General features: G+C 41.5%; 2 protein-coding genes across 3 annotated transcripts; both read left to right on the top strand.

Annotated features, from left to right (window-relative positions):
* Positions 1 to 53762: 53762 nt before the first annotated feature.
* Positions 53763 to 89847, top strand: golga4 (golgin A4). 2 transcript variants are annotated; one of them, XM_083696065.1, is made up of 24 exons: positions 53763 to 54212; positions 55739 to 55816; positions 61137 to 61205; positions 65791 to 66114; positions 66223 to 66270; positions 66430 to 66486; positions 67057 to 67155; positions 67261 to 67411; positions 67611 to 67798; positions 69764 to 69847; positions 70208 to 70355; positions 70487 to 70665; positions 71817 to 71915; positions 72047 to 72202; positions 75340 to 79037; positions 79208 to 79329; positions 79723 to 79853; positions 80313 to 80399; positions 81443 to 81463; positions 81706 to 81774; positions 83329 to 83404; positions 85648 to 85745; positions 86777 to 86863; positions 89075 to 89847. In XM_083696065.1, exons 1-24 carry the CDS (start codon positions 54135 to 54137, stop codon positions 89087 to 89089), a joined length of 6162 nt encoding a protein of 2053 aa, XP_083552191.1. In that variant the 5' UTR covers positions 53763 to 54134; the 3' UTR covers positions 89090 to 89847. The 2 variants fall into 2 exon arrangements, with proteins under 2 accessions (XP_083552191.1, XP_083552190.1); XM_083696064.1 differs by having other exon boundaries at positions 67608 to 67798.
* Positions 89848 to 93508: 3661 nt separating this feature from the next.
* itga9 (integrin, alpha 9) lies at positions 93509 to 137809 on the top strand (the record flags this gene model as incomplete). Its single annotated transcript, XM_083694907.1, has 28 exons — positions 93509 to 93696; positions 94373 to 94500; positions 96020 to 96126; positions 98807 to 98930; positions 100133 to 100200; positions 102053 to 102182; positions 102287 to 102372; positions 102487 to 102549; positions 104566 to 104703; positions 105236 to 105341; positions 106304 to 106398; positions 107099 to 107189; positions 107713 to 107758; positions 107890 to 108044; positions 109044 to 109204; positions 122217 to 122369; positions 122811 to 122887; positions 123332 to 123479; positions 127113 to 127199; positions 127464 to 127543; positions 127973 to 128056; positions 128598 to 128706; positions 128824 to 128931; positions 130419 to 130544; positions 130719 to 130838; positions 130997 to 131092; positions 133743 to 133862; positions 135283 to 137809. 28 exons carry the CDS (start codon positions 93509 to 93511, stop codon positions 135379 to 135381), a joined length of 3093 nt encoding a protein of 1030 aa, XP_083551033.1. The 3' UTR covers positions 135382 to 137809.
* Between the last annotated feature and the right edge of the window lie 6370 nt (positions 137810 to 144179).

Raw genomic sequence — 144179 nt, 5'->3', positions numbered from 1 at the left:
TGGATCAGGAGCGGAGACAGGTACTGGATCATGGGTCGGGACAGGCGATGAAACAGGAGGAGAATTGACGAGTCTTGAGGTGCACTGCCAGCTGCTGATCAACCAGGTGGAAAACCTGGCCGCTGATGGAACCCTAGAGGCCCTTGTGACACTCTGTCAGCTCTCTCATCCCTAAGCAGATTGTCTGAGTCGGATGAGTCCATAGTATGGCCAGTTCGTACTGTAATGACTAGTACTTGGGCAGAGGACTCAATAGCATGACTCAGGACACAGGCTTGATCCAAAAGAATAGTATTTACTATTCTAAGTCAAAAAGAACACTCAAAGATCAAAAACCATGAAAAAACTAGACAAGAGGGAGATTGCTCTGATGTATTGACACAGAGGCACAATAAACAAACTGGCAACGAATCTGAGGCCCACACAGACTATATACGCAGGGAATGATGGTAAGGAACAGGTGAAATAAATCAGGGCGGGGCAGACAATCATACACAAGCAGGAAAACACAAAAGGCTATAACAAAGTGACAGAAATGAAAAACTGTGAGTAAGACAGGAAACAAATTAAAAACAAAAACAAAGACAACCAACACTAATGCACAGGACGGAATGTTACAAAAAGGGCATTCATTTTCATTGATTCATCAATAAAGAAAGTTAGAAGTATTTTAAATCAAAAGTAAAAAAATAAATAATTGTAAATTCACATCACTTCCTGAATTGACTCAATTGCAATGAAACTGACCCCTGGTTCACTCTTTTGTCTCTCAATGACAAATGTCAGTGCCAGTCAGGGTGGGGGAAAAAGCCTAAAAAAAGCAAATACTTTGTAACGCAAAGTTCCTGAGGAATAACAGTGAATATTTCATGAGTCAGTTGGTTGGCATGCATTATTGCCTGGCACATGGCCAAATTGTATCTAGGGTGCACTAGAATAGAATGTGCAGTAAAGTCATGAGACATTGAATTTTTTTAAAACTATTATCAATTAATGTCTCATTCCCACTGAAGTGGAACATGTGTTGAACATGTGGTCAACACCACACTATAGGTCATGCACTGTTGTGTACCTTTCTCTGACCCTTATAAAGTCATGCCTGGTACTGGCTGCGCCATTTCATCCTTTCCACTCCTCACTCAGTGACTGTCTACTTTAGTTGTAGTTGTATTATTGTAGCTAGCTACAACTTAACTTCTACTGAGAATACTAGGATTTTCCTGGGGTGTTAGATTGTCTCTACTGGAATCCTGTGGTTCAGCACAACATTTTAAAGAAGTTAGGCGGTTTTTACCTTGCAAGATACTGCTAACTCTCTGAGCTAGCAGGCTAACACGAGAAGGTTTGTAGTTAGGTTGCATGCTCACAATTCTTTGGAATTGATTGAATCCCTGCTAGCTCAATGATAATTCCTGAGGTTATTATTATAACTTGCTAGGTCCTTCATGTAGGCTACGTCTAGCCCTTAGATGTGTACTGTGTATGACTGTGTATATAATGAACCTAGGTCCCTAGTGTGAGCTTTGGCTAACCAGTTGGCTAGCTAGCATGTTCGTCGTTACTACGACTTTAGCATGCAGCTAATCTGACAGTTGCGAGGACAGAGCTAGCACAAAATAGCAACACTCTCAGTTGTTCTCAGGCAATTGGCACGCTATCTTCCACCATTTATGTGTAGCTTCATTGCTGTGCCACTTTGGTGTGTGGCCAATTTTTTTCTCTCTAGGGAGATTTTACTCTTTCGGTTGTTGGCCCTGGCTGTAGTGAGCATGCCAACTTCTTTAATAACCACTGTGTCTCTATTTTCTCCCGCAGGAAACATGGCTCTGGGTTCGACTAGATCCAAAAGAAACCACACCAAGGAGGCGGGCCGAATGGATGTGGCCATGCTTTGTGGAAGCAAGACATACAAAATCTGCCTACTGTGCTTGGGTTTAATCCACGCACGGGCCACTGTCCTCAATGCCTTGTTCTGTGAGCTATGTGCTCTGCTCTATATTGAGGTCCACGGACGGAGGGTCAAGTACATTGAGGGCACCATTTCTGCAGAGCACCTGCGATGGTGAAGACAACAAGCTATCTGGCAAGCTATTCCTCTACTGCGCCTTCAACATTCTCTCCAGGGATGGAAATCATAGCTTTGGTCTGGACTCCCTCCTTGCTATAGCAATATGGGAGCCAAAGGATGAGGTCTCCTACAACCCGGACATGTCCATTATGGATGCAGTCTCCCCCCTCTCAAGATTGAGCTACCTGGGGAACTGCCACCGCCCAAGAGTACAAGGCTAGATGGGATAACCCTGAGGGGTGACTTCCCATCCACACAGCAGTGCTTGTCTCTCCTTGCTGAATGCCTCGATACCATCAAGGCATCTTGGAAGGAGCCCATCTCACCCAAGGCAGCGAGTGGCACCAGACACTACAAAGCCCATGAAGAGAAGAGGCCTAGGTGGCCCAACCTGCCTCTGATGGAAGCTGGCTGAGTGTCTTGACCCTAAGGCTAGTTCCTCTCCTGCTCCCAGGGGTGCGAATTGATTTGGGTTTCACACCTATGACCACATCTACCCGCTCTGCGGCGCAGGAAGCACACAATGTTAATGCAAGCGCACCCCTGTCAGTCTACCTGGCGGAGTTGGCGCACGACGCCACCTTGTCCAAGGACACAGAGGCAGGTGTCAATGTGGACAAACTCCTGGAGCTCCGCCACATCGCAGACCACGTGACCTACACCATCAAGGTCATGGCCCAATCCATGGGGAAGGTGATGTGGTGGGCTCTCTGTGGTGGGCCAACAGAAATCCAAGATTACATACTGCAAACGGTGTGACATCCTCAATGGCTCCGTCTTCCCGGCTAGGTTGTTCGAGGTGGTTCTCGAGGACCTGAAGGGGAGAGTCGATTCGAGATGCAAGAACAAGAGGTCTGTAGAGGTCTGTAGAGGTCTACATCACTGTCCTCCCTCTTAAGGGCCAACTGCAGGTGGCCTGGTTTCACATGCTTATACAAGGCTCTGTTGGAAGCCATTCGCCCTAACAAGTGGTTCACAACGGTCGACATCAAAGATGCCTATATCCACATCAAAGTTTGTCAGGCACACAGACGGTTTCTGAGATTCGCCTACTTGAGAGTATCTTGCGAGTATCTGACTCACAGCTCATATAAACATACTCAAGCTTTACACTGTTTCCAACTCTGAAGCACTTTCTCCCATTCCTGCCGGGATATCACGTCCTGTCCAGAATGGTTTGTTGACGTGGAGCAACAAACATTTGTTGTCCCTCAGGGTCACTCATGTGCCAGGAAAGCTGAACACAGGAGCGGACTCACTGTTGCGAGGAGGACCCCTTCCAGGGGAATGGTGACTACACCTGCAGGTCGTCCAAGAGATTTGGAGATGCTACGGCATGGAAAACGTAAATTTGTTTGCATCACAAGAAAATGTCTGTTATTCTTTGCGATCACAGATCAGCCCGCTCTGCTAGGCATAGACACTCTCACCCACCAATGGGCACGCATAGCCCCGAATTGGCCTGGGAAACCTTGGAGGTCACAGATAGCTAAGCTACTCTATGTTATTGTCTCAAGCACAAGGCCAATTATTCCACTCTCATCCTGAGCTGATGGAGCTATGGCCCATGAAAAGTCCAACCTAGTCTTGGAAAGCCTGCTTTCGAACGTGGTTGCCACGATTTAGAGTACTACAGCGCCGACCATCAGCGAGATTGTGCCCTTTCAAAGCCCTCTCTCTGCGATCTTCTCCTTCTTACAGGACCTGCTCGACAAGCGCAAAACCTTCTCTGTGATGACCTCTCTGGCATCCATTTCGGCGTGCCAGAACGACGGCAGAGGAGCACCCTGTCATTTCATGAAGGGAGCTTGATGTCGACGTGCACATCGGTCGACCCTACATCAGTGTTAATTTTGTTAACAAACATTTTGACAAAATATATGCGTCAATAATAAGACGAAATTTATATTAGAAAATAAAAACGTTGATTAAATCTGTTCTATATTCTATAATATCGTTAACGATGAAAATGCATATTTAAAAAAATTAAAACTGACTAAATATAACAGGTATATTTTCGTTGAGAGATGAAAGACGAGACGAAGTGATGGCAAATTGATTGACAAATAAAAAAAAATGTTTTATCCAATCACATGTACGCATCTTGCAAAATGTAAGTGTGAGAATGCATCCTTGTTATTGGATACTGACTGTACTTAACTCCTCATGCTGCCCGCTTGAGCCTTCTCTTCTTCTCCAACAAGTCAACCAACTGAAATAGCAAACGTGAGAGGGTGACAACTAATATAGAGATAATAATACATTATAGCAACGGCAGGATTTGTGAGGAAGAAAAGGGTCGACATATGGACCCACTTCATGTATAATTTTGCGGAAAGGAAAACCGAATGTGTTGTAGTGGCGGGAGAGAAACATTGCAGCCATGAAATAGGTGGGAAGAACATCACGAACCTGAAGAGACACCTGAAGAGACACCTGAAGGCGCACCAGAGGTAATGTAATTATCGATGTTTCAAAAGGCTTGCCAACTTCAAAAGGCAGGGGTGTGTGTTGGTATGTATTAGAATGGTACAACAATGCTGGGACAATTTAGCATATCTAGCTAGCATTAGCAGTCAAGGCTAGCTAAGTTGGCTAGCTAACTTCCTACTACTAATGCTAGTAAGCCAAGTTAGCCGCTCTAGTCTTGTTCCATAGTTTTAGCCTTGTCATTCGTCAACCTCGGACCTCGGAAAAGTTTGCCTAACATTACATTGGATGTAAATTTGCTGGATTCTTCTAGTTAAGCTACTGTAAGTGTAAATTGCGACATCTGCTGGTTACAAGATTGCAAAGCAATTTATATGGAAGACGTGTGTTGGCCTGCTACTGTTATATGTGTTGTGTTATCACATAAATTTGATCTTAAAATCATGGAGTTGATTCGCTCACATTATTGAATTAGCTAATTGGAATGTATCTGTTGAAACTAATTGTGTTCACTGTATCTCTCTCACCTACATCCCAGACAAAGCACCAGAAAAGCAGCAACCTAGTAGAAAAGAGGTCAACTGTCATACTGTAGGTGCATTCATCTCTTGTACAAACCAGACTCACAGGAGCAACAAGCAAAAGAAGAGGCGATAGCCCAATGGATCGGATGCACTGTCCTACCTCCCTGAACAGTGTAACATGAGGTCTTCATTATGATGATGGAGAACTTTGATAAAAGGCTGACTGTACCAAAAATAAGCAACATTGGAAAAAATGTAGAATGACGAAAAACTTAAATTTAGAGACAAACTGGCCACAGCACGGAAAATAACAATTGGCTTAGATATATGGACTAAGAAAGGTCTTACAGCTTCCTTTCTTGTAATTAGCGCATGCTATTTTTGCACTGAGCAAAACAAAGTGGAGCACATACTGTTAAACCTGGAACAATCAAGACACTTTGAATTTGTCACTTTGACACGTTAAATGGTGTCACAGAGGACTGGGGAATTCCAAAAGAGAAAATGTTGACCGCCATTACAGACAATGGGAGCAACATGGTTGCAGTTTCAAGTACTACAATGAAGAGGACACCAGCTCTGAGGAGGAGGATGCCCAGGAGAGTTTGTGTTTGTTGCTGACTGTTAACATTATCAATTGCAGGATAGATATTGTCTTGTCATTTAACATGTTTGGTTATTATGACACATACAGTATGATGATGATGATGTGTGTGTGTTAACATTGTATAATGCATTATGTGCTCAAGTAAATAGATTTTCCTCTGGATGATAAATAAAGTGTTTGTCTGTCTTCTCTGTCTGTTTATCCACTAGGTGCAGAGCCATGGAGAGGGCCCCCTGCGGTCACATGATCCAGAAGGAAATCACTATCAAACGACTACTTGACAGTGAGGCTCATCCGTAAGTCATCAATGGCCACAGAGCGACTGCTCCAGCAGTGTGGACTCATTCTCATGAAAGACTTCTCCACCAGATGATCCAGCTCATATCAGAGGGTATCACGCCTTCTTGAAGTGAAGGACTCCCTTTCGCAGAGCACACAAAGATGCTCCAAAGTGACACCAGTTCCCTGTCCCTGGTTGTGCCTGTGCTCTTGGACTTGAGGACACATCTGTCCAAGTTCCTCCTGGCCCAGACCAGAACCTACTAGAACCTAGCTACACTGGCACAAAAGATGAGGGCCAATATGGACCAGCGGTTCAGCTGCTTCCTTGATGCCAGGGACGACTTACTAAACCATGTTTTATTTTCCAGTTAATCATCAGTCAATCAATCACTGTTTAGAATGTGGTATTTCTGCATCCCCCCCCGATACAACACACCTGTTTTATTTAATATTATCTAAAATGCTATTATTAAACAGTTCATTATATTTCTAAAGCACTTCAAGCTATTGATAACATTTATTTAAGAACTGTACCTTTCTAGTTTGAGACAGTAAGTCTCAAGTTTAGTTTTTTTATACTATGTTTTTAGAGATAATGCATCCTCTTTTGGTTTTATGCCATTATATAAATAATACGCCAAAGAAAGAATGTTTCATGTCTCAGCTTATTACTTATTAATAATTCAACAGGTGCAGCAGACAGCCACGAAGCATTACAACTTTTGAAAAAACAGCATACTTGATCGTACAACCTGTCTACATCACACAACCTACTGACATTTTGTGGCCAATTTTCAATAACTGTTTTTGCCTAAAAATGTGTCCATGGTGGATTTTAACCTGGGAGTATTTGGCTAAATCTGACTAAAACAAGACTAAAATGTCCAGTTTTCGTTGACTAAATAAACTAGAACTATGAAGGATAACATTTACTAAATGTGACTAAAACTCATGCACTTTTCGACTAAATCTTCTGTAGTTTGGCTGGTGACATATTCTGTGGATGGTAGTCTCTCACACATTCACGCCTACCTCGTGGGAGAGTGTTCCAGGTCTCTGGGACAGTTGTTTTAGGTTTTTTCTTAATTATGGTGAGCGTTCTTCAGTTACAAACTGTTTTGGTAAGTCTAAGGTTTTGGCTGTTTCAGATAGATTTTTCTGATATTTTAGCCTTCTAATGGCTTCCTTGACTTTCATTGAGGTCTCGTTGGTCCTCATATTGACAGGCACCAATAGTGACTAACCAGAAACACCTTCAAGCCAAATTCCAATACTTAGCCCTGAAATAGGATGACTATGTATAAAAAGTGTTGTAATTTATAAATGGCGAATGGTAAATGGTGAAACCAATCTGAAAAAATAAAAAACATTTAAAGCTGATGATACAAAGACAAAATGCTTCCTCTTTCCAATATTTACGGAGGGCACTATGTGCTGCCAGCTGGGCTTCTCCACATACCTTTCAAATGTTTGGGGTATAGGCAGTTACAGTGAAAGTACTCTGTTTCCTTAATACCACTGACAACACATACTTTTTCTCCTATAGATATCCTCTATTATCTTTGTATACATCAGAGGTACATTAATTCCATGAGGCTCAGCTAAGGTAGGCCTACGGTAAATATAAGTTGCAAGAGTCAGCTATTAACTAGTCTCTAGCCATCTGTACCAGCTAACGTGGTATGTTGTGAGCATATGCAATTCGTGGGAGGCAACACAGCAGCTGGCGAAGACGAGATTTGACTACTCATCTTGCTCTTCAACAGACAAAACACAGATTATGTGGATTCAATTGCCTAACAGTACATGAAAGTATCAAGAAGTGAGTGTCTTGTAACTGGTAACACCACCTCCCTCCACCACCATACCAACCTCCACAATCTCTTTTCAGCAGATTTCAGCATCTCTAAGGCCATCAACCATGCTCATTTATCACCTTATATCAGCAGTGTTGGGGAAGATTTAACTAAATGACCAATTACAAGGAAATAAATTGAACGACGCTAAAGCTACTTTTTTTCTTCTTTTTAGAGACAGTAGAGATTGACAGGAAGGATGGGAGAGAGAGAGGAGGGATGACATGCAAGAGAGGCTGAGGGTCGGAATCGAACCAGGAACCTTGTGATTACATGGTAAGCGCATTAGTATGCTAGGCCACTAAGTGCCCCCACTAAAGCTACCTTTGAGAGAATTATAGCTATATAGTGTCAAACTAAAAACTACTTCAAAACAGTCACTTCATCAAAACTACTTCGTCCAACACACAACAGTCATTACTGACAGGTGACCAGTCTGTATGACAGAATGTGCATGACTGAATCACTCTGACATCACTGAAAAAGAAAAAACAGGTAAGGTTAAGTAGGTTTAATAGATGGGAAGCAGTGAGGGAAGAAATTGTAGGGACATTTGAAATTCAATGGCTGGCTAGTTCAATGTAATGAACTACTGAATACACTACTAGGATTTAAATTGAGTTTAACTACCACCAAGCTACTGAAAAATAAATGTAAAAAAAAATGTAGTTACATGTAATGGCACTACTCCCCAAGACTGTTTCAGTGTATTGTCATTGAGTGAAAAAATTTCCATATAATATCAAACTGTATGAATATGAACTTAATGAGATGCGTTCTATCACCCACACACAATATGCCGAAGACCCATGTGTGGGAGGATGTTTGGCATCATAGAAATACATTGTCACTATTGTACAGTGTGTGTGTGTGTGTATGTGTGTGTGTGTGTGTGTGTGTGTGTGTGTGTGTGTGTGTGTGTGTGTGTGTGTGTGTGTGTGTGTGTGTGTGTGCGCGCTTGCAGGATTTATTGCGAGGCATTGCTCCCTCTTATACTTGCTCTGACCTGCAAACTGTAGATTGTTGTTATTCCACAATGCATTTTCTCCAGAGGAAGAGCGAAGTTCTGTTTTTCTAGCTAATTGTGCTGTAAATTGTGCTCTTAGCAACAATGACAATGTACCAAGGCAGACCTTAGAGCCTGATGCTGTATTCATGAAACAAGTGCTGAATCTTTAATTTGGTTTTGCCAGAAAAAGGGATTTCTTGGCAAAGAAAAAAGCATCCTCGCAGGGGTGGGCAAACTACGGCCCGCGGGCCACATCCGACCAGTTTGTCTTTTTAATCCGGCGAAGATTGGTACAGATTTGAGGGTTGAATATTAATTAAATTAAAATATTTTTTTGCCCATGCACAATTTTTACATTGAAGTTTTGGAACCTATTTTAAATGGCCCAGTTCAAGGGATTGCTGAGTATTTGTAACGTCTGGGGTTGCTTGAATCGCTTGTTAAGTGCTCCGGTTGTGCAAATTTAATGGTTATTAAACCATACAAACGTAACCGGGACGGACAGGCTTTTAGGTGCTTTACTTTGAACTGCTGTAACAAGAAGTACTATTCCATAAGAAAGAATAGTTTTTTTGAAAAGTTTAACATAGATCTTAAGGACTGTGTTAAGGTTTGTCACAAATGGATGAGAAACTACAAAATAGAGCAGGTTGTTTCTGAGGTTGGATGCACAAAAGCCTCTATTGAGCGTTTACACGCTCAATTAAGAGCTAAAACAGTAAGCTATTATGCTGAAAATGTTGTCAATTTGGGAGGTCAAGGTAGAATATGCCAAATCGATGAAAGTTTGTTCAGGCACAAGCCTAAATATCATCGAGGTAGAGTTTCAAATGGGCAATTGTGGGTTTTTGGCATTGCCGATACCAGTTATTCTCCATCCAGAATTGATTTAGAACTAGTTCCTAATCGTTCAGCAGCTACTCTGTTACCAAAAATTGAACGGGTTTGTCTCCCGGGTTTCATAATATATTCTGATATGTGGGCTGCTTATAATTCAATTGGGACTTTGAATAACTTTGAACACCGATTGATCAATCATTCAACTAATTTTGTTGATCCAGTTAGTGGAATACATACTCAAAATATTGAGAGTTATTGGAATAAATTTAAATCAGTGATTAAAGAAATGAAAGGGTGTAAAGGTGGATGTTTAACTGATTTTTTAAAGGAAATGATGTGGAAACATAATGAGTGCAAGAAGGAATGGCAAAAACTAGTTGATTTAATTAAATGTTAAGAACATTTTTAATTTTTTAATAGAATTATGTGTAGGGGGATGATTTGAGGGTTGATCCCAGAATTACCCAAATCAAATCATATCATAATCATGACTGCATTCATTTGACCTTGTCCTGTAATGCCTGGCGTTCCACCAGGTGGCGCATTAGGGGCAGTGATACATTGACTTGATTTTGCGGAGCCCGGGCTACTCTCTGTTATTACTCTGCTACTGTTCTGAACCCATCTGCAACAATGAGTGGGCCAAAGAAAAGAAAAGTAGACAGTGAGTGCCGAGTGTTTAATAAGGAATGGGCAACTAAATACTTTTTCACTGAAGTCCGGTGAAAGGCTGTATATCTTATTTGCCAAGAAACCGTTGCGGTTTTAAAGGAATACATCAGCCGTCACTTTTCCACCAAACATGCTAATTACGCTAACAACCAGTCAACGCAAGAACGGACGGCTACCGCTTTGAGGTTGGCAGCTAGTTTGCAGGCTCAGCAAAACACCTTTATCCGACAAACTTAACCAGCAGACATTAGAGTGGTAAAGCAAGTCCTGGTGATCAGCGTCAGTTTCTTCAAGAATAATAATTGTCAACGTCTACCAAAACCTTAATATCTAAGCCTCTGTAGCACATAGAAACATAAAATAAATGACATTTTAAAGGTAAGAATCACAGGTTGTATTAAAACATGCTCCCTTAGCACTAACATACCAACACATTTTTCTAAAAATCCTCAAAATCAGATGGGGAAGAAAAAATATATTTTATATGATTTATTTATATAACAAATAACATTTTAAACATGCCAACACACAGACCAAGGCACCTTGGTATGAGAGAGAGGTGGGAAAGGAGTGGGGACGGGTGGGGAAAGTCCTGAGGTGGAACTGGGAACAGTCTCAGTCTCTGAGCTCCATGGCTCACATCTCTCCTCTTTGGCTGTTGAACAGCATTATCCTCACACAGACAGACAGACAGACAAAGACTGACTGACTGACACACACACACACAGACTGACACACACACACACACACACACACAGACAGACAGAGCAAATCAATCTTGGTGAAGGACGTGGTGCATGAAGCACTCGCGGTGCAGAGGAAGGTCACACTGTCTGCACCCCATCAGAGTTGACCCAGGACGCACGTTGGTGCCGCAGTGCTTCAGAGAACACTCCCTACAGGTCTTCCTCTTGGTGTTGATCTGGACCAGGTCATGCTCAGCAGAAGCTCCAGTTGGGCTGGTGGGGAGCACCTGGGGAGCACTTGCAGTGACGGGGACGATCAGCTCCATGGTCAGATCCTCCAGCCAGTCCTTGTAGCCGCCCCTCCTGTACTTCCACTCGGCTCCTCCTGCAGACCTGGCAGCCACAAAGGCATTGTAGCACGCCACCGTCAGAAAGTAGAAGAACAGCCTCCTCCACCACTTTGTAGATCGATGTTGGATCTGGTAGTAGCCCACCATCTGGTCCAGAAGGTCTACCCCCTTCATATGTTGCTGATAGTCAGCAAGGCATGCTGGCACCCGAACCTCCATCTGGCGTTGACCATTGGCCTTCCTCCTCACTGACCCATAAGCTGTCGGGTCATGGTAGTTGGAGAGGACCATCACTGCCTTGGTGTCTTCATCTCCGTTTTGGAGACAGGGTTCCACTTGAAGTTGGTGGGGGTCTGACCGCGCGTCTCTTCAGCGTACCGATTCGTTTCCGTCACCAACATGTCCTAAAGCTCATCGTTAAAAATACACGAAAAGACATCCAGGGGGCTAGCATCCACGGGGATCGGCTGCTTCACCCCTGGTTTGCGGGTGAACTGCTTCGCATTGCGCGGCTGGTAACCCTCGGTTTTCCAGTCTACCTAGAATCCGAGAAAGTCGTCGTCCTCCTCTCCTTCTGTCCACAAATCCCACTCCTGTGCTCTATCCAAAGGATCATCCGGTACATAATCATCCTCTACCTCCTCCTCCCTCTCAAACTCCTCACTCTCTCCCAACTCTATGTCACTGCCCTCGCTGTCAAAATCCTCCTCTGTCGTAGCCATCTCGCCGCTCTCCAAAAAAAATCAACAATAAACGCACGTGTATGTCTGATTGATTAACGTGAATTTCGGCGAACCACACGACATTTGGGTGGTCATGTGGTTTTAAAAAATCAACAAGACCCACCTTGTGTATTTGAACCAATGACAGTGCATTATATGCTGCACGCGTCATGAAAATGACGACAAATCAACAATGCTGCGCCACGCAGCAGCTGGCAGGAGATTCAGAGTTGCACAACGCAGTAACCGGCGGTAGATGCAATGTTGCGGCGCGCAGCATCCGGTACAAATGGGTGAAAAACCAAGCTAGCTTTATTCTCAAAGCAAATGTCAAACAAGTCATTCGCTCATTTCCCCACACTGGCTACGCTGAAAGAGGCCCCTCGACATGTGAAAAAATACAGGAAATCACTGGACAACCTGCATGGAGAATTCTGCCGTCGGTTCTCTGATTTTGGAAAAATTGACAAGTCACTTCAGCTGGTGTCATGTCCCTTCACACAAGACCCTGAAATGGCGCCACAGGAGTTGCAGTTGGAACTGATTGATCTCCAATGTGACACCGTCTTAAAGGAGAAGTTCAACTCTCTTAAACTGGATGAGTTTTATGCTTCATTAAGCGCAGCCAAATTTCCAAACATCCAGAAGATGGCACAGAGGATGCTGGTGTTGTTTGGCTCTACGTATGTGTGTGAACAGACTTTTAGCGTGATGAACACCAACAAAGCACCCCACAGATCCCAGTTGAGTGATGAACACCTCAGATCTGTTCTGAGAATTGCCACAACTAACACCAGACTTCGATGCACTGGTCAAAAAGGGTGATCAACACTGTTCCCACTAAAAGTAAATGTAAGTATTAACACTGTAATGCCTTTTTTATGTTTATGTTTGATATGTATGCATCTGGTGCTGGCCCGGCCCGTCTGTCAAATTTTAAAAGTCAATGTGGCCCCTGAGCCAAAAAGTTTGCCCAACCCTGCTCTAGGAGGTAGGTGTGAATGTGTCAGAGACTACCATTTGCAGAATAGGTCATCAGCCGAACTACAGAGGCTTCACTGCAAGGTGCAAACCACTAGTTATGCTCAAAAAGGATGGTCAGGTTACAGTTTGCTGTAAAAAGTACCTAAGTAAAAGTACCTAAAAAGCCAGCAGAGGTCTGGACAGATACTATGAATATTGAAAGTGATTTCAAGAGGAAAGTTTGGAGAAAAAAGGATCTGCCCAAGATTCACAGCATACCACCTCATCCGTGAAACATGGTGCAGGGGGTTTTAGGTTTGGGCATGTACAGCTGCCACTAGAACTGGCTGACTTGTCTTAATTTATGAGGTAACTGCTGAAGTGTACAGACACATCTTGTCTGCTTGAGGACAAGCAAATGCCTCGAAATCCATTGGATGGTGCTTCATCATACGGTAAGACAATGACCCCAAACATACTGCCATAGCTACTAGGGAGTTTTTCAGGGCCAATCTTCCAGTTGAAATCCAATTGAACATGCATTTCATTTCCTGATTATACGGTTTTAGGCAAAAATACCTCAGACAATAACTGAAGATGGCTGCAGTACAGGCTTAGCAGAGCATCACCAGAGAAGATATCCAGTGTCTGGTGGGGTCATTGGGTCGCAGACATCAGACAGTTATTGCATGCAGTGGATTGTCAATTTAAACACAAGTGCTTAATTTTGTCATTATATGAATCTGTACTATTACATTTAGTGCCTTGAAATAGAGGGACTATGTATAAAAATGTCTAAATGGTGAAACCAATTTATACACAGATACCATCACATAAAAGCTGAGATCTATACTTTAACCTATTAGGAATTGTTTGATTTCAAATGCAAACTTTTGGAGTACAGTGCCAAATGAGGAAAACATGCTTATTCCCATTACTTACGGAGGGTGCTGCACATAATTTCAGACTTTCCAAACCATTTTATTCAAACTGTTAAACCTAAAAATAATGTAAATTAACCCTTTTCTGTCAAATATGACGTGTAATATTATCATACTGTAGGATACTGAACACCAACTATATTTTTCACTATATTTCAAAACTGCATGGGCTAAGGTTGAATAAACTCATCAGGAAACTTTGGAAACAGCTTAATTGCACTACTAGATGTTAGTAATAAGAAGAAGCCCATTTTTGATTGATTAGAGGAGTCCACATACTAAGCCTACAGGCTGTAGAAAAGACCCTGCAACACAGGCATTTTGAAAAGTAACTTGAATGCAAGGCGAGCATTCTGCTGGAAAAACATTGTGATCTTATCAGTCACAGCTTGTGCAGAGCTGGAGTTAATATTGCTCTCCTGACAGCTCTGGTTCCATTTCAATCCATATAAATAGTGCCATAATCGCTCAGAAACCTATGTTGCTACAGTATATATACTATTCGGCATAAAGGGCCAGATTCCCAGACCCAGATTAAGCCTAGTCCTGGATTAAATAACATTATTAGTAGAATGTCTCCATTGAAGAATGAATCTGTGTCCGGGACACTAGCAACAGACAGGTGTTTGCTTGAGGAAAACAATACAGAGGTTAATCTGTCTGTGTGTGTGTGTGGGTGAAGATAGAGACACTAACACATTACCTGGATACCACTTCCCTGCAATCTACTGAGCACATTTATAAACAAGTGTACAGTAAACATGTTGTCCCCCACAAATGATGTAGCACCCCTCTATAAAAGGAGAGTGATGAAATGAAGCCTGTGAATGAAGCAAGGTGTTTATTCATAAACTTTTTAGTAAGACAGTGCTTGCTTACAGTGCTATGTACCCATTGTGCACAGGGAGGGCTTTTCTCTTGGTGTGATCACCTTCTTTGACCAAAGAGAAAAATTATTTGGCCACCATTAGGCCACTATCAAACTATTGATATAAGATGCCTTTACTTCAAACACAAAGTTCACCAATATGCTAAGACAAAATATTTGCACAGCCAACAAATGCGACTGGCCACAAACCTAGGTTACACAACTCTGGCTTCCGTATAGATATAGGCCAAGTGTCTGTATTAAATGATGCTGCATAACAGACTTCACTCACAAAATACGATGCATTCGTAGCCAGACTGAAAAGCTACCAGAACTTAGCCTACTGCATTAGGCTATACACTCCTAGCACCCTATTATGACATTTTTTATGATGAATCAGCGATTTCATCGGTGGGGGACAAATATGGACACTAAACAGAGGATAGAGAAATTGCCTTTTTTTCCCTCTCCATAGTTTTACTGGGGGTGTGTATGTGAGAGAGAGTGGGGGACTGGGGGATGGACAAAGGTCACATGATAAAAAGAATCAGCAGATAATGCAACATCAGTGATGTGACTTCACAGTTTACTTTGCTTGATTAGCTACATAACTTTATGAAGGGGTGAAATAAATAAAAAGAGGGGAAGAGGACATCTCCACGCTACATCATGCCAGGAAGAATGCCCATTCTAGAGTGTTGAGTTTCAATATACTTAGTATATTAAGGGACACTAAAATGACCCATCTTAAATTGTATTTAAGTTGTATTTAATATACTTTAATTAAACATTCTTAGCATATTAAGTATATTTCAAATATGTCAAATTGACCCCTCTTAATTCATATTTAAGTATACTTATAATAGACTATGAGATGTACTTTCAGCACATTCAAAGCAACTGTCAAAATAGTATTAAGTATTTTAGAAGTATGTTAATAATCTGTCAAAAGCATATTTCTGTGTATACTAAAAGTACACTTCAATTAGTTAAACAATGCATTAATATTTATCCTCTTTTTCATTTTAATATTCAACCTTTACCAATGCATGGTCCCATTAAGGTTGAAGGGAACAGGACATGACAGGTTACCATACTACTCTGTAACTTTTACAGCAGGTCAACTGCCAATCAACGAGGCCCATAGGCTTCTGACTTGTACTGTAAATAGAGTTGAATGGTATACCTTACAGTATCTTGGTCCTAATTATTTGCAGTTATGGTTAGCAACTTAATACATAATCCAATCTCAAAATGAGTATTGAATCTAAAAAATAACCAAACTTTATTGGCAGTCTGTGACAGAACATGTACCCGTAAAGACCTTTCATATGCCTGAATTAGTTTTTTTTTAATGTTCGGGATGTTTCTGGAGGTTTTTTTTCCTAGTAAACATCCTGTTTGACATTACAGCCATGTCTGAGTTTTGTTTGGGGAATGAGGGGATTTGTTTGAAACTTTGGCTTTAATGAATCCTCAGGCTGGTTCATTTCCGTGTTCATGTTTCTGCAAACATTTCCAAACTAAATAACAACCGCATTTCAACCACACAAGTCCTTTGTTAGTTTCAAGGTCATGTAACTAAGACATTCACTGGATAAAAACATGAAAATGATTGACACATTAATTGTTCAAGTTTGAAGTAGTTTGCATTGAGCAAGGGAAGGGAGAGAGCAGGAGACACTATTCTGAATTGTCATTGCAGTGAAAAGAGGGAGGAATCAAGTTCAAGTTTATTTTTCATTACATCATATACAAGTATACAGTGCAACGAAATGCTTAAGGCAGAGCAGCTCCACAACATCAATCAACAAAACAATACAGTGTAATAAGTATAAAATGTAAACATAAATAGAAGCAGTAAAAGTAGTAACAGTAAATAACAAAATAATAAATAATAAAATGTTCAGAATATACATAATTTTTGTAGCAGCAGTAGGTACAGTGCCTATAGAAAGTCATCATACCCCTTTGAAATAGTTACTATATTTTTCGTACAGCCTGAAATCAAAACCCATTAAAAAAAAAAACTTTTTCCAGCTTTATGTACAAATTTAGCCATACAACATCAAACTAATGAAAAAAAGGTGACAGTTCTGAAAATGTATAAAACATGAAAAACAAGAACAACAGGGTTGGAAAAGTCATCAGTCCCCTGATTTAATACTTTGTAGAGCCACCTTTTGCTGCAATTACAGCCATCAATCTGTTTGGATATGTCTGTACTAGCTTTGCACACCTAGATTGGAGAATATTTGCCCATTCTTCCTTGCAGAATTGTTCGAGTTCAGTCAAATTCCGTGGTGAGCGGCGATGGACTGCTCTCTTCAAGTCCATCCACAGATTTTCTATCGGATTTAAGTCAGGGCTCTGACTTGGCCACTCAAGGACATTCACCTTTCTATCCTTAAGCCACTGCGTTGTTCTTTTGGCGGTATGTTTAGGATCGTTGTCGTGTTGGAAGGTGAATGACCTGCCCATCTTCAGCTGTCTAGCAGAGGGACGCAGGTTGTCCTCAAGAATTTGGGTGTACTTGGCAGCATCCATTTTCCCTTCAATCCTGACCAATTGCCCAGTCCCCGCTGAAGAGAAACATCCCCACAACATAATGTTGCCACCACCATGCTTCACAGTAGGTATGGTGTGTTTTGGGTGGTGTGCTGTTTTCGACAAACATAGCGCTTGGAGTTCAGTCCAAAAAGTTCAATCTTAGTCTCGTCTGACCATAAAACTTTTTTCCACATGGCAACAGAATCTTCCAGGTGTGTTTTTGCATAGCACAAACGAGACTGAGTGTGGCACTTTTTCAGAAAAGGCTTCTTTCTTGCTACCCTGCCATACAGGCCAGCTTTGTGTAAAGTTTGTGAGATTGTTGTCACATGCACAGACAGACCAGTCCCAGCCATAAAGACTTGTAAATCGTTCAAAGTTGCCTTTGACCTCTTGGTAGCTTCTCTGATCCTCCTGGCTCGGTCATCCAGTTTGGACGGACGGCCTGATCTAGGCAAGGTGTTGGTGGTGCCATACGCCTTCCACTTCTTAATGATGCTCTGAACGGTACTCAGAGGGATAGCTAAAGCCTTTGAAATCTTTTTGTAGCCTTCACCTAACTTGTGCTTTCCTACAACTTTATCCCGGAGGCCTTTTGAAAGTACTTTTCCAACCATGGTGAATTCTTTGCAGAACCATGCACTTCTAGTAGTGGAATCCTCAAGAAACAGCTGGTTTTATTCTGAAGTAATCAAAACCACTACAATTGATGTCAGGTGGGGGGCAAAAGGGGCTGATCACTTAACCAAACCAAGTATTTCACAAATTAATTTTTAATAATTGTCCAGAATTTTTTACATTTTTATTTCCACTTTGATGATGAGGGTTATAGTGTGTACAATACAGCTCAAAAAAGTTGGATTTGATTTATTTTAATTTCCAGGGTGTAATGTGACAAAAGGTAAAGATTTCACAGGGTATGATGACTTTCTATCGGCACTGTATAAGTAAAGTGTATTAAGTGTATAATGCAAGAGTGCAATGTCACTGAGCAGAATGGGGGTTGTGGTGTAGTCCATGGGGGGGGGGCACCTGGTAGGAATATACTTTTTCACTCAAAATAAAGAACATGAGACTGACAACAGTGTTGTACCTAACCCTTAAATTGGGATAAATCAAATTACTAATTTATTATTGTTCACTCAATTCAGTTCTAGTAAAATACAATCAACAGAAGGAAAACTTGCAAGGAGAGAGCACAACATACCCCAGGTGAAATAGAATAGTTGTTTACTGGAAGCCACAGCTCCCAAAGACTCTCTGACGAAAGCTTGAACACTCATTTGTTATATACTGAAAAGACCTTCTAAAACATGTGCGTGGAGAGGATGGATAACTAGTCCCATGACATTTGTATCTCACCCCGGGGCCATCGTTGTCTAAATTCCCCACCTATCTCATGTTCTCAAAACATAGCTTCCATTGCACAAGGCTCTTCTACTTAATAACACAGCCAGTATTAGTTGTTCCTGAGCATGAAGGACATAACTGTGATATGTGTTTAAACCTTCTGTTACATACATTTTAAGACATAGTTGGTCACAACAAAGTGTAAGAAATAGTATGAATGGAAGTTCAATAAGAGGTCAAGACACATCTATTCCAATTCCTGCAATTCAGATTCCTTCAAAACCCCCTTTTAACTAACCATCATATTAAACAAAGAATAAGATATGAGGTCGGCCCTAAAGTATTTTGCAAATTGATGAGCTCCCTGCCTACTGGAACGATGACACGTCCTTTAATACTAGTGACCCCCTGCAAGCCCTACCAGAGATAAGGACCCCTCTCTGTCCATCAATCAATGTCCTGGGAGTTGTAACAGCATAGCAACTGAGTTTCTAACTAGGAGAGGACCCCATGACATAAGCAAGGTATTCATGGAGCGACATTGAGAGAGGAATTGGCCATGCATGCATAGCAGGTTGTCCAGTAGCTTGGTTAGTCAAATGCTGTAGTCGCCCCCTGGTTTACTATACTAACTGTCCCTTAAGATGATAGATCTCCTGCCTAATCGTAATTTATGTATTTTTATTTCTTTTTTTTTACTAGAACAATGATGTCAAACTCTACTGTGACCTCCTCCCATACAGCCAAGAACCTTGGGGTGATCCTTGACAATCCTATCCTGTGTGGCGAACATCACAGCGACAGCACGCTCCTGTAGATTCTTCCTCTACAACATCAGAAGGATACGTCCATTCCTCACCAGAGAAGCAGCACAACTTTTGGTCCAACCACTTGTAATCTCTCGCATTGACTACTGCAATGCACTCTTGGCCGGACTCCCCGCCTCCTCCATCAGGCCTCTGCAGCTCATCCAGAACGCTGCCGCTCGTCTGGTGTTCAATCTCCCCAAATTTTCCCATGTGACGCCCCTCCTCCGCACCCTCCACTGGCTCCCGGTAGCAGCTCGCATCAAATTCAAGACCCTGGTGCTTGCCTATCGGGCGGCAACGGGAACAGTCCCTCCCTACTTGCAAGCAATGGTTAGCCCCCAAACCCCTGCAAGATCACTCCGCTCGTCCACCTCGGCTGCCCGCCTGGCACCGCCGCCTCTACATGGATGCAGTAGCCGCGCTACTTGGTCACAGCTTTTCACTGTCCTAGCACCCCGAAGGTGGAATGAGCTTCCCACAACGGTCAGGACTGCAGAGTCTTCCGCCGTGTGAGCATTGATTACTTTGTCTTATGATGACTGTTGGATAGATGATTCACTTACTTAAACAAATGTATTGTTGTACGTCGCTTTGGATAAAGGCGTCTGCTAAATGCCATAAATGTAAATGTAACAATGTCAAACATTGAAGTAAAACAATGAAAACAATACAAACAATCTTTCACCCTATCCTGCCCATGGACAATTACCTACATATAATCACATTACAAGCACAATTTATGTGTTATGCAATTAAAATTGACCTTTACTCATATGGCTTTGTATTGCATAATGGTCTCTGCCCTATCCTCCCCATTTGCTTTTGGTGATCCTGCGCTAGTCAGGAATCCACCACAACACAAATACATCTACAATCTCAAGTTTGTATAAATATCCACTGAGGGTCGCCAGCTGACAAAACAAATGAGAATGAAAGCGGCCTAAACATCCCGCAGTGGCTATCAGTAGTTGTACAGCATGGTCTGCCTCAATGCCATGTATGTCACATACCAGTGGCGATTCTATCTATTTTATTAGGAATGAAGGTTAACCTCTTATTTGATTGTGTCTTGAAAGCTTATCAGTTGGAGTACAACATTCCATTTCAATTATGAAACTAACATCTACATTATTTTCCATTTAATAAGTTACAATAATATTATCAACTATTGTCCTAGGCGACTTGGCAGTTCTCATACTCTTTTCACACTTCAGTTTTAAAATATATCCATAATCCTCCCAAAATATCTGTAATATTTTGTATAAACTTTCATCAATTGGTACAGTAGGCAAGTTTAGACAAACTATCTTAAATTTCACTCTCTTTCTTGTATGGTTTAGTACTGGCAGATTCTCCCTGTCCTTGTTATTGTAAACAAAGGCCAAGTTTGATATGTGAGTGAAAATATGAGTTTCCATTAGCTTTTTAAATTCCAAATTCAATCGCGGTGTATTGTATCCACGGCTTCCATTAATCTTTTTTTATTCCACCGTTAATTGGTTATGAATTGTTTGACAGAAACCAACCCTTTTCTAATTACAGTGGAGTACTGCACAGATGATACTGTTGTCTAACAACAGACTATTCATGATTAGATTTGAACACACAACCAATACATACAATACATACACAACAACTGGTTTTCAACCCACAAAACAATACATAGACAAGAAACGGTTTTCTCCCTATTTGCTACAACAAAACCAGAGAGAACCCTTTGCTCTTGTGAGCTCACAGACCGAAATACCAGGGGAAAGCCAATTCCCAGCGTACGCGTCTTTAAGAAAGCCTTTTCTTTCTTTTTTTCTTAGACTACCCAATCTCCACTTTCTATTTTGTGAGCTAATCCCAAACTCTTAGGGTTGCTAGTCCTCACTTGATAGCCAGCAATCTACACCTCCATAGTGTCCCTTTTCTTTATCTTGACCACTCTCCCTGTCCACTGATCCATTAGACTGGGAAAGTATCATATCTATAAGCATTATACCCCTGGTATATTCACCAATACTTAATAGACAACTGATAGCTGGATCTTTAAACAATAGATCCATTCACATGATCCAGGATTCTTGAACAAGGTGGCGCTGAATTGCACCATCAAAATTGCACCTTGACTCGTTCATTCATGTCAAAATGTGCATCATAACCCTTTTACTTTTGTTTTTAACAACAATGTGTTGGCAAAGATAGTTACCCTATCATTGCTAAATATATAGTTAGGTCCGGAAATATTTGGACAGTGACACAATTTTCATAATTTTGGCTCTGTACGCCACCACAATGGATTTGAAATGAAACAATCAAGATGCAATTGAAGGGCAGACTTTCAGCTTTAATTCAAGGGGTTGAACAAAAATATCGTATGAAATATGATCGTAGGAATTGCAACCATTTTTATACACAGTCCCCCATTTTCAGGGGCTCAAATGTAATTGGACAATTAATAATCATAAATAAAATGTTCATTTTTAATACTTTGTCAAGAATCCTTTGCAGGCAATGACTGCCTGAAGTCTGGAACCCATGGACATCACCAAATGCTGGGTTTCCTCCTTTGTGATGCTTTGCTAGGCCTTTACTGCAGCTGTCTTCAGTTGTTGTTTGTTCGTGGGTCTTTTTGCCTTTAGTTTTGTCTTCAGCAAGGAATGCATGCTCGATCGGGTTGAGATCAGGTGATTGACTTGGCCATTGCAGAATATTCCACTTCTTTGCCTTAAAAAACTCCTGGGTTGCTTTCGCAGTATGTTTTGGGTCATTGTCCATCTGTACTGTGAAGCACCGTCCAATTAACTTTGCTGAATTTGGCTGAATCTGAGCAGACAGTATATCCCTAAACACTTCAGAATTCATCCGGCTGCTTCTGTCTTCTGTCACATCATCAATAAACACTAGTGACCCAGTGCTATTGGAGGCTATGCATGGCCATGCCATCACACTACCTCCACCATGTTTTATAGATGATGTGGTATGCTTTGGAACATGAGCAGTTCCATGTCTTCTCCATACTTTTTTCTTCCCTTCATTCTGGTACTGGTTGATCTTAGTTTCATCTGTCCAAAGAATGCTGTTCCAGAACAGGGCTGACTTTTTAATCCTTAATTAAGCCTTAATCAAATTAATAATTGATTGTCGTTCATTCAATTCAGTTCTAGTAAAATACAATCAACAGAAAGAAAAACTTGCAAGGAGAGAGCACAACATACCCCAGGTAAAATAGAATAGTTGTTTCCTGGAAGCCACAGCTCCCAAAGACTCTCTGACGAAAACTTGAACATTCATTTGTTATGTACTGAAAAGAACTATACATGTATGTGGAGAGGACAGATAACTAGTTCTGTGACACTTGTATCTCACCCCGGGGCCATCGTAATTTCCCCACCTATCTCATGTTCTCAAAACATAGGATCCAACGCACAAGGCTGTTCTACTCAATAACAAATTACACAGCCAGTAGTCGTTTTTCCTGAGCATGAGGAACATAACTGTGATATGCGTTTAAACCTTCTGTTACATACATTTTCGGATATAGTTGGTCACAACAAAGTAAGAAATAGTATGAATTGAAGTTCAATAAGAGGTCAAGACAGACATCTATTCACAGGACCAATTCCTGTGATTCAGATTCCTTCAACCTGTAAAAGTTTTGAGGATCTGAAAAAACGACAAAAAAATAAGACATTGGCATGCTGACTTGATGACTGTGTGACCATGTTAGATCCTCAGTGATGTGGACACCAAGAAACCTGAAGCTGTTGAATCTCTCCATCTCAGCCCCTCCGATGTGGATGGAGGCATGCCCCCCCCCCCCCCACCCCGTTCCTTCCTGAAGTCCACGGTCAGCTCCTTGGTTTTGCTGACGTTGAGAGAGATTATTATCCCGGCACCAGTCAGCCAGGACATATCTCATCCCTGTAGGCTAAGGAGGAGATCAGACCAACCACGGTGGTATCATCAGCTAACTTTATGATGGTGTTGGAGCTGTGTGTGGCCATGCAGTCGTGGGTGAACAGGGAGTACAGCAGGGGACAGAGCACACAGCCATGCGTGTTGAGTGTCAGAGTGGAGGAGGTGATTCTGCCTATCCTCACCTCCTGGGGTGTGCCTGCTAGGAAGTCCAGGATACAGTGACAAAGGGAGGTGTTGAGACCCAGGACCCTGAGCTTGGTGACAAGCTTGGAGGGGATTATGGTGTTGAATGCTGAGCTGTAGTGGATAAAGAGCATTCTCATGTAGGTGAGAGAGCAGTGTGTAGTGTGAGGGCAATGATATCATGGTCGGTATGCAAATTGGAGGGGTTCCAGTGTTGCCAGTAGAGAGGAATTTACATGGGACTTGACTAACCTCTCAAAGCACTTCATGACTGACGTGAGAGCCACAGGGCGGTAGTCATTGAGACAGTTAGCCTTGGACTTCTTAGGGACCGGAATGATGGAGGTCGCCTTGAAGCAGGTGGGGATTGAGGACATGCTGAATATGTCTGTGCAAATACCCGCCAGTTGGTCTGCACATGATCTGAGCACCCGGCCTGGGATGCCATCTGGGCTGGCACCACAGGTGGTTTGTTGACCTGCTTGAACATCTTACGCACATCAGCCTCAGTAAGCAAAAGCACACAGACCTCACTAGTAATAGGAGCTTTGATGGGGAGTTCCATATCCCTATCCTCAAACCGAGCATAAAATGAATTTAACTTGTCGGGGAGCGAAGCAACAGTGTCCAAACTGCTTGGTCTTACTTTATAGTCCATCATAGTCTTTAATCCCCGCCATATACCTCTCGCGTCAGAGCCTTTGTAATGAGATTCAATCTTGTCCCTGTAATTCCTTTTGGCACCCCTGATGGCTTTTTGGAGGTCGGATCTCAACTTCATGTAGACATTTGAGTCCCGGAGTTGAATGCGGTGGTCCATGCTTTCAGTAAGGCATGAATGTCTGTTAATCCATGGTTAATCCATGGTTTTGATTGGGGAATGACCATACCGTGACAGTATCGTGGGGCCTATGGCACCTTTAACATTATATTCTAAACATAATTCATTTCATATTTTTTTTATTGGGATTTTTCAGCATTTATACCAAAAATAGCTTACGGTCCAATACTTGTGCGTCCCCTTTCGGTAGTACCGAATGTGCTAATGTGCTAAAAGGTATGATACATTTGTATCAAAAGCCCTGCTGCCATGGCCACATACAGCGCAACATTGTATAAATTGTCCCGCTGCCGACGGCATTTGTGAACAGCACAACATTGTGCCAAAAGTGCACTGTATATTTCTAGCAAAGAGAATGTTTCTATGCATGAAATTTGCTGACAGGCTACAAGCAAATGGCATGACAATGACACCTCGGAGGCGGGTGAAAGCCAAATAAAGAAAAATTACGAACAATTTCAGATTTAAAAAGACACAATATTGAATGAGGTAATATTTTTTTGCTTAGTGTTATGTATTTACTTTGAGTTTCCCATGTATGTTAATATATAAATAATAATATAAATATAATGCAGGCTACTGTACAAGATTAATTAATTTGTTGAACTTTGAGGCTTTTTTCCCTCTGCTGTGGTATCGTGTCAGTATCATGATACTGAACTGGTATTGTATAGTTAAAAATTCTGGTATTGTGACAACCCTAATAAGTATACTGAAGTACACATTTTAGGATATATTTTTGTATGCTAGTAATATACTACTTTCCAGGGATGAAAATAAAGTGTATTTTTTATAGGTATGCTGAAATACAATGTTAATTAAATTAAGTTAATGTATACTTTCAGAAAGATTACTAGTAGTTTACTTTCCAGGAATGAAAATAAAGTGTACTTCTTAAATGTATAGTGCAATACAATCTTTGTTAAATTAAGTTAAGTATACTTTCAGAAAGTATACAAGTAGTATTGTATACTTTCCAGGGATGAAAATAAAGTGTACATTTTACAAGTATATACAATACAAATTAAATAACATTTTTATAAATATACTAAAATACAACTGTAAGTATATTGAGCTTAATTATATTTATTTAAAGTATACTAAAATACAACTTAAAAGCATATACATTTGAAGTATACTATATATTTAAGTGCATAATGAATACATTTTAAGCATATTTTATGGATGAATATAAATACACTTGAAACATACTTTTCATACTTAAATTATATTTTTAATACACTTAAGTATACTTTTTTTTCGCTTGGGATACTGTATCTCTGTGAAGATGATTGGCCATTTACCTTCAGCCTGTAAACATACTGGTTATTACTCTGACCTTAAAGTGTGTACTTTCTGCAGAAAATTACAGAAAAAGCTGATAATTTGTTTATGTGAGTAACCAGTCCTCATACTGGGCTTTGTCTCCTCACTTTTTTGAATTGTTCTGTCACTATCAGCCTCATACCTCAGGCAGTTCCAGAGACAGTACATTTGCATGTCATTAGGAGAGCTCTTTGTGAATATGGTGAATAGAATGACTGGAACTATAAAGAGGAACATCAACCCCTGGCTGTCAGTGATCAAGATCAGGTTTGTCTAATCATTTCCCTTTCTTATTGCTTCCCACAGTCTACAGGGTCTTCCCACAGTCTACAGGGTCTTCCCACAGTCTACAGGGTCTTCCCACAGTCTACAGGGTCTTCCCACAGTTTACAGGGTCTTCCCACAGTCTACAGGGCTCACCATCAATCACTGGAGGCAGGATGTCGAAACATGTAGGAAACAGTTTCAATAATTAACCACCACAGCAGGAGTGTCTTCACCTCCACACTGTCCTACACAGTGCAGATACAATAGGTTAAAGGGACGCCTCCACACACATTTTTAACATCACATTCATTATATCCAACACCATAGACTACATACATGAAAATGGCATACAAAGTTGAGTTCATTGATTTTCAAAAACTACAGCCATAAATACATTCCCCTTGGTTGGAAACTAATTGTTTTTACCCCCAATTACATCATATAGGGGTAATTTCCTTAGGACATTTTATCTTATCTTTTTGACTAAAGAATGTAGAAAAATTGTAGACACTTGTATGCTGCTAGAGATAATTGGTGAAGTGTCCCTTTAAGTTGAAAGATACTATATAGCAAACATACAGTAGATAGTATTTCATCAATATTTGTGTATCCTACTCCAACCAACAATGTAATAAAGACACTCACATGGTTACAGTACTGTATGTGTAATGTCGACTAATGTGTAAAGTAGCCATCCCAAACGATCTACAAGACATGTACTTTATACAGCAGAGTCAGCAGACAGATTAATGGTATGCCTTTATCTACTGCTGGAGAGGGGAGTGGTGATCCTGCTTTGAATGTAAAATGGTGATTCTGGCAGACAAGGCGAGGAGGGAACTCTTCCCAGGCCCTCATTACTATTTCAGTCTATTTCTTCTGCAAGATCAGCACAACTCTAGATTCCAGGCTGCTATCACGTTCTCCCACAATTATAATCACACTCTTACTTCCTCACATTATTTGAATAAGTGGTTGTGTTATTTTTTTAGTTTATGAGTGTTTATTTTAGCAATAGAGGAACATATGATGTCTTAACAACATAGCCAACCCAACTGATTGAGTGAGCTTCCCCTCAGATCGATTTTTTATGTCTTTTATCTCTCCATAATGAAATAACTTCTCCTCCAGCCCCTGGCTGCTCCAAATGTCTCCAATAGCAAGGGACACACAAAAGAAGACAACGACAATGTAGACTAATTGTTCAACCAAGTAATGAAAAATGAGGTGAATATGAAGAGTGTGTGTGTGTGTGTGTGTGCATGTGTGTGTGTGTGTGTCTTTGTATGTGTACTGTATGTGGGTTTGTTTGTGTTCAACCAACCACCAGTGTCTCCATGGAACATCATGGAACCAAGCAGAAATGTGATGTAAATGAGGCTTTAGAGGGAGTCTATTGAGGTATATATATATATATAAAAAAAAGATTATTGAGATGAGTTGTTATTATCTTGTTTCCTCTTGAGTCTTACCATGAGGTAATTTAGAGTTAGTTATTTAAAATTCAGCCATTTGAGATGTATCATGTTCATGATAATAGATCCTGCATTAATGAGCGTGTGGTAGCAACGTTGGCTGAGAGTGAGATGTTATAAGTCATTGTTGCAGAAAGCTACAAATTAAATTATTCCAGGCTGGAGATTTAGCTGCTTTTCTTGTGGTAATGTATCCCAGAGGGCAAACATTGTTGGGCTCACTATATGCTATCTTACGTAATTTAACAAATCGCACACACACACGCACGCACACACTCACGCACACACACACACACATAGTCCATTCCCTTATAGTGTGTCAAATTAACTGCAATTACACCTGTTAATGGTAAGAGCTGAGGTCTCTCATAGTTAGCAACATGACACTTTCCCTTTCCAAAGACTCCTGGACTCATTTATTCATCAGTCCATAAATGTGTTTGTTGCATGCATGTCCCTGCGGATGAAGGTAACTCCTCATAGATGTCATTACTTTCTCCTTCTGTACAGCAGCCCAGGTCAGTTAAACTGCGGAGTGGCTCTCCTCCAGCAGGAGTGTCTTCTGTCTCACCCAGGAGCTGCTGTGAAGTGAATGACCTGTCAGCCGCAAAAGACGCTCTGAGTGAGGAGACACAGTGGGACTAACAAGGTGGAAGAGAGGACTGATGAGAGAAAAGGCATGGAAGGAGAGGGGGGAGGAGGAGGAGGAGAGTAGTGGAGTGCTGGGGTGATTGAAGTTGAGGAAGTGGAAAGGGAGGGATAGAAACATGCGGCCAGTAGATAAAGAGTATCCAGTTTGCAGTGCATTACAGTAAAAACTGGGAGGACAGAGTAATGAAAATAATAAATAAGCTGTAGAATTAACAAATGGTTTTCTCACAGGAGCAGGCCCACACCCTGCCATTCTACCTTACTGTCCTCAGAGCAACGATGACTCACAACTGTGTCGGTTGAAACACTGCTAGACAAGACACAATGACAGGACCAGATAAAGAGACGTTTAAGTGACTGAAAGAGAGACAGGGAGGGTAGTAGAGGTAGAGAGAGGTACAAAAATATGACAAAATAAATTATTCATAATTCTACAGTATATGCATGATTTGACTGTGTCCTCTATGTCTCTGTCTGTGTGTGTGTGTGTGTGTGTGTGTGTGTGTGTGTGTGTGTGTGTGTGACTATATGTGAACCTCCAAAAATTAAACATACGACTCATTACTGTATGTGAACTTACAGGAGATGCTGTGATGAGATAATCTAAAATTAAAGCAATGGCTTCGTGGTTCAGGACAGTGAAATGCCATCTGGTGTGGCTGTCTAATCTCTTATGACAGCAGGTCCAAAGAAATAAAGATTAGCATGTCTAACCACCAACAGCACAGGCAAGGCCCACAGCCAACATCTCACAACACTAAATGTCACCAGTGCTTGTGTGTTACACACGTTTCTAGTGACAGCTCTCTCTCTCTCCCTATCTCTATCACACCCTGATATCACCTTTCAACATGTAAGGCTGGCAAATGTTCTGCCTAATGATCACATGGATCACAAGTCAGAAGTTTTGGAAGGCATGGTGAACATACAGAATAAAATAACACATTTAAAAAAGCACTTGTTACATTACTACAAGGCTTATTCTAGAGCTGTATCAGATACAGTATGAGCTAGAGACCTCTGAAGCAAAGAACACTAATGTGTACAGCTAGCTATCCAAGCTGATGAGATCAGTGCTCTGTTGCAATCTGCAGTGATCAGCAATATAAGGATTGACACATCTACAGTATCAATAATTTTCCACCTCCTGAGGCACAAATGCTTGTGTAACCCTTGTTTGAGACCAAGCTTCTCTATAAAACTGACATGCCTCTCTTCTTCTGTCTTCATCTCTACCTAAAGCTAATACAAGGCTTCCACCAATACAGTAATCATTGCTTCTTGCTAAAAAGATACTTTCACACGCCAGATTGATGAACTGGTTTGGGCTTAAGCATGACATACATGCTGTTACAAATTAAATGCATGTACAACTGAGTGAGAGTGAGAGACCACAATTTGATAATTATTTTTTCATCTAATTAGAGGATATACAGCAGCCATTCTTGAGTTGCATAATTGTGAGGGCATTATCAACATTTGCTTCATTACGTAGTGTTGTACTAGATGCCAAACAACTACAACTAAGATTTGCTCCTTTATGGAGGCAGCTGTTATCCTGTGACTGTTGCCAATGGATTGTACTGTTAGAAGTGAAGTACCAGTAGGCTTACAGGCTCCTTAAATTGGATGTATAATGTAATTCATTATAAAAGCTGCACTTTCAGTGGCAGTGACAAAAGACATGAACAATGAGCTCATGCAAGATAACGATTGTGCCCTTGTGCCATCCATCATTTATCCCATCCCTTTCTCCCTCTCTTTCACTCCCTGCCTCTTTCCTTCTTTTGTCACTATGCTTAGCACTGCTTGGGGATTGGTTATCTTATTTTTCATTTGACTTCTCACCAGATCAATACACTGCAGGTCGAGCATCCATACAGTAAGTGCTATTGTAAGAGGTGGCACACTGCTGCAAACAGTATTGCTTCCCCCACTCCGAGCTCACACAAGTCTCGAATCTGCGTCCTCTGTATTGCCAACACACATGACTCTCACTAAAATACCTGATGTAAACTAACTACACCACTGAAAATCTAGCTATTTGATGGCGTGGGTGGGGGTATTTAAACTTGAGGAGTGAATTTACCATCCTGATCTGCTTACACTCTGAAAAGGCAATAAACATCAACCTATAAAGAGTCAAACAAACAAAACAGGCTATTTTGACACCAAAGTTACAAAAATGCACAAGGGGGTTTGAGCTGTAACTACTCAGTTTAATCTTCATTTTCATCAATCACCCTCCCTTTAACAAGTACTGTATACACACCCAGCTATTGTCTCTATTTCAGTCTATCTATATTGGCAGATAGCTAACAACTCGTCAAATGGCTTTCAATGCATCTTCCTAGCAATTCAAAGATAATTTGCAACCCATTGGGATAAGATCCAGCAGGTTTAAGAGGTTTAGAAACAAACCTTTTCTATTGCTCTGTGATATCATTCTGTTAAACAGAATTTATCATCACCATGTATTATTCATATCCAGAATAGATGTTGCTCATGAATGAAACAGCAGCACAGATGTACTCACTGCCCCTTCTTTATCAAATTGCATGAAACATTATTTGCCGCAGGCCAGTATGAAACCCTTATCCCAGCTGTGTCACAGTTTACAGGGAGCCTACTGTATAATGAAACACTGCTGGTCGACAGTCACAGAAGTCAAGCTCCCCCTGTCCCGGCCCATCCACTCAATACTGTATGACTCAGGGTGAGGTAAACTGTCGCAGGCTAAAGGGGAATGCCATCACCCTGCCATCAACCACCCATTGCTCACATCCACCCCCAGCCCAGGCACTCATCCTAGACTGAAAGCCCTCGAGTCGTGAGCAGCAATGGAAAAAAAATGTAAATTACAGTCATGAGTTTACTTTCCATAAGGGGTTGAAAGCTACAATGTATAGGTGGCTTAGGCGGAGGCACAGGGCACAGAGGGAGATGGGACCATTTATATCTTTCTCTCTCTTTCTCTGTCTCCCTCTCTCCCTCTACCTCTGTCAATAATCAGACCCAAAATTAGATTTGTGTCTTTGGATTTTGGCTATTTTCATTGGGAGCTAGAAGCATTCACACCCACAGAGTCATCTTCGCCTCACCCTTCCTCTCCCCGCATATAAAAAGCGTTTTCATAACACTCCCCAATACGATTATCATTTATATACAGTCATGAGAAAAAATTAGGACACCCTATGAAAACCTTTGTCTTCTTCAACATATTCAAACATATGGACATTTGATATTCATTTGAACAATATTGAAAAATTGAGGTAATATAACTAAACAAATACAACTGAAACAAATTATTTAAAAAATGATTGGTAAAATGTAATTAATAGAAATGCAATCTTCTTGTGAGGAAAAAGTTAGGACACCCCCACATTTAGTTCCACTTAAAATGCCTAAAATTATAATAAAGAGCACCACATCAGGTGCAAATGATTAGAACAGCGTTACAGAGGATTTTGGAGGAGCCTGTCCTATTTAAACCTCAGATATTTAGTTTGGTTTGCTCTTGATTGTTGAAGTGAGTTGCATCACCATGGCGAGATCAAAAGAGCTCTCTGAGGCCTTCAGAAGAAAAATTGTAGATGCATATGAGTCTGGGAAGGGATATAAAAAGATCTCCAAACTATTCGAAATTGGCCATTCCACTGTCCGGAAAATAATTTACAAGTGGAGAACATTTAAAACCACCACCAACATGGCCAGGTCAGGCCGCCCAAGCAAGTTCAGCATAAGAGCTGACCGAAAGATGCTTAAAGAAGTCTCCAACAATCCCAGAATGTCATCACGAGACCTACAGGTATCTCTTGCCACAATTGATGTCAAAGTACATGCATCCACCATAAGAAAGAGACTGAACAAGTTTGCATTACATGGGAGGTGTGCAAGGAGGAAACCCCTGCTGTCAAAAAAAAAACATCAGGGCAAGACTAAAGTTTGCCAGAGAACACCTAGAGAAAGACCAGAACTTCTGGAACAATGTGCTTTGGACAGATGAATCCAAAGTTGAACTATTTGGGCACAGTAAGAGTAAACATGTTTGGCGCAAAACCAAGACAGCATTTGAGAACAAGAACCTCATACCAACTGTGAAGCATGGGGGTGGAAATGTCATGGTTTGGGGCTGCTTTTCTGCAGCAGGGCCTGGTCAGCTCACCATCATAGAATCCACTATGAATTTTGTATTGTATCAGAGGGTGCTTGAGGAAAATGTGAGACCATCTGTTCGAAAGTTGAAGCTGAAGCAGATGTGGACCATGCAACATGACAATGACCCAAAACATTCCAGTAAATCTACCAAGGAATGGCTCAAGAAAAATAAATTGAGAGTTCTGGAATGGTCAAGTCAAAGCCCGGATCTTAATCTTATTGAGATGCTGTGGATTGATTTGAAACTGGCTGTGCATGCAAGACACCCCTCGAACATCACACAGCTGAAAGAATTCTGCAAGGAGGAGTGGGAAAAACTTTCTCCCAATTGATGTCAGAGACCTGTAGACAGTTATAAGAAACGTCTAATTGAGGTTATTTCAGCCAAGGGGGGCAATACTAGCTATTAGGGCATAGGGTGTCCTAACTTTTTCCTCAGTAGGAATTGGCATTATTGTTAATTTTTCGTTAAATAAATGATTACAAAGTTACATTTTCATAGTTTTTTGTTCAATTACATCCCCTTTATCTATAGACATTGTTAGAAAGAAGATAACATATTGATATGTCCATATTTTTAAGAGAATAACTTAATATTTTGGGGGGTGTCCTAACTTTTTCTCATGACTGTAGATCAACAGCACACCATGAGATTCAGACATATACTGAGTCAGCACTTTATCAAAGCAAAAATCTACAGTCAAGCGTCCTTCAGCAGACAGCCTTGTGTTCTATTCAAGTGTTCAGATGAGAGTGCAGAGAGTCAAGCATTGAGAGTTGTTGTAAGTACTGTACATGTTGCCCTTGCTGTACATGCATGTAGCAAAGTGTATACCTATTCACCTTTGATCTTAGTCTACAACAATGAGTCTATTTCATTTTCAGTTGTTGCACACACTGCTTTCCTTTTTTTTCATGACCTCCTCTTACCCCCTCAGTAACAGCCACCATCTGACACCTGATCAATGGGTCCTTGGCACCAGGTCACTCAAGGGAACTCTCCTCTGATTACAGAAACTGACACATGCTGGCAACAGCAGAAGATGAATTTGTCATAACCTCTGCAGACACACATCTTGAATAATGACAAGAAACAGAGAATGTGCCTCTCCCAATATATCATGCACTGTACCCTCTTGCCTTGAAACATCACCTGACTGACAAGATCTCTATTTAGTAAATAAATAAATAAATAAATATGAAATCAAAGGGCGCTTAGCCAACTTTGAGAGCTGGGTGCAATGTCAGGGGGGTGCATTTGACTTTGACAAGCTCTAAGCTCCAGTGTTCTCTGGATGCTGAGTTCTTTGACCCAATCATACTGTAGGGCCATAGCAGCGTGTGAGGTTTTGTGCTGTAGGACCCAGGAGCAGAGAGGAGACCAGACGAGGGAATGCATTTGAAAAGCAAATAGGCCACTTTACTGATAATCCACAGTAGCATACAAAGGAATACAAGGAGAATAAACCCTCTGTTTGTCAAGCTAAGACACTGGGTATAGAAAACACACAACTTAAATAAAAAGGTCCTAATGAAATAATAGGATACCCCTGTGTGCCAATCAGTCCAGGTCTGCCGCCCCCTAGTGTCCAGATGGAACCGTGACAGTACCCCCTCCCCTAGGAGCAGCTCTAGCCGTGCAGCTAGGACAATTGAGGGGCAAACTTACAGGAGTCCACTCTCAAGGGGAGATCCTGGGTGGACAGCCATAGTCACTGGCCCGGCCTGAGGAGCTGGAGGGGCAGTTGGTGGCGGTTGGCTTGCTGCCGCAGTCGAGTAGATACACGATTGGCCCCTCCGTCTGGCCATTAGACTGTGGATGAAACCCAGTAGAGAGGCTCACTGACGCCCCAGTAGGGAGCAGAAGGCCTTCCAATACCGGGCAATGAACTGGGCACCACGGTCAGAGACTATATCCTGGGGTAGCCTGTGTAACCGAAAGACGTGTTGGATCATGTGTCGACGACCACCAGGATAGTGATCAGCAGGGATGCAAATTCGTTAGGGGTGGAAAATGTGAGAGGAATGCATGAGCAGGGGAAACACAGATCTGCTTTTTAAATAAGCTTTTAAATGCTCATTTCTGGTGACTTTTAAGATCTGAATCCACTTGTTTAACAAGCAACGCCTGACTTTCACCTAATTCTCTCATTCTGAAAATTAACCACATAGAGGGAAAACATTAGTTCATAAATAGTAGTTAGTTTGTTAACTCCAACGTTTCACATATATCGCCGGGGTCCAGGGAGAAACTAACATTATTATCTTGAGGAATGGCAAAGAGTAGTATGCCAGTTAATACTACTATGGGTAATTGGTTCCTCCAGCTACTAACATTAACTCCTCTGATGTTGTAGCTAGCTGTCTGACTTTGTTAGCCAGTTAATTTTCACACAACCAACTCAATTATTTGATCAGCTACGTGCTGCATTTTGTACAGTAGGTCATAGCCTTGGTAGGCTAAAAAAGTCGGTCTAGCTTTTATACACTAGCTTAACTTTAAGGTGGTGATAAGAGCTGTGAAGGATGTTTGAAAAAAGAATGATTGTTACGCCATATGCATATATACGCCATATGTAGGGTAAAAAAGGTTGATTTGGCTTGTATAGCTGAACGTTATCTTAAATTTTGCCTGCATTGGATATCCCACAAATGTATTCAGCCCAAGACTCGCCACTTGTATCAAATAAAAAAATCACTGGCAGGTTTGTGTGGTGATCATTTCTTTATTTACTTGATCATTTTGTCTTATCTACATGTTTTCAAATACTGTTGACAAATCATGTTTTCCGATTGGACATGTGACACGTGATGTGTGTAAAATACTTTTTTGAAAGTTGTACTCATCATAATAAGATAGCTGACATAGACATTCACAATCGCTTGCTTGATCGTTTCAGATTAACAATCAAAGCAGAGCAGCTGAGGCAAATGTCATATTTACAAAGGAGGGGAGGGAGAGAGGACTCACTCACACAATCATGATCAACCAAGCGATTGTGAATGTCTATGTCAGCTTACAACTGTAGCAAACAGACCTGTAATTACAACAGAGATCCCATCCCATCCCTCTCTTCACAGTCAAGCCCGAAGCCACACCCCACTACCACATACAGTTAGGTCCAGAAATATTTGGACAGTGACACAATTTTCATAATGTTGGCTCTGTACGCCACCACAATGGATTTGAAATTAAACAATCAAGATGCAATTGAAGGGCAGACTTTCAGCTTTAATTCAAGTGGTTGAACAACAATATTGTATGAAACGTTTAGGAATTGCAACCATTTTTATACACAGTCCCCCATTTTCAGGGGCTCAAATGTAATTGGACAAATAAACATAATTATAAATAAAATGTTCATTTTTAATACTTTGTCGAGAATCCTTTGCAGGCAATGACTGCCTGAAGTCTGGAACCCATGGACATCACCAAATGCTGGGTTTTCTCCTTTGTGATGCTTTGCTAGGCCTTTACTGCAGCTGTCTTCAGTTGTTGTTTGTTCGTGGGTCTTTCTGCCTTTAGTTCTGTCTTCAGCAAGTGAAATGCATGCTCGATCGGATTGAGATCAGGTGATTGACTTGGCCATTGCAGAATATTCCACTTATTTGCCTTAAAAAACTCCTGGGTTGCTTTGGCATTATGTTTTGGGTCATTGTCCATCTGTACTGTGAAGCACCGTCCAATCAACTTTGCTTAGTTTGGCTGAATCTGAGCAGACAGTATATCCCTAAACACTTCAGAATTAATCTGGCTGCTTCTGTCTTCTGTCACATCCTCAATAAACACTAGTGACCCAGTGCCATTGGAAGCCATGCATGCTCATGCCATCACACTGCCTCCACCATGTTTTATAGATGATGTGGTATGCTTTGGATCATGAGCAGTCCAAGTGTTCTTCATACTTTTTTCTTCCCTTCATTCTGGTACAGGTTGATCTTAGTTTCATCTGTCCAAAGAATGCTTTTCCAGAACAGGGCTGGCTTTTTTTAGATGCTTTTTGGCAAAGTCTAATCTGGCCTTTCTATTCTTGAGGCTTATGAATGGTTTGCACCTTGTGGTGAACCCTCTGTATTTGCTCTTGTGAAGTCTTCTCTTTATGGTAGACTTGGATAATGATACAATGATAAGGGTTTTTTCTTTACCATGTGAAGGATCCTGTGATCATCCACCACTGTTGTCTTCCGTGGACATCCAGGCCTTTTTGTGTTGCCGAGCTCACCAGTGCGTTCTTTTTTTCTCAGAATGTACCAAACTGTTGATTTGGCCACTCCTAATGTTGCCGCTATGTCTCTGATGGATTTTTTTGTTTTTGCAGCCTAAGGATGGCCTGTTTCACTTGCATTGAGAGCTCCTTTGACCGCATGTAGTGTGTTCACAGCAACAGCTTCCAAATGCAAATGCCACACTTGGAATCAACTCAGACCTTTTACCTGCTTAACTGATAAAGAAATAACAAAGGAATAGTCTGTCCACACCTGTCCATGAAACAGCTTTTGAGTCAATTGTCCAATTACTTTTGGTCCCTTGAAAAAGAGGGGGCTACATATAAAAGAGCTGTAATTCCTAAACCCTTCCTCCAATTTGGATGTGAATACCCTCAAATTAAAGCTGAGAGTCTGCACTTTGAGCCCATATAACTTGAATATGTTTTGGTAAACAGCTAAAATAACAAACATTGTTTCAGAGTCCAAATATATATGGACCTAACTGTACCCCCACTGCCACTCCACCCCCTGGGGAGCAGGAGAGAAAGTCACTCGTCGCCCGGCCCCAAGAGCCCGCTCACTTCTTTTTTGGACTCGGGTTTTGGGCAGACTGCAATCGCTGCCATCTTGCCATCTACCTGAGGACGCACCTGCCCGCCGCCCAATTGGTACCCCAGATACATACCTCCCTCTGTCCAACCACACACTTCCTTGGGTTGGCGTCTCAAGGATTCGAGCACGGCGGCCACCTGCTGCCCCCAGTTGGTACTGTGGATGATGACATCATCCAAGTAGGTGGCAGCATATGCAGTGTGGGGACGCAGTACCCAGTCCACGAGACACTGGAATGTGGCTGGGGCACTGAACATCCTGAAAGGATGTGTGAATTGGTACAACCCATACAGGGTGGAGAAGGCCATTTTCTCTCGGGACTCTGGCGACAAGGGAATCTGCCAGTAGCCCTTGGTCAAATCCAGGGTCATGAAAAAGCGAGCATTGCCCAACTGATCCAGGACCTCGTCGACCCGGGGCATTGGGTAGGCATCGAGCTGTGAAGTGTCGTTCACCTTGCGGTAGTCCTCACAGAACCGTATAGACCCATTTTTCTTGGTGACAAGAACAATAGGGCTACTCCATGCACTATTGGACTCTACTATTACCCACATCTCTAACATGGCCCCTAATTTTTTCTGAACCACCTTTCGCTTGTGCTCACTTCGGCTTCACCACAGATGAGTTCTGTCTCAGCAAGCAAGCTCTGGATGTGGTCGTAGCTGTGCAACACCAACTCCTTCCGCATCCGCTCGTACCCAAGGACGTGGAACAATGACCGCAGTGTCACTTGGAGCAACAGACTCTGCTACTGGATGGCAGACAGAACATCAACCAGATGCATTGCCTGAACTGCCAACCTATAAGGATGATGAACTGCTAACCTATAAGGCCCTACACAACATAGTCCTTTTCATCTCTTAGGCTTTATATTAATTATCATAGCCAACAAGGCATACTTCAGTGATGATATTTCATGAGGGACACCATCATGTGGCTTTGATAATACTGTTCAGTATATTATGTATGCAGGAGTTTCATATTGTAACTGCCAACCTATAAGGCCCTACATCTTGCAAGACAAAATAAAAATCATCATCATGTTTGTTGTGCAACCATGTGCACAAAAGGAGTTAACAAACACTGAAGCAAGCCCACTAATGAGACTTGCTTGCACCAAGCCCACCTAATAATAATAAGTGTGAGGAAATCTAAGTCCAATTAAAAAGGTTTTAAGTGATATAGTTGATGAACCCCAATCTGGCTTCATGAAGGGGAGACTAACAATTTAAGATTGGTTACTCATATCTAGACAGATACAGTATATCCAACCATGGCTTTAGTTGTCTCTGAAACAGCTTGTAAGAAAATAGATAAAATAATTCGAGATTTTATATGGAAAAATTAGAATCATGTCAAAGAAATCTGTTATTATGTCTGATAGAAAGGATGACAGCCTAAACTTTGTTGATTTCTTCTCCTTACACAATACATTTCTTTAAAAAACCCACTTTGATTTGGAATTGAATTCCAAGTAGTATTTTCAATACTTTGGGTAGTTTGAACTTTCTACCATATTAACAAAATCCAGACAAAACTGTGTGAAAAACACAAAGTGCTGCTTTGCTGGAATTTATTGTACAAAGATAATTTTTCTCCTCATAAATACTTCATTGGAATAACAGGGGTTAGAGTTATAATTATAATATATTATAATATAATATAATAGTTATAATAAGTCATAATTCATCCAAAGATGGGTAGTTGCCAAAAGAACCATGGTGGTTTTAATTTTCTTATTCTGAATTTCTTGATGAATATACTGTATGTTACCTCTGACCCCAAATAATATGCAACTGTCTTTGATGCAATTCCTATTGGTGCTAAGATATCACTCAGAACAGGTCCAAGGGTAAACATTACATAGTACCATCTCTCATGTACAAGCCCATCTTTCTAGTTTCTCAAAAACATTTAGAACTACTATAAAATACTCTCAATAGTTTGACCTACAATTTGATATAATTTGTATACATTCTATAATACCCAGAATGTGTTTGTCTGTTTCTACCTCATTGTATTGTACTCAATTTGTGAATATATATTGTACTGTATTCATTATAATTGTTATGAATAACAAAAAGAAAAAGACAACTAACGTTAGTTAGTTTAGTTCAAGTAGGGCAGGCCAACACCTCAAGCTGTCTTCTACTTGATAATGCTTAGAATGGCTTTGATCTAGAAATGTGTTTTAAACAAAAAATGTTATCATGATCTTTTGTGTGACAGCCTCATATCACCAGTAGAGAGCAGTAGCGTTATTATGGAAGATAGTCTCTGATATTGCTTTCCTAAGACATACTCTCCCTCAACATAAGTAGAACTAAGGAGCTGATAGACTTCAGGAGGAAGAAGGGGGGGGGGGACCACGCCTCCACCCATATCGGCAGGGCTGCAGTGGAGAGTCAGCAGCTTCAAGTTCCTTGGTGTCCACGTCACCGAGGAGTTAACATGGTCACACCACTCCCACTCTGTGATCAAGACAGCGCGTTAGCGCCTGTTTTTCCTCAGGCGGCTGTTCATTCTGTTACCTTCTGGCAAAATGTACCAAAGCATCCAGACCTGGTCCAATAAACAGTTTCTATCCACAGGCATAAGACTGCTCAACTGACCACCCCCCCCCGCTCAGAAGACATCAGACATTATTGCACTAGTATTATATTGTATTGTTGACTTGTTGATTGTTGCTGACTGTTGTTGTTGAGCGAGGAGCAAGATCCCAAAGCATTTCACTGTCAATTACGGCTGTATGCGATGTACGTAAAATATACAATTTGATTTGATCCGATTTTACATTTCTTTATGAGTAGCTATTGTTTATTTTATGAACATCCTCCCCTTCCCCATCAAGTAAACATTTTTGAACAATGCTGTGAATTGGTCACATGATCTTTCTACATGCAATTTTCAGCCCTCAGAGTTTCATGATGAGCATCAGCTAATAACATTATTTTCACACTTGCTCTCTTCCCTTTTGCCTCATGCCGGTTCTCACTCTTCCTGTTGTTATAGATCTGCTTCCACCAGAATAATTAAGGCAAAGAGAATGAAACTCTCTTTGATTACGCACAGCCTCTCTCCCTATTTTTAGATCCTGAAAGTGTTTCTCCTACCTCTGTGGTGTATCAGTCAGGGGGCTTGTTTGATGAACCTAGAATTCAGGTGAGGTGAGAACAGGTGGGGGCGAGTTGCAGTCTCAAGTTGGACATTGAAGTGCAATTGGCACACAGATGGCAGTGACAACATGATCACATGGCAGTGACAACAACAGTCAACACAAACACGAGTGCTGACGGGGGGGTGTCTGAAATATTATTGCTATTTTTAAGTCCAGAATCTTTCAGCAAAACTAATGCCATTTGATCTGTCTCAACACCTCCCTATGTAACTGGATCCTGGACTTCCTGACAAGCAGACCCCAGGTGGTGATGGTGGGCAGCATCACTTCATCCTCTCAACATCAGCTGAACATATTTGTGCAATCAATAGATCTCTCAAATACCATAATGATGTATATCCTACCACAGTCTACACATCGCGGCATAAATGGCTTTTCCTGATTCAGGTACACCTGTACAGCACAAAACATTCATGATTGGCCATGAAAAGTGCCTCCCACAATGAAGGCACTTGGCTTCATGCAGTCTGTGAGAAGTAACTGCGGGGATCCACTGCGTCTAGCTCTAAAAACTGCGTAAGCTTCGATCTCACAAGTCTTGTAGATCTCAAGCAGCCAATTTTTTAAGCAAGTCGGACAGATTTGATCCCCATCATGCAATTTAAAGGCACTGATTGGCACGGCTCGAAATGGATCCTTTCAAACGCGCTTGTGATGTTGCTGTGGCGTTTGGTTACTGAACTATGAGTGATTACTCATGCTATATGTAAAGCCGTAGAGGTCTTACCACGTCAAATAAGTTCTTGCCAATCGAATAATGTCATGTTTTCACATATGATATGAATAGCGGCGTGTGAGTAGTGCAACTCTTTACTAATAGCCGGCCAAGTATTCTTGACAATATGGGGTTGGCTGCTGAAACCTCATTGAAAACTGCATCTCAGGTCTAGGCAACTCAAATGAGCTAGGTTGACTTATGTAGCTGTAATTTGAAAATCATAAGACAATTGGAACAACTTTTCTGCTAGCCCTGTGCATATGAACTCGAGTGCTGCGTACCACTGCATGTTTTAAATCTGCAAATATCAATTTTTATCATATCAAGTTTGGGAAGACCAGGTGACACAAGCGTTGCAATTAAAGTGTCCGATGAGGGTGTAAATCCATCGTTGGAATTTGATTTAAGGTGATCTAGCTAGCTACCTACTGAGTTTCCTAATTTGGCTGGCTATAACGTGTCCTAAAAAATAATAATAATTAAATACTTCAGTCTGCATGATTTGCAAGAAAAAGTGAGGATAAGAGCAATTGCTGATGAGCAGCAGAACCTTGGTGATGTGTATCCCTGAAGCATACTGTATAGTGTGGCAGGAAAGCCCATGTTTACATTTCGCGGTCATTTACACGTCTATTCAGAAAGAGGTCAACTATAATGTCCATTATTTTGTTCTCACCTCACCCATAGTGTTATTAGCAATGATTTAGGGCTGCAGTTAATCTGTTTGGCTAACTAGTTGGCTAAATGTTAGCTAACAAATAGTTCCTAAACTTCTGAGTTTTTTTTTTTTTTTTAATCAAAGCTGAAATTAACCGTTTAGGAATTATTTGAGCCTCCATGTGACACGCGTTATCCAATGCAAAATTGACCCCCTCAATGGCATCCGCGGAAATATAGTGCCTTCACATCAGAAAATCAATCTGCCGCCCATAGCTTTCAGTTACATTACAAACTGTCAAAACTCATCTAAACCGTACTTTTAGAGGTACTAATATGTACTGTTTTGTATATACATAAGTATGATGAGAACCTGTTTAGTTTCCTATGAAATGTGAGTGTATAAACCAGCTGGCTTGCTGACAATCTATTCGTCATTGACGAATGTAATAAATACTGCACACTCAATTTCAAAACTGCTTTGCTTGTCATACAATCATGTATGTAAGAAATTTGCTGGAAAGAAACTTGAAAATCACGTACAGATGTATTGTTTTGAAGCCGTAGCCGACGGTGAAGGGGGACACATAAATTCATAAAAACATTTAAAAAAACAAAAAACAAAAAAACCCTTCTTGAGATCCCTTCCCCCCATGAGCCAAAATGGCCACACTGTGTTCTCTCACCTTGTTTAAAGGCCCTTGGAATGTGTGAATACTGAAGTGTCATTTGGCTTGTCCTGATAAGATGATGTCTGAATGGTTCTCCCTTACAAATAGCTCTTGAATTGAATACTTATGGTTGGAAGACTGGTATAAAACAGAATGTGGAGGAACATAGCTTTCTAACTTCCAACCTATAGGGCCCTACAACCATAACCTTGAAGTTAGGCTGTGGTGAGGTGGTGAAGTTGGTGCCAATGTAACCTAATAACTACCTTCTTTTAAAGTATCGGTGTGGTGGCATAAAGGTTGGTGCCATCCTGGTGCCAAGACAACAACATGACAACTTGTAATTCCAAATCACACACCTGAATCAACCTGATCCTAATTTGGATCACTGCACGCTAGTTTTGACAAGGTAGGCTCACGACTTGACTCTCAGCGCATTCACTGATGGGGTGCAGGTGTCACATCTTGCATAGAAGAGGGTGCTGAAAAACGCAAGCTAACAGAACAGTCAGGTCCAAAAAAGCTACGACAGAAAAAAGGCACGAGAGGCTGTGCTTTATCGTGAATAAAGTCACAGATGAGGGCTGTTGTTAGGCCCGACGTGAGGCGGAGGGCCAGCAAACCATCAGCTGTGACTTTATTCATGATAACGCACAGACTCAAGTGCTTTATTACTTTTGTACAATGGTTACAAAATAAAACTGAGAATTGTAACAAGAAAAGAATGCCTTAAGTATTTAGTGATAGATTGTGGTGGTTTCTGTCCTGCGAAATATACAGTAAACTGCGTAAGTAATGGGACAGTGAAGCATTTTTTCTTCTTTTACCTTTTCAATTACTATAAGGTTAAAGTAGAGATAATCAGCTTTTATTTCATGGTATTTGTGTACATATTGGTTTCACCTTTCAGAAATTACACAACTTTTTATGCATAGTCCCCCTATTTCAGGATACCCAAAAATAATGGGACATTTATTAAATTAAGCTTAGCTTGTGTATTTTGCTGTGGCTATCCTGCCTTAAGCTCAGGAACCTGGTTTCTATTGGAAGCCATCTGTTTGAAGCCAATTTCTGTGAATTGCTGTCAATCTCCAGTGGGAGGGCCTGACACTATCCTGCAAAGCATTTAACCCCTGCTCACCTTGGACCAGGACTAATACATTTGGGATTGAGTGAGTGGTGAAACTCTCTCTGTCCACAGACCTTAAGGCCGGCACGATCCTCTCCACGCGCTCCCTGGCTGTCTGAAACCCTGCAAGCTTGTAGAATAGGGCTCCGGGCAGCTGAGAGGAAATGGAGAAAAACTGGCCAAAAACCGTGCTGTCTCTAACCAACTGTCTCACTACCTCCTTCAAAACAACCTCCCTGACCCTCACCAATCCAGCTGTAAGGCTGGGCACTCTACTGAGACTGCTCTCCTTGCTGTCACAGAGGCCCTCCACTCTGCTCGAACTTCCTCCCTCTCCTCTGTTCTCATTCTTCTGGACCTGTCCGCTGCATTCAACACAGTAAACCACCTGATCCTTCTCTCCACCCTCTCAGAATTGGGCATCTTTGGCTCTGCACTCTCCTGGTTTGCATCCTACCTGGTGACGTGGAGAGGATCGCTTTCCTCTCCATGAGCCCTCACCACTGGGGTGCCCCAGGTCTGTCATAGGGCCCTTACTGTTCTCCCTCTATACTAAATCTCTTGGCTCGGTAATTTCCTCACATGGTTTCTCCTTCCACAGCTATGCAGATGTCTCTGCGTGTCTTGCAGACATTTCTGCTTGGATGTCAGCCCACCACCTCAAGCCTGCCCTCTCCAAGACTTCTCCATCACAGTAGAGAACTCTACTGTGACCTCCTCCCATACAGCCAAGAACCTTGGGGTGATCCTTGACAACCACTTATCCTGTGTGGCGAACATCACAGCGACAGCACGCTCCTGTAGATTCTTCCTCCACATCAGAAGGATACGTCCATTCCTCACCAGAGAAGCAGCACAACTCTTGGTCCAAACTCTTGTGATCTCTCGCCTTGACTACTGCAATGCACTCTTGGTCGGTCTCCCTGCCTCCACCATCAGGCCTCATCCAGAATGCTGCCGCCCGTCTGGTGTTCAATCTCCCCAAATTCTCCCATGTCACTCCCTCCTCCACACCCTTCAATGGCTCCCGGTAGCAGCTCACATCAGATTCAAGACCCTGGTGCTCGCCTACCGGGCGGCAAAGGGAACAGACCCTCCTTACTTGCAACTCAATGGTCAGCCCCCAAACCCCTGCCCGATCACTCCGCTCTTCCACCTCGGCTGGTCGCCTGGCACCACCGCCTCTATGTGGATGCAGCAGCCGCACTACTCGGTCACGGCTTTTCACTGTCCTGGCGCCCGGCTGGTGGAACGAGCTTCCCACTGCTGTCATGACTGCAGAGTCACTCACTACCAATCTTCCGCCGTTCCGCCGTAGACTGAAGACCCATCTCTTCAGGCTATCTTAACGGTCCCTCCTAAAGAGCTTTTCATCCCCACTTCCCCCCTGTACAAGTTTCTCCTGTTAAAAAAAAGTAATTTTTCCTTCTAGCATTGTCACTGCCAACGGCCCCTGGTGTGAGCATTAATTACTTTTTCTTATGATGACTGATGGATAGATGATTCATTTAATTAAACAAATGTATTTGTTGTAATCGCTTTGGATAAAGGCGTCTGCTAAATGCCATAAATGTAAATGCGACCCTTAACAGTAATTAATTTGTATGTAATGGCTACCTTCAGAGAAGGTTGCTGCTACCAAAAGTACGTTGCAACAACATGGCTGTGTTTGCTGGGCTGGATACAAAGCTCAAAGTGAATATTGATCATAAAGTTGATGTTAATACTTGACAAGTTAATTCCCTCAGGAATTCCAGCTACCATGGTGGAACTAAATACAGGAACTAAATTAGTTCAACTGATCAAATTAAACACAAAGACACTATCAAAGTTGTCTAAGTTGTCCCTAATGTTCTGACCATGTATTCCCATGATGAAAGCATTGACAGTGTCTCTTCGCAGCAGTCATCTGATTATGATGCTGGTTCCTCTTCTGAGTCCTCACAGGACACTGTTATATCTCCAGAGTAGTACAGAAAGATATCTACCGTGGCCGATCACAATCCCACATTTCACTTATGAAACCGAGATGGTCCTTGAGAGAGCCAATGAAGCCTACAGGAAGGACGGCACTCTTCTGACCACCCTGAAGGTACATCAGACATACTTTGTTGTTGCATGTGGCAGAGCTCTGTAGCTGTGTAAAGGGGTAAATGCATTTGAAATCTCTGCAATGAGCTCTGGCTCTTTTTCCTCAGCAAGGGATGTTTACAGGTAAGCGTGATAAACAATCAGTGGAAAAGTTTTTCTTACCAGGTTGGTATGTCACGTCGTATTGGAAACACAGGAGTCTTGCTGACCAATGGGCTATTCTTATTCCCGCTCTGTTCATTTCTTTTGTGGCAAGTCAAGTGGTCAGTGCTTGGTGGTCCGTTCTTAGGGTGAAGTGATGTCCCATAAATGAAAGTCGTCCACCTCTTGATCACCTAAACACCTGCCAAGGCTTGTTTTTCAACTGTACTGTAGTTTCTCTCAGCAGGTGAAAAGGTACGAATGCAACAGGGAGCTAAGTACCATTGGGATGTATTTGTGTTAGGATACCACAAGCCCGTAATTGGAGGTATCTGTAGTGAGATCTGTTGGAAAGCTTGGATCACAAAACGAAAGCGCTGGGCTAGTTTTCAGTCTATTGAAACTCTCTTCAGCTTTATCAGTCCATGTGAATGTAGAATCAGACCGTGATCTAAGTAGCACTCTGAGTGGCTCACACACTGTGGCGTAGTTGGGTATAAATGTACTAAACCAGGCCTAGGAAAGAGCGCAGTGCGGCATTATCTTTTGGAGCAGGTGCAATTGTGTCTGGATTCAGGTGTAGCCTTTCTTTGGATAGCATATGACACAGATACGGAATGTGGATTTGGTTGAATTAACAGTTGGAAAAGATCAGTTGGAGTCCATCGTCTGTCAGGTGATGTAGGGCAGTCATAGTTCTGTGTCATATGCAGTTTTATCACGCTGTTCCGTTATTATATAAGGTAATTTTGAGCCCCAGGTATCTCCTAACTAAACCATACCTGAAAAGGCCCTTATTGCAATTAACACTGTCAGATTTCTATTCTCTTCATGTAATGGGAGTTGGTGTTACACACTGGCAAGGTCTATTTGTGAAAAGACTGTAGCACCTCTGAGTTCTGTAAACAGGTCCTCCATGTGCGGCAAGGGATAAATAAGGACTGACTTATTTGGTTCACATATAGCATACATTTTTTCTATCACCCAAATTTTCAACAGCTTCTGGATTTCAGTAGACACTTTCTCTCGTATGCATACTGGTAGGCTACGTAGTGTTTGTACTGGTTTAACTGACTCATCAACTTGGACTTCATGAATAAAACCTTTTACACATCCTACCGGTTTTGTGGTTGCTGTCTGCATCTCAAGCACCGGTGCAATATTGCAAATATTGTTAAACGAGCCCGGAATCACCTACAATGTGAGTTTAATGTTTGGATTAAGTCCATCCCTAACAATGGATATCCAGTTTTCACTACGTAGAATGTTGCAGGAGCACACACACATCCTTTGGTCAAGGCAGAAGCAGGAAGGTAACCCAGTATAGGTATATTTTCAGGTGCACCTGTTCAACTGCTCGTTAACGTAAATATCTAATCAGCCAATCACATGGCAGCAACTCAATACATTTAGGCATGTAGACATGGTCAAGACGACCTGCTAAAGTTCAAACTGAGCATCAGAATGGGGAAGAAAGGTGATTTAACTGACTTTGAACGTGGCATGGTCTGAGTATTTCAGAAACTGCTGATCTACTGGGATTTTCACGCACAACCATCTCTAGGGTTTACAGAGAATGGTCAGAAAAAGAGAAAATATCCAGTGAGTAGCAGTTCTCTGGGTGAAAATGCCTTGTTGATGCCAGAGGTCAGAGGAGAATGGCCAGACTGGTTTGAGATGATGCAACAGTAACTCAAATAACCACTCGTTACAACCAAGGTATGCAGAAGACCATCTCTGAACGCACAACACGTTGAACCTTGAAGCAGATGGGCTACAGCAGCAGAAGACCACACCGGGTGTCACTCCTGTCAGCTACGAACAGGAAACTGAGGCTGCAATTCACATGGGCTCAAATTGGACAATAGAAGATCGGAAACACGTTGCCTTGTCTGATGAGTCTTGATTTCTGCTGCGACATTCAGATGGTAGGGTCAGAATTTGGCATAAACAACATGAAAGCATGGATCCATCCTGCCTTGTATCAACGGTTCAGGCTGGTGATGGTGTAATGGTGTGGGGGATATTTTCTTGGCATACTTTGGGCCCCTTAGTACCAATTGAGCATTGTTTAAACGCCACAGCCTACCTGAGTATTGTTGCTGACCATGTCCATCCCTTTATGACCACAGTGTACCCATCTTCTAATGGCTACTTCCAGCAGGATAACGCGCCATGTCACAAAGCTTAAATCATCTCAAACTGGTTTCTTGAACATGACAATGAATTCACTGTACTCCAATGGCCTCCACAGTCACCAGATCTCAATCCAATAGAGCACCTTTGGGATGTGGTGGAACGGAAAATTCGCATCATGGATGTGCAGCCGACAAATCTGCAGCAACTGTGTGATGCTATCATGTCAATATGGACCAAAATCTCTGAGGAATGTTTCCAGCACCTTGTTGAATCTATGCCACAAAGAATTAAGGCAGTTCTGAAGGCAAAAGGGGGTCACACCCGGTACTAGCAAGGTGTACCTCATAAAGTGGCCGGTGAGTGTATATAACATATATAGGACTGTTAACTCAGGCATGATTACTGCTCGTACCTCCTTAGTTTTTTCTGATTCATGGACTTTAGCAAAGTGCAGCTTTTCACCACAAGAATTACATTACGTCACTGAAGCAGCTGGACATGTAGATGTATTGGCGGTGGTTTGTACAGTAGATCCACAATGAAAGCAGTGGCGCTGTCTTCCCGGAAAGGAGGATGAATTCTATGCGGTTCGCCTTTCAGAGCGATGTTTCTGTCGATAGCGTGGTCTAGTGAGTTGTCAGAAAGCAGAGCAGCATTCTATATGGCTGACTCAACTTGGCAGGCCAGAGTAATAGCACAGTTCAATGTCAGATCAGTTCAATGATCTCCTCTCCTAATGCTCCAAACTTACTGTGTCATGCTCTCATCAGATCTCTGAGCTCGTTGTCGAAGATTATTGCGGACGGCAACTGTAATGTTATCTTAATAAGTGAATAAAATAGTCTCACATGTGGTTGTCAGTTGCATGCATCTTTATTCATGTAATATCCAGTAATAACATTAACCAGCTGTCAATCAACCCGGCTGTCTCGTGGTTTTCAGTAGGTGCCTCCTGTTTCTGCAAAACACATTGCCATTCTCTCATGACACTGTATGATCTGGGGGCGACCTGTTGTAGAACGGTGGCTCTTTTAGTTCATGACCCAGGCCCTTCAATGCGAACTACATCCTTCTCTTGTAGAGGCACAAGAGCAGTGGCTGTGCGGTCATAAAGAATATTTAGTTTCTGCTGTAGTTTTCTAGCTTTGTCTGCCCACACTTGATCTCTGTGTCCAGGTGTGACATGACCGGGAAGTCGAGTACAGATTTTGTGACCCAGTAAAAGCTCAGCTGGAGACTTGCCATTTTCCAGCGGGGCCGCCCTGTACAACATCAGGGCCAGGTAAGGGTCAGTGTTGCTATGTGCTGCTTTTTTTAATAGTCTTTTCACAATCTGTACCCCCTTCTCCGCTTTTCCATTGGCCTGAGGATAGAGAATGCTGGAGGTTACATGATTTAACTCTTATTCTGACGCGAACAACTAAAGCTCATGGCTGGCATAGGGAGGGCCATTATCAGAGACAAGAGTTAGAGGGATGCCCTGTCTGGAAAAGATTGACTTGAGGTGAGTTCTTAATATGGTACTGGACAAGAGAGCCATCTCCGGAAAATGTTAGTAATAATCAATAACTAACAAATAGTCTTTACCCTCGTAGTGGAATATATCAGTTCCTACCTTTTCCCAAGGTTGTGATCGGAGCTCTGTGGTAATGAGGGTATCTTTTATTTGCTTGTAATGATATGTTGCACACTCACTGATCAGCTGATCAATATCAGAGTTCATGTTTAGCCAGTAGAGTGCTTCACCCGCTCTCCTTTCGGACTTTTCTGCCCCCAGGTGCCCTTCGTGTGTCCTGTTAAGCATTTCTCGTCACATAGATGTATAGCACGACAATCCTGTCACACTTCAGCAGAAGTCCATCAACCACAGAGAGAGAATGTGGTAATATTGTTTACGTGACCTTCTTCCAGCCCTCTTTAACGTGATTTCTCATTACTTTCCTCAGAACAGGATCCTTTGATGTCTCTGTGACTATGTTTTACAGTTGTTCCTATGTGGCAGGCAATGCTGCATAGACCATATCCACATGAAGACCCACATCCTCTTCTGACTCACTGTTTTGTGTGGCACACGGCGCAGCCCTGGATAATGTAATGAACTGCAATGAACATTTGTGTTCCTGGCATGTATGTGAGCTCAAAATCATAACACTGCAGTCTCATCATTAAGTGCTGTATCCATGGTGACATGTCACACAGATTCTTCTTCACGATTCCGAGCAGTGGCTTATGGTCAGTTTCTAGGATTACCTTAGGTAGTGTAGGTATGACATTTTTCGCACCCAAATGCCAAGCCAAGGCACTCCTTCTCAATTTGTGCATACCGGCACTCTGTAGCCGTCATGGAGCGTGACACATACGCCACTGGTCACCATGCTCCCTCATCTTCCTGTAATAGGACAGCCCCTAGACCATCCTTAGAGGCATCTGTGGACACTTTTGTCCTCTTTTCAGGGCAGAAGAACTTCAGCAGGGGTTCACTTGCTAGGACAAGTAGCAGCCCCTTCCATTCTCTCGCATGTTCATCTCCCCATTGAAACCCTTTCTCTTGGTTCAGCAGTTTTCTCAGATGTTTTCACTGCTAGATTTTGAATGAATTTTCCTAGGTAAGTAACCATGCCAAGGGCCCGCTGTACCCCTTTTTTGTCCTTTGGTTTCTCCATGTCATGAACAGCCTTTACCTTTGTCTTGTCAGGCTAAACCCCTTCTGTAGAGATCTTGTCCCTGAGGAACGTAATTTCCTTGACACTGAACTGACATTTGTCTTTATTTAGTTTGAGTCCATACTGCTGTAATCTCTAAAGTGTTTTCTGCAGTCTGGTGTCGTGCTCCTCCTGAGTGGAGCCGCACACCATCAAGGCCCTCGATGATTTGCTCCATTGCTCTGTGGAAGATTTCTGGGGCAGAGGTAATACCAAAGGGCAAACGCTGGTAAGAATACAGACCAAAGGGGGTGTTAAAAGTGCACAGCTTTGCACTCTTTTCATCAAGTTTTAACTGCCAAAATCCATGCGAGGTGTCCCATCTTGGGGAAGAATTTTGCTCGCTGACTATTCCCTCTCTCTTTGGAATTTGGTAATGCTCTTTTGATATTGGTGTTAAGGTCTTGGGATCCATGCAGACACGCAATTTATAATTTTTCTTTGGCTTCATGGTTTACACAGACCATGGAATTTACCCAGTGAGTGGGTTCCTCAATCTTCTTTATGACACCAAGTCTCTCCATGCGGTCTAGCTCTGTCCTCAGTTTGTCACGGAGAGCCACTGAAACTCTCCTGGGCGCATGAATTACTGATTGTGCATCCTCTCTCAGTTTGATGGAGTATGTAAAGAGCAATGCTCTGAAACCCTGAAATACCTCCCCATACTTGTGTGCTATAGCATCATGAGTCAGATTTGTATTGTCTTGAGGGGCACTCTGCACACAGTTCAGTTTGTTGATAGTATAGACCTGTTTTACCAAGCCCAGATCCACACATGCCTTATCCCCTAACAATGACTCATGTCCATCAGGCACTATAACAAACTCAGTGGGTGAATGCGATTTTTTACCTTAACATTCAGCCTACATGTTCCCTTTGTTTCAATGCTTTGTCCATTGTAAAAAGCCACAGTCTTGTTTAGTATTTTAGGTCTCATTTTGAGATTCCGTGCATCACTCCAGCTTATGAGGTTTGCATTGGCACTTGTATCTAGGTTAAAAAGAACAATGGTGTCATTCACCAGCAAGGGAGCTATCCAAACTTCAGTCTTAAGTCCTACAGAATGCACTTCATTTGCCATATTTTTGTCCTGTTTTGACTCATTTTGCACCATGCCAATAAACAATGTCTCTGATTCTCTCTTCAGGCTCAATGAGATGTACTGTCTTTTACCCTCAGTTTTGTCCTCCCAAAAGCACATCATAGCAAAGTGATTTCTGCCTTTCCATTTTGCACTGTCTTTCCATAAGCAGGACATTGCCGGGCTACGTGTCTATTACCGCACCGTCTGCATTCGTAGGGCGTCATGTTCTTGCGCTCCGTGCGCCCTCTTGTTTACGACATTCTGCTGTAGTGCCTCCGAATGTTTTCGTGTCCATGGCTCAGAGTTCACTCGCATAGCGTATTTTCATTGCAGCATCCAAAGTTAGGTCACTGTCCCTAAGCATTCTCTCTCTCACCTTTTTGTCAAGTATTCCAAAAAGGACTTGATCACATATAATCGATTCCTTGAGTTGTTGCATGTTTGTGCTTTTATTTTTAAATCAGCCAAAAAAAACCATCAAAGGATTCTGCTTGTTTCTGCACGCGGGAGCGAAACACAAATCTCTCGTAGGTTTAATTCGTTTTAGGTTTGCAATGTTCATCGAACAGTTTTAACACATTGTCTTGATCATGTTTGTCATCTTCAGCTGCAAACGTAAATGTATTCTACACTTCCATAGCCTACGTGCCAGCCACTGTTAGCAACAAAGCTACTTTACGTGTTCCAGAGCTAGTCGAGGCGCCAATTACTGTGAGGTAGAGAAGAAAGCGTTGCTTGAAGGCACGCCAATTTTCATCCACATTTCCTTCTAGTTGCAGGTTATCCGGTGGCTTTATTCCTTCCATTGTTGTAGTACGTCCTTATCGTTTATTTATATTCAATAAATCCTGGTACCATGGTACCATATTAAATTAATAACATCTCACATAACAACGTCTCACATGTGGTTGTCAGTTGCGTGCATCTTTACTCATGTAATATCAAGTAACAACAACGACAGCCGTCAACCAACCCGGCTGTCTTTACGACTGTAAACTACAGCAACTACGTTAACTTTTGGGACAAAATTACTCTCAAGGGCAGCCGTAGTTTGTGCAAACGTAGTTCCTCCACTTCGAAGTGTGTAGAAAAGGCGCTGGTGAGTGAAGTAACACAGCCCTTAGCCTAGCACCAGGCCATGCGTCTCAATCACACCTTGTATCGATGACTGAGGTAAGCTCTCCCACACATTGAAAAAAAGGTACATCACAGGTTGTATTTATAGTACTGGCTGTAAATTACTTAATAATACACTTGAATGAAACAAGCAATGAATGCAATATGACAGAAGGACACAACAGGTTTACTAAATATTTGTGTTACATCAACTCATACATATTTATATTATCGGCAAACCCAAACCCATTATCGGCAAATCCTTGACTTACTCTATTTGTGTACATAAATAACCTATTCACATTTTCTTACTCAAAAGCATAGGAAATGACATCTATTCATTAATATTGTAACGACCCTGTGTAAGGCCCGTTAGCAGCTCCGCCAAGAGAGTTAACTCTCTTGGTGTTGTGGCTAGCGCGGCCGGTTTGTAAGCGGAAGGTTGCGAGTTCGATACCCGCTTAAGGCAAGCTGCTCTACCCCGCCGTTCGTTACAATATTGTGTGTAATTTGCTGCATTATTTTAGATAGGCCTAGAATCAACACCTAATTTTTACAGTATGTGCTCATTATTGTCTATTGTCGATCGTTGTCTGGGCAGTCGTTGATTACAACACAACACAGAATTAGAAGTACGATCATACATCTGTGACACTTACAGTATCCCGTATGAGAGGACAAGAATTATATGGTTTTGATTAATTCATATTTTTAACTTGCAATATTCCTTGTGCCATTTCACTTTGTCTTCCAAGTTCCCACTCAACTCCTGATTTTATGCTGACCCCACTCAGGCTTGGTTTTATTGAAGCCTTGTTTCCCTTTTCAGCGTATTTCAAATGCTTTATTTGGTTTCACAGTACAGCATTACATTTGTATTTATTGTATTTATTTATTTTATTTCACAGGGACAATATAAAACAAAAACATACATATTAGAAGCTGAAATCTGATGCATTGTACTATTATCAATGGGCTATACAGCTAAATTGAGATAAATACACATACATTATGTAAACAAAAAGGACAGTCGTCGCCACAGAACGCATAGTCAGGTTGTGCACATGTCCAAGGATACCAAAATATCAATACAGCTGACACCTAAAAGCACGCGAACACACAGATCTTCATCGTCCCACAGGTTCCTCTCCTCTTGCCGTAGCTGTGGTTCCTGTTGCTGTTTTCCTCCACGTCGGCTGCACAGGCGCAGTGATTCCGTTCACCTGCAATGAGATGAGAGAGGAACTATCGGGAAGACTATACACGATTGGATGCAGGGATTCATTTAAGGAACTCAATACATTTAGCCGGGAAGCAGCTAAGATAGCTAGCTAACTACATAAGTGTGAAAACATGTTTAAAAAACTGAAGCAAAAAATAAATGAGGAACAATCACCACAAAGGAATGCGCAGTCACCACAACAGGCCCAGGTTGGTTGACGTTGTTAGCTGGTCGTCAGCTGTTCTGTCCATCTAGCGGATGTCTTTTTTTTTTTAGCTTTTTTTTTTACTATCATAGCTAACGCTAGCTGCTTGTTTCTGGAAAAGTAGAAAATATGCACTGCTTATTTACAGCTCGTTGACATCAGTAGCTAGTTTAAGCAAATATCAGCCAGAATCCTCTAACTAGCTAGAATATTAGCCTAGCAAGTGACATGACAGCTGCCTACACAAGCAAGCGACATGACAGCACAGAATATAGCCAGTTCATTCGGGTTGCAAGCTGGCTTGTAGTCGTTGCTTACCGAATGACCTGTGACACTAACTATGCCATACTTTTTAAATACATGTAAAGATTTCGTGTGGGTTTAGTTGCAACTCTTAAATGTTTAAATATGTACTCTACAAGATGGGTCATAAAGTTAATGTCTTGCTTCCAGTTAGTAGCTAGTATTACTGCTGGTAGACGCTGTGTTTTTTAATATATATATATATATATATATATATATATATATATATATATATATATATATATACACACATACACACATACATACATACATACATACATACATACATACATACATACATGCAGGCTGGCAGTGGATTAGGCGGTTGGCGTAGCTATCTAATTAAAGTTAAGGACAATGTTGCCTCTGGGGGTGCGCTTGAGCCATTAAGGCAAGCCCTGCCCTAAATAGAAGGAATGTCCAGAAATGACCCTTTTAGTGGTTTTAGGCTAACACACTTTGGCAAAATAAGAAGAAGCTTATTTTGCAAAAGTCTGTTAGCCTAAAACCACTAAAAGTAAGGATTGTGTTGTTTAATGCAGCATGTAATTGTAACCTATGTAATTGTAGCATGTAACAAGTAAACTAAGCCTAAAGCCATTTCAGTTGAAGAAGTGCAATTTCACAAAAGATTGGAGTAAATCAAGCAAGCAACAATGGACACTGCTACCCGGCCCATGACGTAGACACTGTGTTAGTTGTCTATCCAGTTAGCTAGAAGCTATTTTTGACAGTGACAGCACTATGATGAAACCTGTCTGTCAGACTGGCAGTGTTTACACTAGGAAATAAGGGTTAGGCGTAGTTATATAGTACATTTACATAATATATAATGTTGCCTCTGGGGGTGTGCTTGAGGCAAAAGGGGTCCCCTAAAAAGTAAAAAATAATGCCAAGAAATTACCTAATTGGAAAAAATGGTGCACACCTCCCATTGCCCGTGACGAGAAGCTTATTTTGGCAATGTTTGTTCGTCTAAAACTAAGGATTGTGTTATTTAATGCGGCAAGAAATTGATTGATGTAGGAATATGATAACCATACAGTCAAAACAGAATTTGAGGTAAAAGGTAGTAATTAAACTGTCATTAGTTTAAGCAAGATTAGACTAGGCCTATGTAAGTAGCTACAATTTGGGTGCATATTGGCTTGTATTTAGATTAAGACTGATGACAACTATGTTTGACAAGCATGCATTTATACTATATGCCCCATACTTTTCTTAAAGGTGGGGCCTGGAGAGAGGCGCAGCAGCCACTCCCCCTCCTTGCACCAAGATGCACCTGCCTCTCCTAGTGACAGAGAGGTAAGCCATGGGTGTCATCTTACTGTGTGCACTTTTCTTTACATGATTGTGCCCTTTCTATAGTCGCTTGCACAGAGGAAACATGCATTTCTATAATCTTTGGATCACCCTAATGTATCATTAGACCCAGACGATTGACATGATGTGTAGGTTACAGAGCCCTGGTCTGAGTTTCCGGAAACGTTTGTGGCTAGCATGGTACTTTATTTCTCTCAAGGCCCAGACTACCCTCAGGACAGCACAGTTCTTCCTATGGAGAATGTTGTTTGTTTATGCATTGACAGTTATTTACATAGATTTTACAATTGTTACTCTCTTGCTGCTGTGGGGCTAGGTTGTCGAGTTCAATAAAGTGGCATGTAACATGTTAGCTACAAAGCTTTTAGGAAACTCACCCCTGGTTACATTTTGTTCCTCTGATTCCCTGGACCAATGTTTTACTTGTGGCCCGGACTACAGAGCAGTGAATATTTTAGGCTTACAGCAAGGTTGAATGTTTTGTAGCCTCGCCCCAAGAGGCAAGCTGTTCTGGTATCATCCGTCTTAGCCCTACAAGCTAATAAAGCTGATTAAATCAAATCATGTTTAGTCAGAGTAAATTGTGGATTTACTGCATTTCAGGTTATTGCACTGCTTTCTTCAATCTGCTACTAAAGGCCTGAAAACAGTTTATATCCAACAGATACAGTAACCAAGTTAAGAGTGTTGGGGCAATAGAAAACCAGCAGACTTTTTTGATGCCTCTGGACCAAGAGCTGGGTTGTTTGTCTGTTTTATTGTTCATTTAAAAATGGCAGCTTTTGAGTGAAACACATTTTAGCCTGCTTTTGTTTTTGTTTAATGAGGGTTTTCAATTACCTTTGTCTTTGGAATGTTATCTAAGACAAAGACTAGCCTCTACAGTACTTCAATTACAGGAAATTGGCTTGACATGAAGCTGATTTACTCCACAAACTACATATGGAGACAACTGTTGCAACTATGACCAATGCCTACAGATATTAGTGCTCAGTGGGAGGAATTTGGAGTTCAGAGCTGGCAAAATACTGAAGGAAAGGCCAGTTTAGTCTGCTTATGACTAAGAGGACTCACAATTGTTTCGTAGTGTCTTTGTAGTAAATCCAATAATGCATAACCAGATCTTCAGATCGGCCCAGGTTCAAGGCACATCATCATCTTTATTTTTCCAGTTACATGCTCATCAAAGGAATTACTGAGCTGCCTCACCAAGGGTTTACTTTCAAAATTTGGCCAATGATATTTGCAAACCATACTCGGGGCCAGATTCACATTTGCACTAGGTAAAACATGTATTTTTAATAGGGGCTAAAACACCAAAACAAAACTGAGCATGAAACTGTCTTTATTTGAGTTTTATTTCAATTTCTCCTTCTCTTAACCATAATTTAACCCTTTTTGTTCTAGGCTATATTCGATGTTTAATTTCCATTTCCAGAAATCGGTGCAGTTTGCAACGGGTGCAAATGCTTAGTGAATCTGGCTCTCAGTTCTTTGTACACAAATCCAGACTGAGGTAGCTAACAAGTGATTATACACATTTGTTTTACCCTCTTCAGTCTTTCAGTCCTCTCTCAGCATTTGGCCACTCTCATTTCCCCTGAAGGTCTCCATTTGGCCTCAGGGGCTTCCTACTCACCATCACAACATCTCTAGTTTGTCAGCTACAGCTTTCACCCCTATGACGTCACTGTTTCTGTCCTGAAAACTTCAGCCTGATAAAAAAGAAAAATCTATCTAATGAAAAAAATGTAAAGGTTAAATATAATTTGGACTTTTTGATTTTGAAAATATATTCACTTACTTATTTCCCTATCACATGGGAGGGACATATACTGTACTGGGACGTCAAATTGTGTGAATGTGTTTGCCCTGATGTTAATTGGGTGTTTCACCTTTCCTTTCTCTCTCTTTGTCTCTCTGGACAGTCTCTTTGGAGAGTCTGTTCAGACAGCACCCACAGCGCTGTTTCACACTCATGGTGTTGTTTTCTCATTGCTCTCTGTCTCCCTCTCCCCGTCCCTACCCTTCGTCCCGTTAACGCACTGACGGGGGTCAGCTGCTGGCCGGGATGATAGCTGAACCTGCTTTTCTCTCTGAGTATACTATCTTTGCTCTGGACCATTCAAAACGACCCAAAACGGCTCAGGTAGCCAGTGTGGTGAGTTTACCCTCACACCCCGCCTCCTCCTCCTCCTGCCCCCATTCTTCCCTCGCTCCTTGACGCCTTTGGCGACTGGGTAGAGGAGGCCTGTGTAGAACCAGTGAAGACTGCTTGCACCCTGCTCTGTCTCTCCACCCATTTTCTTTGGATTTTGTTACTCGAAGGCATCTCACCTTTAACCTTGCATCTAATCCCTGGGAGTGATGGTTTGTAATGTGGGATAGAAGCTTGTGTGCTGTCTGCAGTATGCCGGTTTATTACCATGTCGTTTAATTATTTTGTTTCGCCATTTACAGAAATGGATGTCATCCCCTTGTCTTTAGGTATTCCTTATAGCTGCTTGCCCCTAAACCCCACCAACCTCCTGTCTATAGTCAACTACAGCTTTTGGTCCCTCCCCCAAAAGTGTGTGTTTGGAGAGTTTTAGTGATGTGCCTCCTTCTCCATTTAGTTGCATAGAGCTCTTGTTAGAGCCATGAAAATGTTTTAGTATTCATTTTTAAGTGTAAGTAAGATTTGGTCAAACAAACAGCCATTCAAACAATGTGGTGTCCTTCTAATTTGTATTGAGTGGAATTCTGAACATTTGAAAAGATGTCAAACAAATAACCAATGGCTGGTATTTGGAGGAATGAGGATTCACTCTCATAATTACAGTACCAAAAAGCAACATAATGCATTGGTTTAATGCTCTTAGTATTAAAATGTCCCTGCTTTTCTCAAAAAACATGGAGACTAGGCTTTATGGTAAATTGCTATTGGGAGACTTCAGTTATTGATTTAGGCCTGCTGGACTGTCTTGTTTGGCTGGAGGATTTGCACAATCAGAGAAGAGAGAGGCCTAATCCCTTGCTAGCCTGGACACCCCTGATAAGAATCCACACATTGCCTACGGTGTTACAAGTTAACAAGTTATCCTCGTCAATATTATAGTTTATTAGCTTAATGAACGACAGCGGAATGATATCAAGTCAGGTCAATTCTGTTACTTCTGTGTTCTTCTCTGAGAAATGCTACAGCAATAGAAACAACTAAGCTAGGACTGCACTGATCCTGAATGAGTTTTTTTTTTTTTTTTTTTTTTACAGACCACTGAACTCTGTCCCCTGCTTACTGTACATATCCACAGGATTTTGGAATGTTTGGGTGTGCTTGTCGGTGCAGTGGGGATGGTTGGTGCAGTCAGTGCAGGATTTTGGTCCATGTATAATTAATTCCGAACTGGTGCCTTTGTTCCACTAAAAGTTTCAGTCTTAAAGGCACCATGTGCAGAAATGTGCCCCCTTTTGAAGGGGAATTGCAATGACAATTCAGAGTATGTCTCCTTGATCCTCTCTCCCTCCCCTTGCTCAATGCAGACTACTTCTAACTGAAACAATTAATCTGTCTGTAATTTTTTATTAGTCTGTAATATATTTATTAGTAACATGACTTTGAAACTAGCAAAGGATTTTTGTGGTTCAAAGTGCAGCCGTTATTACTTTGGACATGTACAGATAAGCACAAACACGGAAATGAGCCAGCCAGCAGACACTGGAAACAAGTGCTTTACCAGCAGCTGTGCTGTGACAGGAAACCCTGTAATGGAAACCCTACACCGTATATCCCCACGTTGCAGAGCCATGTCTGCCACCAAGGGTGAGGGTGCTCGGTTGCGTGACTGGCTACAGAGTACAAACTTCTCCTGCTAAACCCGGAGTTACAAACAAATCCCCTTATTCCCCAAACAAAACTCAGACGAGGCTATAAGGTCAAACGGGACATTTACTAAGAACAATCACCAGAATACATGTAACCGACCTTTTTGCACACAAAGGCTGCGATTGTTTAATAGGTTGCCTTTCACCACTGTCCGCACTCACTGAGAAACTCTTGCGGCTCCAATGCAATAGCTAGCCAATGAGCCACACACACGCAAGTTGCAGGTAACGTACCCAGACCAAGTGGTGCATGTCCAGAAACGTAACAGAAACATTTTGGAAAAGCAAACTCAGGCGGAAGGGCAGGGTCTTGTTATGTGCACGCACTGTCACACACTGCCAATACATCATAAGTAATAGTTCAGCATGGTTATGGAAATGGCTACATAATGGCACTTTTAAAGTCGCTTGTCTTAGGCAGGGTAATTTGTTTGACTTTCAAACTAACCCTAACCCATATGCAAATGACTAGTCAAAGCAGACCCATGTGTGTAGATTTGCAGCAGACTCACTGTGAGCTGTCTTTTCTCATTGGGGAGAAGGTGTCATTCAATAAAGGTACTGTAGGCCTATTAATTTCAAAGTTTATTTTCTCATGCATAATTCCAAAATTCATTAACCTTTCTAGGCTGTGCAGAAGGTCTTGCTATTTGTAATGTGTTTGATATACAAGTGTTGTCTATTACAGATGAAGGGCTTTATTTCCAACTCATGGCTGTGAGAGTTATTTTTTAGGATACTGTACTATATTAGGAAGACTGATGTCATGGCACTCGACAGTGCAACTGTGAATCTATATTTATTCTTGTCTTTTGAGTGGTACAGCTAATTGATTGGTATCTGTCCTGGTTTAAATACTATTTTTGCCAATGACTGGCTGCTCATATCATAACAAAAACGTCTAGTTCCTCTTGTTGTCTATGATGGTAAATATCAAACTTACTCAGAGTGGAAGGAGGGGAGAGAACAGGAGTGGTGGAAAGGTGTAAACCGGTTTTCTCAAACATGCTTGTGTAACAACTGCACTTGATAACCAGCCAGGCTACCTAACATTTACATTACACATGGCTCTATGCTCTAGTAACAACCGCTGCACACAGCAATGCCACACCCTCTGACTTCAGCTGCTGGCTCCTCTAATTAAGTTTGACTGTTTGTTTGTTCTGACCTCATGGCTGTTCAGTAGAAAATGGCGTACAGTACATGTAGTTTTTAACCCCTCTGTTCTGTTTTGTGTACAGTAGAGATGCCTTCTGTGTTGTATTTAACCCCTCTGTTTTTTCCAAGTTGCATGAGGGTACCCATTGCTCCTAGCAATACTAATATTGCTCCCATACAGAGTAATCAGGGCCTGGCACGCTGGGTGTGGGTGACTAACAGGCCCAGGATCGCCACCTGGCCATGCTTTTCTTATATCCTCTCTCTTATACTTCTGTAGAGTGGCTCTAAAGGCGTAATGAGGTCTCACAGAGGCAGCATCAATGGAGATGGGAGTGCTTCTCCTCAGGTAAGTTTATCCTCTCTTTCCACCATGTACCCCCTAATAGCCTCATATTGTTAATGTCTACAGTAGGCCGAAGTTTAGAGCCAAGCCGCCGGTTTGACGATGTCGTGATGGCACTGGTGAATTTTTTCTTCAGGTCATTCACCTCTTCAAAACAACCACCAGGAGGCTTCGTTGAGCATGATGGATATGTTTACAGTATGTTATAGTGTCTTTAGAAACATTGCCGCCTGAATAATTATGTGAAGAGTAGCTTATGAGCTGTTGATTCAATTTGGATATAATGTTTCTCAGTTGATTCTGCGCATTTCAGCAGTAGGCTATATGGACACAGCGTGCTCACAAAGCAAAGAGCGCAGTTTGTGTCATTAATTTTCTGCTCTGGCACTGAACATATAATTGAAATAAGAACTTTCATCAATCAAAAATGTTTACATGCCATGTGCAATGACTAGAATAAAACAAATAAACAGCTCTGATTATGAGAGCGTTGCATATATTTGTCAGTATGTGAATCTGGTCTGATCACCCTCGCATTTTGGCTATTTGTCCAGGGACGTACTGTAGGAAGTATATTTTGCAAGGGGGTGCTGCCTAAAATGTTGTGATCCAGAGTAAACGTTGCATATCACCTGTTAAACAAGCAATTCTGGTGACTTTTGATGGGAGAATAACTTACTGTAGTGCTTAGTGTGAGTGAAAAGCATGGAATGATCGGGTCTCAGGTAAATGACACAAGGACTACAGCTGATTCACCCGAGTGCACCCGATAGACAGCTCTGATCATGAGAGCGTTGCATATATTTGTGAATATATCAATCTCAACTCGTCCAAAACTGCGCTACAATCTAGCAGGAGCCTATGTCAACGTGCACCACCATACAAAGTGTTCACATATAGTAAGGTAAACGCCTCTCATTTTGGCAATTTGTCCCGATTCCGACAATGACAGAAGATTTCCGTCCGTCTGTCCGTTCGTCCGTATGCCACCACCCCCAGTGCTCTCACAAAGCAAAAAGCTTTATTGGTGGAAGGGACATTGCAAGGTCACCTCCGAAATAGGCAATGGCATTATGATAACAAATGTGTGCATTGTAAAAGATTACATTGTATTATTTTATTTACTCCATGTTTAACCCTCTAGCCCCCAATAATATTCTAGAATGCTGCTATAGATTACTAAGAATTCAAAGTTAAATGCAAATTTTATCTCACATTCTAAACAAACGGGTATAGCTATAAAACAGTGTTTTTCACCGGGGGCGGTACCTTCCCCCAAGGAGGCGTTTTGAGGTTGCAGGGGGGCACAGCCTGGAAGGGGGCAGTCTGTCTGAGGGGGGGTTTTCATAAATCCCAATGCAATACTTAACATTTTAAGTTTCACATTTGTATCCTGATTTGAACCTAATCAAAAGATTGAGGTGCTGTAAATGCGTTTCAGCATTTCTCCACTTAAAACAGCCATCAGAACCTTGTCTTTGATCTCAGTGCAGCTGTAGGCTGACATGCCTACTCACTGGATCAAAGGAATGATGCGGCAAAATGTTAGACCACAAAGTTAAGTGCATTTCATACATGGTCTCAATACACAGTACAATCGATTTAAAAAAAAAAAACACAATACATAAAAAGGATGTAACATACCCTACAAAACACATAAAAAGATCGGTAGGCATGTACGGCCTACATGTGTTTACAAATCAGATATAAAAGGATTCTGAAAAGAGAATCCTTGTCTACTGTTTTAGACTTGCATTATTGAATTTAGAAAGGGTACGATTTTTTAAGTTACACAACCGACATAGATGATGAACAGCCCTTTTACAACTCATAAATCTGTGTGGTCTTATACATTGTGTGTAATTGCAATCATTTGCCGGATTTATAGTCGTAGTTATACCTACTTAATGAATAAAGTTGTCTGCTCTCTGTTTCCAAATGTGCATTTTAATAACCTTGCCTGTGTTTTCAATAGGATGACCCAACACAAACTTGGATCTGTTTGACAGCCATCCCATTTCTTCTTGATATTATCATTAGCCATTTCCAATGCCACCGGCACCAGCAGGGTAGCGCAGCTTTCACTGACTGTATTGTTGCTTCTTTTTAGTACCTTCCCAGTGCTGCTCCAAAGCTTGAACAATCGATCAGATAAACTTGATAATTAGTTATGGGGGCGTTGGTCTAAAAAAGGTTTAGAACCTCTGCTATAAAACAATGGAAAATGGACGATTACATGTTTGTTTAGTTGTTGTAAGACCACAATCTCCTCTTTAATATGACACCAAGTCCAGAATGATTTATCTTTATTTATATATATTATATTTATATTCATATTCATGTTGACTCACTCCGCGTTAATTCAGTGACACTTCTTATTTCATACAATTTTTTTTTTTGATATATGTTTACAGATTGAAGGCATCAGACATAAATAATGAGTAGAGCCACAGTTAGCTAGCTGTCTACCTAATATTTTATTATTACAGTATGGTTATGTTGAGAGACACAGAGTCAGAGGGGAGGAGTACAAAAGTTGAACGCTCGCTCTTTCAGCGAGGTAGTTTTTCTGAATAATAATTGAAAGTGAGCCTTCTAAGCAAAACATATTTCAAATCACACAGATATAAATATAATTTGAGTGAACTCAGTCAAACTATATGGCTGAGTCCAACTCGAGATTATGGCTCTCATATCTGAGCCTAACTGCGGTGCTCTCTGCTCCCAAAAACAGCGCTCCCTTTTCGCTATGATGACGAGACAGGTCTTACTGTTGATAGCAAAGTTGAAAGTCCAAAACATTTCATATCACACAGTCACAAAGACAAGTTGAGGTAACTTCCTCGTCAAATGGTGAGAAATCGCTGCAACTCGAGATTTAATAGCTTTCATATGACCACTACGGTGCTTGGTGATCTTTGCCCCCCAAAACAGCAACAGGCATTCCTCTTCAGGTGTGATGGAGAGACAGGTCCCGCTAAATCTTTCCCTTAGCGATCAAACGTATCACAACTGAGGCTTAGGCTATCTATCCACAAACTTTCGCTCACAATGTCATCATCACTTTCCATGGGGAAAGAGACAGGACTGCCTCATCCAAGCTGAACAAACAAGGACGCATCGGCACAGACATTTTTGTGACTACAGTGTTACAACTGAGAAAAACTGCAAAGTGTCTAATGACAACATAAACATTTTCCTGTTCCGATTTTACAACCTTGCGTGTACAATGTACTATTGTTAGCTAGTTCATTTTCAGTTCTTGATACATTTAATACGGTTAGAAAAGTCGACGGCCTCTATATGGGGGCTAGAGGGTTAAATTAAATCCGAGATTTAGCCTACTGGTGTAAGTTGTTCTCAACTATAGCAAACAGACCTGTGTCATTACAACAAAGATCTGAGCGAAACAAATCTCACTTTTGGCACGTCTTTATTTACAGATTTCAGTCAAAGTTAGGCTTATGTAATGTTGATGGGTGAGGGTAATCTTTCTGTGAGAGACCAGGAGGAAGATGCAACAGTGTGCAGAACATTATTGAAAGTGTCACTGTCACTTTGATTACTTCAATGTTACTCTCCTCCTGTGCACTTGTGTTATAAACTTTAATTTGTTGTAACCTCATGACAGGTATAGGGTGGGTACATTTGAGTATCATGCCCGGGGGTGGGTATGTAATATGTAATATCCATTCATCTAATATCCAGGCATATGCTGTAATAGAAGAAAATGTCCAGAGAAAATATATGGCTGCAGTCGGATGGACCCTGTAGCCTACATTGATGATTTGTGTAAATCGCATTTGTATTAATTTGCGTTTTGAGAGCCTCAGGTATTCAGTAGTCATTGCAAGTCCAAAAGACTGTTTGTATTTGCGGTAATATGGAATTAGCGAAACCAAGGGGGGAAAAATGCATGCCTCTGCTGTGGAAGACATTGAAGAGAGACATGGCCAAATTAGTTGTCAATATTAGACTGCGTCTCTCACCAGGAGTTGAACTTTAACGATCTGCGGGCTTCGCTTACTGCTGTCACGCATGAAAATGCCTAACTTCATTCTGCAACATTATTATAGCCGACTCACGCTTATTCATGTTAGACTGTGCTAAAACGTTTCTCTGCGCTGTAAGAGAATGTGCAATCTGCAATTCATGAGCTGCTATAATAAACTTGATTTTGTCAATCTACAATACATGTACATGCGTCTGATAAGGCAAACCATTCTCTTTTGAAACATCCTTCACAACTCTTCTCACCACCTCGTGGTGGCTTTCGGCAACGGTACGTCGGCGTGCAGCGGCAGCGTGCAGGGATTAAACCCCTTCCAACTGTATGCACTTGAGTCAACTCTAAACCTATTCAATACATTGAAAGGAAACACTAACCAGCATAAATACAGTGCTGACTTACCAACTGCAGAGATAAAGGACTGCATTCTCATGGGTAAGACTTCGATATACCTAGCCAAGATAACTTCTCAAACCAGCGCATGTGGAAATACTTCTCTGACATGCACCATTGATATCTACAGTGCATTGATATCTACAGTGCATGTATACAGTCTGATACACTCCCTTTTATCCCTAGAGAGAGGAGCCCCAGTCATTTGCCCAGAAGCTGCAGCTGAAGGTGCCCTCAGTGGAGTCTCTGCTGCGTGGTGCCAGCCGGGCAGAGGGTCTGTTCCGCTCCCCCTCTAAAGAGAGCCTGGTCCGTAGCTCCTCTCGCGACTCCCTCACTGCCCTAGGAGAGAATGATCCTCCTGCTGCCCCTGCCTATGACCCACCATCAGACATAGAGAGTGAGGCAGAGGAGTCACCCAGCCATGCTGATTCCCTGTCCAAGGATCAGCTCCTGCATCGTCTGCACAGGGTGGAGAAGAGCCTGGGGAACTACAGAGGAAAGTACTCGGAGGTGAGTGTTAAAGACGGATGACTAGAGCAGGAATATTGTCCATATTCAACAGTATTTCATTTATCATTTACCATTGTTTTTCACTCTCTCTCTCTCTCTCTCTTACAGTTGGTTATTGCTTACAGAACAGTGCAGAGAGATAAGGAGAAAACCCAGGTAATTTTCATAAGCTACCTCAACCCCAGCTGACTGATATGTGGTTTAAAATGATGCTAATATTTCATATTCTCGGTGCACTCTTGACCACAGGTTCTCTGATTTAAATGTTTCTCATTAACTAAACTGATTCACAGTATATTCTGCTCTTCCCCTCAGGCCATTCTCAGTCAGAGTCAAGATAAGTCACTCCGCAGGATAGGGGAGCTGAGAGAGGTACAGTATGTGTATGACCCTGATTGTCTCTCTCTGCTGACCTGTGTGTACATGTCAAATTGTATGTCCCTGTCTGTCTAACCATATGTTATTTGAGTGGAAAAACAGTTTCCTTCTCGAGTACAGGATAGAAAGCCTGAGTCACAGTAATAGTTTTATTATCAGATCCAGATCCAGTGCCCTCCATAAGTCTTATGTATAAAAAGGGTTGTCATTTCTAAATGGTGAAACCAATCTGAATTTCAATCTGCATTAAAGCTGAGAATCTCTACTTCAACCTCATAGTAATTTTTGTTTCATTTCAAATCCACACTGTTGGAGTATAGAGCTAAAAGAAGACAACATGCTTCCTATTTCCAATACTTATGGAGGGCACTGTATTGCATTGCAGGTGAAATGTAAGAAATTGTATGGTGTGGAAAGTGTGTATTGACTGAGACGCCATGCTGCCTCTGTATTAAGAAGCCTGCCTTAATGACTAAATAATGTGATGTTCCCTATATGTAACAGAAAGGTCTTGTCTGCTGTGAATGATGATATAGTAGAGTGTTTGACAATATTTCTCATCAGGAGCTGCAAATGGACCAGCAGGCCAAGAAGCATCTGCAGGAAGAGTTTGATGCTACCCTGGAGGAGAAAGACCAGAGGATCACTGTGCTCCAGACCCAGGTGCGTTTTTGAGTGGCCATGGGCCTACCATTGTCAGTAGTATATAGTGTTAAGTACTGTTTTACTGTAGTCTGTGTTGACTGTGGTTGTGGTTTCCTCCATCAGGTTGCCCTGATGAAAAAGCGCCTAAAGGAGGTCCCAGGGGGTGTCGTTCTACCAGAGGGGGGAATCCCTCAGTCTGAGGATGCTGTCGATTCATCCTCTGTCCCACAGAGCCCCTCTAAGGATCCAGGAGCAGAGACCAGCATCAATGAGGGTATGGTCAAAATCCTTCTAATATATAATGATGTGTGCATTTAGTGTTGAAATATCTATGAATATCTAACTTAATACAGTACAGTTGATTTGTCTCAAATCAGGTTCTATATTCACCTAATGTTTATTCACCTAACACCGCTGATGTTAAGGGTTATTGCCATTCTCACTAAACCACGTTTCCCCCCTGTGAGCAGCAGAGGGCAGCAGTGACCCAGGCAAAGTGGTGGAATTGCTGCAGCAGAGAGTGAAGAGACAGGAGAACCTGCTGCAGAAGTGCAAGGAGCTACTGCGTACACACAAGGAGCGTAGCATGCAGCTGGGCAGTGAGAACGAGACACTGCAGCAGCAGCTGCAGGAGAGACTGCAGGAGCTGGAGAAGATAAAGGTTTGCTATGTTTATTTAACAAGTTCTGCCCATAGAGAGTAGACATGTTTATGTTGTGCACCATAAATATTTACTAGCAAGTGTAAATGTAGGCTATTATATGAAAATCATTACCCTAGGTCTGCTAACAAGAAGGTTTTCCTTTATATTGTCATGATCACATTTATTCACTTTAAATAAAGATATGTTTTACCCCAGAAGTTTCAAGAGAACACTCTTGAAACAAACAATTACCCTGCCTACAGCGATTGATCTGTGTAGTACAAAGTTATTACGAAGGAGGTTCATTTAATAGAGCTGAAGCTGAGATAGCGAGTGTCTGATCAGTATGGTTAGAAACTTTTTTCATCTGTTGGAGGCTTCATGGTTTAGCGATAACATGACCATAACATCTGTACACACACAAAGATAGAGACTTGTTTGCATGTAAAATATTGAAACTAGGGATGAAATAACAGCAAAAACTGTTTTTTGGACAGTTTTTAGGGTACTTTGTTGTCACATTTCTGCCAACCATTTAAAGGACACACATACCTTGACGCACATTTGTCATATTTGTGTGTTCTCTACCTTCCTACCACCATTATTAACCATCACTGGTCCTACTGCACCAATGATTTATTCAGGTATGGCCATTCAAAATGAGTGTTTTCTAGGCCACAAAGAGATGGTTAGCGGCCATTTTGAAAATGACCGTCATGGGGGTATATGGTATACGACCAAATCTGTAATAGCCCTATAGCTAAAAATGCTCCTTAAGACCAACCCTTGCTCTGTGTCAAAAGGCACAATTCCTTCAAAATATGGCCCCTAGCCGCCCCACTATGAGAGGAAGAGCAGAGGTTAACAGGCGTTCAGCTCCCCTAACCAGCGTGGAGGCACCCTGGAGCTGTGGGGCCTGCCCCTGCTCATCCTCACACAGACACCCTGTAAAACAGACCAGCTGTCTCCGAAGCAAGCTATCCTTTCACCTCAGGGATTTAGAATGTACAGGGAGTGTGATCTGCTTTGTATTTTTGGTATGTGAGCGTTATAATGTCAAAGTTGCTAGGTGGGTTGGTTTATTAAGGTAAGGGTGTGGTCTAGGAATGTGACCTTTGTTTTCACTCTATCAATGGTGCTGTCATTTTGCACAATGTGACTGAAATTCTGGTATAGTGGAACGCAGTGGCTGCCTATTGTATCTCTCTGTCTGTGACTCTAGGCTCTCTCCACTGGGTGTGACTGGTGTCGGTAGCCTCACTTCACCAATAGTTCAAACGAATCAGGAAATTGAATAAGCCTTATATAATAATTATATAATAAGCATTTCCTCTTCAGTCACCACTACTTACACAGCAGGGCCTCAGCGGTGTAGCTACTAGCCACTGCTGCTAACCTGGGCTATAATTTAGGTCTGCGTGTTGGTTTAGCTGGGCTGACCGTCGTCTCTGTTGACGGCTGCCTTGTGGCTGTGGCTTCCTGGGTGGTGCAACATAGGGAGCGATGATTTGAACAACATACCAGGAAGAAAGAATTAACCAATCTTCCGCCGTAGATTGAAGACCCATCTCTTCAGGCTACGTCTTAACGGTCCCTCCTAAAGACCTCTTCACCCCCACTACCCCCCTGTACAAGTTTCTCTCCTGTTAATTAAAAAAGAAAAATTCCTTCTTCTAGCATTGTGACTGCCAATGGCCCCTGGTCTGAGCATTGATTGCTTTATCTTATGATGACTGATGGATAGATGATTCACTTACTGAAACAAATGTATTTGTTGTAAGTCGCTTTGGATAAAGGTGTCTGCTAAATGCCATAAATGTAAATGTAATCAGAAATCTTTTTTATTTATTTAAATAATAACCAACATTTCACACACACACACACACACACACACACACACACCATTCCCTTTCAGTGCCCTTTTGCTTTCATATCCTGCAGATGTGTCCACTCTCTAACTGCTCCCTATCTGTGTGTTTATAGGAGCTGCACACTACAGAGAAAACCAAACTGATCACTCAGCTGCGTGATGCCAAGAACCTCATTGAACAGCTGGAGCAGGACAAGGTGAGGGAGGAGGGGATTAAAGGTTCTCATTTTATTTTGAGTGAATGTCCTCCAAGGGGCTTGAGTGTGAAATATAGACATGTTTGTGAACTGCCACTGAGCAAAGAGATCAGAAAACGTTCCTCCCAGTTTGTTGCTCTTAAACTTTGACCCCCAGCTCTGCATGACAGAGACAGTGGCTCGTGAGGTCACCCTCTGGAATGTGGAGAGCACAGAGAATAGTCCAAAACCAGTGGATGCCTGGTGTTCGGAGTCAAAACTGAGGAGTTCATGCCAATCACCAAAATCCGGATATCTCAAGTTTGTGTTGGCTCTACTAGCCTTGACAGCTAAAAGTGTGATTCATGAACGTGTCTTTAGGGCATGGTCATTGCAGAGACTAAGCGTCAGATGCATGAGACTCTGGAGATGAAGGAGGAGGAGATTGCTCAGCTACGCTCCAGGATCAAGGAGGCTGCTGTCCAGAGAGAGGAGCTACAGGAACAGAAGGAGAAGTCTGAGAAATCAGGTGAGTGGGATAAAGACTGCCTCTCCCTTCCTCCCTCTTTCTCGCTCTCTCTCTCTCTCTCTCTCTCTTGTTATCTCTCTCTCTCGTTATCTCTTTGTGTATGTGTGACTGAGGATGTGTTTGCCTCCCAGCGTTTGAGGAGCTGGAGCGGGCCTTAGGCATGGCCCAGCGGGCGGAAGAGGCTCGGAGGCAGCTGCAGGTCCAACTTGATGAGCAGGTAAAGGAGGTGGAGAAGGCCAGTGAGGAGGAGAGGAAGAGCCTGCAGCATGAGCTCACTCGTGTCAAACAGGAAGTGGTCACAATCATGAAGGTCAGCAACATTCTGTACAGCAAAATACTGACTCAGCACAAAGAGCTTTTTGAAAAAGAGATTGCTCATATCAACCAGTTTAATGTGTGTAGCTTTTCTCCATTCATTGATTTAAGCTTTATAGCATGATGTTCAGTGTAGTGCTGAAGAAAAAACATGAAAACATTCCTCCCTCCCTTGAGGGAGGTAGTTGACTTTTAATTCAGATTTGCAACTTACAGCTCATGTATAAACAGACTGTCTGAGCTTCCCCAGTCAGTTTCATCCAGTTTGACTCAATTTGAGCTCCAAGACTACGGAAATCACAGAGAGATTTTAGCTCTGGGATTTTGGTTTGAGAAGTGTCTTACGTGCATATTATACTAGTTTCCCTTTTGACAGGTCCTTCCTGTGTTCACTTTGTATCTAAACTTCAATATGGAATAACTGTAATTTCCCCCATATTTCTCATTCATTGTCATGATAAAGAATGCCTTTTCTGTTACTTGGTAGTCCCACTGTAGGCATTGCCATGAATCACTTTCATTTAGATTCACCTAATGTATAAGAATATGCTTAATACTCATTATGGTAACATTAAATAAAAAAAGACAACGCATATACTCTATGACAAGCACATTAACAGTCTCATATTATGAATATATAGTCCAGATTTAAATTCCCACTCAAATAACAATTTCTGTTTCTGTCATTGGACCCCCTAATCCCTATACTCAAACAAAGGCAAGTGTTTCCCTTTTCATTTTGCATTGGCCAAGTGGCACCCAGGCAAACAGAGCCCCTCCTCCTACTCCACACTTATTGTTTGGCAATTTCGTGCTAGAGTTGTTTCCTGAAGCTAAATAGCTAGAAGTTAGCAATGGATGGGTCTGACCATCTCCTTTGCTTGAATCAAAGGTATGCCAGCTTGTTTTTCAGGTTTTTTCAAAACGGGATGTACTCACTTGTGATATCTAATTAGTGCAACAACCTGACAGTAATTTCATTTTGAACCGCAACAGCCCACCCACTTCTGACTGCTTAATCCCAATTGAACTAGGTGCTGTGATATACAGTATATCATAACATGATTAATGGTGAATATTTGGTAATCATGTAAACAATATGATATTCCAAGTTTAACGCATAGCGTGTTCATGTTTATGTTGCAGAAATCATCAGAGGACAAGGTGGCAGAGATGGACAGGCTGCATCATGAAGCACTGACCAGTAAGGAAGAGGAGCTCAGTGCTCGAATCAGCCAGGCTGTGGTAGGTTCATATCTTTCTTACTCATTGCCTTTCTAGTTTGAAGATATCTCATGCACACTACTGCACAGAATATTCATTGAAAGCAACCTTCTACTCTACGTTAACCAAAGTGTTTGGATTCTATGGTGTAGGAGCAGTGTAAAGAGGAGCTTGCTCAGGCTGCCAAGGAGAGGGAGCAGCAGGCTGCTCTTGCCTTGGAGGATGCAGAGCTGCAGAAGGCAGCCCTAGAGGCAGTGGCAGAGAACAGTGCTAAGGAGATACGACTGGAGCTGGAGACTGCCAGAACTGTGAGTCCTTCATTAATGACTGGTTTATTGATCAATCATGTCCAACTTTCCAACTGTTAAGTAAAAGTAGTTTAAAAATCCATAAGGTTGACTATGGTCATAGCCAGACCTCCAAAACACGTGCTTGGTAGTTTAGGTCTTTTGAAGGTCTGGAGAATTTTAGATTAGCTGATCTGGCTGAGATTGAACTGGACAAAAGTGATCATTGGATGAAGAACCTCAACATGCCTGTAGAATGGTTGTTTGTTATTGTGTGCGTAGTCTGTTTCAACTGGGTAGGACTATTTTGCAGAGAGTTGTTGCTTATGCTAGCTTGAAACACTTTTTGGAGCTCCGTCCAAGCAAGGTATTAGATTGGTATAACGTGTCGCGAGGCATCACTCACGGGTTTATACCCCTTTGTAGTTACTTTCTAAAAACGAATAGCAGAGAGGATGAGGGGCTAACGCAAGTAATAATGTTGTCACCAAGTGCAATAGGTTTGCCAATAGGTTAATTGATTAAAATACATAATAACTGTAAATTTGGGCCATACTGAGTGATCTGATGGTAGAAAATGCCAATAATTAGGCTACTTATTGCCAATCTTATTACTTATTACTTATTGCTACTGTTATGCCTCTCCCCTACTCTCCTCTGCTCTCAGCCCCTGCACACACATCCAGATCACACATCTTTACTGCTCCTCCCTCCCGACAGAGTCAGCCATTACTCTAAAGTTGGTTGTGCTTTTAACTAGTTAGAAACTCATTAACTAGTTAGAAACTCATTAACTAGTTAGAACCTCATTAACTAGTGTCTGTTCTGATGCTGTTTAGCAGCTTCAGTAGCTTCTATTAGGCTACAAATAGAACAAATTTGTTATCTGGATAAATTTTTTGATAGACTCCCATATTCGGCTGATGGTTTGGCAATTTTTCCTTTCATCTCCACTTAGTCTATCTGCTCGATACACATTGTGCTTCCCACTAAGCTCAAGTGTTAAAGTTGCCATTGTGCACAGGGAAGGCTTTCTTCTTGATGCGATCACCTTCTGTGACCAAAGAGAAAACTTATTTGGGCGCCATTAGGCTACTATCATACTAACGTACGTATTATCGTGCTATTGATATAAAACGCCCTTACTTCAAACACATACAGTCATGAGAAAAAGTTAGGACACCCCCCAAAATATTAAGTTATTCTCTTAAAAATATGGACATATCAATATGTTATCTTCTTTCTAACAATGTCTATAGATAAAGGGGATGTAATTGAACAAAAAACTATGAAAATGTAACTTTGTAATCATTTATTTAACGAAAAATTAACAATAATGCCAATTCCTACTGAGGAAAAAGTTAGGACACCCTATGCCCTAATAGCTAGTATTGCCCCCCTTGGCTGAAATAACCTCAATTAGACGTTTCTTATAACTGTCTACAGGTCTCTGACATCAATTGGGAGAAAGTTTTTCCCACTCCTCCTTGCAGAATTCTTTCAGCTGTGTGATGTTCGAGGGGTGTCTTGCATGCACAGCCAGTTTCAAATCAATCCACAGCATCTCAATAAGATTAAGATCCGGGCTTTGACTTGACCATTCCAGAACTCTCAATTTATTTTTCTTGAGCCATTCCTTGGTAGATTTACTGGAATGTTTTGGGTCATTGTCATGTTGCATGGTCCACATCTGCTTCAGCTTCAACTTTCGAACAGATGGTCTCACATTTTCCTCAAGCACCCTCTGATACAATACAAAATTCATAGTGGATTCTATGATGGTGAGCTGACCAGGCCCTGCTGCAGAAAAGCAGCCCCAAACCATGACATTTCCACCCCCATGCTTCACAGTTGGTATGAGGTTCTTGTTCTCAAATGCTGTCTTGGTTTTGCGCCAAACATGTTTACTCTTACTGTGCCCAAATAGTTCAACTTTGGATTCATCTGTCCAAAGCACATTGTTCCAGAAGTTCTGGTCTTTCTCTAGGTGTTCTCTGGCAAACTTTAGTCTTGCCCTGATGTTTTTTTTTGACAGCAGGGGTTTCCTCCTTGCACACCTCCCATGTAATGCAAACTTGTTCAGTCTCTTTCTTATGGTGGATGCATGTACTTTGACATCAATTGTGGCAAGAGATACCTGTAGGTCTCGTGATGACATTCTGGGATTGTTGGAGACTTCTTTAAGCATCTTTCGGTCAGCTCTTATGCTGAACTTGCTTGGGCGGCCTGACCTGGCCATGTTGGTGGTGGTTTTAAATGTTCTCCACTTGTAAATTATTTTCCGGACAGTGGAATGGCCAATTTCGAATAGTTTGGAGATCTTTTTATATCCCTTCCCAGACTCATATGCATCTACAATTTTTCTTCTGAAGGCCTCAGAGAGCTCTTTTGATCTCGCCATGGTGATGCAACTCACTTCAACAATCAAGAGCAAACCAAACTAAATATCTGAGGCTTAAATAGGACAGGCTCCTCCAAAATCCTCTGTAACGATGTTCTAATCATTTGCACCTGATGTGGTGCTCTTTATTATAATTTTAGGCATTTTAAGTGGAACTAAATGTGGGGGTGTCCTAACTTTTTCCTCACAAGAAGATTGCATTTCTATTAATTACATTTTACCAATCATTTTTTAAATAATTTGTTTCAGTTGTATTTGTTTAGTTATATTACCTCAATTTTTCAATATTGTTCAAATGAATATCAAATGTCCATATGTTTGAATATGTTGAAGAAGACAAAGGTTTTCATAGGGTGTCCTAATTTTTTCTCATGACTGTATTTTACCAATAGGCTAAGACAAAATATTTGCACAGCCAAATTATTTGGTTACAAATGCAACTGGCTATAAACCACACAACTATGGTTTCCGTATTGATATAGGCCAAGTGTTGGTATTCAATTATGCTGCATAACAGACTCACACAATATTATTCCAAACTTCATTAGGCTATAGGCCTACAGCTGCACTCTTTCACCATAGTTTTGTCAAAATTGCCAGTGTAATTTTGTAAATGCTAGTTTCATCAAAATTGTCCCAGTAGTGTCATTGGGGGGGGGGCAATTAGCATAATTTTGCATTTAGCTATATATTCATGAGCTGTGCATTATGACTCTATAGCAAATATATACAATTAATAATGTTTACTAAATTGCAGAGAATACTAGAACTGGAAAGTTCTGTGGAAAAGGACTCAGAAGCTAGATCAGGGCAGTCAGATGAACTCTCCCATCAGATGGAGGACATGAAGACAACACACAAGGAGGAAATTACTGCACGAGAAGAAACCCACCGAGAGCAGCTGGAAAAGCATAAACTGAAGCAGGACGTCCTAGCCCAGCAACATAACACTGCTATAGAGGAGCTCAAGAAGAAACACGGAGACGAGGTGGAGACCATCCTTAAGGAGAAAGAGCTGCAGTTCCATGCCCATGTGGAAGACATGAACCAGAAAACCTTGGAAAAGCTGGATCTAAAGCAGACTGAGCTGGAGGCTCTTTCCTCTGAGCTGTCAGAAGTGTTGAAGTGTAAACAGATATTGGAGGAGAAGCTGGCAGCAGCTGAGGATGCTGGTGGTTCAGCCAGACAGGAGCTTGAGCAAAAGCTGCAGCATGAGTTGACCAAACACAGTGTAGAGATTGAGGACATCAGGTTGCAGCATGAGCAGTCACTGGGAGGAATGGAAAAGACACTCAAAGAGGAACTCAACAAGTTGAAGATGGTCCTGAAGGAGAAGGAGAGGGAACTTGAAGAGCGCTCTCTCAGAGAGAAAAGTATAGAAGAAGAATCAGAGACTGTCCTACAAGACAGGAATGCAAAGGTTAAAGAATTGGAGGTGCTTCAGCATAGTTTAATGCAGGCCCAATCAGAAAAGGAGGGCCTTGAGCAGTCCAATGTACATCTAAGTAAGATTAGTGATGAACTTTCACAATGCAAGAGTGAGTTGAAAGATTTAGAGCAGCAGTTGCAACAGGCCAAGAAGGACTTCTCTGAACAGGAGAAATCTTACACTAAAGAACTGAATACTAAGCAAGAAAAAGAAAAACAATTGAACAAACAGCTTGATGACCTAAAGGCTGCTCACGATAAGAAAATTGAAAACACCAAGAAAGAGATGGAGGGCAAGTTGAAAGCCCAGGAAACAAAGATGGACAAAATCAAACATAAAGCCAAAGAAATGCAAGAGAAATTTAAGAAGAGGCTTCAGGAGCAGGAGGAATCTAGCAAAAATGAGCTAGCAAAAAAAGAGAAAGAGCTACAGGAGAAGGAGCAGCAGGTGAAGGACAACATGATGGAGATGGCCCAGACAAATTCAGAGGGCCTGAGTAGCACACTGTCTGAGCTACAGGCCAACCACAAGGGAGAGCTAGAGAAGCTACGGCAGGTCTGTAAACAGGAGCAGGAGGAGCTGGAGCGTCATTGGAAGGAGAAGCTGGGACAACAGGAAGAGGACATGCAGGAGAAACACACTCATATGCTACAGCAGAAGGCACAGGAAGTGGAGGAGGTTGCTCAACAGCTTAGCACTACCAGAGAGGAGAAAGAACGAGTTTTGCAGGAGGTGAAGAACTTAAGAGAGGAGCTGGCAATGAGAGAGACCACGGTGCATAAACTGCAAGCAGAGCTTAAGGAAGCTGCAGTAAAGCTGGAAAGTTTGTCTCAAGCTGAGGCAATACTCAAAGAGCAAGTGGAGGCAGTTGAGAAAAACCTAAGCCAGGCTCTGAATGAGAGAAACTCCTTCCAGGACCGGCTGAGCAAGGTTGAGGAAGAGAGCAGGGCAAAGCTGAAGGCCCAGACTGACAAGTTTGAAGAGACAGAGAAAAAGCTTCAAATTGCAATCAGCAACCAACTGAAGCATTACTGCCAAGAAATTCAGGCTAAGATGGACGGTGGTACGAATGAGCTCTGTGAAAGAGTGGAGGGTAGAGTGAGGGAGCTGAAAGACAGGGTGTTATGTAATCAGAAAAAGGTAGCACATCTTAAAAACATAATTCTAACTAAGGTTGATAGAATCCGCACTTTAGAGGAGCAGCTCCTGCAGCGGTCAGTGGAGAATCAGAACCTATGCAGTTCACTAGAGCAGATGACCGCTCAGCTAGATGTATATACAGAAAATATCAAAGCCTTAACAAGAGAGAAGGAGTCTCTACAAAGGGATGCTGAGAGTCAATCTCAAGCTCTCTCTGAAAAAGTAATTTGTATCGAGAAGCTCAGCGAGGACAACAAAACTATCTCAGAGAATGTTAAAACAAATGCTTTGCAAATCAGCAATTTAGAAAGTATAATAAATGACTTGAAGACCCAGTTAGCAAGTAGCTTAACTGGGAAGAACGAAGCCATATCCCTGCTTGATCAGCAGCACAAGGAAAAGAGAGAGAGGCTTGTTAGCCAAATGGAGGAGACCATTGAGAGGCTAGACAAAGAGAAGAAGTCTGCTGTGGAGCAGGCTGACACACTCAGGAACAATCTGTCTGAGTTCAAGAGAAAGGCAGAGTCTAAGTTCACTCAGAACCATAATACTGTCAAGTCTCTGCAGGCAAGGATTGAGGACATGGAGAGACAGGTCGCTGACAAGGATGAAGCACTGCAGAGGCTGACAACCGGCATTGACAATCAGTCCATCAGCAAGTCAGAGATGGACCAGGTCTTGAGCGAGAAGGAGCAGAAGATCAGTGCGCTTACCTTGGAGATGGAGAGGTGTAATGTTAGAGTCATTGAACTGGAGGAGCAACTGTCTCTCAAGACAAACGAGTGTGAACAGTTAATAACTGACCTGAAGCAGCAACACAGTATAATGGATAATGAAAAAAGGGAGCTCACAGAGAGACTGCAACAAACTAATGAGCAGTTCACCCAGAATGGTAATCTAGTGCGGGAGACTGAGGAGAAATTGCAATCTCTAGAGAAAGAAAACCAAACTTCTAAACAAGAGCTGGTGCGTCAAAGGGAAGACTTTGAAAAGATTAAAGCTGGGATTCTTAAGAGCAAGGAGGATAGTCTAAAGGCAGCTGAGGAGAGAATGTCCGCAGAGAGTGCTGGGAAAGTGGCAGAGTTAAAAAAGAAAGCTGAGCAGAAAATCGGCCAGATCCGAAAACAGCTAACGTCACATCTGGAGGAGAAGGACCAGACCATCAATGTCATTCAGACACAACTGGGGGAGATGAAGGAAAGTGAAGCAATGATGAAACAGCACATGGAAACCCTGGAGGAGAAATGTAAAACACTGGAGGAAATTGTAGCCAAGCTCAAAGAAGAGCAGGAGAAACACCTTGAGCAGGTACGCAGTGATGAGAGACTTGAGAAAGAGTGTTCTTTAGAGAGTTTGAAGGACATGTATGAGGAAAAGCTATCAACACTTCAGAGAGAAGTATCAAAGCAGGAGGAGACTAAAGCAGATGAGGCTCTTTCAAGGCTATCAGAGGTTGAGAAGAAGCTCAAAGAAACAGAGGAGCAAAATGAAAATCATCTTGCTGAAATCAGCAGCCTTAAGGTAGATCTGCTTGAGAAGACTGCACTGGTTGTAGAGCAAAAAACAGCTATAGCTTGCTTCGAGAAACAGGGTCAGAGCCCAGTGAATCTGGAGAATGCAATAGAGATGGAGCATTGCACTGCAGAGCAGGCCGAGAGTAACGTTGGAAAAGAGATGGAAAACCATTCTCTGAAGGAAGAAGAGATGGACATTGAATCTTCAATGTCACTACAGAATAAGCTGAAAGAGGCAGTGAATGAAAAGCAGAAGCTCCAGAAAGACTTCACCAGGCTGCAGAAAGACCTCCGATCATTGAGGAAGGAGCATGAGCAGGACCTGGAGTACATTAAGAAAGAACTGACAGGAGAGAACGAGAAGAAGCTAAAGTGAGTTTCTTACATTATTTCCTTTTATAGTCAATTGAGGTCAGTAAATTAACACATTCAGTATCCAACATATATATCGTTTTTTTCATAGATGTTCACTTTATGTTTTGACTTTGTCTCTGTTTCCTTGTTGTTGGTGTATATTTAACTACTTTCACCACATTCGATAGGCTTGAATTAGAGGATATGGAAATGAAGCACAACTCTGGCCTGAAGCAGCTGATGAGGGAGTTCAACACACAGATGGCCTTGAAAGAGCAGGAGCTGGATGCTGTTATTAAGGAGACCATTGGTGAGAGGGAGTTAAAAGCATTACAAAAAATGTTTTGATTAACCTATCAGAAAACAAAACAACAAAAACAACTAAATTACTACAGTATGTTCTATAGCATGTGAATTGAACTTTGAAAAATCACTCTAGCTTTATGTGATAATTTATTTCTAATCTCTACTCATGCACTCAAACAATACAGTTTACTCATAGAAAAATGGAAATTAAATGAAAGATGAGTGACTTTACTGATATTTAACAATAGGGTGGAACAGCAATTTGGGATCACAGGATTAGGAAACTGTCTGTCTGAATTGCCATATGTTTTCACTGTGGACGATTCATGTTGCATTCCAACCGGCTGTGAGTGGTTTGGAATATGTGAATGTGTTTAAAGCTCGCTCCTCCGTTCAGGGAAGGCCCAGAGTGTTGAAGCAGAGCTCATGAACAGCCATCGAGAGGAAGCCAATCAGCTTCAGAAGGTGATTGCCCAGAAGGATGATGACTTAAACAGAACAGTCCAGCGATATGAGCAGGTCCTGCAGGTATTGTATGGATGAATGGTACATTACTATAGATTTAGTACAACGTCATTAAATTACATTTATCATCAGAGACTGGTTCGCTCTAAACAAAGATGTCTGATAGGATGTATACACTGTTACATTCTATGATTCTGTAACTCCTAGTTCCTACATTTTTATTTTGCTTTTTGTTAAGAAAGCACATCCGGAATTCATTATCGTCAGGGAACCACCTCCCCTCAGCCTCAGAGAGCTCCACTAAATTACATATACCTTATGACTGCTTGAGGAATGAAATTAAAGTAAACTTTAGGAAGTAAACTAAACCTGTATCGCACCCATCACTGTCTCTAAACATAATTTAAGTAAGGAGGTCTGGAGTATGGCACTTGTAATTTGACTGACATACTTTAGCTGTGAGACAGACTATACAGAGTTGAAACATAGGAAATGACTCAGCTGTTGCTTTCTTCCTCTCAGACTCGAGAGGATGAGATGGGGGATCGTGTGTGGCAGGTACAGAAAGAGCTGGAGGACCTACAGACAAGGAGTCACAGTAACTCACAGGTACTACAGCCAGGTTTACATTTATCCACAGACACTGGACAAATGTGGAAGTAAATACTATTACAGTGGTAGAGGTTATATACAGCCCTGGAGGATTGGATGACGTGATTCATACGTAAGTCATATGCTGCTCGCCCTTACAAAGGCTGTGCTCTGATGAGAATTGCAATTGTGTCGACCCTGCTCTCAGAGGGCTTGTATTTCAAACACCTTAGTCTGATGGAAGCATTACCGGTTGAGAAGGCCAAACAAAACCAGACAGGAGTTTTTCTGGATACCCCCAGGTGCTTTTAGTTTCCTTATTAGTCAAGTTCAAGTCGAGTCCCTTTTCAAAATGTGACTTACATTCAAGTGTGCAGAGACAGCTTGCTTACTACATACAGTACTTTGCTCATCAGGCTTTCATTTGAGTGAGGTGGCTGCTCTCCAAAGCATGCCGGATGCTGTGAGGATCTCTTGAATCAGACTGGAATGTTCTCCCTGGAAAATGGGTTTAAAGATGCAGCACACCGCCTCCGTCCCTGTTCCCAATTAACCCCCTAAGAGATCATCCTAGGCTTCAGATTTATACTGTAGAGGTTCTCAGTCAAGCTCTGTGTGCTGGGAAGGAGCCAGAGCGGAGCAAACACTCAGGAGGGAAGTGTTATCCATGCAGTGAGACCCCCTCACAGACTAACGCCCACGCACGTACTCACACACACACACACACACACACACACACACACAAAGAAGTGAGCAGCTCTCTTCTGTTTAACCTCGCTGCATTTTTGCCGGCTGATGTAATAACTTTATGGGGGGATTGTGTGGGGTTATGCTCAGGAAGGCCTTCCCTTACTCAGGGCCTCACATAGTAGATGTCAGGTCACTCTTTGTCTCAGAGCTTTACAGCCTCTAGAATAGACAGCCAAGTTCTCCTAGCCGATTCCCCGTCTATTTAGCAGGAAAGTTCAAAACTGGCCCAGAATTACCATACAGTATGTGACTCTATGATATGTAGACTGGTATGGTGAACACTGCCATCTTACTCTTTTTCTTTTTTCCAGATGGGTGTAGAGGAACTACAGGTGAGTTTGTTACCATCTGCTCTTTGATCCTTAGGGTTTATTGTTTTAAGTTGATACATGTGATCAAATGACTCCAGTTACTCACTCTGCATGTTACAATACTGTGGACGTGCTGGATGTAGTTATTGTATAAAGAGTCAGTTGACATCAGTAGTGTGTTAGCCCAACTATCTCCCTACTGTATGTTTCACTTACTCATCCTCTTACTCCAACATGCCCCTCTCTTCTGTTCCTCCACTCAGGCTCAGCTTGCAGAGAGGACAACCCTGCTGAGTGAGGCCAGGCTGAAGGAGCAGGAGTTTGTTGACAGGGTAAGTGTCTGTCCCTCTGTGTTATGGTTAACTAGACATCCAGTGCCTTCGGAAAGTATTCAGACCCCTTCACTTTTTCCACATTTTGTTGTGTTATAGACTCAATTTAAAATGGATTAAATTAAAAGAATTTGCCATCAATCCACACACAATACCCCAGAATGACAAAGCAAAAACGTTTTTAGAAATCTCAGTAAATTGAAATACAGAAATACCTCATGTACATAAGTATTCAGACCCTTTGCTATGACACTCTTAAAATTAGATCAAATGCAAAAAGGTCACCAACAAATCACTCAATAAGTTGAATTGAGTCCATCTTAATGCAAGGATAATAGTTCATGTAATTTTGGAATTAATATATTAGTTTTTATAGGGTCTCTGATTTGCATTGAAATCAATTACACACTGTGTAGATTAGGATGTCACTACCAACTCATTGATCCTGACAAACTCCCCAGTCCCTACCAGTGACAAACATACCCATAACTTGATGCAGCTACCACCTTCTTCACACGAGAGATGGTGCCGAAACTGCATTGCATATGCTAGATTTGCACCAAACTTAATGCTTTGTAGTAAAAACCAAATAAACACATTTCCAGCCACTATCTTTGCTGTATCACTTGAATTCATTGTTGCAAACACATTTATGGATATGAGAGAGATTATTTTCCATTAAGGGATTCTTTTTGGCCACTTGGTTATAGGCCAATTTTGTAGAGTGACTGAGATGATGTTGTCCCATTGACTGTGCTCTTTCCTCTCCACGATTCAATTTTGTAGATTTTTGTAAGTCTCCCCAGGCCTCAGGGTTGCATTCCTGCGCAGTTTTGTTCCTCTCCATTTGCTCAGTTTGTAATGACAACCTGATCCGCACAGTGTGTAATTGATTCCTATGCAAATCAGAGACCCTATAAAAACAAAGATATTAATTCCAAAATGGCTTGCATTAAGATGGACTCAATTCAACTTATTGAATGATTTGTTGATGACATTTTTGCATTTTAGCTAATTTTAAGAGTGTCATAGCAAAGGGTCTGAATACTTATGTACATGAGGTATTTCTGAATTTTAATAAATTTACTGAAATTTCTAAAAATGTGTTTTCGCTTTTGTCATTCTGGGGTATTGTGTGTGGATTGATATTTATCCATTTTAAATTGAGTCTACAACACAACAAAATGTGGAAAAAGTAAAGGGGTCTGAATATTTTCCGAAGGCACTGTAAGTCTGTACACTACATTCCTCTTCTCTTTTCCCAGGACTCTGTTTGCCTCCAGTCAAAGGACTTTTTTTGGGTCAATTTAATTACACAGCACATCTGCTTACTTTTTCTTTAACCTTATAAATGATTAGAGTGCCCCTTCCCACTGTTTTTCTCAAACACGTCGCCATTTTCACAATTATAACCCATGGTTTGCACTGCTGTTCATCTCCCACAGACTATACAAATAATATATTAACGGAACCACTTCCGTAAAATTGTTAATATCCTTTTATCCTCTTCTGAGGATTTAGGTGTCATCACGTGCTTTTTTCATTATACTGTAGATCCACTCGCTTGAGGACAAGATTAGATGCGTCAACAAAAACTCAGTTGTGACTCATCTTGGAAGCACATTCAAAGGTAATGTAAACATGATCAACATGTCTGTAAATTCAACATCACCAAGATGTAGACTCACCTGTTCTCCAACTGTAGAAGGAAATGAAAATAGTTGAACCCAGTGTAACTGATGCCAGAGACTAAACATGTTATTGATTGTAGTAATCTAGCGTGTGAGCCATAGATTGACTTGTATGCCTCTAGCCCAGCTGCTCATACACACTGCTATCAATCTGCCTTCTGCACACACGCACCGCTGAACGTGGCTAAAAAATATGGGACATGAGAGGCGGAAATGGAAGACTGGACACAGGGGGGTTAGGATAGGGGGCAAAGGGGGGGGGTCTGTCGACTAAATTCTAGCCTCTTCATGGACCTTCCCTGCTGGTGTAATAAAGAGAATCGGCTGTCGGAAGGGGGGCGGTGAAAACTCATCCGTGGCTGTAATGGCTTTTGCAGGTTGTGGTCTTTCTGTTCCCACGCAAAACCCCAACATACACAACCTGCCCTGAAACTTCACCACTCAATTTCAAAAGCTATCAAACTTGAGACAAGTCCGCTCTTTTAGTCTCATCATTTAAATAAGCCCCTGACAAGTTCACATTCTAACCTTTCCCCTTATTCAATCCCAATTACCTATTTATTGCTGTTGTAAAAGCCCAGTGATCTCATACCACCTCAGACTATGATGAGTCAGTATAGCCTCTCAAAATGCAAACACGCACACCAACAGGCTCCGCAGATAAACTTAGATTAAAATGAATACTCCAGCACACACGATTTTTACCTCTGCTGAAGTCATTCAGCCTCACCATAACACTGTGTCAACATGGGTTAGCTGTCCTGACCACTAAGAGTTGTGGTTCCAGGTAGAGGGGAAGATGAGAAAGTTGTTGATGTTGATATCTGGTTGCAGGTCCTTGGCCCCCTCCTGGGTGAGTGTGGATTCAGCTGGGCTGACCTGGGGTCAGGAGAACATAGTCTAGGGGATTTATTGGCTGCCCGTTTATCCACGCCTGCTGATCAAAGCTTTGTTTGGGCTCCACTATCACCTCTACCTTTCCCTTTTCACATCAAGCGGTCTCTGCAGGCATGCCCAAGGCATTTGGTGTCATCATCTAAATGGCTATTCCAGAGAAACAGAAGGGTCGAGGGCACTCTGTACTGGCTTTAACCTCTCCATTGCAAACCTGGAAGAGGATAGCTATACCTTAGTGATTTGCTATTTTTGTGTGACCATTTTAACGTGTAATTTCACACAGTGGCACTATAGACAGTTATAGTTATAGACACTATAGACAGTCATGTCCCATACATCATCCTTGGTAGGGAATATGGTGTTGTTGTACAGTATAGCTGGATGACCTAAGGCCCACACCAGTAATTGACTTTTCTTTATAATATATGACATCCTGCATGTTATTGCACAATGATTCAAGTCATACAATTGACATTTCGGTCAAAGTATATGTATTTTGGGCCCAGAGTGAAATATAACTCTCCAAACCCCCTTTCACCAGCTTTTTTTTTTCTTGAGTCGAACAACCTTTCTACACATTTTATTGAGAATTGCTCCTCACTATATCTGGTGTTACTTTCCCAAATAGCTCCGTGAATGACCAACGTTACCACTCAGTGTTTCCAGTCTTTTGAGTGTTTATTTTTTTTCAAGAAAAGCCAGGAAGGAAAACTGTCTGGCGTGGGCCTTTAAGCTCTTGCAATGGAAAAGTGCCTATTTTAAGCCATGTGCCATTCTTTCTGGGGTTTTTTGTAGTTGGCACTTAATTTGACCCACGCCTGTGCTATAAGTGTTTCAGTCCTCTGTTGCTAGTAGGAACATGATGCCATGTGAACAATATCAGTGCTATAATTAGGCTGGAAAGTTAGATTTCCAGCCTTGTTTGGAGCAGTGAATAACTATGGAGGAATCACATTTAGAACAATCTTGAATATTCAGATTTACTATGTAAATATTTGAGGACACATCCACTTTCCCTTTCATGCTTTGATCAACGAAACAGTTTAATGAGTCACACAGATATTTGTGTGACCAGTGTGTCTGTGCTGATAGATCCTATGGGTGCCTTAACTCAGAAGTTCAGCATCAAAGGCTTTTCTATCACAGACATGGTCATTTATGTGTGGAATGTCAGTGAGTGGTTGACAGTATACCTATGACTAAAAATGTGTTATGGTAATAGTTTGATGTAGTTTATTGACTGTATGAATGTTCCTCAAAATTTACTTTTGAGTGTTTTTTTCAGACCCTGGACACTACAGTGCTGATGCCTTCTCAGAGCCCACTGAGTTTGAGTACCTGAGGAAGGTGTTATTTGAGTACATGATGGGGCGTGAAACAAAGGTAACATCATCTACAATACAGTATACTTAACCCAGTGGTATTTATTTGGACGGGACAGATTACGTTTGACATGCTGAGATTGTTGCAAATGATTTAGCCATGCAATTTCTCCCTCTTTAGCATCCATTGTTCTGACACACTAGCTCAACAGAATATGTGCTAGTTTATGCAGTAATAATTCTGAAGATATATTTCAGGAGTTTGAATAGATCATTAGCTGTATGGGAGAAGGAACAGGCAGAGGAAGCCGGAGGGAGAGGGCAATAACCTGCCTCATTCCCACATCATGAAACCCTCGTTTCCTATGAGACCCATACAAAAGTCATTTTGTGTCTGTTTAGTAGGGCTAATTAACAATGCTGTCCGTAATTAACAGCGCTGTTGAGACAGTCCTAAAGTCAGCGGGAATCCCCCAGGTCCACAGTAAACAGTTAGGCTTTATGACATCATAGCAGGCCTCCCTGTGAGAGAGGATGTCCTGCAGGCGGCCCAGCAGCACATACTTATCGCATGAGGCAGGCCTGCCATTTTAAGACTTACTGGACTTGTTTAGCGCAAAAAGAGCGGTTTAGTTCCCTAAACAGCAGCACTTGTTTCTGATTAGCCCTGTATTTATGGGGTACCGCATGCACCATGGTAGATAGGCCTGGAGATGGTTATGTAGTAGTTTTTTTTCATTGTAATCACGGCAGACTTATTTGATTGGGAGATGGTGTCATGGGCAAGGGTTCACAGGGATTCTGCAGTTGGAGTGTAGCTTGGTGAATGGTTGGAGCAACTATGTTCTGCCATGAGCCCTGCAATATTGCCAAGCTTTAAGACACTGAAATCATTGGAACCATCTGGATGCCAATGCCATTGAGAGAAAAGCTTAACGATACCATAGAAATAAATAGTCATTATGTTTCAGATGACTGCACACAAATCATAAAATCCCATGTTCAGAGTGAAGTTTAAGGAGTTTTGATGAAGGCAGCCATTTTTATGTGTTCTTATTTATAATGTGGCTTATTTCTGTTTTCCTCCAACAGACGATGGCCAAAGTCATAACCTCCATGCTCAAGTTCCCACCAGACCAGGCTGAGAAGGTTCTGGAAAAAGAGGATTCAAAAGCAGTTGTAAGAATCTGTTCCTCTGTTGTAAAGCTACTAATGAGTCACTTGCAAGGCCACGATATTTTAGCAAAGTTTACTAAAGACTAATCGTGAGAAACGATGTATCTCTCGCACACACACTCATGTAGGAAGGTAAAGGTAAATAAACAAAACTCAAAATACAACTTTAGAAGAGTACAATAGAAGCTTAGGAGAGATACCTAGAGGAAAAGGCAGTTTCTGACTAGCTAGTTGGGATGAAGCATATCCATGCGCTGGTCACAGCTGATAGAATGTGAACTCTGCGCCCAATGGTTACCATGACATTTAAGGCTGCACTGTAGGGTCTTTAATTTCCACTGACAAAATGCTGCTCTTGTTCTAGGGGTTGTGGTGGTTCTGAGACACCTTTTTTAGGATAGCTTTTGGACGGCTTGTCATCTTTCCAAATTAATGATATGACGGTACAGTACCGTCTCTGTGCCGCTATAACTTCTCAGTATAAAGATTGTGTAAGGTTAGTTTTTCCTATACAGCATAGTAAAATATCCTACCGGATAAGCAGTAATTACCATATTGACTGTAGATACAGACGTTACTGTCCTGCGTAAGTAATGGGACAGAGAAGCATTTTTTCTTATTTTGGCTCTATATGCAATAGAATGGTTAAACTAGGTTAAAGTATAGATTCTCAACTTTTATTTGTTGGAATTAATGTAGATATTGATTTCTACACATTTTATACATAGTCCCCCTATTTCAGGGCACTAAAGGTAATAGGACAATTGACAATTTGTGCAGGCATAACAGCTGCCTTTGGAGTCTGCTATTGGTGTCTGCCAACATTGGGTCCAAAGAGGTGTCAATGAAAGTCAAGGAAGCAAGAAAATAACTATCAGAAACATAGTCAAAACCTTAGGTCTGCCAAAATCAACAGTTTGGATCATTTAAAAGAAAACAAGTATTGGTGAGCTCAGCAATCGCAAACGTGCTGGTAGGCCAAGGAAGACTTCTACTGAAGAATTCTCACCATAATTCAGAAAACCCCAAAACAACTATCCCACAGATCAGGAACCCTCTCCAGGAGGTAGGCGTGAATGTGTCAGAGACTACCATCCGCAGAATACAGTACGTCACCAGCTGAACTACAGAGGCTTCACTGCAAGCCATTAATTATCTTCAAAAAGGATGGATTACAAAAGTTACAGTTTGCTAAAAAAATAAATTTAAAAAAGTACCTAAAAAGCCTGCAGAGGTCTGGATAAAGGTATTGTAGACTGGTATATTATCAGAGTGATTACCAGAGTGATTGCAAGAGGACAGTTTAGAGAAAGAATTACCTGCCCAAGATTGACAGAATACCACCTCATCTGTGAAACATGGTGGAGGGTGATGTAACTGCTGATGGCAGTTGCGAATGTATAGAATTTTCTGCTTGAGTACAAGCGAATGCCTGCAAATTCATTGGACGGCAATTCATCATACAGTAAGAAAATGACCCAAAACATACTGCAATAGCAACTAGGGAGTTTTTCAGGGCCATAAAGTGGAAAGTTCTTGACTGGCCAAGTCAGCTTTCAGATTTAAGTCCAATTGAACATGCATTTAATTTCCCGATGATAAGATTTTAGGCAAAAAGACCTCAAAACAAACAACAGAAGACGGCTGCAGTACAGGCCTGCCAGAGCATCACCAGAGAAGATACTCAGCATCTGGGGTCAATGGGTCGCAGACTTCAGGCAGTTATTGCATGCAAAAGATTGTTGACCAAATACTAAACATGAGTGCTTAATTTAGACATTGTATGAATGTGTCCCATTACTTTTGGTGCTGTGAAATAGGGGGACTATGTATAAAAAGTGTTACAAAACATGTACAATAATACCATGAAATAAAATCTGAGAATCTATACTTTAATCTATACTTAGTAATTGTTTGATTTTAAATCCAAACTTTTGGAGCATAGAGCCAAACGAAGAAAATATGTTTTACTGTCCCATTACTTACGCAGGGTACTGCAGCTTACAGTACGTGACAGTTACTGTACATCAATGAAAACGGATGATGCTACTGTATGTTCTTCGAAGATTGATAACATTTTTCCCTTAAGAATGTTTGGATTCCCTGTGAATATGCACTGTAAATATCTATTCCTATAACCTGTAAGACATCTGTCAAAGTAGCACCATATGCAGTTAAAGTAATCCTTAATCTCTCCCCTCTCTGTTTTCACAGCCATGGCTACGATGAGGGTAGCTGAATGGTTCTTTGGGATAGATGGAAGTAAACTGCTGCTGAAGGGCAAGACTGCCAAGGACGTGATCAAGCACTTCTCCTGTCTGTCTGTCTGTCTGTCTGTCTGTGTGCTTTGTAGATATGAAATGTATGAGCATAGGTTATGGTTTGAGGGATCTAGAAAATATCAAATATGCCAAGATCAGATCAATTCTTCCCACCTAGTTTTAGGCAAAGAAATTACGGTTGTTAATTTATGAATTCCAATGATCTTTTTGTCCAGGAAAAATGGTTTCCTTTTTTTTTTGTTAACGGATGGCTTGTGCAATAAATTATTATGTTTATTATGATTCTTTATCAGTTGATCCTTTGGTTGTGTTTTCTTCTGTCTGTATCACTTGCTCTGTATGACTGTGTGATGAAATAAATGACCCTTTAACTGTTGCTGTGCACAATGTTGTGGAAAGACACTAGCTTCTAGAACCTTGTTTGTTTACCACAGCTTTTCTACTTAATATTTTGTGAAGACTGACAAAAAGAAACCCAAAACATAATGTAAATTGTAAATAAATGAAAAAAAGGTCTGTACTATAGGGCACAATGTGACTGTTGCTGCATTAATACATTTTCAGACAAGCTAATAAAATTTTATTTACAGTACACAGATTGTAAGCCTCTCCTGTCTCATTGTTGTTTTTTTGTGTACATCTGATGGATTTGTTATATTTGCATTTTGTAAAGAGCAGTTCCAAGAATAAAGTCACCTGCTTACACTGATTGTATAGTCAATAGTACGAAGCCCAATGAAAACATACATAGCATTCATATACAGTATATACAGTGCATTTGGAAAGTATTCAGACCGCTTCACTTTTTCCACATTTTGTTATGTTGCAGCCTTATTCTAAAATGGATTAAAAAAAAAAAAATCCCTCGTCAATGTACACAATACACCATAATGACAAAGCCAAAACAGGTTTCTAGAAATGTTGGCTAATTTATTAAAAATAAAAAACAGAAATATCACATTTACTTAAGTATTCAGACCCTTTACTCAGTACTTTATTGATGCACCTTTGGCAGCGATTACAGCCTCAAGTCATCTCATCAAGCTTGGCACACCTGTATTTGGGGAGTTTCTCCCATTCTTCTCTGCAGATCCTCTCAAGCTCTGTCAGGTTGGACGGGGAGCATCGGTGCACAGCTATTTTCAGGTCTCTCCGGAGATGTTCGATCGGATTCAAGTCTGGGCTCTGGCTGGGCCACTCAAGGACATTCAGAGACTTGTCCCGAAGCCACTCCAGCATTGTCTTGGCTGTGTGCTTAGGGTCGTTGTCCTGTTGGAAGGTGAACCTTCGCTCTGAGGTCCTGAGCACTCTGGAGCAGGTTTTCATCAAGGATCTCTCTGTACTTTGCTCTGTTCATCTTTCCCTCGATCCTGACTAGTCTCCCAGTCCCTGCTGCTGAAAAACATCCCCACAGCATGATGCTGCCACCACCTTGCTTCACCCTAGGGATGGTATTGGCCAGTTGATGAGCGGTGCCTGGTTTCCTCCAGACATGGTGCTTTGCATTCAGGCCAAAGAGTTCAATCTTGGTTTCATCAGACCAGAGAATCTTGTTTCTAATGGTCTGAGAGTCCCTTAGGTGTCTTTTGGCAAACAAGCAGGCTGTCATGTGCATTTTACTGAGGAGTGGCTTCCATCTGGCCACTCTACCATAAAGGCCTGATTGGTGGAGTGCTGCAGAGATGGTTGTCCTTCTGGAAGGTTCTCCCATCTCCACAGAGGAACTCTGGAGCTCTGTCAGAGTGACCATTGGGTTCTTGGTCACCTCCGTGACTATGGCCCTTCTCCCCCTATTGCTCAGGCGGCCAGCTCTAGGAAGAGTCTTGGTGGTTCCAAACTTCTTCCATTTAAGAATGATGGAGGCTACTGTGTTCTTGGGGTCCTTCAATACTGCAGACATTTTTTTGTACCCTTCCCCTGATCTGTTCCTCGACACAATCCTGTCTCTGAGGTCTACAGACAATTCCTTTGACCGCATTGCCTGGTTTTAGCTCTGATATGCACTGTCAACTGTGGGACCTTATATAGACAGGTGTTCCGTTCCAAATCATGTCCAATCAATTGAATTTATATATATACAGTACCAGTCAAAAGTTTGGACACACCGCACATAGCCTGGAGGTGTGTTTGGGGTCATTGTCCTGTTGAAAAACAAATGATGGTCCCACTAAGCGCAAACCAGATGGGATGGCATGTCGCTGCAGAATGCTGTGGTAGCCATGCTGGTTAAGTGTGCCTTGAATTTTGAATCACACCTCCTCCTCCATGTTTCACGGTGGGAACCACATATGTAGAAACCATCCGCTCACCTTTTCTGCGTCTCACAAAGACACGGCGGGTGGAACCAAAAATCATCAGACCAAAGTACAGATTTCCACTGGTCTAATGTCCATTCCTTGTGTTTCTTGACCCAAGCAATTCTCTTCTTCTTGTTGTTCTTCCTCAGTAGTGGCTTCTTTGCAGCAATTCGACCATGAAGGCCTGATTCACGCAGTCTCCTCTGAACAGTTGATGTTGAGATGTGTCTGCTACTTGAACTCTGTGAAGCATTTATGTGGGCTCTAATCTGAGGTGCTGTTATGCTGTTAATTTGTGGTTTCTGAGGCTAGTAACTCTAATGAACTTATCCTCTGCAGCAGAGGTAACTCTTGGTCTTCCATTCCTTGGTCTTCCATTCTCATGAGAGCCAGTTTCATCATAGCGTTTGATAGTTTTTGCGACTGCACTTGAGGATACATTCAAAGTTCTTGAAATTTTCCGGATTGACTGACCTTCATGTCTTAAAGTAATGATGGACTGTCATTTCTCTTTACTTAGTTGAGTGGTTCTTGCCATGATATGGATTAGAACAGTAGTTGAATAGGGCTATTCACTGTATAGAACTGTGTGCCAACCCTACCTCTGCACAACACAATTGATGGTTTCAAACACATTAAGAAGGCAAGAAATTCCACAAATTAACTCTTGACAAGGCACACCTGTTAAGTGAAAACCATTCCAGGTGACTACCTCATGAATCTGATTGAGGGAATGCCAGAAGTGTGCAAAGCTGTCATCAAAGCAAAAGGTGGCTACTTTGAAGAATCTAAAATATAAAACATATTCTGGTTTGTTTAACACTTTTTTGTTTACTACATAATTCCATATATGTTCTTTCATAGTTTTGATGTCTTCAGTATTAATCTACAATGTAGAAAATAATTTAAAAAAAATGTGTGTCCAAACTTTTGACTGGTACTGTATATACATACATACATACATACATACATACATACATACATACATACATACATACATACATACATACGTACATACATACATGTACATATCCTGATTAATTTAGGAAGCATTATTAGAAAATTGCAAAGGTTGTTGGGGAAACCTCAACCTCTGTTACAGTTTGGTTAGTATGGTTGCTCTGTCTCCCTTGGTAACCTAATTGTACAAAAACAGGATAATAAACTAACTGTCCATTTACAGTACTGGACACTGTCACTGCATACCATATATACTGTATATTTTGGCAACCGATTAATCCTACAGCTGAATACCATACCTGTACTGTACAGTATACATTTTGATCAATGTTGGTGACATGCCATTCTAGTTGTATAGTCAATATGAATCATCAGAGTGTTGATGTTACATAATGTGTACTATAGTATACATGTCCGTTTGGACATCATACAGTAATAGTTATTCTACTGTAGGATTCATGTTCTGTTTGGACCGAGTGTCTTTAACCAAAATGGTTGTGGATGTCCTCAATGCATTTAGTGTATTTACATTTACATTTACATTTATGGCATTTAGCAGACGCCTTATCCAAAGCGACGTACAACAAATACATCTATTTAAGTAAGTGAATCATAAGACAAAATAATCAATGATCACACATTGGCAGTCGTAATGCCAGTAGGCTATTTTTATTTATTTATTTATTTATTTTATATATATATATATATATATATAGATATAGATATAGATATAGATATAGATATAGAGTCGCGTCCTCAGTGTACGTTAGATGGCAGCAGCGTTCACAAACGTTGAAAGCTTCAGGGATATTTGGTGAAATGTGATGCTCGCGCCCCAAACCATTCGCGATCTACCATGACCGCACTTCTCGCCAAAAGCAACTACGAGCAACCCGTTTATCAGATTCACGGCATGGAGAGCAGCTGACGGAACCGTTAGTTTTTACTGGACCGTTACATTCTACTCAAGCCCCTACTCCTGTCATTTTACATGCTCAGTTTAACCTCAGAAACTAGTTAAACTGTAGTTTTTGTAACTATTTGAGCTCAGAAAACAAACATTGACAGTCTATCCTCGTGTTGATCTTAGATACATTCGGTTCCCAAGGATGCGCAAAAGGATGGCTCATTTTCGGACTCAAAAGAAGGGCGTTTTGGATATTCTATATGTGTATTTGTCCGTTTCTATGGCTTATTCCTACAACACTGACTTAGAACATCCTGTAGTGTTCCGTGGACCAGATGCGAGCTTTTTTGGATACTCAGTTCTGGAGCACTTTCATGACAATACGCGCTGGTAAGTGCTACCTGTGTACTCAAGACTGAACTTTTCATGCAGAGTACGCCCGATTACAAAACGGCATTTGTTTGTTGCGCAAGTCGTAATCGTTTTTATTACAATTCAGATGTGTGCGCCTCCATGACGTTGTTGAAGATGTGTTAAAACAAACAAAACGTTTGAATTAGCCTATACATCATTTTCTAATATCCATTTTCATCTCTCTAGAAAGAGAACGCCTCAATTGATGATGTGTTGGTTGCATGGCTGTGCGTAAATGTGTTTCTCTTGTATGGTGAACATGTCAGTAGTGATGCAGTGGAGGGTAAACTCAAATAAACTAGATGTAGCCTTCTAATCTTTTGTATGAAACTTTGAGAATATGAGTATATTGTAGGCTTAATACGTTGTATTCATGTGCAGTTTGTAAATGTGCGTTTTTTCTGCAGTTGCTGACCTATGCCACATATCGCACGTTCTTGTCACAGCTCCCACTATTGTCTTTATCATCAGCCAGTGAGCTGAATACTATTAGATACTGATCAGTATTTAACCAGTGAATATCTTTCTTCAACATGGCAGAGAAGAACTCTAGGATAGGCAACATTATGAGGTGCCAATTCAGGACTGTCTGTGACAAGGTGTGTTTATACTGGGTCAGTCATGCTGCGTCCTTCTCCCATTGTCCCTGCAGGGTGCTGGTAGGGGCCCCCAAGGCTAACTCTTCCTACAGTAGCTCGGTGCACACCCCCGGAGCTGTGTTCAAGTGTCGTGTTCACAGCAATCCAGAGCGCCGCTGCACAGAGATGGACCTGAGCAGAGGTCAGTACAACCACACAGCCTCAGAACCAGAGCCTTCTATTTAAAGAGCTCCTCTCAGGGAACCTCACCATCCACACAGCCTCAGAGCCACTGACCATATCACAACTTCAGAGCCACTGACCTTATGCACAGCACTGCCCATACACACACAATACCAGAGCCACTGACCACACACACACAGCCTCAGAGCCACATCCCCAGGACTATTGACCATCTACACAGCCTCAAAATCCTACATAGCCAACCAAAGACCTTCACCCTAATATTTCTCTTTCACACTACATATATGTATCAAAAAACTGTATACTATATACACAGTTTTAGACGGTGGCTAGTTGTTCTTGTGTTTTTGAATCGAATATAGGGATACAGAAAGAATATTCTCCTGGTGCGGAAGTCCAGAAATATTTTGATAGATATGATTAATGTTTTAGCTAATATTTTCCAAGCAGTTGTGCCAAAAAGTTGATCCATAGACATTTCCTCCATTCTTTTCTTGTGGTTAAGAAAGAGAGGGTTTATGTGGTTTTAATATAAACCCCCACTTACACCATGTGTCATCAACAAAACATACATTAGTACAGGAAGCATCAGGATAGACGAGGGGCCCTGCTGTCCCAGCTACAGCACTGACACAGAGCACCCATGAATCACGCCAGACAGGAGAGTTCAGCCCCGGGGTGTCTCTGAAAATGGTAGAGATGATATACAGATATAGTGTTAATTATATTAATACTGAGTGCTTAAGCGAATCTGTGATCCAAGATGGGATGCAGATGGGCTGAGGCTTGCAGGGGTTTGAGTTGACTCTGCCTTCATGCTACTGAACCCTGGTGTCTGGAGAGAGCGAGAGGATCGAGGGGGAGGAGAAAGTACGCCCAGAGAAGGAACACAGATTAGTCTAGTGTTTTTATTCAAGAATAGTTGGATTCAGGCTCAGAAAAACAGTGTCTTGATTGCAGATGTACTCTTGTGATGTTGGCTAATTTACCTAACAGATCTTAATCTGCTTTATTTCCCCAGTTAAGTGCATTTTTGTGAAAGTGAATAAGTGAGTTCCTACTGCTGTTTACTTCTTTTAGTCTTATTTGTTAGTCCTCTCCCAGACATTCCCTAGACCCTTAGATCATTCATTAAGAATTATTTAAAGTCACTGAGATGGAGCAACATGGACATACAAGCCAGTCAAGCAAGCACAAGCAAGTCATTTTACTTCAAATGACGAATTCTCTAAGCACACTTTTCTAATATATTTTTCTCGTAGCAAACGAGAAATAACTGGGCAGCTTTTTTTATTTGGAGTTCTGGGGCACAACATAGTAATGCCCATTGGTGAGACTGTGAAGTTCAACAGTTAAACCACACCTATGTATTGCAAAAATATACATATATAACAGAATAAACTTTAGACACAGTAGTTTATTTAGAACTGTATCCTACTAGAGACTTGCCTTGTGGCCTTCTTTGATGACCTTTGAAAGATCTCCTCTTTGTTAACACATGTATCTGTCTTCCTCAGGGAACAAGCCCAGAGAGTCATGTGGGAAGACATGCCAGGGAGACAGGGATGATGAGTGGATGGGGGTCAGCCTGGCCCGACAGGACAAACCCAACGGCAAAGTTCTGGTGGGAGATTGGCACGATTATCTGTGCTGTGTATTTTCTTTCAATGGCTCAAAACAATGACATAAAACTTAATTTCAGCAATTGTTTAACACAAACCATGTATGCTAGTAAAAGCAGATGGGATTAATCACCATCATTGTTACAAATGTCTTACCATGAACCACATTGTTAAAACCCAGCTGTTCCCAACATCAAAAAGTGCCCTACTAGCAAATAACTTTTCGCTTCATTCCTCATTTAAAAAGTAGAGGAACATGCTAGTGGCATTGCACCATGTACATTTAAAGGAAATTGTTTGTTTTGAATTGAGTAAGTGAACAAAATAGTGTGCTTGTTTACCATGATTAATTAATTAATTACCATGATGTTTTACAAATTAATTAATTTGTTTGTGTATAGTGTTTTCAGTAAGTGTTTGTTTGTGAGTGATGCAATGTGATTGCACTAATTGTCTATGCACATAACAACAAGTTAAATCAGTGCAATTGCTATTGTCTTGACGATAAAACACCAAAATCATATTAGACTAACTATTTGTATTACTAACCTTGAGCGCTAGAATGGACCTTTACCTTTACTAAAATGGACCTTTAGTTTAGCAGCTGGTTGGTTTTGTTTAGGTTCCAGTCCCTCTGTGGTGGTCCAGTCCAAGGGCAGCCTTTCATTAAGTGTTACTGTAACTCCTGCAGTGGGCGATGAAAGGCCCAAGTCTCTTTCTGACTCTGAGGGAGACACAGTCAGCCTGGCTGGTCTGTTTGGAGGCGTCTGGACCAGGGGTGGGCTGAAGGACACGTGTAGACCCTCTGGTCCACGTGTAGAGGGATGGACTGTAAACACTTCTGACAGGTGTGAATGCGGTGACGATATGAGTCCTCCTCAGGGAGCTGGAGGAATCATGAGAACGTCACTGTTGTAGAGAGTCAAATAGACTTTTTCATCATGTAATTCAAATGTATGCTCATTGCTCCTTTTTTCCTTTTTAATATTGTAAGTTGGAATGGATGAATAACCTCAAACCACTTCCAATTGTTATTATTCATCAATCAAAATATAGAGACTTTAGAGTAGTCAGTCTTGGGAAATATACTTTTTGGTCATGTGCAAAATGCAAGTTGCTTGTCGGGGGTGATGCTGGTTTTGTAGGCCTGTATCCCAGCAAGCATTTAAAACCAGAGTTTGCAACTCTCCAGCAGGTCTGGTCTGATGATGACAGAAAGTTCTGAATATCTGGAGCCACGTGTGCATAGGCCTCTTGAGAGAGAGCTGATGCTTGTTTTTTTTATCTCATCTGAATGGACTCACGTTTCCCTGCAAGAGGAGTGAAACTGCTGCTTGGCAGATGTGAACTACAGTGATATCATCTGTGTTTCTACTGAAGGCCTTGTCCTTAACCAATCAGCTCTCAGTTTGAACAGGAACATGACAATGGCACAATTCCATACTTGGTCTGCTCCTGTTAGAGAAACAAAAGACAAACGACAAAAGACAAAAGTTGGCTCTATGTTACTACTTGTATATTATTTGCTATTGCATGGAAGTTCTCTAACAGACCTATAATAATGTTTGTTTTAGTTGAATAACCAACTTGTCTATCATAGAGATTTCTACTACCCTATTAATCTAGATTGAATTAACCACTGAGTTAACTGTCAGAGCTAGTATTTCTAGTGCTGTAGGCCAGACTGTGTTTGCCAGACTGTGTCAGTCTGTAGGCCAGAATGAGTGTTTCTCAACACAACATCCCACTGCCAGGAAGTCATCTGACGCTTTCTGTGTGCCCACAATCTGCAGAACTCTCTATACTCATTTAAAGAGTGTAGGGTTCTCTAGTCTAAGGGGAAAAGAGCTGAACTTTGTCTGTAGAAAAGCATCCAGAACTGTCCCCAGAGCCACAGGGGCCTGACCACCATCCCCAGGGTCCTAAATTATTACCACATTTATGTGGCATTATTTATGCAAAGATTGGAAGCCACTCCATAGTTTCCTAACAGTTTTTACTGACAGAGCTACGGAATGTTTATCTAAAACACAGAAGCAAAATATTATTTTGAGGAACACTGTCTGTGCACAATATAAATTATTTTATACTTATTTACATTTGAGGATTTTACTCCCAACTTCAGCTGACAATATAGAAACAGTGGAGGAGTTAACTTCTTTTCAGATTTTGTATCTACTTTGTGAGTTGTTTAAACAATGGTGGATGAACTCACTGCACTTTGGTGCAGTGGGTCTTCTCTGGCTACGTTCAAAGCCCAGTAGAGCAGTGATGAGAACTGTTAGTAACTCAGATATTAATATGAAGATGTTATGAGTTAAGGGCTCTCTTCCCACCACATATAAAATGCTGTTTTGGAAGCAGAGTTGTTCTTATGCTGAGGCTCAGATATTCACACCACAGACCATGGCCGTTATGGTCAGCTTTGGCTGTGCTTTAATTTCCTTCTCACTGAAGTTAATTTGGCAGCTATGGAGACACACTGACTCCAGCTCAGAATCAAATATAAAATGGCTGACTGTCTTCTTGTGTGTGTGTGTGTGTGTGTGTGTGTGTGTGTGTGTGTGTGTGTGTGTGTGTGTGTGTGTGTGTGTGTGTGTGTGCCTGTGCCTGTGCCTATGCCTGTGTGTGCGTGTGTGAATTGATGGTCTGATCATGACTCTCCTCATGTGTTTCATGTAGGCTTGTGCTCACCGTTGGAAAAACGTGTACTACGATGCAGAGCACATCCTTCCCCATGGCTACTGCTCCATCATCCCCCCATCTCTGCAGGGCAAGACGCAACCTCTCATTCCTTGTTATGAAGGTACAGTACAGGTGCCATGGTTGCCAAAATCAAACTCTTCATTTGTTCGAACTTTCTGTACTCTCTCTACTCACTGGACAGACACAGACAGAGACAACGTTTGAACTTAACTGAGTTTACATTTGAGGATGAGGGGGCTTGTTTGGTTAAGCTGTGTAGTCTTCTCCCACGGTAGAGAGTGGAGGGAGTTTATGGTGGCACACATCTTCTCCAGGTTACACAATGAGTTATGAAGCACTGCCCCCCTCTCGAGACCTCTGACTGATGTTCTGGCATTAAAGGCTGGTACTCGGAGAGCCTTGAAGTGTGTCTCTGAAACCAAAACAAGAGAAATATGAGCCCTCTGGCAAGACCTAACACCTGGGAATTTCAAGGACACACACTTAGTTATGCTCAGGATAAAATATTCTACACATTATGTATCCAGTGAAGGGAGAAGGAGAATTTGTAACCCCTCTGCAACGCTTTGCTAAGAAAAACATTTTGATTATATGGATAGTCATGATGGAAGCTGTGTTGAAAAACAGTTTTTGGCCATGTGTTTTTGTGGTGTTTAAGATTATTTGCTCACAAGATGGGTTATATGAGAAGGTTTTGAGACCACCCTGGCTGTTTTACAACAATGTACAACGTGCTAGGAGGGCTGTGATTACAGTAGATCAGGTCCATTTGTACTGTTTGAATAGGTTGTCAATTAGGTTTTCCTGCCCTCAAGGTATTTTATAGACCTTGTAAATTGTATACATGCAATCATATCCTATATAAGGCATTTAGCTGTACCATAAAAGTATGATTCCACTACATGACCTGTTTTGATTTGAGCAAGTGAGTTTGTTTTCAAAGGCAGCCTTATTTCTTGATTTGGCTCTCAGGTTTAGGATTTTACTTCCTTCCGTTCCTCCTATTCCCTCCAAGTGGCTGAGCAGCCAGGCAGGCCTCGCATGGGGCCATGTGTACTGTGCGATTTGCAGGGATCCAAGCCCAATATTTTCAGTAACATGAGAGCAGTGTCCCCCCCCCAAGTGTGAGTTTTTGTTGAATGTGGCATTGCTTCGTTATTCTCAAAGTCTGCTTTCTGCCCCCAGATTCCTCTTGGATGGAGCTTGGACTTTGACTAGCTCCATATGGAATGCAGGAAGAACTCCAGTAAATGCTGGCTCAGGCACACAGCGAAATAATTTGTGGTTTGTTTTTTCTTGCAGACTATAAGCAGAAGTATGGAGAAGAGCATGGCTCATGCCAAGCAGGGATAGCAGGCGTTTTTACTGAGGTCAGTAGCAGTGCATGTTCATCTTTCTAATACATGTGATACCCTGTTTCTGTTAGCACAGTCATACTGTTAGTAGTCTGCTCTTTGTTTTCATGGCTGGTCTCAGCACTCATCATCAACATCAGACCCAGCTAAACCTCAGACAATGAGTCCAGGATTCTCCAACATGGCTGGGGAATCACAAAGATTTTGTCTAACATTTTCAAAGATGTATGCATCAGTATATTCCATCCTAATCAGAATACTCTTGAAACTATGAAAAACTGTTTCATTCATACTCTTTGTTGATTTTGAAGATTCAGAAATGGCCTTTGATTTTCTGTCATCTTGCGCTGGGTGTTAGAGGACAAGGAGGTCTCTATGCTGAGACAGACAGAAAAAACACCTATTTAAGCAGTAAAGTCCATACTTGTTCCTTTTTCCATAGGCTTATAGAAGGGCAACATTGGCCTCACTTGACCCCACTGATATGTTGTAGCTTACGCTTGTTCTACACCTTATGAGATGTGTTCTACACCTTATGAGATAGTGTTCAAGGAAATAAATACAGTCAGTCAAACCCTTTTTCTCACATTTAATAGTATATTTTTGTCAGTCGTACAAGAAGTGTCTCCACAGATAATTAGATACTTGAATGTGGTGAGCTCACATGCTCAGGATGCTTGCCTAACATCTTACCACATGTTCTCTGTCTCCGTGCTGATATAAGGTTGCGTTAATGCTCCCTTTAAAGTAGTTCCAATCCATTTATTTGTGATCCAGCCTTTGACTTAATACTGTCTGTATGCCCAGATCAGTGTTTGGATCAGGTACCAGAACACCACCACCACCTGACAGGAGTAGTGCCCAGACCCAAGTCTATCCATCACATCAGTTCAGACCACAGACCATTATTTCACTCAGCACCCTGGGTAGTGAGGAATCAGCATCTTATAACAGTACCACATTATATATGTGCAATGTGCTGCTGATGACTGGAAATCAGATACATAAATAAAGTTATGTAATCATAGAAATATAAACTAACTTTAAGTTCCATGTCCAGCATTTAGTTAACAAGAAGGCAAGAGGGCAAGAGGGCAAGAGAATTGGACACAACAATGAAGTTAGCAAAACAAAGGAGAAATGGAACAAACATTTGGAAAGACAGCGGACAGCTTTTGGACAACTTTTGATTAAAAAATTTGAGGAATTTGAAGAAAGGTGGACAGCTGGTGCCTAGTGTTCCACAGATTTGTGACTGCAGGACACATCAGACATTCTCTAGTCTGATTTGACCATAAGGGAGTGACCAATCTGAACCAGATTTTTTTTATTTTTCCTGGATGGATAATTTACAGAATCATTAAACTTATGTCACTGTTCTAGGGACTAGTCTTCTTTTCTTTATTCTTTTTTTTGTGATGCATTATTATTTTATTCCGGTTCATTTCAAATCAATGGTTTGAGATAATTACACTAAAGATTCATGCTAAGGAAATAGAAGGCCATATTTCACAGTTGAAGACATAACAAAATATTAAAATATTTGCACTCTACTCACTGCTCAAATTGAGATGTTCTGGAATGATAATTACTGTGAACCGCCACAACAAGAAGCTGTGAACAAGTCATTTTGCAGCTATGAACTCTGTTTGAGCATTGAATTTCCCAAAGGATCAAAGGAGGCAGCTACAGCTGGCATTTGGTCTTGTGGCGTGGTTAGCTGAAGATAATACAACATGGTCTGTGGCCGTTGGTTAACCAAAGCTTCACCCAATGGTCCAATGGTTTTCTCTCCTGTAATTCCACCGTCCATGTATTCTGTAGACAGCACTATAACTCTGCTGAATGTATGTTGTTTCATGTTTAGGAGCTGGTCATAATGGGAGCACCAGGTTCATACTACTGGACTGGAACAGTCAAGGTGTACAACCTGACTTCCAACACCTTCTACAACCCTAACAAAGAGGATGTAGACTCCCACAGATACAGCTATCTGGGTAATTAATCCTTTGATCATTTTGTGAACAGCATTATATTTCTTTTAATGTATTTAATGAAATTAAATGTATTGCAAACTTAACGGTTTTGTCTATTCTTCTAGGCTATGCTGTGACTGCTGGACACTTCTCCTCCCCTAGTGTAATAGATGTTGCTGCAGGTGCGCCTCAACACAGTGGTAATGGGAAAGTACGTACTGGAATGGTTGTTTTGGGGGCAATGTCATGCTATCGTCTTATTTCATTTGTGAAATATACCTGTACTGTGTTTCAGGCACTTTAACACTGCTTCCTTCCCCTCCAGGTTTATATTTTCAGAATTGATGGTGTGTCTTTGGTGAAGATTTTTCAAGCCTCAGGGAAAATGGTATGTGGTATTGCACTCATTTATCATAACTATAAAACATTGATCAATTCAACCTTCTTTTACCATGCTTTATTGGAAATAACATACAGTGCCCTGTGTAAGTAATGGGACAATGAAGCATTGTATGTTCTTTTGGCTCTACACTCTATACACTTTTTGGACAATTACTATGAGGTTAAAGTCGTGATTCTCAGCTCTTATTTGATGGTATTTGTGTACATATTGGTTTCACCATTTAGAAATTACAACACTTTTTATGCATAGTCCCCCTATTTTAGGGTCCCCAAAAATACCCAAGAGCTGTCAATGTCTAGTATTGATTCTAGGCTTTGCATTTGCCTTTGGAGTTTGCTATTGGTGTCTGTCAACAGGAGGACCAAAGAGGTTTTTGCCAAGGAAGCCATTATTAGGCAGAAAAATCTATCAGAATCCAAAATCAACAGTTAGGAACATCATTAAAAAGAAAAAAAGCGCTGGTGAGTTCAGCAATCGCAAACGGGCTGTTAGGCCAAGGAAGTTGTCTACAGTGGATGACCGAAGAATGCTAATGCATAAATGCATAAAGAAAAAGCCCAAAACAACTGTCCAAAAGATCAGGAACACTCTCCAGGAGGTAGGCGTGACTGTGTCAGAGACTACCATCCACAGAATATGCTGCCAGTCAATTTACAGATGCTTCACTGCAAGGTGCAAAGCACTAGTTATCCTCGAAAAGGGTGGTCAGGTTACAGATTGCTAAAATGTACCTAAAAAGCCTGCAGAGGTCTGGAAAAAGGTCTTGTGGACAGATAAGATTAATATGATCATGTACCAGAGTGCAAGGAAAGTTTGGAGAAAAAGGGATCTGCCCAATATTTACAGCATACCACTTCATCTGTGAAACTTGGTGCATGATGTATTAGGTTTGGGCATGTATAGCTGCCACTAGTACTGGCAAACTTGTCCTAATTGATGATTGTAACTGCTGACAGCAGCAGTAGAATGTATTCTGAAGTGTACAGAAACATATTGTCTGCTCGAGTGCAAGCTAATTCCTCCAAATTCATTAGATGGTGCTTCATCATACAGTAAGACAATGAGCCAAAACATACTGCCATAGCAACTAGTGAGTTTTTTTCAGGGCCAACAAGTGAAGATGTCTTGACTGGCCAAGTCAATCTTCAGATTTAAATCTAATGTAACATGCATTTCATTTCCTGATGATAGGATTTAAGGCAAAAACACCTCAAAACAAACGAAGATGACTGCAGTACAGGCATCACCAGAGGAGATACTCAGTGTCTGGTGGGATCAATGGGTCAGCAGGCTTCAGGCAGTTATAGCATGCAAAGTATTGTCGACCCAATACTGAACATGAGTGCTTAATTTTGACGTTTGATAAATCTGTCCCATTATTTTGGGTACCCTGAAATAGGGGCACTATGCATAAAAAGTGTTGTAATTTCTGAAAGGGGAAACCAATATGTACACAAATACCATGAAATAAAAGCTTAGAATTTTTGCTTTCACCTCATAGTAACGTTTGATTTTACAATCCAAACTTTTGGAGTGTAGAGCGAAAAGAAGAAAAAATGCACTGTCCCATTACTTACACAGGGCACTGTATATGCAGTCACTTGTGATAATCTGTCTCAGAGCTTGCGTATTTAGTGCTGGTGATGCATGGCTGTCAGTCAATTGTTTTCTCTTAACAGTGTTTACAGTATGTTTATGTTAAGTGTTTAGAGAGCAGTAGTGGTAAGTGGAAGGGAGGCTCAGAGCAAGCGAAGGTAGCTAACTAATGCTTTTGGTTTTATGGTAAATAAAAGTCAATCTGGGTAGATAAAGGCCCTAAGTTTTGTCTTTGTCTTTAATATTGGTATAGATAGATAAATCCATAGAAAGATAAATCCAGTCAGATTGTGAAGCAGATGAAAAACTAAAACAAAGTGCCTGTCTTGAGGGGACGGATGGGGAAAGCGGACCTCCTTGGCAATGTTATCTGACCCAATGCTCTGTGGCTCGGCTTGGTTCCAGATGGGCTCTTACTTTGGCTCCTCATTATGTGCAGTTGACCTGAACCAAGATGGCCTGTCAGACCTGCTGGTGGGAGCACCCATGCACAGCCAGCTCCGGGATGAGGGCCAGGTGTCTGTATACCTCAGCAAGGGCAATGTGAGTGGGAACCGGATGGGAATGTTACAGCGATATTATGATCTATGTGTGACCTATATAAATGTGGTTAGCTGCCTCTATCATTCAGCCAGATCTGTGTGACTGCATAGATAGCTTATGTGTCAGTTATTGCAAGTTTATGTTTGAGTCAGACTAGTTATTTTGTTATCAAAATGTTATTACTTTGAATATATAAAATATTATTTGATTTAACATATTGATTGTTTAACTTACCAAGATTAGTGTCACTGTTTGTACATGTTAAAGCTGCAAGCTATTGCAAGGGTGTTATAACTGTGAGACTGGTTGTTTAAGTTTATAATCAAAGTCAACTAGTGGACAGTATGCTAAGGTACTATCATTCCTCAATAGCAGTTACAGAAAGTGTTTTCTTCACTTACTATAGGAGAAATCTTGGTGTATTTCACTTGGTATATACTGTATTCAGTACTCTGTAAAGTTGTTGGCGGATGCCTTACGATTATGCCATGTAATTTTTTTAAACTATTCCCCTGTTTGATCCCACTTGTAGGGGGTAATGGAGGAGGTAGGGCTCTTAAGCGGGGATAATGCATACAATGCACATTTTGGAGAGTGTATCACTGCAGTCGGAGACATCGATGACGATGGTTACCAAGGTCAGTGTCAACCAAGTCACTGTGTTCTTGAGTCTTATTATTCAGTTACATGATAGAGACATATTTTTGTGGCCAAATCTCAACAGGCTGTTTCCTTTGAAATCTGGAGTTCTATAGTCATACAGTTTGTATGCTTTACATTATTAAACATTGTGCCATAAGGAAATGTTGGTGGGATGTATTGTATTATAAATGCAATAAACCCAAAAAAGCATTCTCAGAGACATTCTGTTTCCATTATCTTGTGGTGAGGGGATCCTCTGAAAATATAGCCCTCCCACCCATGTATACACACACTCACACACACACTATTTTTTTCCTGGCACTCGTTAGCATAGTTTAAGAAGGTTTTTCTTGGTGTGTGTTTCACACTTGAGGGCTGAGGAAGGTTGGAAGCTGTTTTTTGGTCTCATCTCTCGGTTTCTGATACTGTGTATTCCGTGAACAGCAGCCTGGCAGCAACAATGTGTCTGGTGCTTGGAGGCAGGCAACAAAACCTTATTTTATATTCAGATACCTAACTTACAGCCTTCACTTTCAGAATTGCCAAAAGTCAAAACTGTGACTTAGCGGGGGGAAAACACATTGTTAGCAGTTTGACCAGCATTATAAACCAATACGAGTTCCATAGATACCTTGAACAGTTTTTGTTTAAAAGGGAAAATACATTTTTTCACTTTCTCTGGAGATGGGATAAGGGGACGTTGTTTTAATCCTTTTGCTACTGCTTTATGGCTCTGTTTCCATTCTTACAAAGGTCTCAGTGAGTTTATTGGGCACTGCCAACACTTAAGTGTCTATTAAGAAACTTAACAATGTGTTTCCCAAGCACAGCCTGGCTTAAAGCAAACAGGGATTTATGGGGGTCTTGACACACTAAGCAGCTTCATGCAGTCTGAATCCAGGCTGGCTTCTCATACTCTTCATAGAGGACCCATGTCTCTTTCTCTCTCTCTGTATAGATGTGGCCATAGGAGCACCCAAAGAGGATGACTATGGGGGAGCGGTCTATATTTACCATGGTGATGCCACAGGAATCGTCAGCAAATACTCCATGGTGAAGACATTTTCAACAGACACAACATGTCATAAGCTCAGCAGGGTACCATCAAGTCAGCAAGCAGAAAGAGCAAGCTGTGCTCGCACAGTCCCTCTAACTGAAGGAAGAGGAAGAGGAGGGTATTCCTCTTAATCCATTAAAACAGTCAAGAGACAGCTCAACTTGTCTGTTTGGGAAGAGTCAGCGACATGGAAATATCATTATCATCTGTTTTCCATTTCTCATTGCATACTGTATTTTGTTAGCAACAATAATATGACAACTACATCTGTGTTGACACAGCAGTTGTAGCAGTCATTGAATAATGTGTCATAAAGACCCAGGTGGTAACTCTGTGAATAGATTTTCCACTCATCTAATATGAGAAACAACCCCAGAGGAGCTTGTTTTCATTAGCCAGTACAGAGGAACTCTAATGCTGTAAATTAGCCCCATGAAGCCACCTTATACAGTACATCAGCTCTATAAAGAGATACGGGATATGGTGGGACTAGTCTCCCTAGTAAAAACATATGCCCACTCACTGTTGTTGAAATATTAAGGCACAGACAATGGTATAGTTTGGTCTTAGCACTGAAACTAGCTTGGTAGCTGGGTTCTGCTGTCTGATATCTTGCTATTGTATGTTCCCTGGCATATCTGTGACTGGTCAGTGTTGTTTTGTGTGTCATTTGCCTCTTAATGTCATTTGTTGCAGAGGCTGTCTGGACGTAGTGTAAACCCCACCCTACAGATGTTTGGCCAATCAATCTCTGGCAATGTGGACATGGATGGGAATGGATATCCAGGTATGGTCAAGCCAGAACATGCTTGTACAGAACAGGCACGACAAATTATATCACAGACACCACACACAGTTAATCACTGTTGAAAGGCTTTGGGTTAGAGTTAGGGTTACGTCTCTATACTGTACTAAAGCAGATGGAACCAGTAGTGAATAAAGTGACAAATACTGACATGTCAAAGCAGCAGTAGTTGAATGTTGAGCTCCATATTGTATAGTTCAGTTTTGTCTGAGCGTCAGACTCGTGATGCAGAGGCATTTTGTTTATTGCATTCCACAGTGGACATTCAGACTTGAGCAGAAAAAAACAAGCATAGAAGAGGGCCCCATTGTTAAAGACTTCTGGGAATTGAGACAGCACAGGTGTATGGCCTAATGTAGAGTGGCCTATCAATCTACAGTAGATTGGCCTATCTGCGTTTCTTATGTCAGGTCTGCATGGTCTCTACGCCATACCTTCAAATCAAGTGAGAAATACTGTATATTGCAAACCTAGGATTTACTCAATAGTAATATTTTCATTGCAGATATGACCATTGGGGCTTTCATGGCTGATAGTGTGGTATTATTGAGGTAAGTGACAAAGGTATTATTATATAGGTACATATTGTCCAGGCATTGTACGAGTGTAACAACAGAGTAATAGCCCAGTTGTGCCCACTACAGTCCATTGTCTCCAGTCATCATGGTTGGTTTGGTTGTAGGTCTCGACCAGTCATTACAGTGGATGTGTCCATCTTCCTTCCCGTCTCCATCAACATATCTGTACCTCACTGCCACGAGGGCCCACAGAACCTCAACTGCTTCAACATCACCGCTTGCGTGCGATTCCATGGGAAACACGTGCCGGGACAGATAGGTAAGTAGAACTGCAGCACAGACAACCAACCGAAGGTATAAGCAACTTCAGTTTATGTATCATAGTCTGACTGAGTCTCATGTAGCCCCCTCTGTGAGTAAGACGTAGTAGACGGTATCCACAAAGAACTTTGTGAATTACATAATTTCTTGGTCACGTCAAGCACTCAAAACTCTGCTTTCACCCAATGGGTATGGTCAGCCTTTGGCCAATGGATGCTGCCATTGTTCAGTCTATGAGTTTGGTTATAGTCCAGCCAATGGGTGTGGCCATTGTTGAGTGTTTGGGTGTGACAGTGTTGAGCAGCCCCCAGGCGAGTACAGGAAGTAGACTGCTGTTACGTAATGAGGAGGTCCTGGCGAGCAGGAATAAGGACTCTCTGTTTGGCCATTTGGCACAGACCATGGAAAGTGCAGCACCTTGTGTTTGGTGACGCCCATAATGAAACCCTCCTTTCCGCCAGCAGGGTGAGGTCATGGCATCCCCTCTGTTGGCTGGAGCAAACAGTACCCTTTGGTCTGATCGTGTGTGTGTGTGCTGCCCCTCCCACAGTTTTACCAGTGTGACACCCTCTGAGGCAATTACTGGAGACTGAAGCTGATTCATTTCATGGATTTGATTAAAAATGGCGCTCAAGGTCCATAAATGGTCTTGTCGGAAACAATTGTAATGTTTGACATCATGCTTATGACTTCTGTATTGAAAATACACATGAGGTAGTCTCTGACTGAAACTACCAACATGTGAATGAAAATCATGTGTAATGTTTTTACAGGGTCTCCCTACTCAACAGCAGTCAACCAGCTATAGAATTTATTTTCTTGTTTTTTCCTATTGATAGAAATGTCTGTCTGTTAGATTGCATGTATGTGTTTTGTGTGTCTGTATAGATTTTTCAGTTTGTCTTTGAATGTGCGTGAGATTGCTTCGTATGCGTGCTTGCCCATGAATATGTGTGTGTGTGTGTAGACTTAGGAACATGTGTCCCTCTCCTTGCAGAGTTGCTGTATAACTTGACTGCGGATGTGGATAAGAGACAGAAGAGCCAGCCAGCTCGAGTGTATTTCTCTCAGAATGGAGCCCAGATCAGCTCAGTGAGCCAGCAGCTCAGTCTGGATATGAACAGAGAGGAGTGCCAGCACTACACTGCATACGTCAAGGTGAGTCCCTGTATGAATGCAGTGTCCCTACTGCTCTGAGCTGAAGCTGGCCCATATGGTACTGTGTGTCCATGTCCTCAGCTGATCTTGTGGTCTCTTTCTCATGACCTACAGTGCATTCACCCTGGTGTGTTATACTAGCAATGTTATTTGCAAAGGTTGTTTTTTCAGCTTTTTTTGTGAAGCTCTGAAGTGCAATTTCCATTTTGTCAAAACAAATGTGAAACTGAAGACAAGACAAACAAAAGAAATCATGTTGGCTATAAGTGAGAGCTGAAATGTCACCGCTGTAACTGCACACTGATGGTTTGCTCTGTGACAGCTCAACAGGCAAGTGGTTCAGGGCTATCTGAATCTCCCTGCTGGGTTAGGGCAAACTGTAATGACAGTTCATAAAACCATTGTATACTCTGAGTCTCTCACTCTAAATGGGCAGAAGTGGCTAGAAACAGTTGACAGACACTCCTTTGTCACTACATAGTGACTCTATTGTGGTCTTCTCTCATTGACCCATACTGTACCAGAGACAGCCGTAGAGTGGCTCCATGCCCTGAGGGCACCCATGTTTCACCTCCTCTAATGGGGAGGCCCACATGAAGCTCTGACATTCTTTACAGAGCACTTTCACCATGGGGGGCTGAGCTGGAGAGTGAAAGGACCTGTCATTACCACACCAGCCTCTGTTAATTTACCATACAGTCTGCGCTAAGTATACATCACACACCATTGTAACAATAAGCCCCCCATGTATGGGCTTTTAAGACACAACACAGTTGTCGAGTCTTAAACAATGAAAGCTGCTGTTTGTTTATTTAGTCTATTCAGTGAGGTTGGCTAATTTTGTGGAAATCGCTTTGCTGTGATAAGACTGGAGATGTACAGTTTTACTAGGCATGAAAATAGTAGATATACATACAGTAGATGTGAATGTGAAATATGTTATCACTTTTTTAATTTGTTAAACATATTTTACACCTTGATATGTCAGGTTTCTGGGTGGGCGAGCAAATTTGCCACTGACATCTGGTGCCTGCCAAGTACCTGGCAGCTTCAATGTACCAGCGAGATAAACACACTTCCCGTAAAGCCGAGAGAGTTGTTCATCAAACCACAGCCACGTCACATTAGAGTTGAACTGCGTATCTCTGTTCAATTAAGCAGGAATTAGAGAAACACATGATCTGAAGAGAAATAGTGTTAACGATGTGTTACCAAAACTAAGCTTACAATGTATAGCATTGGATTTAGCATTTTTTGGCAAGGCACCAGTATTCAAAGGTGTGGCACAATTATATTTTCACTACATTTTTCATTTTATGCTCAGAATTTTTTTTTCAACTGCACACCCTTATGTCATTTGTCACTAGATTTGTATTTGATTTGGCTCATTTGAGGTTTGAAATGTGTTTAAGACCGGCATGTGTGACTGCGAGGTGTCTGGTACTGTAGCTGTTTAGTGTAGCCAGGATTAAGATCATATACTGTATTCTCTGTGTTTGTTGTGTAGATTGAGAAGCACATGTAGGCCAGTATTGAATCCTCTAGTAGAATTCCAAAATGAACCAGGAGTGAGCAGGCCAAGCTGACCAAAGAATCAGGACAGCAAGCCACACAAGTAGGATACAGCTCATTGAGAATTCACCCTAACCTCAACCACACTAGACAGTTTAGAGGAAGAAGACACTGAATTTAACCCTTGATACATATTATTAAGAAAAGTAAAGGGAACAAAGATTATGGGCACACATGATCTAATGGACTCCTCCAAGTTTTTGTGTTTACCTTGATGTGTTTGCACGATGAGAAGAGTTGGAATCACCATAATCAGGACTGACATGGCTCCAGTCCTAGAGAGGGTAGGCTGTTTTGTCCATTCCCATCATTTATCTTGCTCAAGTGTCTGCCCACATGAGCCAGGCCTCCCATTTTCTAGCAGAGGTATGCTAATGGAAACCAGCTGGTGCCCGACTGCATCCTCTGGGGGGGGGGAGCCCCACAAGCTAAAACATACAGTGAAAACACAGCATAGAGGTTAACGTCACAGTGGGGTGGAGGGCTGGTGTTGTGTCAACTGGCTCTGGTGATGGAAAGCCTGTGTGTTTGGGTTGACTGCTTTACCTCTGATGCATGAGTGGTAGTGGTAGCAGTCCATGAGCTATTTTAAGTCACTTGTACATGGACCATTTGTCAATTCTGCTCGGTGATCATATAAATCAAACACATAGAGGTCATAACTTTGTTTTCAGTTATTACCCACAAACTACAATGGCTACTCACTCCCTGCTTAGAGATACTGATGCATGATAGCTAAGTCCCAGATGGAAATATGCCATGTGTGAAGAATTACATCAGAGAGGGAAACAGATTAATCTGATTTAATTAATCAGTGTCATAGTAGTAATTTACTGAGTGGTCATTCCTGCGTTTTGCTCAGATTTAGGGCTGTGAAAATGTCACGTGTCCTTTCTTGAACCTGTTCCTGAAAAGGATATCAAGTTTTTGATCTATCATGTAATGGACCTGAACAACATATAGTCAGACTTGGAATTGTTGTGAACAGTGTAAACTGCCTTACAAAAGGAGAAAGGACAAGTGACATTTTCATAGCCCTAAATCTGAGCAAAACACAGGAATGACCACTCAGTGAATTACTTAGTATCATAGAACTCAACTTAAAAAAAAGCAATTCCTGAAATTTGCAAGTCTTTCATGTTGATCATTTTAAACATGTTTTTGTTGGCAAGGACTATGGAACAGCATACCAGACCTCCAGATGTTCTTTGTTTGGTTATTTTTAGCTAAATAAACTACACACAGTACTTTTGTACTACAGTTGTACCCCACATTTGGGTAGGAAAAACATATTTTCTGTAATGATGAATGTTGAATGATTTAGGTTGAAATTACCAGAAGGGGTGTGCGTGAGTACAAAGCTAAAAAACAACACCCAAATCACTGTCAATAATTCAGCTGAAGTATTATGTTCAGTCATCTTGTGCAATTGGCACATTATCTCTTTGTTTATTGTTTCTGAACTTGCTCTACCAGACACGCCTCCTCATTAAGTAGCTTGCAGGAGCGTCAACCGTCTATGCCGCTGCATGTTGAACCATATCTAATTAAGAATTGGAAGTAAATAATTTTACTTTAGACCGCTAACTGTTCGTTATACAGTACGCCTATGTATATGTACAAGTACTTCAAGCTACACATGAGATGGTACAGTATGTTACAAAATGAATCCACTGTAAAGATCCCTTTATAACCCTAGAGCCTACTGTATGTTCAGATGACAGTCCAGGAGCCAATGTAATGTGAAAGCTTTTTGTAAATACAGTATACCCCTCCTTGTTGGACTTGCAGGTGAAATCTCCGGATGCATACTGCAGCTGGCATTGCCAACCTGTAAATTAGTTATGCGATTAGTTTGTTTTTTCATTTCCTGCATGTCTATGCAATTCAACAAGACTCATGTCTTGGAGATTATGGAGATTATCAGAGTTTAAAGGAAGAGGTCTATATACTGTACAGGTTTATTACAATAGCTAGCACTAGAACAGAGGTAAGACAAACATCAATAAGGTGGTATTTAATTTAAGATTTCATTTGGAATGGCCTCTCTTCTTTGTTTACATCCATAAGCACCGCACTGGCGCATACATCTATCACTTGTGTTTACTAACATGCATCTTAGCTTGAACCTCCGTGTCTGTCTGGGAGCCGCACTGTGGTTGTTGTAGGATTTCAGAATTTGGACATAGGACATGTCCCACCCATGCTTAATGAAACCTACACCCCTGGCAAGCAGTAACCCTCAGTGTTGTGTGACGCAATGGTGCTCCTATTGAATATATCTCAGTAGATGGTTTATAGTGTAGTTGTATTATCATAATGTTAGCAGTACTGGGTGATGTACAGTAGCTGCAAACTATTCCCCATCCTGTAACACTTTGGATGGAGTCCCATTTGTCTTTAGCATTCCTTTGACATATTTCAAGTCTTAGTAAACATGCCACTTTTAGGATTGCTTATTAGACGTACAGTACAACACCACTTTCAAATGGTGTCTGTGATCATGTGGTAGGTTTATGGCCTTGGCAATTCATCTATCCTCATATGCATATTTATGTTTCAACAATCCCATCTCATGGCCCAGTGTTATGCATACAGCATGTGCCCAGAAATCATGCCAAGGCTGCTACTATTTGCGGTCAGGAGTGGTGTACTGTAGCCTTATAGCTGCATTACAGTCTCCAAGGAGAATCTATAATAGGCAGCTAATGCCCTGCCCTCTAACAGTTGTCTATCTAAATTAGCACAGATTCTTCAGAGAACTCCTCATGGTGCCCCCCATTTTGTGCCCTATATTCCATTCAGTGTCCTATGTCCCATATCCCCCAACTTTGTCCTGGCACCATAGGGTATTTAAAGCCCCATCAAAACCTATTCTGGTGTCTGGAGTTTATTTTCTCTGCATTTTGTTGCATTGCATTTATCTGTAAAAGTTCAGTAAAGTCAAGTCACCATAGTTACACACAGTCCGGTCACCTCTAGTCTGACAGATAGTGGTGATAAGGCTGGGGCTAGGGTTAAGGCTTACCAAAGGGTTGGTTATAGGGGTTAGTTAGGGTTAGGGTTTGAAAGAGGTAGAGGTGAGGGCAGATTGGGGTAAGAGTTTAGAAACACAAGTCTGTGGTCAGGGAAGTAAAAGTTTGGCAATTAAAAAGTCTGAGTGGTCAGCTATCTGTTTCAATCATCGGCTGGTGGACCAAATACATAACTTCATACAAATCAAATCAAACTTTATTTCTAACATATTTCAGACACTGATACATTATAATGTGCTTTACAGGACGGGAAAAAAACAGAGAGAGAAAATAAAAAGACTGGAGGTATCACTAACACACTTTGATTTACATTGATTCACAACACTGACACAGTGAAATCATCTGTTGACTAACCCCTTGCACTGACACACTGAGAAACACAACCAGTAAAACACTGACAGACTGCATCTCAGAGAGATCCCAGTGACACACTGAGACCCTTAGCCTCAGTATTAGCACGTGGATAGACAGAGAATGGCTGCCACACTGCTTGCTTTGTTTGCCTCTTTACAGTTCTGCAGAAAAGTGCAATTCCCTCGATGCCATTCCACTGGTTTTCATTTACCCCAGGCCAAAAAAGCTGATACAATGAAACTACATGGCAGAAAGGTAATCATATCCAGCTGTCTCCCATTAAATATGGCAGCAAATCCAGCACCTATTTATAAAGTATAGAATGGAAAAGTGTACAAGAATAAATATAGTGGAAAAATTGAATGGATCCTGTTCTACAACAATCGCTTTGATAAAATGAACTGTCTGCAAGTATCAGTCTCAACAGCATTAACTGGATTAAGCAACATTGTACGTACAAATTTTAGTGGGAGAATATTTTGGTTAGGATTTCCCATGTGGATTTGCCAGCAGAAACATTGGTCCATTTTCTTTACAGTGCCATTTTGGGGAGGACACAATGAAGACTATATTCAGTTTGAAAGGGTTCATACAGTATACAGAACTTTCACAAAATAGAACTGTGATTATAATTGTAATTGGACCATAAGAAGGACATTGCTTTAGGTGTAAACTGATTAGTTTTTTGGTACATTAGCACACTAAGCAGAATGTTTCCTGGCACCCATATTGGCTACAGTAGATTACTGCCACACGATGCCGCCGCGCTGCACACTGTCAGTTGGCCAACCCTAAGGAAAGAGTCTCTGCCCACCATGTTTCCCACTTCCCACTGTAAGGGAAATTAATGTGACGTAGAAGGGATAGCTTTAGAACAAAATGTTGGCTATGGTGAGCAGGTCACAAAGGGCTGCCTGCATTGGGCCTCTTCTCTCCCAGAGCAGGGCAGGATCTGATGACCTCTGATAACAGGCTGTGATTACTCATTGTGCTTATCAACTGGTCTCCTACGATGCTGCTGAAAGCTTGGTCAGCTCAGCCCTGCTCTCCCTCTTATCTACCCTCTGGGTACTCACCCCAGTTGTTGCTGGAACCATACTGTATATGTCTGCTATTGCAGCCTCTATGTCAATATTCTGTTTCCTGTACATGTGGATAGGGTCTGCCCCAGTGGAAGAGAATCCAAAATGTACACATTTAATTGTTTGTGTGCATTAGAGTGTATAACCTACTGTACCTTCATAAGAGAATATTGACTGATTTGTATCTATGCAATGCTGGCGGTGCTATCGAAAAACAATGGACCCAAGAATAACAATGATGTAAAAGTGTCCCAGGTTTTTTGTGTAGCGGCCAAATCAAATACGGGAAGCCCTCCTCAGTCCCCAGGATGGAGCCACCTGAAACAGACGCAAGGCATGATAACTACACAATGTGGAACACGCTAGCTTATCCATTGGTATCCTTTTGATAAGATCCATGACATCAGAGGTCCTTTCTTTGATGCATTGAATGTTATGCATTTATGATAACATTACATTTATTCAGTATGAATTAAGGAAAAACAGTTATGTTATTAAGAATTTCTTCCAGTAAATCTAATAAGGGAATTTGTATTTCACAAATCAGACAAAAAAAAGCTGGAAAAAGCTTCCTGTTTATGTTCAGTGAATCATTATCAAGATGTCAAAGGAAGTTCATGTCTCAAAGCAAGGAAGTCTTCAGACTCTCTTGTTGTTCTTCTGTCAAAACTGCAACAGCGTCAGTACAGTTCTATGGTCAGGACTGTGGTAAATGGTAAATTCACTTGGTAAATCAATACAAACACCACATCTCCACCATACAGGAAATACTATATGTATTAAAGCATGAAAAAGTTGTTCCATAAGTTCTAGCTTCAGACAACTGGGTTGGTCATTGATCGAGTAAAACTGTAGTCACTCTGTATATTATAAAGGTGATAGTTGTAAGCATAACACATGTTAGCCTTCTTGGCTGCAACTGAAGATCCGGGCTAGAGAAAAGTGATTGAAGCCATGCACCCGCACCCCCCTCATACACTCACTCCCCAGTCAAGGCTGCTTCCCTAAAAGGATCTGATCTGAATCCTTCTTTTCTTCAGCACTAGATTTGTTTTTGCTTTGTTAGAGAGCCTAGCTTGTGTCCTTGAGGTGACTCCAAACTGAGCAGCCGGATCCAGTAACAGCAAAGACCAGCCAGGGAGCAGGGATAGGAGTACTATACGGAGTATGAGGAGTATGATTGGAGTACTGGGTTTGGAATTCTGTGAATGAGGAAGCAGGAGTGGAGGACTCCTGTTACTTGTTTTAGTTAAGCTCTCTGTTTCCCCAGTTTTCACTCCTCCTTCCTCAGTATCGCCCAAATGCAGTTTTCTAACAATGGCCTCCTCAGTACACTCAGATTGCACTGCATTTCCCAAAGAATGAAACATTTAAAGTAAATCCACCCAAGGTGGATGATTCAATCATTCAAAAAATAGTCTATAATGTACAGTAAGTCCCAAAACAGCAAGCAGGCGTGTTGTGAATTTCTAAATGTGAACTCTGTGCCAGTGTAGAGTATTGGTGAAGGGTTGAAGCACTGGCATGTACATGTGAAGAGCTACAGCTGTGTTGAGTGTCCGTCTGTAGTCAGTTGGTTCTCAGCTCGGTGTTTGTTGAATGTTTTTACTCTAATTTCAGTGTAATAGTTACATATGTACATTGGCATGGATAGAAAAGCTCAGAATTTGTTGACAGAATGTACAAATAGTAAAAGGGTGATGGTTTTAGTGTGTTTGAACAGAAAACCTTTCCCATCTGCCAATTTCCATCAGGAAAGCGTGGCACCTTTACTCCTCCTTTATAAATCCCAGCTGTGTTTTTAACTGTGTGAGGGTCAGATGCTGAATGCCTTCTACATGATGCATGTGAGCCCATAAAAGTTAACTGTAATTTGTGTTTATGTGGACATTTTCTAAAAGCCATGAATCCATTCTCCTCTTATTCTCATAAGCATATAAGTGATGTCTATTTCACCATGTGAACTCCTGGACTCATTGGACTTGTGTTTCCCTTCAGGGAGTATTGTATGTGTTGCCTCGGGGGATTGTGTGAGGCTGGTGTCTGAGTGATGTGTTGGGGGAAGGCTTTTTTTTTTTTTTTTGATGGAATGTTTAGTGTGTGTTGTGTCAAGGGCAGGGATGTAGTTATGCATGGAATAGGCTAATCTTATGGCCGATAGCACAGATGGTACAAGTTTCCTGCCGGTTGAAGTGATACAGTAGTCATCTAAAGTGCATCTTTCCATGTGGACCATTCTCTCCCTCAGCCACAAGGAAATTGGCAATGTGTTTAGGGGACAAATTACAGCAGCATTCATGAGGTTAACAGTTTGTAGGGGTCAATATGTTTATGATTTATCATTTTAAGAGGTCATAAGAAAAAGCCCAATTTCTTGCGCGGTTGCCTCCTTATCATCACAACGGATTCACTCTTGGCCGGTCTCCCCACCTCCACCATCAGGCCTCTGCAGCTCTGTCACTCCCCTCCTCCTCACCCTTCACTGGCTCCCGGTAGCAGCTTGCATCAGATTCAAGACCCTGGTGCTCGCCTACCGGGCAGCAAAGGGAACAGCCCCTCCCTACTTGCAAGCAATGGTCAGCCCCCAAACACCTGCCTGATCACTCCGCTCTTCCACCTCGGCTGGCCGCCTGGCAACGCTGCCTCTACGTGGATGCAGCAGCCGCACTACTCAGTCACAGCTTTTTACTGTCCTGGCGCCCCACTGGTGGAATGAGCTTCCCACTGCTGTCATGACTGCAGAGTCACTACCAATCTTCTGCCATAGATTGAAGACCCATCTCTTCAGGCTACATCTTAACGGTCTCTCCTAAAGATCCCTGTACAAGTTTCTGTCCTGTTAAAAAAAAAAAAAAAAAAGTTCTTTCTTCTAGCATTGTGACTGCCAACGGCCCCTGGTCCGAGCATTAATTACTTTATCTTATGATGACTGATGGATAGATGATTCACTTACTTAAACATTTGTTGTAAGTCACTTTGGATAAAGGCATCTGCTAAATGCCATTAATGTAACAACGGATATTACAGGCATGCAGGTGTTGATTTGTCATGGCTTTGAAATGAGTGGTTGGTGGTGAGAAAATGTATACGTTTGTATGATTTGTTACTTTGCTGTAACTGTATCATAGTTTGTTTATAGCTACAATATCTAATAATGATGAGGGAATCTTCAAACTAAAGATAGCAGTAGATTAGTAATTATTCCAAAATAAACAACAGCAAACTGCAAATAACACAAATAATAACTGCTGAGTCAGTACCTATTGGAACAAGAAAGATAGTTAGGGTATATGTCTCAGAGGTTAGTTATGTCTAGCTATAATATAAATTACCTGGCATGTCATCTATCTAGTGGAGAACTGTCAGTGTGATTTGTTTTAGGAAACCAACCGTTTCGTTACACAGACTTATGGATCTGGACTGAGGGTCAGATTTATTATGAGTTTCAAGTTGGTGCTTGGACTTGAACTGTCATTTGAGAAATATCTCACCCTTTACTTCTCACACCACGCCGACTTGACTGTTCTCGTAGCTGTCTTCCTGAAAGAAATTGGGGGGCTGATGTTTAATGGACATTTTTTGTGTGTCATCTTATTCATTCGATCTGGCTTTTTTCTTTTATGTTGTTCAGAAATATAAGGACTTCTGCAAGGAATGTAGTCTTAGTATGTATAGTATGATATTATGGACCTATGCTGACTAATGTCACTAAGCCACAAAACAATAGTAGTGTTATGACCCCTAGTGCTAAATATTTAACACTATCAGTTGCCATTGCTTTCTTCTGCAATGTTCCTAAAATGAATTTAGCAGAACTTTAGCAGATGTGACTAAAGCTTGATTCACTTCAAGGTAAACTGACATAGTGAGAATGTTATCTAATCGGAAACTAGAATTCTCCTCCACCACCACCACCACCACCACCACCACACCACTTTTTTTTCTCACCCTAAGCTTCCTCACCACCCCCCACCCTTTTCTGAGACTGTTCTGTATTAGTTCCATATGAGGGTTAGAATCAGCTAAAGCCTGTCCTGACCAGAAGTCTTCTGTATATAGCCTATCTGGTAAAGAGCTTAGGACTGGTGGGGTCAAGACTCTCATGAAACGGCAAGATAACTTGCTTACGCATATCTCCCATATGTGTGAGATGTTAGCGGAAATACTTGTCAATGCCCTAAAACTGAACAGATCCAAAAGACCACTGCCCTTAAAAGGAAATCCTGAAGCATCTCCCTTAAACAGATGTGTGTTGCCCTCGCCAGTGATTGGTATGAGATTCGGTGACCAATGCTCAGTTTGATGCATGTGTGTTTTATAGGTCTTTAAGCGGGTTGGCTAAGGGGATGGAGTAGGGAACTAGGATGTGCTGCTCAATGTATTTCAGCCAAGCATGAGGCGTTTCGATTGAGGAGCAGAGCGTTTAGAGTTGACATCATCCTCCCCGCACCCACTGTGAGTGAGCTGCTCTGTGAACATGAAGGAGAGAGTTGGTGCGCTGCCATCTTGTTGATCAGATAAGTATGTGAGATCAGAGCCTGTAGCTGAGTTCTGGGACTTAGGCTGTGCCTGTGTGTAGCTAAAGTTGCCTGAACCTGTAAAATACAGTAAAGAATAACAAAATAATATCATATCACTAAGCCATTTTGTCCGATACAGTTGACCAGAAAATAAATCGAAATGCAAATCTCAGATACGTTTTACAATGTATTGGCTTGAAAACGCTTCTGAATAATGAAATTTATGAAATGTCATAAAGCACTGTGGAATCAGCATTGGATTTCCAAGGAGGTTTAGGACATCCTTATGAAACAAGCCATTAGTGGTGAAATCCAATCCATGGGCTGGGCAACCCATGGTCCCCAGGAGTCCTCCTCTAGGTTTTATTACTCTGTATTTGAACATAAACATTCTGTGATTGCTGTCATAACTTTCATTCTGATCATAAGTTTTAGGGAACAGATACTCTGATTGAATGAGTATCCATACAATGACTGCCTTTGTCTAGATATTGTGACAGGCTGTCTCTCATGTATGGGACTGGTACTGTATGTAAGGAACAGTTGTTGGGGTCCATTCCATTCACACAATTAAAGGCAACAGGCAATTAACACCAATGGGTCTCCGTTTCAGTTGGAGCTCAGGAACTCCAATGTTCCATAAATACAGGAGTTAACAGCAGTGCTAGGATGGAGTAGGCTGGGGCTAGCATAGGGAACATTAATAACTGGCTAATAAAAGCTTGGGCCAAGGCTTACCAATGACCTCCAGTGCTTCCTAATGTGAGGGGGATGTGACGGCTGCTGATCCTTCTCAGAGGAGTTCTCCTGCTCAGGGAGTGGGAAGTGACTTGGGGTCCATCTCCCACAGTAATGTAGGCTGTGCTTGACAAGATCTGGAAATACTTCTACATTGCTGTTTAATAAAGTGCCTGTCTTTAAAAAGGTCATTAAAGGTCATTTTGAATTCCAAGATTGTACACACTACTTGTTTGTTATGTGTTGTAACAACAAGTCATTCATGTCCCCCAATTCTCAATTGGTGCTATGTAAATCTGAGATAAACTGTCTGAGTGCTGGGCTGAGGCTTAATGTGGAGACCCTACAGCTGAGTTTTCCCAGGGGGGTAGGTTCACTCAGAGGGCACTGGACAGGGGCCATTTGAAGCATTTTGCTTTAATCGCAAATGGAACTTTACCAGCCCCTTCACAAAGTATAGAGGCCTATCATAGCTTGTCACGCACTAAGCACAACATTCTTCATGTTACTTCTCAGCCGTGCAGACGTATTACTGGAACAACACTGTCTGTGTGAGACCAATGAGGCATGAGCAGCAGTTTAATTATGGATGGGAAGTCAGCCTCTGCAGTGTCTATTGTACTGAGCCTCATCATTGTATTGTGGTAACAGTGGTCCCCACTCAGGTTTACAGTAGGTTTAACTAATTAAAAATGTTTATGGTATGTTCAATTCTGAAGATGAGAGGTAGATGAGAGGCAGTGTATACAAAACAGTAAAGCAGAAAATAAAGTGTTGAATTAGACTGCATGCCTATTTCTACTTGTGTGTTACAATCTTGACAAAGTAAAAAAGATTATTCCCTAAAAGTGGTTCACAATTTAGGCTGTGATTGTAGGGGTGTGTAGCACTGTTCCCAATGGAGAAATACGCCCCTAACAGACTCATAACACAACTTTTCCTCTTTCCTGCTATAACTCTCTTACCGTTTCTAGGTAGCAGACAGCCACCTCTCCACAAAGGATGTCAGCTCTGGTGTGTGTGGCCTGATGTGTTCATACAGCAGACTTGGCTTCAGCCAGCCTGAGGAAGGGTATGGGTGGGTGGACATAGGAAAACTTTGTGATAAAAAAAAGTGAGAGAGAAAGAGTGGCCTAGCGACCACCGGAAAAGGCACAGTGAAGCCTTTGTGTTTACACAAGGGGTTCGGCTCCATGTTGGCAGACACCAGTTGGGCAAAGAGACACAAGTTGTCTGTGTGTGTGTTTGCTTTTCCGGTGGTTGAAGACATTGAGATCAGAGCCAGACCCATCAACCTCCTTCAAAGAGCTGAGTGAAGTTTAATGGACAGGAGAGACGTATAGATCTACTTTTCCCATGTATGGCTTCCAACAGTATCCTCTAATGAGGACGTGGGATTTGATCATAGTCATGGTTTTGTTTTTTCAGACTTCATTGTTTCCAAGTCCGGTGCCAAAGGAAACACTTCTCTAGGGTTTCAGGTCGTATGGCCAGAGTGAGAAAGATACAGTGAATGCAGAGAAATGCAATGCCAGCACTTTATTATAAAAACTCATTACCAAGTGTTGCTGATGCCTGTTGATTGGACATGCATCGAGTCTCCCCTGAGCTTGAAGTGGGTTTGCTATGTGTCTCTGTTCAGAAAGATAGAGAGCAAAGGAGGAAACCATGTGAAACAATGTGTGTGGTCTTTGTGTTTGTGTCTCTACAGAAGGATGTCAAGGACGTGTTCACAGCCATCACATTTGAGGTGGCTTACAGTTTAGGGAAGCATGTCCTCGATGGACACCAAGGCCGAGACCTACCTGCACTATCACCTGTGCTGCGCTGGAGGAAGGGGGACAAGATTGCAGTGAAGAACGAGGTAAGAGTATACTGTAGTAGCCCATATAGGTTGATATTTTCACACACTATAATGAAAGTCTATCATGATTATAACTAGATTCTTGTCAATCACTGGTTATCTTCAATTTAAGTTTCAGTTTCAAGTCGTTTCCTGAATTAACTGTAGTGTAAATGGAATTCCCCCTAACTCTGCTATCTAAAAGCAAAGTCATGTCTTCCTCTGCACCAGAAATAATATTCAATTAAGCTTATAATGATGTAGTGTCAGTTACCATCTTAGTGTTGCCTGTGTTTACTTTTCTTGAGAGGAATTCAGTATAAATAATTTTTTTCACCCACCTCTACCCCCACCCACATTTGAATCTAAATGTCCCCCCCCCCCCCTGCTGCCTGTGCTCCTTAAAAACTGACGAATTAGCATCTTTTAACACAAAACATTTGTCTGGAATTCCTCTCATAGACGTGGTTTGAGAAGAACTGCCTGTCAGATGACTGTGCTGCCGACCTGCGACTTCATGGGAAACTGCTGCTCTCAGGGTAAAGCCTCTGTCTGTTCCTCTGTTCAGCCCCTCCATTTGTTTATTACTGTTCTTTTTGTCCTCTGGCCACTGCTCCCAACTCTGTGGAAGTAAGCTGACGCCATCGACACTGAGGTGTGGGTGTGGATAATGGAACTATGATGCATGCTTGGCTCTCATTGGCCTTGGATGCCATCCATAGATTTTCCATATTTAGGGAGGTCCTTCACTTGTTGTTGTATAAAACATTGAAAGTATGTACAATTGGAGATGAAGCATACTGTTTCATGACTAGTAAAACAGCAGAGTCATGTATTACTGATTCCCTGTGCATACACTTTCTAAGGTGAGTACTGCACATGGTTTTTACAATAGTATGGTCTCTAAGACTTGAATGCAGCTGACCAGCCCCTTGTACTTGGTTCAATGGGTGAAATAAATGCATGGTTCATCTCTCTACTAGGATTCACAGCAGGCCCCATCTAGCCCTTGGAGGAGTGAAAAACATCTCCCTGAATGTGACCGTTTTCAACTCTGGAGATGACGCATATGACACCAACATCTACTTCAACTTCTCCAGAGAGGTGTTCTACATCAACTTCTGGCAAAAGGTTTGTTGTTCTTGTTGTTGTCTGCTTTTTATAGTGCCTTTCCATGTCTGTTGTTGTTGTTGTTGTTGTTGTTGTTGTTGTTGTTGTTGTTTATCTTACTGTTGTGAAGGAAATAATGGTCAATCAATGTCTTGAAAAAAAAGTGAAATTATCTGTGCATGATGAAATCAATTGAAAGGTAGAAGATATGTCTGTATTTTAATGAAATAATGTGAGAAGACACCTAAACAATGGAGACAAAAAGAGAGCCATACTGTAACTGTGCCTCAGCTGTATGGGCAGTAAAACAGAGGGGAGGGGGAAGAAGAGGAGCCCAGAGTCTCTGAGGAGAGACCCAGCAGCAGCTGTCTGGTGACCTTCAGTCACATACATCACTGACTTGGTCAGTCCAGCCATGTCAACAAGACCTAGCCATAGCCTGACAAGAAATACTCCTCACATCAACATTCTACATGCTATGATGCAAAACAGTTTTCCCAACTTTCATTTTACAGAAATATGTATTAAAGATTGTCGCTCCACATTTAAGGCCATATTTTTTCCTATAAACTAACTGTAAATGGATTTCCCAGAAGAGGAAGAGAGAGTGAGTAGTTGGGGCGTGGGCTGGAGGTTAGTATCCTCGCTGTCTGCTCTCTCAGTTGTTGTGAGGAGGCCAATACCTGAGTGAGGCGCCATGTTAGAGCCAGAACACACTGACACCAGGCTTTGTGGGGGAGTACTTCTACAAAAACACGAGAGAGGGAGACATTGAGAAACAGAGAGAAACATCCCACTACAATGGGATATGACATATGCTAATGTCAGACTGGGTTCTGTACCTCTGTGATTGATACTGTAGATCCATGCCTGTGTGGAATCTGACAGGATGAACTCAGTTCTCCAGTTTTACCACTGAAATCACAGTGAAAATCACACCAAACTTTTTAAAACCCAAAACCAAGCAATTGATGTTGAATATAAGTCAATAGGCAAATTCTGAGGCAAATTTTGCAGAAAGTTTTAGGATTCTAATTTCATGGCTAATTCAGAGTGCTTTTTGGTAGGTTGACATTTAGTATTGGTTTACCTCTAGTAACACAGAGCTTCTTATTGCTTGAGAAGCTGATGATTGGGATCAGCAGTGCAAGGGAGTCACAGGAAGGGAATGATATTAAAAGAAGACACAGCCCTACTACTGTATGCTCAGTAAGACTTTTCTAATTAACCTCGCTCTTGGAGAAGTCCAAGGTGTTGATACGACCTCTCTCTGCATAGCTAAGGTCAACTCCTGATCCCACCCCTGAGGCTCTTTTTCTCCAGCGAGCGGCGCGTGAACTTGTGCACCCCTCTTGTTTAAGAGTGGGGTATGTTATCTCTCTGTTTTTCTTGCAACCCAAGTCGTCTGAAAGCTGTGGAGGTGAATTGGCTTCAGGAGCCGCATCACACTCTTCAGGGAGCCAGAGGCCTGTGTTAAATATGGCCACCATGACCATGCACAGGAGTGTGGGGAATAATGTAGTGGAGTTATTGTTCCTCAATAAGATGGGAGAGAGAGCTCCAGATTAATTGGACACATATTGGTTATTATGTTCTTCTTGATAGGTAGGGGCCCGGGGTATGTAAATGACCAAAATGGTGCAGTGGTTTAAGGACTGTTGTGGTCAATGGTCAAAGTCAAATTATAGAAATTTGTGTCATTTGTGAACTGATGTGGCTGGTGATGCCTGGTTAGACAATAAAGTTGTGTCTAATCTAATATCATCTAAAGCTTTGCAAAAAGTGAAATACTGTAGTTACTGTCTCTGAATACAGAAATAGTACCACTGCTATTTCTGTTCATTTTGAGTGACGGATGAATTAAGATTTACACCTCTGGAAAGTTAAAGCAGTGAGGGAGAGATGTATATAAAGTTGTAATTTAGGAGGATTTCAGGGGCACTGAACCTCATGGTCATTAAGTGTGATGTTGCAACTGGTTTGGCAGATTAAGGTGGTATAAATCAGGAGGTAATCTCCCTTGTCTTGCTTTTGTAAATTGCAGAAAGTAGAGAGTTGTAGCCATATACAGCAAGAATGTTTAACTAGATACAGTGCTCTAGAGAGAGAGTAAGAGATAGTATGTAGAAATAGAAATCATGGGTAACATCATTCCCACCAAACTACTGCTCAACTAAAGACATCTGCTGACACTAAAGCAATGTAAACAAACCATGTGAGATTTAACGGGTCTGCCATTTGTGGGAATCCCAATATGAATTTGCTGATGATGGATAAATACCAGAGAGAGAGAGAGAGAGAGAGACAGAGAGAAAGGGAGAGAGGAATGGAGACAAAAAGAAAGTGCAGAACTAACAGACTAATGTCCCCTCTCCCCATGGAGAGTAATGCCATAATGTCTGAGTGCTCTGTTCTCTCTCAAGGGCTGCCAGGTGGGTGATGGGTAAACAGGCTGACTTCCCCATCCCTGCCCAGTCTCAGGGGGCCACCCGTGTTTGCACAGCAGCACTGTGGAATACAGGAAATAGAGGAAATTCCTCCATTGCGAGTTCTGTTGGGGTTCTCCCGCTCTCCGCTGGGCTCTCAGTTGCATCCATGCAGGGGGGAGCGGTGCTTTTTTAAGCTGACTTAATGCAGATGGCTTAACCGCCCCACCCTGGACTGGAACTGGGAAACTGCTGAGTAAGGAGAGGTGAGGTCTAAATGATAGTGTGGATTGATACTGTAAGTGCCTCATAGTTGTGTGAACAGAGGAGGGGGAAGCTAATGACTGACAGGCTGGATATGCAGCACATTCAAATGTTTGTAGTTTAAAGTTTAAATTAATCCTGTTCACCAGTACAGTTTCACCTTTTTGTTTTTATTTTTGTAAGATGACAATTGTGTGACAATATGACATTAATAATGTGTGCTAGGACTCACCTGAATAGCACTGCAAACATAAATTGAATCAATAGCTTTGAGCTACTGATTTACCTCCAGCTTCTGCTGAACATTCCAGAAGCACTACTTTTTTTTTTATCAGTGGACTTGTCTAAGTCGTGATTTGTCTCAGCCTACTTTTATCCTCCCCACACACACGCTCTGGAAAACAGCCTCTCAATGAACTCTCACTTAAAAAATTCTTACTCCTCATCGGGTCAAGGCCCAAATGTTTACACAGTACAGCCGGTGAAGCTCCATAGTGTTTAGACAAGCTTCCAAACACACTGCCTCGAGGTTGTCTGATTACTGTCCTGCTGAGAAGTGTGCGTGCGTGCAATCATTTCTTTCTTTTTCCATTTTTGATTTGATTTGACAATTAAAAATGCATACAGTATAAAGCTGCTCCAGTTGAATGCATACTGTACTACTTTCATACATACTGTCATTGTATGTTATTTCATGTTTACCTGGATTACATGACATTTAAACTGGGTCATCATGTCCACCACATACTAAAAAATAATTACTTATTTTCTAAAGTCTCATTGCATTATATTATATTTATTTTGTCATACTTTAGCTATCAATGTGAGTTTGTGCACATTTTGTGATGTGAGTGTTTTACTATGGTCTATTTGAATTGTTAACGTTGTCATTTTTGTCTGCTCTATTCCCACCTTGGTTCCCTCTTTAACTGTATCTCCGGCCTCCCTGTCTGTGTTTCTCCAGGAAGAGAAGGGCATTTCCTGTGGACTTGTTGATTTGGACTTCCTCAAATGCAGTGTCGGATTTCCTTTCATGAGAGCACAGACTAAGGTACAGTACAGTAGCTCCAACTAATTTATACATGATTTCAGAGTGTTTACATGTCTTACATTTTGTATGTGTGTGTTTTTTACCCAAACGGGTGTCCATACTAACCACAGTATCTTTACCAAAGCAAAACAAGATGGTGTCTAGTAGCCATGAACTGAGTGCACTAAATGAATATACTCTTGGGCATAAAAACAAACAAATTATTCTGACGTGACTTACATGATCCTCTACTGAAACATCTCCAAACATTTCATTTTTCCTCAGTATCATCTTGCAGTGATTTTTGACACAAGCCGACTCTCTGGAGAAAATGAGACATTGCAGTTTTTAGTTCATGCCAAAAGGTAAGTTTAGAAGTTACACATATTAATAAATTTAACAATAAATTAAATCTGACAAGGACCATTTGTTTCTGATAAAGAGATGAAGTATACTGTACTGTACACTGCATGCATTGGTAAAATACACATATTTCACTGGTACACTTTTACACGTCAGGTGCAAGTCAATTACTTTAATGCATGTTTGGCTCTCGTCATTGTCTTTAATTACATTTCCTTTGGACCTACATTATATGTATACGACTGACATCATTGTCTAGCCACCAAAACGCATGTCGTATGTGTGCCATAGAGCACAATTTGGTTTGTTTTGGCAACAAGACAACACTGCTGTCACAAAGGCTTGTGAGGAGTGAAAAATAGTACCAGTGTACCATGATTCTTTTGAGAATGTAAAACTTTTGTTCAGTATGAATTGTTTCTTCATTGTAGTGCTAACCCTGAGCACAAAATGATGGACAACACTTTGGATCTATCAATCCCACTGGTCCACGAGGTGGACACAATCATAACTGGGTAAGGCAAATTAAGAAGCGGGCAAAAACTGAATTACTCTGCAACACATAAATACTGGATACAAAGAAACGGTTGCTGGTGTTGCCCACATGTTTTCTTTCTGTGGGAGTTGTTAGATTGGAACATTTTAGCTTGAAAGGCTTTATCTCTCACACTTTATCAAAGAGTGAGTTCAGAGAGAAGAGAGACAAGAAGTACAAACAGCCCAGTTCCTCCACAGAGAGGAAAACTCTGACATCTGATAATACAGCTTTGCCTGTTGTCTTTAATCTGGAAAGAGATTTTAGAGGAGAGCAGGGGGACCAGACAAGACTCCTATCAGAGACACTGACTAAGATTTTAATGGTTCTGGGGAAGGTTTTAGGTTTATTATATTTAGTTTGACTTTCACTTTCATCTTGATATGACCACATACTAATTTTGATGCACAAATAAACAAAATCACTCTGTCTTAGATTTATTATACCATTGTTATATACACCATTTGGTATCTGACATGTTTGGCTTTACTGTTGGGGTCTAACTGTCTTACTGTCCACAGTGCGGTGACACCTACTTCCTTTGTGTATGGAAACTCCATCGATTCCTCTCGCTTTGTCCAGCTGGAGGACATGGAGTGCAACTTTCAGCCTCTCAACTTCACCTTTCAGGTACAGGTGACACAGATATAGTATCTCTTTGACACATGTATTCCCCTGGCTCTAAGCATTACCCCCCCCCCCCTCTCTCCCTCCATCTATCTCTCCCTCTGTGTGATGTGATTCCAGGTGATAAACAACGGGCCCAGCAGGCTCCCTGGCTCCATAGTGGACATCAGGATACCCAACCGCCTGGTTGGCAATGGGGCTGACATGTTCCACATCATGGAGACACAGGTGGGTGCCAACAGCAGGCTATCCACATTATTTATCCATCCAACCATCAGCAATCTCTCTACATTATTTATTGGCCACCTGCAGGCTATCCACATTCTTTGTCCATTTATCCATCTGAAGTTTATCAGCCTTGTTTATCTGCATGGCCAAGAGCTCTGTGTCCACAATAGCACTTTTAGATTATACTAGACACTTTTATTTAAGCTGCCAAAACGGCACTTAGTTTATCTATGTGTTGGGTCATGGAGCACAGGCTATTAGCACAGTGCAAGACACTATTGGGCTAACAAAAGTCCAAGGGAAAATGTTGATATACACTACTGTACCTGGACTATAGCTAGCCGACCATTTAGTTTCACAACAGTGCCAATTTAGGTAGAGAAACTTCATACCCCCACTGGGTGAAATGTTTTCTTAACCCTTGCACTGCTCCTTTCATATAGGTAGATCATGGGGAGCTCAACCTGTTAATTGTGTTTACTGTGAATGGGTGGATTGGGCAGACTGTATCCCACCATCCTAGACCCCATCTGGAATCACTTTAATGGGATCAGACAGCTTGCACGAAACAGTGGAACAGGACACCTGCAGAGCATGCTACTATTCTATAACATCCTCAACCTGGAGCCACATATCACAAGCTGTGTTAACACTGCCTGTGGGATAGGGAAATGTTACTCATACATTTTACAGTGGGATACTTTTACAGTACATTTCAAAGTAAAATACTATTAACACAGGCAAGATACAAAAGATACTTAATGTCACCTTAACATGTATTAATTCCCATGTAAAAGTCTCTCAATATTTTGGATGTACTGTGAATCATGGATTTGAGTTCAAGCAGGGGATCTTTGAGTTAAAGGAAGTCTATGAATCTTTCTCAGCAGCAGAAGCAAAAAAAACACAGGACACTAGACAGCTAAGCCCAAGTAATAAAACAGCTCTGAGGGGCAGAGATACTGTGTGGTATAAAAACAGACAATGGGGAGGCCATGGGACATTTCCACCTTGCAAGCCCTGAGCCTGGCTGGTGAGAGGGCCAGCAGAAAGAGGGGAAAAGGGGAAGTGTTCCCTGGGGGCATGGTGATAAACCTCTTGGCTCTAAATCACTCCATATGGGAAACCTGCCTGGGAGGGGCAGCACACTACTGATGGGGGAGAACTTCCTCTCACCCCCTAAGACCCAGAACAATACTGGGGCTTGGCTGACAGTCGCCCTGTCAGTCTCCACATTCACACTCTCGACCCCAGGCCCCTGGGGTCCACACTCACACACAGGGCTCTCTAATCTAAACAAGGGAAAGTCAAGAGTGACCAAACTCCTTCTTTCCTCATCAACTGCACTTAATATCCTATTTTCTTTAGTGGTCTTATAGTTCCATCGTATAGATCCATCCAAGCTCTTTTATGGTTATTACCAAAGAGAACAGTACTGAGATATTTCTGCCCCCCCCCCCACCTCTCCCTTCTCCCCCATTCTCCAGGTAGCCGAGGGTAGAGGAAACTGCACCCCCCACAGGAACCCCATGCCATGCACCATCCCTCAGGACAGAGAGAGCATCTTCCACACAATCTTTGCCTTCTTCACCAAGTCTGGGCGGAGGGTCCTGGTAGGAACACATGCCTCATTCTAGTAGCATCTCAAGGTTGTAGCATCTCAAGTGTTTCCCTTTGATGATGTATCTTGTCTGTAAGCGCCACATCTGCTCTCTCTCTCTCTCTCTCTCTCTCTCTCTCTCTCTCTCTCTCTCTCTCTCTCTCTATCTCTCTGTTTCTGTCTGCAGGATTGCGACCGGCCAGGAAGAGCGTGTCTAACAGTCTCATGTACTCTGGGCTCACAATCAAAAGAGGAAGCCATAAGTATAGACATGAAACTTCTATTAAACACAGAGATATTAAAGAGGGTAAGCTCTATGCATCTTTTAAACATTAAGCGTTCTAAATGTTACATGGTTGTTACATGGTTATTACACATCTTATTTTTGATAATTACATACAGCTTATACTGTAGACTTTTATGGATCTAATCTGCCTCTTTCTCTCCCACTCTCGCCACACACAGGACAGCTCCTCAGTGATCCAGTTTGTGACAAGGGGCAATGTACGAGTGGATGGCAGGGCCATGGAAGTACCAAATGGCTTATCAGAGGACACATCTGTTAGTACACATCATCCTATCATCACTTATTCAGATCCTCAATAATGAACAGCATAGGTTACATGATCTACCTATACTAAGTATTAGTATATAAAAAATAGGACATTTACTAGGTCTCCTTTTGTTCACCCAATACAGATTCACGAATGAGGATCTGTATGGCTTAATGTTTTTATCTTTAAAGATACCCCAATAATACAGTGGACATATCATGACCTAGTGAGACATTCTAAGAGCCTGTGCAGGCCTCCATGATGAATCGAGTGGGGGGTTTAGCAATGGAGCAGCTGAGACCTCTGGGTGTTTGTTGGTAGTCCTACTGCTGGGACTGGGAGTTGTTTTTGGGGTCCTCAGCTGTGCTCAAGGGTAGGGTCTCCTCTGGCAGCAGCCCCCAGAGTGCTGAGTGATTGGATGGGCTTGTGGAATGGTGGTGATGATCATGTTGAGCACTTGGCATCCCCACACACAGATCTCTCAGCTGATTGGGTTGCTGACCCATCCCTGGCCCCCTGCTCTGTCTCCTGACCCCCAGGGTACCTTAGGAGTTGGTCTCATTGAATGCGCCATTAATGTTTACATTCCCCGCCACTCTCTCAGCACTTACTGTAGTGAGTGTGCTGATTCCCCAGTGACACCCCCAGATTTTTTTAAATTCAGCCCTGTCCCTCGGTAGCCCTCCGTCCCCTTAGAGAAAGCATAGGAAATTATCATTTGTGGTCCCTTGTTGTATGGCCTCACTAAGATGAGGCTGTCTTTCACAGCATATATGTATAGTAAGCTAAGGAATAGAAGACCAGGTCAAATGACTTGTTAAGTTTTAGTACCCATAGCAGTCTTTTAATATTGTTAGAATAGCACAGCCTCATCTGGTGTCAGAGCGTACATCTCTATTGCACACTCAAGTTGTTTGGCATCCATAACCACACAAGGATTCCATTGTAGAAAATAAATGAATGTGGGAAAGCATTCAAGAGTGACACAGAAAGATTTATATGAGTTGTCTTCTTGCTACTCTCTTGGTCTTTGATTGTTTTTTCTTGCCACATTTGGATTCAAAGCCCATGAGTACTCTTGCATGGTGAAACAGTTTGATAACACTGGCTGTATTCTTGAAGCAACACGTTACAGTTTGCGAGGGTTAAATTATTAATATGCTTAGGTCAACAGTCCTTTTCACCTTACACCATATATTCCAATGGTGTGTTATTGTCGAGACTGACGTTTGCAGGGATAGTAACAGGATTTCCCATCCTCCTCTAACATGAGCTGTTGTTTATGATCAATAGTGAAAACTGTGAAACACATTGTCCATTCATTCAAAGCCTCCTATTTCTTCCCACACACTTAAGCTAACTATCACACATACTCTCATTACTGTACCTTTAGCACCCATAGGCCATTTCTCCACTCTAGATACAGTAGTTTTGCTCTACCCTTTTGGCCTTATGTTTGACATAGCTGAGATATAAGTCAATTGAGCTTGTTGTCAGAGTCAATAACAGATTATTTAGTGGGTCACTGTGCACTCATGTCATGGGAAACCAGCAAAAGCAACTGGAATCAGACTGGGAGCATGTTTGTTAAGGAGTTCTCGTTGGAATTTAACAAACAAGTTAACATTCTGATCAATATACAGTATGTATACTGGGCAATATGCCTCCAATTTAGATTTTGAACATACACTTACTGAGCACTTTATTAGAAACACTATACTAATACTGGGTAGGGCCTCCCTTTGCTCTCAAAACAGACCCAATTCTTCGTGGCATTGATTCCACAAGATGTTGGAAACATTCCTTTGAGATTCTGGTCCATGATGACATGATTGCATCATGCAATTCCTGCAGATTTTTCAGGTGCACTTTCAAGCTGTGAATCTCCCATTCTACCACATTCCAAAGGTGTTCCATTTGATTCAGATCTGGTGATTGGGAAGGCCACTGAAGAACACTGAACTCATTGTCATGTTCATGAAACCAGTTTGAGATGACTTTTGCTTTGTGATATGGTGCATTATCATGCTGGAAGAAGCCATTAAATTGTGGCCATGAAGGGATGCACATGGTCAGCAACAATACTCAAATAGGCTGTGGCATTCAAGAGATGATTGATTGGTATTAACGGGCCAAATTGATTGATTGGTATTAACCAAAGTGTGCCAAAAAAACATTCCCCACCATTACACCACCTCCATCATGAGAAGGTATATAGGTGTTCCTAATAAAGTGTTCAGTGAGTGTACATAACATTTTTTATTCATTTTAAATTCATATTATATTTGGCTCTCAGACTTGATTCAACTAGCGTCTGTTCAAAGTTACCTGGGAATATTCATTTTGGTTTAAAAAATAGTAAAGTAATAATGTCACTATTGTTCGGTAAGGAATTACCCAAGAGCCCATTTAAAGATACAGTCATTGGGCAGACGCTATTATCATCCAGGAAATTACATCATGATACAGTCATCGTAGTCTTATGGGAATGTCTATGTTATTGAGTTTTTGCATCAGATAGAGACTGTTCTCATGCAGAGCCTAGATCTTTGTAGTATGTTGATAATGAGGGACAGATTAATATGGCTCTGGGTTGTATTTAGTCTTGGATGTGAAGCTGTCTGTCTCTGTTTGAATGTAATCTTGTTGTTTTCCAGCTGGTCTTTGAGGCGCTCCACAGTCAGGAGCCGAGGGGCTATGTAGTTGGCTGGATCATCGCCATCAGTCTACTGGTGGGAATCCTCATCTTCTTGCTGCTAGCTGTGCTACTCTGGAAGGTAAAACACACACAACACACACACACACACACACACACACACACACACACACACACACACACACACACACACACACACACACACTGAACTCCTCCTAACAGACCATGGTATACGCTACACCCTGTCATTTACACAATTGACAGATTGTTGTATCATAGGATTAGTTGTTGTCCCCATTGAATGAAGCTAAACTGTTTACTTGCTTTTTGTCACTGCCTTCCGCTGATATATTTTGGCATTCTTTCAGAGAAACATATAAAAACTTGTACTGTAGACAATCGCCTTCTCATGGAGTGCTTTGTCTGTGTCAGTACCACATAAACCACAGCCCTGGCCTGTCCAGGCCCCTTTACACCACCATCTCTGTCCTGGAGAGGCAATCAGCAGAGGTGGTACTCTTGGCTAGTCTATAACGACCCTATGAGTGACAAAACGTGGACCTGACAATAATTTACACCATACCACACACATGAAAGCAGGATCTCAAAGGGAAATGGCAATCATACTGATGTCCAGAGGCCCTCTTGCACAAAACTCCTTTTATTTTCCACTCTTTCATTTTCCACTGGGAATACCACAACTAAACCTTGGAATGTTGGTCCTGGGATACGTTTCCCCCTTCCTCAAGTCCTTGGATCTTGCCAAAATAAACCCCTCTTACAAGAGCAGCACATGTCCAGTATTGCTCTTTTCAGGAAATGCCTGAGGAGAGCAGAGGTCTGTATCAATAAACTATGGTGGTCAAACAAAGATAAATCAATGGAGTCATAGGGAGAGAAACATCTTGTTTTTGCTGACACTTACTGTTTTCCTCACAGTAGCATCATCTAGGTCCACAGCATGGGTCTGTGGCCCTATCCCTCAGTCTGTTTATTTTTACACCAATCTAACAGTCTTCTGTTTTTGTCACTCTATTAGAATATCATCATAAAACACAAGCTGTAGTGTCAAGAGGTGTACATTTCAGTGCAAGGCTGCTCACTGTTTTTTGAAATGACAATAAATTCGTGAGATTCTAGCATTTGTTGGGACATACTGTAGAGGCAACAGCATTGCTTGGGTCTTATTCATTTGACACAAATAGGAACAAAGGTTTTTCAAATAGAAATCAGAAATGAGAGAATTCAGCGAAAAGAAAGAATTCAGCGATTGCCCTTGTTTAGAGCCCACTAGTACTGACTCTGGTCAAACATCTGGCAATAGATACAGTATGGGCTGGTTTACCAGACTCAGATTAATCTTATTCCTAGACTAAAATTAATCTTCAATAGATATTTTCTATTGAAAATGTTATTTAGTCCAGAACTAGGCTTAATCTGTGACTGGGAGACCAGCCCTATATGTCCCAAACCATTGCTGTTTACCACTAACCCTACATCACTGACCCGGAGAATAAATGTTGCTCCTCTCTCCCTTGCAGATGGGCTTCTTCCGCCGGCGTTACCGAGAGATCATAGAGGCAGAGAAGAACAGGAAGGACAGTGATGAGAGCTGGGATTGGGTGGAAAAGAACCACTGAGAGTCTGGATAGGGTCCAGAGGAGCCAATGAGAGCGAGGATTGGGTCTTGGAGGATTCAATGTGCTGGGTCTTTCACCACAGCCATCCCATGAGGACCAGGCCCTTCAATCTTCCATATGTGGAAGAGAAGAATATTCTCCAGATTTTTCGGAGACTTGACATTTTTGTGGGTGGGGTTTCAGGAAATGGACTTCTGATGTGATATTGTGGCTTGCCAGAGGACACTTGCAATGGTATTCAATTAATCCCAATGGAGGGAACTCCCTGCCAACGGAGCGGAACTGTTGAAGGAGACTGACATCCTTGTGGGGATGTGGATATGACATGGATATTAGCAGACAACAAAACCCTCAGGGCTCTGTTAAATAGCAAAATTTATTTTTATACATATAAGCCATATTGTATTAAATTGGGCTTCAAGAATGGTTGGGTTTTATGAAGGTCAATGTAAACATATCGTATGTTTTCTTAAAAGCACTGATGTCTGATAAAAGTTGATGATATGCTTCCAAGGCGTTCCTTTTTGAGGCCAAAGATATGACATGTATATGATTTGAGATATATATTCAGTATTGTCAGACTCTGATTTCCTGAGTATGAACGATTGTATCTTGATTTCTGTACTGTTTCCTGCTCACAAATGTCTCTTTTGTACATCTGCCTCTCCATCTTTGATAGATGGGTAATCAGCCAAAGCAAGTCCTATGTAGGCCTTCCATTCAACATGAGTAAACAAACATTATCTAAATGTCACAAGACCCATTGTTCCAGATGTGAAGATCAATGTTGAACATTTCATTTACACTTAATTTGCCACATTACCTGCACTTGGAAATTCATGGTCTATTCTCCTATCATATTCAGACAAAATGTTTCAAATATATTCAGTAAGTTACAGTATACAGGGTGTTGGACATCAGAAACCGACAATCGCTAATCAATTTAAGCCCTGTGTCTAAGCTTTCCACTTGTCATGATTAAGCTCTTAATCTAGTCAGTCTTTGCTGACAAAAGAAAAGGGATAAGCATAAAATGGTTGGTGGCAGGAACATTTGGTTATCATCATAATTTCAAATATTAGTTTGTAACTAATGTTATTAGTTATTTTTTTTAAGCTACTAGAAGTGTGGTTAAAAGTGCAATATATGTACACAATAATCAATTATCAAAAGCTGCTTTTGCAAGGAGCTATTGCTCAGGTATCCAGTTCATGTTCAGTGACAAGCTAGCCTGTTTCTTTTCTGAGTAGGGTCTCAGAAAGCTTTTCACTTTGTCATGATGTTTTTATGATCTTCAATGTATCATTTTTGAAGGGCCAAGATTGTTGACTTCATAAATGTATCATGCTGAACTGTACTGCTACCAAAACCAAAACAAAACAAAACCACACCATTTCACTATGTGGCACTAGAGAATACACAGTCTTGTTTCTTCCATTATCTTTAAAAAGATGCAAGACTCCTGAAATGGAAGCAGGATTGTACGTTGTTAGTACAGTAGGGGAGTAGATAGAGTGAGCAATACTAACTCAAAACATGTTTTACTATTCATGGCTGGATGAAAGTCTGAGATATCGGAAGTCGGAGTATATACCTTCACCCATTTACAGACCCATGGCAGAGAAATAGCAATGAGTAATGTCCTAAAAATAGGTGGGAATGTGCTGCACTCCATCACTACATATAAACTAGCTCTTTGGGGCTTATGGGAAAAGCTCATTTTAAGTCAACATGTTGGAATGTAAGAGCTCTGAAAATGCCACCATTAAAGTACATAGCTCCTCGCAAGAAATGTCATTAATCAGGTGTAAGTCCCATAACCCTGTTCTCCAATGTCAGGATTTGAGTTGAGGAGTAATTCAGTGTCTGGATTGATATTATTTAAGACACATTATGTGGATTTGAGATCTGTTGAGGCTGACTGGAGTGAGTTTATGAATGTGGAATCCCAATGCACGTGTGTTAGGTATAAAACTAAATTCAGATGATCTTAGGTGAGGAGCATCTCTCGCATAGCCTTTCCTGGAGTGGGTAAGTTATGTAGAGCTTTTCTAGCTCTTTACCACATATGAAGGCTAAGACACTTTACTGCTCACTATGATGGCTTAGCTCTCTATCATGCTAAATTGATCTCTAATGGAGCAGATATTATACACTACATTTTACACATTAATTCCACTGGTTCTGCAAATACTGTACTCACTCACATTTCTCCTCTGCTTCTGACATAGTTATCTCTATAGATGTAAGCAGAGAGACGAACACTTGACTGTTTTGGTGTATTTGAACTGTGATGGTTAGTTTTTTATTTGTATATTGTCACCTTTATCACACATAGATATGTTGATTTGTTTTAGGTATACTACTGTCACTGAATATCATTTGTACAAAGTATTGCTCTATATGTTTGATGTTTAAATTCATTTTCAAGCTGTGTATTTATCTGTTGATAAATAAAAGAATATGTTTTTTCTCTCAGCTGGGCAGTTTCAGCAGACTTCTTTTTGTGGTGTATAACGCACTCTGGTGGCTCCCACATTAGTCTACCATAGTAGTCTCCTTTTGACCAACATGCAGAAGGACTCAGTTGTATGATAAACGCATTCTAATGCCAGCTTGTTAAAATAGAAACTATATTTCTGTGATTTTGTATGCACGCAATTTCACAGACAATGACAGGGTTACATACATGTACAGTAGAATGATAATTAATTGCAAGAGGTTTCATTGACAGTGCTATCGATGAATGATCTTCTAATACGGTAGTTTTAGTCAGTCAGCTGACACTGGTTGCCATGAAACGCTGACATCCAGCACATACTGCTTCTCACTAAATGATGTTTAATAATTCAGGGAAGTAGACACAACTACAGCACAAGCCACAACATTACAACGGACAAAGCCGTCATCTTCGCAGGTAAATTAATAATAAAATAACAACACTGTATTGAGTTTACCATCAGTTTTCTTCTTACTAACACACAAATATGAAGTTAGCAGAGTTTCAATATCTTATAACTGTAATTGCAAATACACAAAATGTGCAACAAAAATATCATCACAGTGTTTATAGCAAATATATGTTACAAATGTTATTTATTTATATATGTTATAGATTTATATTGTGAAGAAAAGTAGATTGCCGAGTGCGAAAGGAGGAGTTTTATTACTCCGGAAAACAATAAAATAGATAGTTGCTCAGACATAAACTATCAACCCCTTAAACAGAATACCTTGCAGCTATTTCTAAACTCACAATATGGTTGCCTCACATCAAACACCTATTCGGACAGGCAGTTCTCTCTCCCCCATAGACTGGTTTATGTCATAGAAATAGAATGATTCTTCGCGTCACCTCTGTATTCGAAGGCGTGCGTCGGACATGCAGCAAACAGACAGCGATTAAGCTTAATAAAGTAAATAAGACTTTTCATGAATGGACACATGCGTAATAATATATATCACACTTTGTAACGTAATCATTCAATGAAGTTATGAAAACCGTATGAGCGTTGGCAGCTGACCTTGACATGACGTGTGTTGAAACCAAACAAACAAAGCCGAAGTAAATGAAGGTGCGAGTTACGAGCGACTGATAATGGATATCAAATCATAACGCTAACTCTTACAGATGATAACAAGGCATAGGCTTAAACTCAGGCATTTATAATTTGTGTATGAAAATTCAACACCGTTGAAAATTAAGGGAAACATTATTTAATGAAAATGTTTGCCTGGCAGATGTCGGCGCACAACCCCATCGTCACATGTGTTTGTCGAAATCTTCAATGTAGGATACTTAACAGAATATGCCACTAACATCCTGGCCATCACCACAGCAGTACTTTGTCAGTGATGGCATCTCTCCTGGACCATGGCCTGATAAAGACTGCTGCCATAGAGCGGGTGGTGGCCCCAATTGCAGCACGCCTGTGCCACCTGGTTCTGCTGTGTGAGAGTGCAGAGGGGACAGTGCAGTTTGCCCGGCTGGAGGGGGCAGCACAGGCTGTGGCAAAGGCCACAAAGAACATGGCCACTATGGGCTCCAGGTAGGTGAAAAAGAAAACAATTGAAGACATCTCACCAAAATCTAAAGCCATACAACATTTTCTACACAACTACAACCTAAAAAAATGCAACCAAAGTAATATGATCAATACATACTATTCAATGTATACATAGCTACAAGTATTACATTATTATATGCTTGTGATTTATAACAATATTATTGAATGAACACCAGTTCTTTTTTCTTACAAGACAAATAGCAGACACAGACGATGATGTTATGAGGATGGAGATGTCCACACTGTTGGAGGTGATGACTGTGTCCGGGCAGCATGTACTCCTGGCAGCCCAGAAACTCAGCATCCAGCCCAGTCTAGCTGAGCACAGGGAGGAACTCATCACCGCTACGCAAAATGTCTTGCTGGGAATTGTCAAAGTACAGGATGATATGACTTGACATTATACCAATTTGTACAGTACTGTACAACCATTAACAATTCAGAATGAATTGTATAGTATCTTGCTTGGTTTTATGACGTAGGATGACTTAATTTACAGACAATCCTAACCCAACTCTAGCCCTAAACCTAATATCAGGATAATTTGTGAGAACTGCAAGAAAACATTTTAACATGTATTATTGGCCTTTCTTTCATTTTCTGTGTTCTCTAGATACTTTTAGTGGAGGATGATGCAACAGTGAGACAGATAGCAGCGGCTGCTTACTGGGTCCTGGAGTGCCTCTCTGAACTGGGGGCTTCCCCGGACATCCCATCCCTGCTGAAGACCTTCCAGGTGTTCTCTGAGTCCCTGCTTATCCTGAACGACCTGATAGTGGAGCGGTCAAAAGCCCTACAGGATCCCAGACAGACAGAGCACTTAAAAGACTCATTGGAGACCCTGAGGAAATGTATATCCATGCTGCACACAGCCATGTGCACAACCATCAAACACCCTACTAGTGAACAGGCCCAAGCAGCTAAGAGATACATCGTGGATAAGGTGGAAAGCACTGTCACTGACATCATAACAACACTCAAGGGGGAATGCCATAGAGGCGCCTTAGGTCCATGTGGGAACTACACTGAAAGGCGCAATGGTTTATTACGGCTCCTCAACACTTCTTCCCCCTCTTCAATCAGAGACAGTGACCTTAACAGCATGTTGAGAGATCTTGTGTTCCATTGCATGGTAGTGGCTAACTCCTCACGGAGAGAGTTTCAGCAGAAGGTGGTGGATAATTGCAGACATGTCCTACAGCTCTGGTCAGACATTGCAAGACTACTGAAGATCACAGAGGACCCTGATAACCTGAAACAACATTTAGACAATGCCTGTGCTTCACTTATGCAGCAAATTCAGATGCTTGACTATGCCATGGTGAAGGCTACTCTCTATCAAGTTATAGATACATTTGTTACCATGGCAACTCCATTTGAAGGGCTTGTGAATATGGCCAGCCAAGCCTTGGATGGTGAATCAATTGGGGAGTTAGATCTAGATAACATGCAACTATTGCTCATAGAGTTACTTTCTCAGGCTGATAGGATGATCCAAGTTGCAAGTTTCATCTCAGCTTTTGCTACAGACGCTAAGAGTCTGGAGAATGTAGAGAACTCACGAGCCTGCCTTATGCAACTGAAGGCTGGTATAACACCTCTGACACTGGAACTGACTAACGGCTCAGAGCAGTGTTTTGAAGCTGTGCAGAAACTCCATGATCTTTATCAGCGATGGGAGGAGGAGACTAGCCAGCTACAGGATGCTGTTTGTGATGTCATTGATGTGAGGGAGTTTACCAGCGTAGCAGTTCATGAGATTGTTAATGACCGGCGTGGGTGTGATGCAGCATTTAAGGAACAGAGCCACAAACTGTTCAGCGAGTATGCAAATAATCTTATCTACCATATGAGACAGGTGATTAATTGTGTAAAAAGACACATAGACAGGAGTGACAACCCCATATACAGGAATGGCCTCCTAGTGCTGTTGAAGCAGGTTGAAACATCACAGGCCCAAGTGGTTGACTCTGTCAGAGACATGTGCTCTGGTTCCAGTCTAGATGTGGATGCATCAAATGCTTTTTCAGATAATGCCTCGAAGGTAATCAAGCACTTGAAAGTGTTAAGAGAGGGATTAGACGGTCAACAGCATCCACATCTCCTCAGTCCACTGCGAGAGAAGGCACGTCAGACTATAGTTTCACCTTTAGCTAAACCAATTAAAGAAGCTCAAGTATCAGATATGAATCTTGAAGTTGGAGCCATTCAGTCTCCTGTTCTAGAAGTAGATAAAAGGGATTCAAAAAAAGTATGTAATGTGGAGCATTCAGAAATAGATGTTGGACAACCTGTGCTGGCACACATAGATGACAAAGATGATTTAAGGGTGCCAGCTGTTTCAAATGAGCCAAAACCAATCTCCAAGCCTCTTGATTTCGACCTATTGCCCCTCTTATATGAGTTTGTAACTGTGACTAAAGGAAAAGATGTGACAATCCTCAACAAAGCATGTGCTGGAGTTCTTGAACTGTCAAACTGTTATGCTCAAGCTGCAAAAGAAGCTTCAACTATTGTTGATGCTGTCGATAATCAGACATTGGAGATCTTTAGGTCAGAGTTGGTGACACTGACTCCACTGTTGATCCAGACAGCTCAGGAGACGGCCATGAGCTCAAGTATGAGCACAGACAGTATCTACAAACACAGCACACTGTTTTCTGACCTGATCAACAACATCCGGAAAGTCCTGCTGCCAGTGGCAGGCACCTGGTATCATGCCATTTACTCAATGTTTCAAAGTAGCCCACCAAGCATGGTAGCCACTGTTGCTCATCAACTTGGCGAAGTGATGAGTTTGTGTGCTGACGTGGTGCAGCTTTTAACAGCATCTGACATAACAGCAAAAAGCGACTGTCAAGAGAGCTTTACAGTTTTACACAGCAAGCTGAATAAGGCCCAGAACAGCACAAGACATCTGGCAGAACTCGCTAACTCAACATCAGGTCAGGTAGATCAACTGGAGGGTCCTTGCATTCTCTGGGCATTGTCTGTCCAAGTATTGCTGAATTCACTGGATAAGATTTTGGGGACACCTTCTGGCGCAAGTGAACTGTTAATGAGACGTTTTACCCCTCAGAAAAGGTTAGCAGTTTTGTCTGAGAACTCGCTGCGAATCCAAGAGGCAGCCAGGTTGACCTGCTTAAACTGTAAAAACACCTACAAGGTAAAAATTATGAGAGAACTTCAGTTTGAGTTAAAGACTCTCACTGAAGCCTACCTACAGGTAGCCGCAGACCTTGGCATTGTTTCCCTTTTAGGTGTCCTCCAACTTGCAAAATCAGAATTCCTACAAAGACAGCTTCTGATCACAATGAGAGTGCTATCTTGTCACTTAAACAAAGTGAATAAGGAGTATGTTGCAGAAATTCAAAACATTGTTAACGCTGCTTTTTTAGCAGCTGAACACTGCAGAGGTGAAAAGAAGGCAGATGAGGCAAAGGAGCAGTTTGAAAATGCAGCAGAGTTGCTGTTTGAAAATGTGAAATCTGCTACTAAGAAAGTCCAAGACTGCTTCAATTACATCCGTGACCCACGAGCCCGGTCTAACCTTAGGTCCATCAATGACCACCTTTCCTTTCAAATCTCTGACATAGTGAGCAGAGCCAGGCTCATGGTGGAGACTCACTGCATCTGCAACACTCTCAGTCTAGATATTCAGATGCAGTGCTGGTCAGCCAAAGCCCACTATATGGTGGAGGAGATCTATAAGATGGATGGGATTCACCAGGAAGCAAAAGAACATGTCAAGAACGGTCTACAAGGCAGAACACATAGGGATGCCAAAGAGGTGATAAATGAAATATCCTCGCCTCTGAAGGAGGTGTATTACCTCTCAGACAATACATTGAAGTCTTGGCAGACAAACAATCCAGGGAATACAAATATCACCTCTGCAGTGCCCAAATACGAGCCTGTGGTGGAAAGACAACATGTGAGGATTGCATAGATGATGCACAGTTTATATTTAATGCATCGTGATGATGTTCATTAATACATAATATACAGTACATATATGATATAATACATTTATTATAATCAATATACTCTTTTTTTTAATCATTTATCACAATTGATTTGACTTTATATCATCAGTATTATATTTGCAGTGCCCTGTGTAAGTAATGGGACAGTGAAGCATGTTTTCTTCTTTTGGCTCTACACTCCAAAAGTTTGGATTTCAAATCAAACACGAACTATGAGGTTAAAGTAGAGGTTCTACATACACAGTCCCTCTATTTCAGGGCACCAAAAGTAATGGGGCAGATTCATATAACGTCCAAATTAAGCACTCATGTTTAGTATTTGGTTGACAATCCTTCGCATGCAATAACTGCCTGAAGTCTGCAACCCATTGACTCCAGACACTGGGTATATTCTCTGGCTAAAATCTTATCATCAGGAAATGAAATGCATGTTCAATTGGATTTAAATCAGAAGATTGACTTGGCTAGTTTGTATGTTTTGTTCATTGTATTACTGTATGATGAAGCACCATCCAATGAATTTGGAGGCATTTACTTGCAATCGAGCAGACAAGATGTTTCTATACACTTCAGAATACATTCTGCTGCTGCAATACATCATCAATGAAGACAAGTTAGCCAGTTCTAGTGGCAGCTATACATGCCCAAACCATAACACCCCCTCCACCATGTTTCACAGATGAGGTGGTATGGTGTAATTTGGTAGATCCTTTTTTCTCCAAACTCCAAAGGCAAACGCAAAGCC

This window comes from Argentina silus (genome assembly GCF_951799395.1).
Source record: "Argentina silus genome assembly, chromosome: X".
NCBI classification, from domain to species: domain Eukaryota; kingdom Metazoa; phylum Chordata; class Actinopteri; order Argentiniformes; family Argentinidae; genus Argentina; species Argentina silus.
This window is presented reverse-complemented; position numbering and strand designations above follow the sequence as displayed.

Excerpts from the sequence above, each read along its gene's own strand:
- golga4 (XM_083696064.1), top strand. The coding sequence starts at position 54,135 with ATGTTTAAAAAACTGAAGCAAAAAATAAATGAGGAACAATCACCACAA. Across the intron at positions 80,400-81,442 it reads GGAGTCACAGTAACTCACAG|ATGGGTGTAGAGGAACTACA; the intron begins GTACTACAGCCA and ends TCTTTTTTCCAG. Across the intron at positions 81,775-83,328 it reads AGCAGGAGTTTGTTGACAGG|ATCCACTCGCTTGAGGACAA; the intron begins GTAAGTGTCTGT and ends ATTATACTGTAG.